At 37.1% G+C, this 129,363-nt stretch overlaps 5 protein-coding genes and 1 long non-coding RNA gene across 10 annotated transcripts; 4 read left to right on the top strand and 2 right to left on the bottom strand.

The window, feature by feature from the left end:
- Positions 1-1,115: 1,115 nt before the first annotated feature.
- On the bottom strand, positions 1,116-16,468 carry daxx (death-domain associated protein). 3 transcript variants are annotated; one of them, XM_038302840.1, is made up of 11 exons: positions 16,167-16,468; positions 14,325-14,590; positions 12,321-12,764; positions 12,085-12,216; positions 11,890-12,006; positions 11,543-11,774; positions 10,744-10,904; positions 10,457-10,616; positions 6,489-7,026; positions 6,209-6,347; positions 1,116-3,139 (listed from the first exon to the last, which is right to left on the bottom strand). In XM_038302840.1, the coding sequence occupies exons 2-11, from the start codon at positions 14,571-14,573 to the stop codon at positions 3,080-3,082; spliced, it is 2,232 nt and encodes a 743-aa protein (XP_038158768.1). In that variant the 5' UTR covers positions 14,574-14,590; positions 16,167-16,468; the 3' UTR covers positions 1,116-3,079. The 3 variants fall into 3 exon arrangements, with proteins under 3 accessions (XP_038158768.1, XP_038158767.1, XP_038158770.1); XM_038302839.1 differs by having other exon boundaries at positions 3,000-3,139; positions 14,325-14,593; XM_038302842.1 differs by having other exon boundaries at positions 3,000-3,139; positions 6,209-6,344.
- A 1,377-nt stretch (positions 16,469-17,845) lies between these two features.
- Positions 17,846-25,191, bottom strand: tapbp.1 (TAP binding protein (tapasin), tandem duplicate 1). The gene is made up of 8 exons (XM_038302865.1): positions 24,994-25,191; positions 22,640-22,831; positions 20,880-21,128; positions 20,435-20,794; positions 20,031-20,354; positions 18,584-18,685; positions 18,434-18,462; positions 17,846-18,337 (listed from the first exon to the last, which is right to left on the bottom strand). The coding sequence occupies exons 1-8, from the start codon at positions 25,052-25,054 to the stop codon at positions 18,326-18,328; spliced, it is 1,329 nt and encodes a 442-aa protein (XP_038158793.1). The 5' UTR covers positions 25,055-25,191; the 3' UTR covers positions 17,846-18,325.
- A 6,374-nt stretch (positions 25,192-31,565) lies between these two features.
- Positions 31,566-42,686, top strand: LOC119795113 (major histocompatibility complex class I-related gene protein-like). The gene is made up of 6 exons (XM_038302936.1): positions 31,566-31,577; positions 36,361-36,685; positions 40,076-40,354; positions 40,449-40,751; positions 41,369-41,470; positions 42,395-42,686. Exons 1-6 carry the CDS (start codon positions 31,566-31,568, stop codon positions 42,406-42,408), a joined length of 1,035 nt encoding a protein of 344 aa, XP_038158864.1. The 3' UTR covers positions 42,409-42,686.
- Positions 42,687-57,124: 14,438 nt separating this feature from the next.
- LOC119795037 (major histocompatibility complex class I-related gene protein-like) lies at positions 57,125-92,423 on the top strand. 3 transcript variants are annotated; one of them, XM_038302862.1, is made up of 10 exons: positions 57,125-57,261; positions 58,213-58,470; positions 58,859-59,137; positions 59,779-59,948; positions 80,056-80,179; positions 81,362-81,487; positions 85,515-85,604; positions 91,032-91,145; positions 91,668-91,799; positions 91,910-92,423. In XM_038302862.1, exons 1-10 carry the CDS (start codon positions 57,201-57,203, stop codon positions 91,915-91,917), a joined length of 1,362 nt encoding a protein of 453 aa, XP_038158790.1. In that variant the 5' UTR covers positions 57,125-57,200; the 3' UTR covers positions 91,918-92,423. The 3 variants fall into 3 exon arrangements, with proteins under 3 accessions (XP_038158790.1, XP_038158789.1, XP_038158791.1); XM_038302861.1 differs by lacking the exons at positions 57,125-57,261; positions 58,213-58,470; positions 58,859-59,137; positions 59,779-59,948 and adding exons at positions 66,718-66,832; positions 73,425-73,685; positions 79,434-79,712 and having other exon boundaries at positions 79,886-80,179; positions 91,910-92,272; XM_038302863.1 differs by lacking the exons at positions 57,125-57,261; positions 58,213-58,470; positions 58,859-59,137; positions 59,779-59,948; positions 91,032-91,145 and adding exons at positions 66,718-66,832; positions 73,425-73,685; positions 79,434-79,712 and having other exon boundaries at positions 79,886-80,179; positions 91,910-92,267.
- Positions 92,424-101,536: 9,113 nt separating this feature from the next.
- On the top strand, positions 101,537-123,493 carry LOC119795112. The gene is made up of 8 exons (XM_038302935.1): positions 101,537-101,733; positions 102,513-102,779; positions 105,488-105,766; positions 105,863-106,213; positions 117,224-117,484; positions 121,445-121,723; positions 121,950-122,246; positions 123,465-123,493. Exons 1-8 carry the CDS (start codon positions 101,673-101,675, stop codon positions 123,491-123,493), a joined length of 1,824 nt encoding a protein of 607 aa, XP_038158863.1. The 5' UTR covers positions 101,537-101,672.
- Positions 123,494-125,923: 2,430 nt separating this feature from the next.
- On the top strand, positions 125,924-126,620 carry LOC119795047. The gene is made up of 4 exons (XR_005282281.1): positions 125,924-126,027; positions 126,225-126,242; positions 126,352-126,398; positions 126,561-126,620. It is a non-coding gene; the product is annotated as an uncharacterized LOC119795047 (long non-coding RNA).
- The last annotated feature ends 2,743 nt before the right edge of the window (positions 126,621-129,363 follow it).

Raw genomic sequence — 129,363 nt, 5'->3', positions numbered from 1 at the left:
AGTTACTTTTTTTGGTTTGAAGTCCTTATTTGGCCTTTTACCAAAATATGTAAAAAGAAAAAACAGAAATACATTTTTGATATTAATACTTTATTACTATGCGATAAGTCAAAATTATTTTTTGTCTTCTGCCCTCTGTTATCAGGTATATCTGATTGTGTACAATAGGATTTTGAGCAAAGTTTTTACCATTAAATTATGCAAAAGGTGTCAGACGCAAAACATTTCAGAAACCGTATGTATCAAATATGATACATTTGGCAATTATAGGGTTATTTTTAGGTATTGGTACTACTTTACATGTTTTCCATTCACAAATTAATTCCATGAGCAATAATGGGAGCAATGATTGCAACTATTGGTTCAAACAAATTATCAAGGTAATCAACACCAGGTTGTTTGAATTCCACTTTAGAAACACTGAAACTTTTGAATTTAAAGCAACATGTTTTGTATTCTGCTTTCTAGAGAACATTCTGAGGAAGAACATCCAGCTGTCAGTAAATTACTTTAAACACATTGGCTATTCTACAAATAATGATCAAAGCACAGCAGGCGGCCCGCCTCTGAATGCAGAGCTACACCTAATTGTAACGTTGGTTTAAGACATTAAACACTTCTGGTGTTTTAAACCCATATTTATGTTTATATTTAACTGAATTAAATCGGTTCTGTGGAGCAGGTTGGGGTAAATGATGGTAGGAGATGTTGGAGCCAGTTATATGGCTCAGGGGGAGCTTTGACTTCTTTACACAGTCGGGCCGGTTTGGATAAGATCGTCCTTAGTTTCATTTTTCTACTCAAGTCATCTTGGTCTTGAATATATTTTTTTAATAACTTGAAACCTTTAAGAGTAATAAAATAAAAAAGGAAAAAACAACAGAAATGTATGAGGGTGTAAATAATTTCCCCATTCCAATCCTTCTAAGATATTTGCTCTATCACAATAATTTAAACTGTTTTCTTAACCATTTAATTTATTTTTAACAGATTTGAATTAATCAAAACCTGGTTCGCCTCTTAAAACCATTTCAAATATTTAAGATTAAATATTTAACAAAAAACACAGGCCTTTTTTTTTTTTTTTTTTACCAAACTCCCATCATTTATTTTTGTACCAAAATAAAATAAAAAAAGGATTTCACAGTGAAGGAAAACTCCAGTAGACAGAGGAGCAGAAATGTGTTCGACTCATTTCTCTATCCTGACGCTCTGAAAAGAGCTTCTACCCTGATGAGGACAAAAATTCACCCACGAGGTAAAAACAAAACTTTCACACATGATAAAAAGAAACGGCGGTGAGAGAAATCAGATAAAGTCCATCGCATCAGAGCTCAGCTAATGACGATTAGCCTCAGAACAGTGACGCTACCAGAACCAACAAATACGTTTTATTCATCGGTTCCTGAAGATGTTTTCACAAAAAATTCAGAATCTGGGAAAAATATCAAGATATTTCAGGGATAATAAGTATCAGTAAGGATCAGAAAGAGCTTTTTCAGCAGAAGGGAGAAAAATAAAACCTTAAAAAAAAGAGATGATAAACTAATGGAGTATTTTTACTGTTTTAATGATTGTAGAGATTTTCATCCATTAATTTTGTTTTCAGTTAATGTTCTACTCTAGTTTTTTCCTGCATTTGGATTTAACAAGAAATTTCTCTTCTAATATTTCATTAAAAGTTCATTTAGAGAAACCAGTTCCATCAAAACAAACTTCTGAGTTTAAAATATGATCCCTGCTGCTTCCTTTAACCTAAATGTTTCCAAACTGTTCCCCTTATCGGAGCATTTAATGGCCTGTTTTCCCCAACATGGCTCCTGAAGGTTTTTGCATAAATCCCAGAAAAAAAAGCACAAGGTAAAGTGTTTAGGTCTACTTTCTAAGGCGGATTAACACGCCTCCTAATGCTTACAGCAGAGGCAGGAGAAAACAAGGCCACATCTGGACGCCTTAAGCAGGTAAACTTGTCTAACTTCCAAAGAGCATGAAACTAAAGGATCATGTGGCGCTAAATTAAAATATAATCTGCATTTCCTCCCAGATTTTAAAGGAAGAAACAGAAGGTTGAGCATAAAGTAAAACTTTAAATGAATCATTTTCACTTTTAGTTTCAATGGGAATTGCAAACATTGGTCAGCAGGTGGCAGTGTTGGCTACTTTAAGTGTTGCTCAGTTACAAAGGAAGCATCTCTGACCAGATTAGACTTAAAAAACAAGCTAAAGACATTGCAGGGATTATTCCTATCAGCATATCAGTTTTGAAATGTAATAATTGGATGTTTCCTCTGATTGTGTTAGTCATTTACTTGTTTTAGTAAATGTTTTTAAGTGTGGAAACATCAAAACGAGAATCCTGATGCTTGGGTATATGAATGAAATAGATGAAGAATCTGGCATTTGTTTTTTTTGTCTTTTATGGGTTTGTTCAAAAGAGAGAAACTAATCTGAAAAAAAGATAAACTTACTTTATTTTGAATCTACAAATCTGTTTCTAAGGGCCGATAGAAAAGGAGAAAATGAGAAGTTCCCACATCTCTGCTGCGCGTCACAAACCAAACCAATCGCCTCGGTTTATCCCGGCCGTCAGCACAAGCAGAAAATCCATTTAAACAGAAAAATCCCTTTTATAAAAAAATACCCCCCTAAAAAAAACTGAGTTCATGTACAGTTCATCATCGTCGTCATGGAAACCATCAGGTCCTGTTCTTATTGACAGGAACTGGACTCAAATGGCATAAAAAACACAAGCACCGGCTGGAGAAACAGCATCTAGATCAGCTGTTCTCACTTGTTCATGAGGTCTGCACAGACAAGCTGTTAGAGAGCGCCTCCCTGCTGGGGGGAAATAGAAACTGCACCTTGATGAGTGGAGAAGCGTCAACAACATCCCAGATCAGTTATGTGTATTAGCTGTGAACAGAAACAGCTGCTCCTTGATTTCGACTGATAGTCTGTGATACTGACTTTTTGAGAGGAAAAAAAAAATTCTGTTTGTTCCAGTTCTTCTGGGTTTGGCAGAGATGGTCTGAAAACACAGCTTCAGAAGTGCAAGAAGAAAACTGATGCGTTCAGAGATTCAGTCCGAGTCTGACAGCACGATGATCTCGTCTGGGTCACACTGGGTCGCCACGTTAACCTGGAAACAAACAGATTCAGTCAGAAAATCCAGAATAAACATTATAAAATTATAAAATTTCACAGGAAATTTTATAAGATTTGGTCCAAATGGACCGAGTACGAGAAACCAATTAGATCCGACTTCACTTGATTGTTATTCTGAAATATGTCTCGCCCTCTTATGTCTTTGTGGTTTTTATTACTCGAGGTGGAGCAATCCCCATTACTGTTTAATTCTGTTCATTTTTTGTTATCTTTACAATTAAGTTAGTGATATTCTGTTAAAAATAGGCAACATGGACAAAATCACTCGGACTTTCTGCTTATATCTTCAGTTATAATCTTTAATGGATGAAGCTGTGATTACTGATGTGATGGAAATCTGTCTTTCTAAATAAAAAATAAAAAAATGTAATTAAAATTTCATAGGAGGATTTATTTCTCTTGTTTGTAAAACCTGGAATCATTTCCATTGGTACTGCCTGAAAGCTGATCTCTACAAACTGATCTTTTCTGGTTCTGATGAACGCAGATTTTTGGACATTTTCTCCTTTTTTTTTCTCTTACATCAGTTCAAACTCTGACATTAAAAACAGCCAACATTAAAGCATCTTTACTCTCTACTTGCTCTCTGAGAAACTGAGGATTTTTCTACTGTGACTTGTTTACAAAGAGACATCCACTGATCAGTTATTGTTTCTTATAATCAGTCTACCCACATCAGCAGAGCTCTTCTGTAAAATGACCTAATTATGTTCATGAGCCGATTGTTTAGCGATTCTCTAATTCATCGGCCTAAACAACTGAACCACCGAGGACTTAACTAATAAACTAAAAGAGAAATCCAAAAACCCAGAAGTCCTTGAATGACACATCTGAATCAAATTAGGATCTCTAAACTCCCAGTAAACATTATGAGCATCTTTCAGTTAAACATGTCTGACTTTTTATACTTTTTATTCTGCATCATAACAGCGATGAGAAAACCTCTGAATGTGAGCAGGTTTGAATTTGGGAAAATGGAAAAAGGAAAAGATTTAGAAATGTAAAAAAAAGGGAGCAGATAAATAAGAGGCCTAAAGAGGTGGGCTCACTAACGCATCACTTCTTAAAGGAATAGTACACCCAAAACATGATTAGCCTTCATTTTCTACTCACCCCCATGCTGAACAAAACTCTGGAGTACTTTTTTGATATCTCAAATGCATCTGGAGATCTGGGAGGCTTCTTGCTGTCTGCTGACATTCAAATAATGGAGGTCTATGGCGCCCGAGACAGAAAGGTCCACAAAAGTCCACAAAAACGTGTCAATATTCCTCCATACTGCTCGTCCAATGTAATCCAAGTGTCCTGAGTGGGTAGCATCCAGAATTTACTCGAAACGAAGTCATTTAGAATGTTTTTAGAGCCTAAACAGTAGTGTATAGGATTTCCTAATAGCGCCCCCATGCGCGCTCACGATTCTACGGAAGCCGGCAGACCAAACCGGAAGTCAGCGTCAGCGCATTCAGCTCGGCAAAGAACTCATGCTCTTCCTCAACACTGAAGTCCTCAGACATTTTTCTTTCGTTGTTTCTTTCTTTGCACAGGTAAACAGCACATTTCTTCTTCTACGCTTGCATTACTGGCAGAGCAGACGCTGACTTCCGGTTTGGTCTGCCGGCTTCCGTAGAATCGTGAGCGCGCATGGGGGCGCTATTAGGAAATCCTATACACTACTGTTTAGGCTCTAAAAACGTTCTAAATGACTTCGTTTCGAGTAAATTCTGGATGCTACCCACTCAGGACACTTGGATTACATTGGACGAGCAGTATGGAGGAATATTGACACGTTTTTGTGGACTTTTGTGGACCTTTCTGTCTCGGGCGCCATAGACCTCCATTATTTGAATGTCAGCAGACAGCAAGAAGCCTCCCAGATCTCCAGATGCATTTGAGATATCAAAAAAGTACTCCAGAGTTTTGTTCAGCATGGGGGTGAGTAGAAAATGAAGGCTAATCATGTTTTGGGTGTACTATTCCTTTAATGAGATTATAATCATTTAAAGTTGATCAGTTTACATATTTAGAAATAATGAATCCTAAATATAAATGATCTTCCAACATGTTTCTGTAAAGTCTGACCAGGGTAAATCAGTCTGCTGGCATTTAGTGCCTCCTTCAGTGACTCAGTAGCTGTTTATCAGCAGCAACAGAAGCAGTCAACAGTCTGGGTCGATAAACTGGCCTCTATGAGGTTCTAGCAACAGAAACTAAAGAGCAACAACAAACATGGCGGCTGTGAAACTGACAAAAATAACCAGAGGAGGGACGGCTGCTCTTTCTATTTTTATTCTGGTTCAAATTAACTGTTTATCCTTTTGTTTAATTTTGGTTTAATTTACACACAATCACACAAATGAATAATTCAGAGTGAAGAAGAACTTGTCTTAAAAAGCACGTTAGATTGTTCCGTCCATTTACTGGAAGGGAGAACGAGTAAAAACAGGAAGTAGATTCTGCGTCTGAACCACAACCAAACCCACAGGAAACGCTCCTCCTATTAGCATCTATCTGAGTCTGTTTAATTCAGGCAAAGGATCTGAGGAGTTTATCAAGTGATAATAATAAAAGGCTGTTTTGGTTCTCGCCTCATAAACGAACAGCTCTATAGTTGATTTTAGAACCTTCTGCCTGATTGGTTGGGCTGTTTCTGTACGGCTGCTTCCTGATCTGAATCTTCAGTTAATCGCTGCGTTCACATGGAAATAAATCACATTTAAACTTGTGAACCTAATTAAGTCATTTTTTCTTAAAATGAGTGCATTTTTTCTTGAATTAAGGATTGAAGTGAGGCACTCTGCCAATGGAACAAGACAATTTACACTTTAAACAAGAAAAAAACAATTGCATTGTCTTATTTCAAGTGCTTAATATCTAGATAGCGTATTTTAAGAGTAAAAATACTAATTCCATTGGCATTTACCTGCTCAAATTAAGGGTAAATGCACTTAATTTAAGACATTTTTACTTATTTTGAGATTGTTTTTGCAGTGTGCTGCTTTGTTTCCTAACCAAACAGCTCATTCTAGCAGCTCTATTTCTGCACCTTGTTCTTCTTGGGAGGCGGCGTGGACTCTAAGCTGATGATGGGGTTCTTGGTCGGCGTTTCGAAGACGGAGGATTCCATTTTTTCTGGAGAACTGCAGCAAATGACGCCCATGTCCAGAGAGATGTCTGCATCGCTGCTGAGGAGGATGAAGAGGAAACAGGAAATAATAAGGAATGAAAGAACAAAACATTCCAAGTTAAACTCATGTTAGAGTAAATCTGACATAATGTTTAGTTCTCGTCGGGTTGAGGAGCTTTAGATGAGCTCAAACGCCTACCTGTCAAAACTGATCTTCTGTTTTATATTTCTAGAGTTCGTTGACCTCGTTTCCTCCCTCTTCCTCTTCTGGCTCCTGGTGGTCCTCGGGCTGGGGGGCGGGGACGTCCCGTTGGTGGTCTGGGTGTCACTTTGACCCACTGTGACGGTTTTCTGCTCTGGGGAAGGATTCCCATTGGTGGAAGCTGATGGGTTGACCTCCGTAGCTTTTTCTTTGACCTTTACAAGAACAACGGACAGCTGACTGGAGGAGGTGACGGACTGCTGCGAAGCTGCTGGGCTCCCATTGGTCGACGGTTGCGGCTCGTTGGTCTGCATGGCCTCCGATTGGCTGGGGCTGTCTCTTGGGGAGGGGATGTCGGTCATGGGGGAGATCTGGGTCTCATCGGAGTCAGGATCACCTTCATCCTTCAGGTCTTCTTCATCAGCTGCAGCGACACTTTCTGACTGATCGTACGTCTGGTCCTCCTTGTTGTCGACATCATCGCAGCCTTCGTCCGCCTCGTTATCGTTGTCATCCTCGTTATCGTCATCATCATCTACAGAGAAGCATTTCGAAATGATAAACACCTTTTAGAGCTTCAAACTTTTTCTCTTTACTACCAGAAGCTCTGAGGCGCTTTATGTGACAGACCAACAGGAAGAAGGAAATCTGGCTAATGTGTAAAAAAAAAACCTGAACTCTGACAGCCCTAAAGTCAAAACAAACCAAACATCTGAAGCCAGATGTCACCTTATTACCAAATAAAATCCAGATGTTTTTCATTTAGTGCAGCTTTTCTGCTTCTGGCCTCAGAGGTTTGATAGAGACATCAGAGAAGCAGCAAAGAGCCAAAGATCCACGGCTCAGTTTGGATCTTCTTCCTTTCTATATATTCTAATGGTTGGAAGAAGCAGAAGCTATCGTTGAAATAAAGTTATTAGAGGCAGTTAGCAGTGGGCCGTACTGCTTCCCTTGTAAAGGGCTGAACGGAGGGCAGTTGAATGCATCACCTCAGCAGGAAGACATTTTGGTTACATTTCGTCATCAGAAGAAACAGAGACACTGGTTAGAATCGGAGGGAAATATCCTGGAAGAAAAGCAGAGTAGCTGCAGGCTGGAGCCTGATGATCTCCGTCTATCCAACCATCAACCCTGAACATACAGGCAGAGCTACATGGAACGGTTTAGATTGATTCAATTCAATTCAGTTTATTTATATAGCACCAATTCACAACACGTCATCTCAAGGCACTTTACTGTTCAACCAGAACCAGAAGTTTTCTATCCAAGGAAAACCAGTTAATTGCATCGACTCATTGACTAGAAGGCAATCCCTCACACTAAGCATGCTTGTAGCGACAGTGGAGAGGAAAAACTCCTTTTTAACAGGAAGAAACCTCCAGTAGAACCAGGCTCAGTGTGAGCGGCCATCTGTTGAGGCCGACTGGGGTTCAAGGATTAAAGGATAGTGATGTGCTAGAATGGCCTAGTCAAAGGCCACGAAAACCAGAATTTTTAATTTTTCTAGACGTCCTTCATCCAACATGAGGAAATCTGGAGCTTTTTATTTTTATTTTTCTCTCACTACACAGTTAGTCTCCTTGTGTTGTTCCCATAAAACCAGATGAAATGTTGGAGGAAATATTGTATAAATATTTCTCCCAAAGTGTAGTCAGAAAAACCTATTTCCTGTATGATTCCTTCATTATATTTTATTTACTTTAACATTTTTCACTCAGGCCTTAAAGCTGCAAGGGTATACAGTGTCTGGGTGAGAGGAGTCATTTTTTTTGTTTGTTTGTTTTTTGTTTTTTTTAGGGATTATTCAGAACACAATTGTTCCCCTCACAGGTGGGACTCTTTCCCATGAATGATTCAACATTTTACTCTTTTCTCTTATTGTCTAATGTTTGGATTAACTGCATGTGGAAACCTTCACAGCTTTTCTTCATGTTTTAAGTCAATGGAAGAAACTTTGTCTAGATGAGAACAGAGCAGAGCATCGAGCAGCTGCGTTATTATTGTCCTGTCTCTCATCTTAGTAAAGATAAAGATCCAACTGAGTGAATTACCATCGATCTCCTTTGTTTATCTGGATTACATAGATAAATACTTCTTACCAACGACAAAAGCTAAGTAAAATAAATATTCCTGCGAGGAAAAACAGGTTTGACCGTCCTTTCTAAAGTCCTGCTGGTTGTGAAACTATGTTGGTTGATATATTTGTCTTTAAACACAGATCTATAGATCTAGAACCAGCTTTTAGAAACCAGCTCAGACGCCTAAAGACATGGAAACTATCTACTTTACTACTTTATGCATCTTTGCATCAAGCTAAAAAGTTAATAAACTAAGCTTTCATGCAGCCAAAGCTGGATTTAGAGAAAATCATTCATTTTAGACTAATGCATTAAAACAATTAATGTAAAAGTCAATTGGTTGCTCACATCTGTTTTATTTTAAACCTCTTTATGTCTTATTTTCTCTGAATGAAGGAAACTGCTGGATCCAATCTTTGCATCATCGCTTTGATCTTTAGGATCAAAATGAAAAATTATTAAGATAATTTTTCCATTCGTCTCTCTGCGCTTTTTAAACCCTGATATTAAATATCTGAAATGCTAAGGCTAATGTTTTCCACGGCTTATTTAGTCAAGACATTATGGAGTCAGGATAAAAGTTAATCATCTTCATTATGGAAGAAACAAATGTTTGGAAATGAAATGGCAACAAACTGAGAAAATACCCTTTATGATTGTCCTTGATCTTAGAATGCTGTTTATCATCTGGATTAGGCTGGAGCCACTGAGGTCTCATCATTTAAACACAACATGTGTGATGTGGTGATTTGGCAGTTGTGACCCTACAGATCTATATAAAGCTTCTTTTAACTGTCATTCTGGGCCCTTCCTCAGGAAGTGAGCCAAGTAGGCCTATTATATGTAACCCAGGGTTCCTACAGCATAAGGAAAGTTAAATTCAAGACTTTTTAAGACTTTTTAATGCCACTTGAAATAAAAATTCAAAACCAAATTCACAAGAAACACAAGAAAAACCTGCTTGCGACAACTTAACCCAAAGGTTTATTCTAACATAAACCACTGCACTAATGTTTCAGATTTTGAAAAGCTTCCCATACAGGAAGAAAGCTAAAAACACACAAATGACAGATATATTTTAACAATTATTTAACTGAATTCACAAACTTTGTTTTAGCAGGGAACAAAACAAATCAGTTTTAAAGCCACAACATAACCAGTGCATTTTTTTAATAAAAAGAAAAACAAAATTGTCAATTTTAATGCTTTACTTAGATTACAAAAATAAATCGTAACAAAAATAATCCTATTTATTGGTGTTTTAAAAAATAAGACCAACGAAAAACTGATTTAAGACATTTTAATACCAATTAAGGCCTTAGTTTTATTTTGAAGAATTCAATGCCTTTTAAGACTTTTTAAGGACCCGTGGGAACCCTGATAACCTGAACCATTTTCTCTGATTTAATTTTGTTAAACCTCCTATCATTCCAAAAAAGTAAAAAAAAACATTCCACTGGACTTTGTGTCAAAGTTTGAAGACGTTTCACTTCCCATCCAGGAAGATTTTTCAATTCAAAATATCAGAAATAGTAAAATAAAACCTTGTTTCTGCTTAGAGAACATGCAAATTAAACAGTATGAAATGGTTTGCCCCTTTTCAATGGGTGTCTTTTTGGTTTCTTTGTTAGCCTGCAACACCCCATACCTGTCCATGTCTCTGAAAAGGAGTCTTAAAGGGAATTGTTGGCCTGGCTAAACAGGCGAGGTTTTCTGTTCCCCTGTTAAACTTGCCATCATGTTTTATGGTCATTAAATGTACATATCCCAGGACCGAATCAGGGAGACAAAGCTCCAAGGTGTGACCACAGCAGCTTTCTTTAATACATAAAGATATTAAGGAGTTTCAAGGGCCTTTATAAAAATAAAAGAGCCCCCCAGTCTGACCTGCGCCGTCATGCTGAGTGCTGGCCACGATCTCTTCCTCTATGTCTGGGTCCGATGACTCATCCTCTTCATCATCTTCCTCTTCTTCCTCATCCTCCTCCTCATTCCGAGACGCTCCACCGGCCTGCTTGGCCTTGGCTTCATCTTCTAATTTCTGATTCTGGGAATAAAGAAAGTAATCAAAGCTCTGCTGTGGTTTAAATTGAAGAAAAAAATATATAAACCTAAACTTTTAACAATAGTTTAAAGAAACAACATTGAACTACTGAGCCGGTCTGATCTTTCACCTCCTTGTCTTTCTCCATCCTCCGCTGCCTCTCCTGCTCCTCGGTGTCGTCCTGTTTGACGGCGTATTTGGTGATGACCTCATCCAGACGGGATAAAGCCACTTCTCTGTTGGAGCGCAGCTTCCTCATCAGAGAGGGGTCCGACAGAGCCGGGTCGGTCGCTACAGACGGCGAGGATGAGAGAAGAACAGGTAGAAAGGAGACACTGTTAAAACAGGAACATATAGAATCACTAACAGGCCTCTATATGCAGGAACACGGAATAAGAAAATAAACAGGAAAAGCTTTTATCAAGAGAACAGCAAATGTTTAGGAGTTAACTGAATCTTCTTTACTATAACTATAGATATATCTGTAACTATAGATATATCTATATATCTATATATCTATATATCTATATATATATATATATATAGATATATAGATATATACACACACCTTTTTCTCATTTTGACACATTTCTTTTTGACTATTTGAGGCGATGTAACTCCACTGTGAGATCAATAAGTCAATCAATCAATAATTCTTAATTTCTTTTTCTTAAATTATTTACTTATTTTTAAGTGTTATTTAACCAGGAAAAAATGAAATAAAAATTTCAGAAAAAGAAATGAAGAATTATTGATTGATGATTGACTTTATTGATCTCACAGTGGAGAAATGTACTCGTTACGTCGCCTCAAATAGTCGAAAAAAATCTAATTATAGAAAAGTGATTAAAAAGAAAAAGCAAGAAAATATCATTTTCTTTCTTAATTCCTTTGCAACATAAAGACCAACTGCTGCCCTGAAGTCTCACCGGGTTTATATGTGTCTGTGAGGCGCGAGCCGAAGTTGTAGACCAGATCTAGGTGGCGCCGCTCCTGCAGGCGGCTCCCGGTCTCTCTGAAGGCTTCGGCTGCGATCTGGTTCAGCTGCTTTCTGCTCAGACACAGGTTGTGGCGCTCGTTGACGCGGATCACCTGCTGCAGGATGTCGTGGTAATCTGGAGGATTCCTGTGAGCCTCGGGACTGTTGATGAAACGCTCAATCTGTGCAGCAGAGGAACAGGGACGTGGACAGAGATTAATATAGACTGTTCAAACTGTTTATGTTGGATTATAATCCAGATACTTTCCATGATTCCTAATGATAAAATCTTCTCACCTTCTTGTTGATTTCTGGGTAGCGGGTCCCTGAGTAAGTGATCCTCTGTTCGATCACTCTGCCTGTTAGCGTGTCGCAGCCTTTCAGTTCACAAAGCTTTTCATAGATCTTCATCATCTAGAGAGAAGAAGAAGTTACTGTATTTTTATTTCTTCTTTAAATTGGAGCAGCATCTGTGTCTATAACTCTACAGACCTTCCGCTTCAGTTTGTGCTCCTGGATGTACGTCGAGTCTTCAGTCTCCATGTCGTCTAAGCTGAGCTCCGCCTGCTGCAGTCGGTAGATCTCATCGTTGTAGAGCTTCAACAGGTTCTCTAGATAAGCAATCTGAAATCCAGAACACAGGAATCGTCAGTTGGGTTATTTCTGAATTTCCTTTGAATCTCTTTAGTTCAGTTTTCCTAAGAAGACACTTTATAAAACGAACTCACCTGTTTCTTTAAAGACCTCCTGGCCTTCTTGTCGGTCTCTTGATTTTCCTCTCCAGCTTCTCCCTTTTCTCCTGAAGAGGAAGGCTGGTCTTCCTCTTCTGGTTTCACTTCCTCATCCTCCTCACCTGCCTTACCTTTTACCTTGTCTTTGCTTTTCAGCGTTGTAGAGGTAGACTGATGAGAACCCTGTTCTGCTGCGGCGGGCTCCACCTTGGTGAGGGCCTGCCTCTTCTTGAGCGCGTGCTGCTGCAGCACAGTGCACAGTTCTTTAATGTAGACGAAGGTTTTGGATTTGCTGGCCTGAGCTCGAGTCAGACAGTGTCCCAGCGTGTTCCTGAACTCCACGGAGCACAGGTAGTCGGGGCAGGCCTTCCCATGTTTGGTTTGGAGGAACGTCAGAACCTCCGGGCAGTCCTTCGTGAGGGGCGTGCAGTGCTGCACAAACTGAAGCCAGAAAGAAGAAGCACGAAGAATTTACTTTGTTCTAAAGCTTGTTTATCAAAATTCAAGTATTTTAAAGAGAAATCCTCTGAATGAAACAGCTACATTTTCTGTTTTCCATTTACACATCAGAGCAAGGCTCTCTGTGTTATAAATAAGGCTTAATGATTAATTGCATTTGCTATATTATTGCGACATAAAACAAGATTTTCTAACCGCAAAGGCCGTGATTTGAAGGGTCACGTAATGGGGTTGAGGAGCACGGAGGGAAAATCAATCCTCGCCTGTGCAGAACTTGTTGAACAATGTCCTCAGGGTGGACAAAAACTGACAAAACTGAAAATCTGGTACCAAAGAGCAGCATTACGTCACCTGTATGGAATTATTTGGGGTTTAAAAACAGACGACGCTGCACAGCGTCAGAAGTTGTGCAGGAGATACCTTTCTTATTTTGCTACGTCACTAGGTGTCATGACAAACCTTTTTCAACACTTAAAAAAAAACCACAAATCCGTGTATCATAGTTGCATGACTAGAATAAGAACTACCAGTGCCTCAACATCAAGTGAGCAGAGTATTAGCTGACAGGGATCATAGACCGAACTGTTTGAAAGCGTTACTCTTTATGAAAATTATTTTAAACTGCACGATCAAATAACTCGGGCAATAATGGAGTTTATAGCTAAAGACTTGATACCTGTTAGTATAGCGACCATGCCTGGATTTACGGCTTTGGTAAACACGATGGATAGGAGATATTTAATGACTTTACGCACATATATACGCCAAGTCGCCATACCTGAGCTATACAAAAATGCAGAAAAAAAGTTGCAGCGGCGCTAAAAGGAGAGGAGTTTTTGCAAAAACTACTAATTTGTGGTCAAGCTGTACAGCGTAGCCAAACCAGAGCCCAATACAATATATTGACGAAGACTGAGTGAAGATATTATTTACTTTATTCTTCAAAAAGATTTTCTTTTTTAGGAATTAAAAAAGTTTATATGCCTGTTCATTTTGTATTTATTTAAAAGTTTGATTTACTTACAGAAACTTCAACTGGTTGAAAGAAGACTTTGTTCTCTATGCTTTCACAATCTGCATTGACAGTAATCTTATTTTTTATTCATTTGACAGTTTGATTTAAGTACAGAAATGTCAACTGGTTGAAGGAAGACTTTGTTCTCTATGCTTTCACAATCTGCATTGACAGTAATCTTATTTTTTATTATACCAAAGCACAAATATATGAATCCCGCCTTTATTCAATTGTTTATTTATGACAATTAACATCTGAATCTGGATCACCAGTTAAATTAAATCCAGCAGGTGAACTATGGGAACCAGGGTTTAGTTTACATCAGTAATCTAAAGGTCGTTCTTATTTTGACATCAACACCAGGAGTGTTTGAATGTTTAGAAACAACATGTATGTACATGACCAAGCAGAAAGGTTTATGACACAGAGATATTCTGCTCTAAGGGTCTGGCCTTCCAGAACCTTTATTTTGAAAATTGAAACGCCATAGAAAAGACAAAAACAGATTCATTTTATTGTTGTCTCACCTCGTCGAACAGCTTCTGGTTTTCGATCTGCAGAGCGTTTGTGTTCTTCTTGGCAGAGGAAAAAGGTGATTGGGTGATGTGGGTCGACACCCGGTGCTGATTCTTAGGTGACGAACGTCCTTTAGCCTGATGCTTAGAGGATGAGGGGGTAGCAGCAGAAGATGAAGGCTGAGGTCTCGCTTCTTCAACATTATCGTCATCATCAAGGACTATGATCTGATCGGCCAAAGAGGCGGGAGCCACCGCCATCTGAGTTCTGAACGGTTCTATTTATGGAAAAGGAAAGAAGGCACAAAATATAGTGTAGTTTAGAAATCATCAATAAGTGGCTTAAAAAACATTCAGAGATCTAGAGGTGGATAGAACAACATTTAAGCTGTTTATTTGATAAAAGAGGGCAGCAATGGGATACACAAAATTCGTTGTGCAATAAGATACTGGCACCCCATCAAGACTTCTGACTACAGGCTATAAATAACCAAAACCTGTAAGAACTAACATGGGTAATCGACTCTAGCAGGAGGAAAAAAAAAATGAGTCTGTATGTTTTTTGGTGTTTAAAGGTAGAAGATTATCGGCTGTTTTTCCCTGATAAAAAGTATGTATAAACATTCAACTAAAATAAAAGTTTGATTAAATTTGATCTGACTGTGAAGAGGGTCGAACATTTATAAAAGATCTACTGTAGAAGATTTTGTGACCAAGTCTAAAAGCTTTTTAACAGGAATCAAAATTTGGGGATTCTTGATGGCAACATTTGACAGATTTTAGTGTTTCCTGTGAGACACATAATCTACTCAGAATTTAAGCTTTTAAAACATAAATGACTGAAAATGTTTTGTCATTGTCTCCTTTCTATCTCCTCTTTCTTTCATCTTTTCTCTTTTTTCCTCTTTTTTCCTTTTTCTTCTTCTGTTTTTCTGCTCTGTTTACATTGCAGTGTCCATATAAACTGTATAAACTCCCTGCATAATTATAATAAAGAAATTTATATGCATGAAACAAGTGGAGCAATATGGCAATTGCCATACCGCTACACTTGTGAAAGTAAAATCTGTTGGGCTCTTTTAGGCATCAAGACAATTATTCTTATTGCCACAAAAAAAAAACAAAAAAAAAAACATAAATGTTAATATAATTTAAATTAAAGCCTTCAAAAAATGTCTTAATTTTTTATTATTTTTTTATCAATAAATATTGTTTAGAATTAAATTACCTTGGTCTTGTGAAAATTTTGCAGACATATCTAATAAATTGGAAAAAAAAAGAGCTATTCCTCATTTTCTATTTGGTTCAGATGACCAACTCTATCAAATAACCTGCAGCTTAATGAGAGCAAATAAAATGTGTAATAAATAAAACAGTTTAACATATAGAAACACAACAACTAAATATAAATACATTTGAACTTACAAGCAACTGATATGCATTAATTTATGAGGACCAACTTAAATATTTTCAGAGGTGGTGAACATAGAGTATTTGCACGAATAATGGTGCACCTGATGAGCCCATATAATTAGTCTAAACAGACATTTAAACTGCCAACTCCATCTAACACATGACTACAGGATAAAATAAAAGGTTGACTCCAAATTGGAGGCTTTACAACATTTTAAGTCAACCTGAAGAAAAGCGGATTCTGCTGCCTAACAATAATAAACATTTTCAGTAGAACTAAAGTAATACATCCAGGGGAAATTTAATTAAACAGACGGTTTCTAAACATTAAGAGACAGCGAGACAATAAAAAACTTAAGTGAGAAGTGAAATTGGTTGAAGATCCAAAGCAATATTTACCACTTTTTAAACCCAGTTTAGGATATATTAGAATGTACTCACCACTTATTTATGAGCTGTTTGAGCTGAAAACAAAAACAGAAAGCGATTCACAGTAGGGCATGGCAATTCCTATGGTTAGCTCATGTTAGCATTAGCAGCTAGCTAGCATTTTAACATTTACTAACAAAGATAAGGCTACAACATATAAAAATGTGTTAATGTTTGTGTATCGTATGATAAACTAATGAAAATGATCAAATATTGTATTAAAACCTCGTCAGAACTACTATTTCAACGCACAGGGCTTGAAAACTTAGCTATGTTGTCAAAGGAAGACCCGCTAAACTACGATAAGCATCAAAGAATCTGATTGGTGGAGCAACAGTTGATGGTGAGTGAAACGGCTCGCTATTGGACGATAGAATGAAAGCGCGTTTTCTTTGAGTTCTATTTGTGGGTCTCATTTCGACTTAAGAATAATTTACTGACACCTAGTGGACAAAGTTATAAGAAGGAAGCTGTTTGTGATATCGGTAAAATAAAGTTGAACTTTGAAAAAAACAACAACAAAAACCTGTTTTTTCAACAGAGGTGACTAAAACGCAACAACTTTAGCACATTTTTCCTAGGAAAAATATTTGTATATTAATAATCTGAGAAATTGATACAAATGAATTTAATTCAGTTTATTTATATAGCACCAATTCATAAAACATGTAATCTCAAGGCGCTTTATAGAGACAATTTAACTAGATCATACAGACAAATTAATTAAAAAATTTCTATATATGGAAAACTAGCTGATTGCATCAAATTATCGATTTGAAGGCAACCCTTCACAAATTACTCGGATTTAACATTTGGTTTAATGTCACATCAGGTTCAGCAGAAAAAAAACAAACAAGCTATAATTGTTCATTCATCTAACACTGCAATAGACCCATAGAGTCTAAGGTGAATGATTTTGATTTAGTCGTTCCTAATTTTTTGAGAATTTTAGACTAATTTTACAGTCATTTGTGGGGGAGTGGGGGCCTAGTGGTTTGGGCATTGCGCTTGGGTCCAGAGGTTCTGAGTTCAAGCCACACTCCCACAGACTGGGTCCTTGAGCAAGACCCTTAACCCCACATTGCCCCACAATGGCAGTCCACTGCTCCCCAAGGGGATGGGTTATATACAGATAATGAATTTCATTGCTTTGTAATGACAATAAAGTTGAATATCTTGGACATGTTTACTTTAACTTCCACTCCTGGGAGGATTGTCTCCTGTCATCAATGTTTTCCAGCTGGGAATAATCTCTCTATCTGTAGAATGATGGATGTTAAATAGTTTAGAAATGAACATGTACCATTTCCTGGACTGATGGGTAGCAACAGCACCTTAATTATAGTCATTACTGATGTCTTTTTATCTTGCAGCATTAAGTTCTCACTATGGTAAAACATTTAATCTCCATATAATGGTAAAAAAAAAACTTAAGTTGCAGCATAATTTCTTCCTGTTTATTTATTCTTTCATTGCAAAGTTTACTTTAAATTTGATAAACTTTTCATTTTCTTTTAAATAATTATTCACAAAATGACAAATTGGTAATTCTATCTTTACAGTTATGGTCTGCAAATAAGAATGTCCATTTGTCTTAAAAGTAAAAGATTAATAGAGGAACCTCGATCATATATGATTCATCTAATCTTTAAAGATTCAACTGACCAGGACAAGAAAAAAATAAACAGGTGATGTTTTAAGAAACATGTTTATTTTAGAGAAAATACAGAAATGAAAAACTTTCTTTTAGATTCACTCTCTAAAACATTTCTTCATGTTTCTATAAAAAGAACAAGAAGTTTCACTCAGTCTTTAAGAGCATCACAATTTCCAACAAAAAGCAAAAACAAAGACATTCAACAAGACAAACTTTTTCACCCGACAAAGCTTCCATTATTCTAAATTACTTTAATGATTGCTTCCCTTTCCCGGTGTTTGCAATAAACCCTCAAAAAAAAGAGACAATATTGACACAAATATATACATATCCAACATGAAAAGCTTTCCTAATAAAATTTTTTTTTCTGAAAACATAAAAACAGTGAATTCTGCAGAGATTTCTGACCAGGCAGTAAAACAGTGAAAGGATGATCTGGGTGAAGAGGTGGAGCTGCTCCTAAAATCCCACTGAAGGTAAGAAAAGTCATTAACATCCGTCGACTTCTTCATCTTTACTTTTCTTTCTGTAATCAGGGGAAAAAAACAGGATCACATTAAAACAACAGACATTAACAGACATGTGAAGAAATATGTATTTTATAAAATGTGAATTTTCGCACCTTATCTCCTTCATCAGCTTTATTTGAGCCTGAAAGCAGAAAAATAAACAAAAATCACAAGAGTCTAAAAGTTTAAATAAGGCTTAAATTGTAAAAAAATAAAATAAAAAATGTATGTGTCCGAATATCTGAACCCTGATGAACCTTTACCTGATCCAGTAAAGGTCCATGACACAAACTTGATGAATCCATAGAGAACCAGCGCCACGCCGACCATCGCCATGGAGTCCTCGATGGAGGGACTGCTGAACCCTGAGAGAAAGAAAAAAAAATCAATTTAAATTCAATTGATTTTTAAATAGCTGAAGTTCTGATATAGAACAAGAAATATTTATTTTTCTGTGTGTTAGTTGTTTTTTATAAAAGAGCTTCAAACAAACTTTAGAAAACAACACAACAGATCCCAGACTTTCATTATGAACCCAGAACTTAGAGATGTTGAGCTAAAAGAAAAACTTTTACTATCATTAACCGTTCTGTTTGTTACATCTATGGAAGTGAGACAAGATGAGGAGATTTCCTTAAAACATGTTTTAATTCATACATTTTTTTGCAGCAGTATTTCTGCATATCATCACTAGGGTCCCATCACAGCATTCCAATGAAGCAGAGGACTGGACTTTGACTAGGCCACTGCAGAACTGTAGTTCCTTTTATCTCTAGTGTTTTTTTTTTTTTTTTTTTTTATATTTTGTACCGTTGTCAAACCTGATGAACCAGTTTAGCCAAATTCTTCATCTGTTTGACTGATGGCCTTTGATACAAAAAAGGCGTTCATGATCAAAACCATGACAATAATATGTCCAGATCCCCCGGCTGCACAGCAGCCACCACCGTGCTTCATAGCTGGTCAGAGCTGTTGGCGCTGACATGCTGCGTTCCTCTCAATTATTGTTCATCCCTTCTGATGGTCTAGTAGTGAACGTCTTTCAGTTCCTTCAGATGCAGCTTTAAAAACAGAGCTTCTGCCGCCATCTTATTTATTTCCTTCCATCCTTCCAAACCCTCCATATTGGTTCAGTCTTTCTCCGATTCTCCTGTCATGAATTTTACTGTTTGTCTTTTGGAGCTTTGGAAGAATTAGCTGAGATATTAATTATTTATTGGAAGTTTTGTTCTGAGCTCTTTATCTTCATTGCTACAAAAAGATCTAGAAATAATTAAAACATTTCTTAAATTAATTATATTTACGCTTAATTTGAGCAGGTAAATAAGATGATTTGCGAATGGAATTAGAGCATTTACTCTTAAATTAGATACATCGATAATATGCACTTGAAATAATACAATTTAATCATTTTTTTCTTATTTTAAATATAAATTCTCTTGTTCCACTGGCAAAGTGTTTAACTTAACTCCTCAATTAAAGACAATATGAGATTATTTGAAGAAAAAATGACTTATTTAGATTAAAATTTTTGCAGTGTAAAAACATTTTAAAGAACAGAAATATCTGTTATTAACACATAAAAGGAGATTGAAAAGTTCAAATATCTTTTGACCATGACTCTAAAGTGAAAGTTCTAATCTCTGTTAATAAAGAGAAGGAAACCGTCTTAATCCGATCCAGTCATTCAGTAAGGATTTCCATAGTTACCGATAACGTTGAGGGTCACGCTGGCCCGCCGCGTTCCTCCTTCATGAACGGCCACACAGCTGAGCTCTCCTCCTCGGCCCAGGTCCAGTTTGGACGTGTCCAGCACCAGCCGGCTGCTCTGGCTGAAGGTGCCGTCCCAGGCCTGTCTGTGACCCGACATGCTGCCGGACCCCAGAGATATGGACCGACCGTCAGAACCTTTAAACTCCCAGCTCAGCTCCAGAGGGAGCGGGGAGAAGCCTGAACCTTCACACTGGACGTTTATGGTCTGACCCGGGACAGCGAGGGGCAGAGCAGACGGGTGGATGGAGAGAGATGGAGGTTCTGATGGAGAGGAGAGAAATCAGGTCATTAATGAAAGAGTTTTAGATTGTTTCCAATTAAGCTGAATGTTTTTTCAGTACCGATAATCTCCAGCTCCATGGCGATCTGGGCCAGCAGGTAGGGCAGGTAGACGGTGCAGATGTACGTCCCAGTGTGCCGGACCTTCGCCTCCTCCAGAAACAGGGAGGCGTTTCCTCTCTCATGCAGAGCCTCGAAGTCCAGAGTGGCTCCCACCTCATGAGTGTCGGCCAGACGGTCCGTCTTCCCGTCGTAAGCCAGAACCAGCCGGCCGTCGCCTCGGGTCTGGTACCGCCACTCCACCGCAAAACCCGACGAGGACAGCGGAGTGGACTGGTCCACCCAGAAGTTGCAGTCCAGAGTGACCGGTTCTCCCAGTCTGGACTTGGCAGACATGGTTTTACTGGTGATACTCAGGATCACTGAGGAGACAGGAACCCAGAATCAATCAGACAGAACAGAGTGTAGAACCTTTAGCTCCCTCCTTCTGATGAGGTGACCCGGTACCGTCGTGTTCTTTGGTTCCGGTTGGAGCCCGTGAGATGGTGGAAACGCCGATCGCCTCATCGAGGCCCTGGAAGGAAGCTGAGAACCAATCGGCCTGCAGATAAATGGGGCTGAGGGCTGATTCTGTCAGGGAGGCGACCCACTTCAGGCTGGACGGCTGCGGCAGGAAGGGGTTGATCTCACACTGGGGCTTCCTGATGGAGCCTCTGGGGGGGTTCATGGAGGGGTGGCAGAGGGCGGCCGACGGGTCTGAGGAAGGAGGAGACGGAGCGTTAACGGGTGGAAAAATGGTCCAAAGGAAACCAGGGGGAAGAGGGAAAAAAGTTTAAACTTCATAAGATGTAAAAAAAAAAAAAAAAAAAAACAGCTAAATATTTAGTTGGGATTTTATGCGACAGAAAATAAATATTAGAGCAGAAGTAAGAAGAGAAAGAAAATGGAACTTTAGAAAGTTTTGTAGTTTAATACATAATCAAATTTTCTGAGTCAATTATTTTTAAGGATCAGATTTTACTGTAAATAGATTTTATTTTTTATTTTTTATTTTTGGGTATTTTTCTCCCTATTTTCTGATCAAGACAAAAACTTTAATCCAATCATTTTTTCTAAACAGCTGAATTTTCATTTGAATTGATGAATAGCATTTAAAAAACAGTTTTCCTTTGGATCTGGATCTTTCCTGTGTCACTCTAACATATCTCTCTGGATCTCTGGTCGTTGTCCTGGAAACATGAACTTCCAGCTCAGCCTCCAACCTTCTGCAGCCTCTAATCAGCTTCCTCTGATGAAGGAGGAATGATGCTGCCACCACCATGCCTCATAGAGGGGATGATTATAATTATAAACTCCTAGTTTGGACCAAATAACCTTCTTACATTTGTGTCTGCTGTCTCTCCTACATGGCTTATTATAATCTACTAACAGGATGGCGTCTTTTTAACAAAGCTAGATTAGATTTTAGGTTAGATTTTAGGAGGAGCCGAATGACATAACAAAAGGGCCACAAGTTTATAAAACTCCTTTAATATAATAATTTATAACGTATTAAATATTTGTTGTAAAAACAAAATACATAAAATACATCAAACCCCAAATGTCAGTAACAAATTATGTAATCAAGGCCTGTAATGTATTGAAATAACAGAAACGTCACATCATTGTTATTTAATAGAAAGATATTGGAACAGATCTGGAAACTGAATTATTGTCCAGGTCTAATTTTAGGTGTAAATAATTCTTGTTTCCTGTTAAGGGAATCTTCCACCAGAGCAGTGGTGAGATAATAATTAATGCACTAATGGTCCTAGTAAAACCAGGAGCAGAAGGAGCCTCATAACTTTGGCTTCATCTCTGATTAATGTTGTCCTTCCTAAACCAGTCAGTATAAATGGATGCACATATATTATAAGGTCTGCATTGGTCCATCCTCCTCCTATGTTTAGATGATTCAACAGCTTAAAGCTCTATTAGATGCAGGAGGCAGCTGGTTTTATTTAGGGACCTCAGAGTAGAGGCGGTGACATGTGTGAAAACTACATTTCTGTTTGACCGACTGGTTTGTTTGTGTCTGTTTAATGACATCCAGGAATAATAACTCTACAGGGTAGCAGCATCTATCATCTTTGCAGGAATATTTTGATCTTTTCCTAAAGTTTTTGGCAAATAAATATTCTTATTTATGCAAACAGCCCAATCAGAGATAATAGAAACCAGACGCTAACTTCAGCTGCACATGTTGCTCTGATCCATGTTGGACTAACCTGTTATGACATAAACTCTGTTGGGGTTGATGTCAGATGGAGCTCGCTGGGTTTCTGCAGTCTGACTCTGGGAGTCTGTCCGGATGTAAAGCAGAGATTTCTCCTGGGTCGTGGCTCCTGTTAGACCTCCTCCTCTGCCTGGCTTCTCCTGGACGAACCAGCACTCCATCACAGGGCAGGAGGAGCTGCAGGCTGCAGACAACAGATTTAAGGAAATTACTTTACAAGATTCAGGGCAGAAAAATGATCCAAGTATAGATAGTGTACATACTAGTTCAAAGGGTTTCAATTATGTTTTTATATCTATTTAATTTGCCTGATAAATATTAACTATTGAAATATTTCAGGTAACAGAAAAAGTTTATTTCTAAGTATTTCTAAGTATCAGCCTGAAGTAAAATAAATATTATAAAACAAGGAACAACTGTCTATAATGAAAAATACACTTAAGTTTCACAATAGTCTGGGTGACTCTAATGTCATGGTCAACATTAGATCACATCATAGGAGACATGAGAAAGTTTCCCAGTTGAACTAGATAAATAATAACCAGATAAGGTTTGTCTTTGTGTTGGACTTCTGTCAATGAGAACTGAAAACTGAATCAATAAAATATTAGTTTAAAGCTGTGTGAAGAAAGGCAGTTGCTAAATAATCACATCTGATTATTTTATATAGTCTATTTTAAATCCAATACTATTTAACATGCATTTTCATGATTAGTAAACTAGTACGAATTTTACAGTAAAAATATTTGGTGAAATAAAATTGTTTTGGTTTGAAAAAAACAAAAAAACATTGTCTTAATCAGTAAACAGAAAAATTAGTCAATAATTATCATTCATATCATTGGTAGTGAAAGCTACTGTAATAAGAGCTGACCTTTAAAGACCTTTAAAGGAATAGTACACCCAAAACATGATTAGCCTTCATTTTCTACTCACCCCCATGCTGAACAACACTCTGGAGTACTTTTTTGATATCTCAAATGCATCTGGAGATCTGGGAGGCTTCTTGTTGTCTGCTGACATTCAAATAATGGAGGTCCATGGCGCCCGAGACAGAAAGGTCCATAAAAGTCCACAAAAACGTGTCAATATTCCTCCATACTGCTCGTCCAATGTAATCCAAGTGTCCTGAGTGGGTAGCATCCAGAATTTACTCGAAACGAAGTCATTTAGAATGTTTTTAGAGCATAAACAGTAGTGTATAGGATTTCCTAATAGCGCCCCCATGCGCGCTCACGATTCTACGGAAGCCGGCAGACCAAACCGGAAGAAAGTGCGCATTCAGCGTCTGGTCTGCCGATAATGCAAGCGTAGAAGAAGAAATGTGCTGTTTACCTGTGCAAAGAAAGAAACAACGAAAGAAAAATGTCTGAGGACTTCAGTGTTGAGGAAGAGCATGAGTTCTTTGCCGAGCTGAATGCGCTGGTTTGGTCTGCCGGCTTCCGTAGAATCGCGAGCGCGCATGGGGGCGCTATTAGGTAATCCTATACACTACTGTTTATGCTCTAAAAACATTCTAAATGACTTCGTTTCGAGTAAATTCTGGATGCTACCCACTCAGGACACTTGGATTACATTGGACGAGCAGTATGGAGGAATATTGACACGTTTTTGTGGACTTTTATGGACCTTTCTGTCTCGGGCGCCATGGACCTCCATTATTTGAATGTCAGCAGACAGCAAGAAGCCTCCCAGATCTCCAGATGCATTTGAGATATCAAAAAAGTACTCCAGAGTGTTGTTCAGCATGGAGGTGAGTAGAAAATGAAGGCTAATCATGTTTTGGGTGTACTATTCCTTTAATAAGAAAAGTAAATGTCCTGTTGAGACCAAAAGCGTTTAATCGTTTCCAAATCATGGTCAATAAGCTTTATTACAGTTAAAATGATTTTGTTGTACAATTATGAATTAATATCCTTTAGTTAACTGTTTGGGATACATTTGTTTTAATTTTAACTTAAAGGTTTTGGCGGAACAGGATGCAGACATTTTGAGTTATGATTGTCGCTGAACGCTGCATACCATACTTCATTTTAAAAACATAAAATTTTTAAAATCACTCCGCTTCTAAGTGAACAGCAGAGTTTAGAGCGATTTATTTTAAGTTTAACCAGGTTTTGAAGCTTTCGGCTAAATTCGGCCTCAATGTAACTTAGATATAAATTCGTTTTTCTATCTGTCATGTATAATTTGCTATTTTAGCTGTTTAGATATAATTAAAATCTGCTAAAGCTGAGCTTTGAAGGGTATCCCGCTGAAAACCAGCAGATATTTTCTGTTTCTGCTCACAGGTCTTATTGTGTCCAGCGGACAGTAAAGCAGCAGAAATGATGATATTTAGCTTACCTTGTATAAAGCCGATGAAGGCGATAATAGACAGTTTATAAATTGTAGAAAAGTCCGTCATGGTGCCACTTAGACCGTTTCTCTCTGGTCTGTTTCTTTACTAAAAGCTCGTGGAGTAAAGTTGCTTTAATGCTGGTTTTCCCCCTGAAAACCCAACAGCAGCATTTTACTTTCGCTTTCACTAACAACGTCATTTAGCATGAACACTACGGTCATAATATCAAACATAAGTACCTAAACCCTCTATTTAATCTGCTAACTGGCAACTAAACTAAGCTAAATAAAAGAAAATGAATTTGTTTAAAGTTGAGCTTTGCGGTAAATTTGTTTAGACAGGGAGAGTTCTTGATCTTCACCACTAGAGGGCGACAGATACCCACAAATAGATCTGGTAGAAACAGTTCCTGTTTGATAAATAATTTATCCTCTGGACTGCTCTGGTGTAGATTATCATGTTAAATGTGAGGTTAATCCGAATTATCTTTGTCAGAATGTAAGGAAACAGATCATTTGAATGTGTTAAACAGTTAATTCATAACCAGAGATATCAAAATACAAAAGGAGGAGCCAGTCATCTGAAACCTAACTCGACCTGAGAGTGCTGAGGTGAAATAAGGACAAGAGAAACAGAAACATCGAAATTTACACAATCATTTCTGAGAAACAGCAAAAATTTACTGTCTCAACTTTAGATATAACAAATCACATTTGTAAAATACGCCTGTCTGATTAAAATATATATTTTTTATTAGTATGGTTTATTATTTTATTATGGTACTTTTATTCAAACAGGCTTGCATCATAGAAAGCCACAATCAAGAGAGCAAAAAAATAAAAATAAAAATGATAAGTTAATTCTAGATCAAAGGTGTAAAGTACAGATTTAAATTCTGGAAATGTAGATATAAACATAACAAGAAAGAGTTTAGTTATAGTTGTGCTGATACTGCTTTTCATCACATTTTATGCAGGCAGATACATTTTCTTTAATGAGTCTTTAATATAACATGAGCAGATGTTGTTATATTTTTTCTGTTTTCTTTCTGCATGCATGACTTTTGAATGTGTCCAAACAAGGAAGACGTTAAGCTTCTCTGTCCCAGTAAAGGTTAAACTGATACTAACCAGGGCAGTAAATGTCTTCCTGGTTTTTGTGCCAACATTATTGTTATGACTCATCTATAAACCAACCCAACACAGTGGTCAGTTATACTCCGTCAGCCAAGATGGTGGCGCCCTAACATCACTAGTAACCACGCTCAGTTGATTTCCTGATTATGTTGTTGCAGCAGTCATGGAGCCACACAGCAGAGAAATAAACAGAAGAGAAACAGGGTTTTCAGTTTTAGTTAGCTGGAATTAAAGAAGCCTCAGATTAATTAATTAGTCTGATCATTGCAGCATTGGTTTTATTAAATGAACAACAAATAAATAAAGCAGCAAAGCTATTATATCTTAAGCAGTTTATCTTCATGGTATCTTTATATTCATTCTAACTGTAAGGACCAAAGTAACTTATAAGTTCCAGATTAAAATAAGCAGAGGCAGTTTGTCAGTGACAAATAAATACCACATGACTCATAGGTGTTTGTCTTTGCTCCATTTTAAAACAGGTTGCGACACAACACAAAAATGCATCATGGCTGTGAGAAATTAACAACATGTCACATCTTTGTATCAGGTACAATTTCTACATCTCAGTCTGTAGACGATTAATTACAGCTAATATCAGAATTTAGATATTTGGGTTAGCTGTTAGACACAACGCTCTCCTTTCAAAGTCTTAAAAAACTGATAACTCAGAGAATTATGTACAATATTTCTGATTTTAATCAAATAGGGGATCACGTATGAAGGAAGCTGCCATGATGCTTTTGCACTGTATCATCTTTTCCTTTGTAAACTATTGCATAACTAGCTGGTCTCTGACAGGTGTTATACAAAAAAAGCATTGGAAATTTGGCATAAAGAAACCGTTGTATTATTACGTCAAAATATAATCTATTAAGCTTTGAAAACTTAACAAAACATAAAAATGCCTTATCTATTAAAGCTTACATGGTTTCGTTCCAACACTGCAAAAGGACTACATTAACTATAGCTGATGACAGCATCCCGGACCACCAGGGCCATGAGTAGAGCTGAACGTGAGGTACCTGTGAGAAAAAGAGCATCTGGTCAAAATGTAATTTCATATAAGGGCTGTGTGCAATAGAATGGAATAATCTGCCAATTTCTGTGACGGAATCTCCTAGTCTTGAAACTTTTAAGGTCAGCTCAAACTTGTTAGTTCATTTTATAAGAACTCAGATCGTCACTTAGGGCAGTTAGTACTTAAGGGAAGGTGCAGTGTTTTAGGAAATTCAACAATTACTCTCCTGCTTCTTCTGACTCTATCCTTTGTGTATTCTGCTGTTGTGAGTGACCCTGATGTACTAATTTTCTCAGGACTGTTTGTAATGCATGTGCCCTGTGTTTCTTTAATTTTAAATTTAATGTTAACATTAACCTGTCCAGGGACTGTAGATTATATTAGATTATATTACCTTTATTGATCTCACAGAGGAGAAATTCACTGGTCACATATTGAGATAGTAATTAAAGAAGATGCAAACAAGGAGGAAAAAGGTGCATTAAGAATAAACAATATATATACAGTATATCAAGATAAATAGGATTAAGGTGCATGTGTACATGTATCACACACAATGAAAAACAAAATAAAAATAAGAAATAAAAAAATAAAAAATACAGCGGAGTAGCACAGAGATTTGAGGTGACATATGTAATATCCGCATGGCTTATATACAGGTGGATTTACTTTTACATTAAAGTGTAGTAGGTGAGGAGCAACGGTGAGGTAGTGGTATGACTATTCTATTCACATATATTGCACATTCAGCATATTGCACAGTCAATAAATAAAAACTATAATATAGCTGCACAGTGGTTTTTACAGGAGTTGTTGTGGTTATAGTGCATTATTAAAGAGTCTGGTGGCAATAAGAATGAATGGAAATTGATGGAAATTAGCGAATGGCTACAATCTAGCATATTTATATATGACATTGTTGAGCCATACCATTTGCTGGCTCCACAAGTGCATTAATAATAAACTGTGTGATAGGATCAACATAAGCTATCACAGAGTTTTTATTTTTTTGTGGAGGCTGAATAGTAGGTAATTTTAGTTTTAGTAAAACTTTATCAATTTTGGACCACTCAAGGTAAAGTGTAAAGTGTTTTTCCCTTTTTTATGCTAGTATCTTAAAAACCCGAAAGCTGACGGAAACAAAGAGACAAGGGACATCGACTTCTTTGCTCTGATTATTATGGGAACATTTCTCCAAGGAATTTTGATTGTGTTTATCCTGGGATCATATGGCAATGATTTAAGAACTGCTTAAAAAAACAGAGTTACTAATCAAAGACATTTACTTGAAATTGATGGATGTGAAATGGAATACACTGTCTCCTTGGCAACAAGACTGAACAATACATAGATGGTACAATACATTTTTAATACCTGATCAAACAGAATTTTTCTTTTAATTTTCAATCAAGCCACAAAGTTTAAAAACAGTACTGGATTGTGTTAATGAAAAGATGGTATATAAGAGACGTATTAAGGCTTTAAATAATGTGAACTTAAAAGAAAGAATACTTTTAAGGTTGATCTTGATGTGAAACCTGTGTGGCGGTTTCTTTATAAGCCACCATTGAAAAAAATACGGTGATTTACAATGAAGAATTCTACATGGTCTTGTTTCAGTTATTGTTTTTGTTTCTGTTTTTCCTGATATTTCAGAAAAATATATTTTTTGTTCGCTATGAGAAACCATTTTAATTGTTTTGTACAATACTATCAAATAATGGATTTACTCATAATACTTGACATTAAGAAATTATTTGGAGATAGTTTTACAGATAAATCTTTTATTTGGGGATTTTTAATATTAGGCAGGATAAAAAGAAAGGTGGTTTAATTCTTTCAGTGGTCAAGTTATGTTGGCTATTTATTTGAGCAGGGAATATAGGCGCGGTAACGAGCATGGAAAAATTATGTAAAACTCTTTCAGAACGTTGTTAGAGCAAGATTAATATTAGAATATAAATACAATCTATAAATGGATGAGTTGGATGTTTTCAAAAAGCTTTGGTATTTAGAAGGATTTCTGTTTATTCTAAATAATGACAAACTTTTATTTATAAATGTGTTGATATATGTCTTTCTTATCAGAAGTTTAATAGATAACCAAATATTTAAATAATCATAAGTGAAATATGAATAGCTTGACTGTTCTGGTAACTTTTCTGTAAATTATTCTGAAACATGTTATTTTACATGAATTCTTTGCAAAGGGAAATTTTCCAAATGCTTCATTTGAGCCATTGGAAGTAATGCCTCACCTAGAACTTCCTGTTGATGCCTTTTTTTTTTTTCTTGATCAGATTTTCCTTTTTCAATCACACCAGCTTTTTAAAAAGAAGACAGAAAAGGATTAGAGTTGAGTTAGATTTTTTTGTTTAAGCCCTAAACTCCAAGGATTTTAGATCCATTTAAATCATTTATTTTAATTAATACATTTATATTAAATAAAGTATTTTTAGTATCCACTTCTTTCAGTGAAATTGATGTCATTATTCAAAACACTGACTAAATTACTTCTCCTATTTAAATCCCATACTCTACCTGCAGAAGAAGCTTTCAGATTGCTTATGATGCTCTGTAACAAACATGTTGTTCACTTTTTTAGGTATGGATACCGTGCTGTCTAAGAGATGCTCAAAGATGATTTAACAGTTAAAAAACAAAACAAAAACAAAAAAACAGTAAATTAGGAAATTACATTTTTTAAGGGAACCAAGTGTTCCAAATACCAAGTGTTATATTATTTCCCAGGCAACCAGTTTTCAGGCTATTGAACAAAAATGTGTTTCAGGTAAAAAGTAGCACTGATAACCTGCTTAATTAGTTTATATCTATCTATCTATCTATATCTCTCTCTCTCTCTCTCTCTCTCTCTCTCTCTCTCTCTCTCTCTCTCTATATATATATATATATATATATATATATATATATATATATATATATATATATATATATATATATATATATAAAACTGTTTTCTCACCCCTCGTGGGGTGGTATGTGTCATCCTCAAGCTCGGGTCCTCTACCAGAGGCCTGGGAGTTTGAGGGTTCTGCGCAGTATCTTAGCTGTTCCTAGGACTGCGCTCTTCTGGACAGAGACCTCTGATGTTTTCACTGGATTCTGCTGTAGCCACTCTCCCAGTTTGGGGGTCACAGCCCCCAGTGCTCCAATTACCACTGGCACCACTGCTGCTCTTACTTTCCACATCTTTTCTAGCTCCTCCTTCAGTCCTTGGTATTTCTCAAGCTTCTCGTGTTCTTTCTTCTTGATGTTGCTGTCGCTTGGGATTGCCACATCTATCACTACTGCCTTCTTCTGCTGTTTGTCGATCAACACGATGTCTGGTTGGTTAGCCATCACCTGTTTGTCAGTCTGGATCTTGAAGTCCCATAGGATCTTAGCTCGCTCATTCTCAACTACCTTAGGAGGTGTCTTCCATTTTGACCTTGGGACTTCCAGCCCATACTCATGGCAGATGTTTCTGTACACTATGACAGCTACCTGGTTGTGGCGTTCCATGTATGCACTTCCTGCCTGCATTTTACACCATGCTGTTATGTGCTGTATTGTTTCAGAGGCATCTTTGCACAGTCTGCACCTGGGACCCTGCCTGGTGTGGTAGACCCTGGCCTCTATTGATCTTGTACTGAGTGCCTGTTCTTGTGCTGCCATGATTAGTGCCTCTGTGCTGTCCTTCAGTCCAGCCTTTTCCAGCCACTGGTAGGACCACTTCTTCTATTTGTCTGTGGTACATGCCGTGCAGCGGCTTGTCCCTCCATGATGGTTCTCCTTCCTCTTTCTTGTCTTCACTTTCGGTTTTCTCCTGCCTGAGGTATATATATATATATATATATATATATATATATATATATATATATATATATATATATATATATATATATATATATATATATATATATATATATATATATATATATATATATATATATATATATATATATATATATATATATACATATATATATATATATATATATATATATATATATATATATATATATATATGCAGAAGAAAACAACAATAATAGAACATTTTATATCAGCTAAAAATATTAGGTGATTTTTACATTTGATCAAAGCCTTTCACAAGATTTTAGAAACAGCTGATTTTCTGAAATAAAAATGATAATATTACCATTTAGTCCTACCTCTCTGTCTCTCCATGTGATATTTTAATTTCTGTTTCATTAGTAACCTTGCTGGTTCAAGTGACGTTGACATTAAAGCTGGATTCTCATTGGTTAAGTAAAGGTTGATGTTCCAGCCTTATGTCTCTAGCAGTGGAAAGGAGAACAACAGATCAGCTCGGAAATCAAGTTAATTTTTTGAAAGTCTAGATGAGGAATCATGAAGAAGCTGAAGTGTTTCGTGGTTCTGTTGGGAATATTTATACATAATGTGGCAGCAGGTAAGTTACTAAAACATTTTATAAGATCTATTAGCGAGAGTCTGAAATCTAACAGCTTATTAAACTAGTTTTATATCTAGACCCAGCTGGCTGCCATCACTACCTGTCTACTATTGCTGCTCCCTGTAAAATGCTCTTTCTAAAAAAGATAAAGACTTTCTTTGCCCTGCTTTATTTTTTTCAATTTGCATATTAAAGTAAGACTTTGTTTTAAATAGCTGATTTTAAATTGTATAAAAATATTGCAACGAACTGATAGTTTCCTTTTCTAATTAAGAGTCAAACCCTTTTCTTTTATCTCCTTCCAACACTGACGCTGGTTATCTTACTTATATTTGTTTTTGTGCTTCTATCCTCTATTATATTTTACTTTTCAGGACTTTAATCTCCTTGATATGTGCTTCATATTTCATGATAATGTGCTCAACTTCCTGAGGAACATCTTAAATCACGTGAATGAAATGTTAAGTATTTCATAGACAGCCTACTTGCTCTCAGAGGATAAGCGAAAGTAAAATGTAATTATAAAAAAATAACTTAAGTTACAGGAAGAAGAAAAAAAAAGAGTTTTAAGCAGTAACTCTTTGATAATCTGATTTGGTTTTTATCAGTTAAATAAAAATAGGAAGCTGTTTGCTTATTTTGATATTGTTAAGAATACTTTAAAAAGTGGCTAAAAATGAAAATAATTTCAAGAATATTTTCAAGTAAAAGTATTTCACAGTTACAAAGCAATTTTTTCAGCAGACTGAGAGTGTTTTGAAATAAAACCAGTCAGTCAACTTTAATTAATTTTATCTCAAAATGGTACATCAGGCTGATCTATACAGCCATATTGAATCAATTAGAAAATGTATTCTATTTAGAGCTTGGTTGTCAGATAAAAAGTACATTTTGAGAACAGCTGTATTTAAGAAGGTATCTAAATATTTAAAATATTTCTTTCTGCTGGTCAGATTTCATCAGGGGTGGAAAGTAACGAATTGCATTTACTCACGTTACTGTAATTGAGTACTTTTTATGAGTAATTTGTAATTTTCTGAGTAGTTTTTGAAATATGTAATTTTACTTTTACTCCAGTAAATTTTAACCTAGGTAAAACGTCCTCACGTACTGAGTAAAAAAAAAAAAAATACTGGTGAAAAAATTAAATGCGGCCCGAAATTTAAACCCCTGTGTCACGGAACCAAAACTTAATGCGCGACCCTGCCTTGCAATTACCCTTTGTATTGTCTCATAATCCAGTGCTGAGCTTTAGAAGATGGCAGTTGCTAATTACGACACAGAGAGTATGGATGAGGAAACACATTCTGGAGACGAAAGCCAGAAAAACCCTTGGCCATATCTGGACGGATTAATTGTTTTCAAATGCACAAAGGGGAACAATGTGATGATGCAGTGCAACATGTACCTGGCCAGCAAAACTGAGCTTTCGGCTTTTAAAACATCAACATCCAATTTACGAAAACATGTGGCGGTAAGTTAGCGCATATGTTTTTGTCTCCGACATCCCAAACTGTTTATTTATTATTTATGTATAAGCGAGGTCTTGGCTTGTTAGCAGTTGCTTAGAATAATCTAGTTCGGAATATCAAAAGTATGACTGAGTTGGGAATGCAAGCATTACAGGTATTTATTTTAATGAGGCGATAAATAAAATAGAATGTTATGATGGTTTCATCATAGGGCTAGGCGATAATTCAATAACGATATATATTGATCGATAGACGTGTGGTGCAATAGAAAAAAAGAGAGTCGATAAAAGTTCGATAAAAAAGAAACGCAGTTTTCCTTCCTTCTCATTGTAGCCTAGCATGTAGGTTTATGCTAGTCACTACTTCCTCCCAACCAATCACAATCGCGGACCCAGGCACGCCGTCACCAAGCGCCGCCCTCTCAAACCACAACACAGAGCACATGAAGATGTCGCAGCAAGGAGAGGCGGAGGAAATTGTTTCAAAGAAGGGTTTTTGTAGTTCGCCAATTTGGCAGTATTTCGGTCATGGCAAGTCGGACCAAAAAACAAACCACAGTCATCTATAAAATGTGTAGGGAACCAGTGAAAACGAAGTCTGATAACACAACCAACTTTTTTTTTTTTTTTATCATCTCAGCCGCTCACACCCGCAGGAGTACGAGCTGTGTTGGCCCCGGCGCGGCTCTCCTCCGAGGAATCTTCGGGAATTTCAGGAAAATATATATATTTTCAGTTCTGGGCAGTTTCCGATGTAGTTCTAACAATTGAGATAAAAATGCTGAGGGGCCAGCAACTTCAAAGTAATAACTCAGGTTAAAGCAGGAAACGGGGGGGCGGCGGCGGTGGGGGGCATTTATTTGTTATATTTATTTTGGTCACTTTTCTGGTCACTTTAGTTTATTCTTTGTCAGTATTTAATAACATAACCCAGGTCTCCTAAGTTATTTTTCTTTAAAACAATTCTGTTATGGTTAAAAAAGTTGGTTAAATAAAGATTTAATTTGAAGTCTGTGTTTGTGTTTTTTAATAAAATTAAATCATTTAGCAATATTATAAAAAGTCCAGGCAGAGCTGCACATAAAATATGGTTTCAAATCTTTTCAATAATTATCGATATCGATCAATATGCATTTTTTTTTTATCGATAAGCTTTTTTTCTATATCGCCCAGCCCTATTTCATCATGGACCTGAAGGTCCTCCTGCTCGCACTCATCCGGTTCCTTCCCCCATCTCTCTCTGGTGTTCTGTGAACTTCAGGTTCAGCATTAAACTGTTGAACTCCTTCCCAAACATTAAGAAGCTGTCTCTGAAACTCAACACAGGCCTTCCAGACTCAGCTGCCTGTGAGAGGCTTTTTAGTTCAGCCGGGTTGCTCTTCACAGCAAAGAGAGCAAAACTTACAGCAAAAAACTTTGAAATTCTGTCATGATTGGCTAATGGACTTAACCCACATGCAGAACACCAAACTTGAGACAGAGGAAAATTTAACAATGTTTATTAAGGAGGAAACATACAGAGTAATATGGACTGGTTCTGGTACAGGTCCAGGACTGGTTTCACAGATATCTGAAGGGATGAGAGTTTGATTAGCCAGGCAGTTAGATCGTTTGACGAGTGAGTAATTCCTGAATGTACCTTGAAGAGGTTCTGACAGATCCTTGAGATGGGAAAACCGGTTGGGTCCAGAGATTGTGGAAGTAGCAGAGAGCTCAGCAGCAGCAGCGTCTAGCTTCTGGTTAGTGAGACTCTGACGTGGGTTGTTCCTAGCTCTTCCCTGAGAGCTGAAGGAGGAATCCAGACTAAGACCTTCAGGTTTGGCTTCCTTGGGCAGGCAGGCAGGTTTCCAGGTAAAGCTCATCCAGAGCTTCAGACTTTGGTCAGGTTTTCAAACTTGGTCAACACTCCGGCATCGAAGGAAGGTCTGACTGCTGCTTATGTAGGAAGGTCTCCTGATGGGTTGATGAGCTTCAGGTGTGCGGGAGGCTCCAGCCCAGGAGACACACAGCGCTCTCTGCTGGAGACAGATGGTAGATCTCCAGATCCCAACAGTAACCCCAGTCCTTAACAGAAAACATATAACAGAAGAGGATCCTCGGCGCCCTCTGGTGGGCAAGCCTCAGGATCCCAACAAAATCAGCTACTGCTGAAATTGAACAAGAGCTTTACCGGTCTAAAGTTGTAGATTTGGGGCAGTTGTGTGAGTTCCTGTGGACACTGAATTTTTAAGTTAGATCCTGTGAGGACTTTCTTTTAAATTGTTGGATCCTGTCAGAATTTTGTTTTATTGTGAACAGTGGGATCCTGTGGCATTTTAGTTTGATTTCTTGTATCTTTTGGGCAATCAATTTGAATACTTTAAAATGTAGTTAAAATTTCTTTATTGTTGGACAGTAGGATTTAAAATTGTTTGCACTTTATGGTACAGGTTGTGACTGTCCTTGTGCTATGGGGAAGTATGTTCTTTAGCCCAGCTGATCTTTTGCAAGTGCGGATGTCCACTGAAATACGCCTTGAAATCGATTAAAACACCTTGTGCTCAATTCGATTCATGACTCATCCTTTTTTTGCATTAAATAACTCAAAGTAACTAAGTAACTTTTACTCAAATTACATTTTAAATGAAGTAATTTTGTACTTTCACTTGAGTAAAATTTGAGATGGGTAATTTTACTTTTACTCTGAGTAAAATTCAGGCAAAGTAAAGATACTTTTACTCAATTACAATTTTTTAGTACTCTTTACACCTCTGGATTTCATATTCCTGTTTTAAATGTTGGGCTCCTCAGTGATGCAGTGGGTAGCACCGCTAACTTGCAGCAAGAAGGTTCTGGGTGCAAATCCCGGCCCGGGGTCTTTATGCATGGACATTCTTTCCAGGTACTCTGGCTTCCTCCTATAGTCGAAAAACATGGCTGTTAGGTTAATTGGTTTCTCTAAATTGTCCTTAGCTGGGATAGTAGTATGGGGCTGGGAGTGTGTGTTTGAACAGTTTTTGTCTCTGTGTTGCCCTGCGATTTACTGGCAACCTGTCCAGGGTGTACCACGCCTTTCTCCCATAGACAACTGGAGATAGGCAACAGCACCCCTTGTGGCCCCACTTGGGATAAGCATGACAGAAAATAGATGGCTGTTTTAAATGTCATGTTTTTATTATGAGTGGAAAGTCTTCAGCAGTAGAATGATTCATATAAATCAAAACTTTTAAGTATCAGTCTGTTACTGATGAATCCATAGAATGTATCTCATTTAGTGACTTTAATTGGTGAATTTAATTAACTTTTCTGTAATTTGCATTTTTATATAAGGGAAAGTATAGGTACCCTTGTAAAACAACAACCAAATATGCTAATTTTTACCCTTCAGTGAAGCATTCCCTGAGATATTTCCGTACTGCTACCTACGGAGTCCCAGGCTTTCCAGAGTTTGTTGGGGATGCAACAGTAAATGAAGTTCAGGTGGGATATTATGACAGCAACATCAAGACCGCCAAGCCCAAACAAGACTGGATGATGGAACTGTTTGAAAAGGATCCCAACCACCTGGAGTGGTATTCTAAGAAGTGTCTTCGAAGTCAACATTTATTGAGAGCAGACGTGAATGGCTTGAAGCAACGTTTAAACCTCACTGAAGGTAAGGAGCTTTTTAATAAACATGTTTTCTTCGCTTATATTGGCTTTAGGTTTCAGTATAAAGTGCTTGCCCCGAAATCCCACATACTCCATCAGTGCCCCGCTGCGCTCCAGACCGCCTGCTCAAAGCAAAGCCTACAGCCCCGACTGTGGCTCCCGTCCGCTCCGCTCTGAGTTCCTTGGAGATGGTAGAGAGCATGCGCGAGATGATTAAATTCAAAGCAGCAAAACGTACGGAAATGATCCAGGGTTTCTGCTGATCATTTAAAATAATTACAATCCATTATTTTTGGGGGGATGTTTTCATTAATTCCATAATTTTTTTGGATTTCGGTGTAACAATCAACATGTATCGAACCGAACCGAAAACCGTGACCAGAAACCGTGAATCGAACTGAACCGTGGATTTCGTGAACCGTTCCACCCCTAATAAATATATATATATATATTTATTCAGTTCTGGGCAGTTTCCCACGTAGTTCTAACAATTGAGAGAAAAATGCTGAGGAGCCAGCAACTATAAAGTAATAACTCAGGTTAAAGCAGGAAACTAAGCTGAACCATAACGAGGTGCCAGCAGCACCTCTAGAAGAATAGGGTTGAGAAAAAATACCCAATAGAAATGCTAGGTTAAAGGGTGAGTTGATTTTTGTTTGGGTTTTTGTTCTTGTTAAGGGGAGTTTACATGGTAGCCTAGTCCTACAATCTTTTAATTACCACAAGCTGGTGGTGTACTATTCCCACACAAATAGGGTATTCTATTTATTTATTTGTTATATTTATTTTGGTCACTTTTCTGGTCACTTAAGTTTATTCTTTGTCAGTATTTAATAACATAACTCACGTCTCCTAAGTTATTTTTCTTTAAAACAATTGTTATGGTTAAAAAAGTTGGTTAAATAAATATTTAATTGGAAGTCTGTGTTTGTGTTCTTTACTAAAATTAAATCATTTAGCAATATCATAAAAAGTCCAGGCAGAGCTGCACATAAAATATGGTTTCAAATCTTTTCAATAATTATCAATATCGATCAATATGCAATTTTTTTATCGATAAGCTTTTTTTCTATATCGCCCAGCCCTAATGTCAACCATCAGATAACTTACCTGGAACTTATGGCCCATAAATGAGCATACGCTGGCATACCTTCTTGCTGTATGTCAACGTGTGCCAGCATGTTTCAGTATGCATCAGAGTACTTCAGCATGCTCATAACTTCAACTTATCCCAGTTTTTGCCAGATTTTTCGTACATCAGCCTGGCTAAATCGTCAAGGTGTGGCTGGGGCTTTATGAACTGAAAATACACACATAAGAATGAATTACAGATTAGCATCATTTTGTGAACAGCGTATGTAGGATTTTAAAAGCATAGTGAAACGAATAGCATGTTTCAGGTAAAACTGAAAGATTAACATTTATTAATCATTTTATGGTGTAATGTGACTCTGAAAGGGAGCCAGCGTCTCCTGTTACAAGGTACACTATAACTGTCATCATTAATCATGTGAAACAGGTTCACAAAAGTTTAGTTTTTAGTTTTATGAATTTATTATAAATTCAGCACACAAACACACATGCAGCCAAAAAAAAAAAAAATCAATGAAGTCTTTAGAACAATTAGAGACAACTCTCAATAATAGTCTAAACATTATATGTATATGAAAACAACAAAATCAAAAACATAAATCTATTGGTGGCTGTTGGATACTAAAGAAAAGAGGCTTTTGTCTTCTTTCCAGATACTTTTACATCCTTTCTTTAACTGAAGTGCTTGGATGCTTTATTAGCTTATTTTTCATGGCTTGAATGCAGCACCACCTAGAGGCGTTTTGTAAAACAACAGTATGAAACAATGGCTCTGTTCGAAAACCTGGGCTGCATCCTCCAAGGACGCGGTCTACCTAGACTGGATCCTTCGAAGTCCTTGAAAATAAGGAGACCGGAAGAGTTTTGGCTGTAAATTCGAACAGATCTATCCTTCGGCGGGTTTTACCGTATGCTCTGTTGCTTAGCAACCATGGAAGTTGACACACAAAGCAGGAAAAGAATGAAAATCGAAGTTTTCAAAACTGTTTGTTTATTTCTTTCTTTTTTTATTATAAAGTGAACAAAGACTACACTCACAAGAATCCAGAGTGGAATAAAGGCACTAACCACCGGGAGCAGGAACAAATAAAATCAAATGTAATGATAGAAACCTTAGTCAGTTAAATAAAATGCTGCTGTCATTCTGCACTTTTCTGATGTTGTTGCTAATTTCAAATATCATTACTGTAAAAATGTCCATAGCTGCATAGTGGTTATTTATTCTCCAGTTTTATATTGTTAAACACTTTATAGAATTGTATTGTTTATATTTTAACTCTTCCCTCTTATTTTATTCTTATACATTTTTCTAAGGTCCTCATTTGTGTGACCATTTTCAATAAACTTTCTGCTGCTATAAATTTGCCCATTGTGGGACAATAAAGGGATTTTCTATTCTATAAAAGGGGTAGAAATATATAAGTAAATCTAAACAATGTATGTATAAAAAATATATATCTGCAAAATCTCTAATATTCAACAACAAAAAATACTTAGTTAAGCATAATGTGCAAAACAGCAATAAAAAATTTAACTATCAGATTTATAGTCCCCACCCTGCAGACCTATTAGAATCTGTCCTTAAATTACGGCCAAAAACATTTACATAGTAACAGATAAAAACCTATAGATAAATCAAACATTACCGCCACATATCTGACCATTAAAACAACTATTTTCATTAATTTCAGACGGAACTATTCACATACTTGTATTATATTAAACTGAACTTCAAATTTTCACCACTGTTCGGCGCATAGTAACCTTTCCTCTGATCACGGAGCAAATCCCGGCTTGCTTGGTCTCGCAATGAATCCTGGGTAAACCAAGGATTCCGAGGATACATCGGACCCGTCCTTCAAACCTGAAAAAGAAGGAGGCATTTTAAGGTCGCATAACGAGGACTCTTGGAATCTGACCAGATCTCTGCGCCGCACTATGACATAATAGTCCTTCGAATCTGGCCTTCTAAGGACGCGTCCTAGGTTTTCGAAAAGAGCAAATATAATCCTTGCAAAAAAGGCGGCATTTAATCTCATAATAAACCTTTTTCCTTATTCATAAGTTTGATATTGTCTCTCTTACCTCAAACTGAAAAAACAAAACAAAACAGTAAATGTTTATCTTCTTTTATTTATTTTCTTGTTAAATTCAATTTGGTGGTACATATATGAGATGTTAAACTCTGTTCCTGTCTTGGAAACATTTATTTTTTAATGATTTCGATTAACTGTTTTCCTTTTTTTTATGTGTAAGGTTAGTGTGCCCTCTTATGTTGCTTAAGTTTTTTTTTTTCTTTAAGGTCCCTACATTTTGCAGAGAATGAATGGCTGTGAGTGGGATGAGGAGACTGGAGAAATTACAGGATATGAGCTGTATGGTTATAATGGGGAAGACTTCTTAGCCCTGGACCTGAAGACCCTGACATGGATTGCTCCCAAACCACAAGCTGTACTCACAAAACTCACATGGGACACCATGAAAGCTAGATTAGAACAGTATAAACATTTTTACAACTATATATGTCCCGACTGGTTAAAGAAATATCTTCATTATGGGAGGAGCTTTCTGCAGAAGAAAGGTATATTTATGATATAATTTAAATGCAGCAACAACAGAATCTGCAAATGTATTACAAAGATCATCTTTTTTATTATAATTTTTTTCTTAAATAGAAAGACCCTCTGTGTCTCTGCTCCAGAGGACTCCCACCTCTATGTTGACCTGCCATGCTACAGGTTTCTACCCCGAAACTGCTGACATTTTCTGGAGAAGAGATGGAAAAGAGATTCATGAGGGTGTGGAGAAAGGAGAGATCCTTGCAAACAATGATGGAACCTTCCAGATGAGTGTTGAGTTCAATGTTTCATCTGTCCAGCCTGAAGACTGGAATAGATATGACTGTGTGTTTAAGTTCTCTGGTTTTAACGACAACATCATTGTCAAATTGGATAAATCCACAATCCGTACAAATTGGGGTAAGGGTTGTTTTAATCCTTTATATGCTGATAAATCTTCGAAGATAAATAAATAAGCATCAGTAATAAAATCCAAGTCTTTGCTCCAAGGAGGCCGCTCAATCATTAGATCATTACACGACACCCTCTGTTTCTACACCTTTGATAAACAGTGAGCACTTCAGACTCCAACACCAAAAAGCTGCAGTTTTGAAGCGGCTTTGACTAACTTTTTTTTTTTTGACTACTCATAATTTTCCCCTTGTTAAATTCCATAAAATTAATATGTTTGTCCATTTCTTGAAACCTTTGAAAAATGCATGTGGAATTATTATGATCTTTGTGTTCACATAAGCTGCTAGTGGTCATAGCACCTTATCATATGTACTCCTAGCTGTAGTTACTCCCGGTAAAAGCAATCTTATTAAGTATGGAGTGGTTTATAGGATGTCTGTCTTTTTTGTTATTCTGGTTCTTTTACAGTCTATTTTATTAACTCTTAAACTCATCATTGAACATTTTTCTCATTTTTAGTTTTGAAATATTAAAAGCTTACCCTAAGTTCTGGAGCCCTTTTATTTATGCATTCTGGGATTTCTGTAGATTTTAAAGTGACTCTTGTTTGTGGATCTCCTTAGCTTCTCCTTCAGAGTTTCCAGTCGCTCATGTTGCCGGAGGTGTTGGAGGATTAATTCTTATTGGAATTGCTGGAATCTTTTTTTGGGTTAGGAGAAATAATGGTGAGCAGAACACCCTTTTTTTCTACATTAAATACCAATTTGAAATTAAAGTTTTTTTTATTTTAGAGTTGGGTTATATTCAGAAATGTTTACTATTTGATTTTATTAAAGCCTTTAGCTCAGTGGTCTCCAACCCTGGTCCTCAAGATCTACTGTCCTACAGATTTTAGATGCATCCCTGCTTCAACACAGCTGAATCAAATGATTGATTACCTTTTCAAGCCATTCATTTGATTCAGCTGTGTTGAAGCAGGGATGCATCTAAAATCTGTAGGACAGTAGATCTTGAGGACCAGGGTTGGAGACCATAGCTTGATGTTGTTTATCCTTAAACTTAAAATTTCATCTCGTGAATATTTCCAGTATGTTATTCTCGGGATGGTGACTGAGATTTTAATAAATTAAACTTTTTATAATTTGTCTTAACAGATGAGGATTAAGCTTGAAGCATTACAGTTGGAAAGTTCTGGTCTAATGAAGGATTTTGGTTTAAGGAGCTACTGGCTCCTGCTGCACTATGTGGTTTTATTGTTTGTGGAAAAGTACCTTAGAAAGCTCAGAAAGCTGTTTAGAATCAGCAGGTTAAGTAAAGTTGGAGCTGATTGAGTGGAAAACAGTTGCCAATTGCCTCTCTAAGTCTTTTCTAAGTTATTTACTTGTAAACAAGTTATTTGATATTTCTTGAAAAGAAAAAAATCTATCTTTATTTTTGTTCACCAGATGAATGTTACATGTGGGACAGAACAAAGGTGGAGCATGAGGTGCAGGCTATAATAAGATAAAAGTAACATTTCATAATAATGACATGACAGGGTAACAACAACCATTCGCTTGTTGAAAATACTAGGATCTGTAAAATGTATTTAAACTGAATATTAATATCTCTGCAAAACAAAACCTGCCTTTTTTTAATTTTTTTTTTAGCAATAATCCTGTGAACAGGATGAGACAACAGCATGAGAAGCCAACAACGACAAGGAACCAGCCAAGAGTGACAGCAGAGGGAGAGCATTTATGGCTGACTGAAACAAAGGCTGGGCTAACGAGCTGATAAGGAGCAGGTGTGAGAAGAGACAACGAGGAAGCCGAGGGGAAAGGACCACACACAAGAGGGCAACAGAGAACAACAAAGAAAAACCTGAGCACTAAAATAAATCTAGAAAATACTACAAAATAGAAAACATGGAGCAAACTAATCTACTTGATCTAATAAACTTGACCTAATAAACTTGATCTTCATCAATGCCAAGTCAAATAAAATTGAAAGGGCCTGTTAGTGTTGCACTTTACTGATCTTTTTTACACTAATGCCCTTTTGCACCGTTATTTAAACTGTTTTCTTTTTTCTCCTACATTGTTAAATTCTGATCACTGCCGCACTTTGTATTGGTAATGTTTATCTTACCTAAACTGCAATCTAATTACACTGTTGTAAGCTGTATGCAACAAAATTTTGTTTTGTATACACACTGTGCATACAAAATGACAATAAAATGTGTCTAAATCTAAATGATGATTTTTGTGGCCCTCAACCGCATTTCAAGTGTGGAATATATTGGTATGTCAACTTAATCTGAAAGTAAATCACAACACGCATAAATTGGAAAGCAACTGGACTTTTTCTCAGTTCTTTTGAAGACCTTTGGAAACCTTATCCAGCAGTCTTTGTCTATTCTGTTTGCTCGCACAAGAGTACATACAGGCATGCCTAAAGAAAATGTTAGTGTGACTTTTACTGATAAAAGTGTGAAGCCCTTGTGAGTCATCACTGGTTATATTGTTTCATCTCAGTGAAGATGAAACGTGGAATATCAGCCTGCACTCTTAAAGAGTCAAGGAAATTTGTCTTGTAAGGTATGAATTCACACATGCCATGTGCACCTCTGACCAGAGGGTGGCACTGTGGGATGGTGGTACGTTGCCATACGAGGCATATAAGACTTTTACATTTTTGCGGCTCCAGACAGATTATATTTCTGTTTTTTTGGTCCAATATGGCTCTTTGAGCAGTTTGGGTTGCCGACCCCTGGTCAAGAAAAAGGGGGATTCTGATATCCAGAGGAGTTACTGAATTGGTAACAGGAGGTGCACTCACCAGGCAGAGGTTTGCAGAGGGACAGGCTTGGGTCATACACAGAACAATCCAGACAGGGGATGAGGCAAACAGACTAGTTCAACAAGCAGGGTAGGAGGTTATTGTCCAGAGACCTTAAGCGAATAAGAGTATTTAACAGGGGCAAGGTAGTGATGTTGGGCTCAAGGCAGACTGCTTGATACGGCTTTGATCTTTTTGAAGCAGAAGTGTCGCTGAGAAGTGTTTCTACCAGTATTTGCATATGCCCGTTTGTGCGAAATAAGCCTGTGAAACAATGTTCCCAGAGTCAATGTCCTTGACAGATTATATACACACATGTATTATATACACACATTACACACACACACACACACACACACATATATATATATATATATATATATATATATATATATATATATATATACATAATGTGTGTTTGAATGTGTATATATATAATTATTTTAAAGCATTGAAAAAACTACATAGAAAACAACCATGAAAAGGCCTCTGCTTATCTCTCAGTCCCTTTCTTTTCAGACCCTGTTCCCCTGATTATTGTAATAATCAAGCAATTATTGTTTCATTTTAGGGCCAGAGACAAAATGATCCAAAAAAAAAAGCCAAAAAAAAACAAAAAAAACAATAGCACACAATGGGGGTTTTTGGAAGCCACTTCAGGATCTGTGGGAGCCAACAGGTCTGAACATAATGCAATAAACATTGCTCTTCACTACATCCTGCAGCACATGGATTCCGCAGAAACTTATGCTGAGAATCCTTCAGTCCCACCTTCAATACCATTATCTACAGTAGGAGCCATTCATAATCGCCCTTCCCAGTCAAATGCCAGCTGAATGGCAGCCTACTCCCCTGCAGCTCCCAGCAAAATTCCCTCCAAGTTCCAGCCTCTGGCCTTCTCCTAGGCATGCATATTGTTTTTACTCTGACTCCACCCTTTCAATGTATTATAAGATCTGATCAGTAGATAACGCTTCCCTTTAGATTGTAATGTCCATAAATCATGACTGAAAGAATATTTTAGTATTTTACAAAATGCACACTCTGGTTTTAGAAAAAAATCATAGTACTGTTACTGCAACTTTAAAGGTTTTTAATGATTCGATCCAGGCTCTTGATAACAAAAAATATTGTGTTGCTTTGTATATCGATCTATCAAAGGCATTTGACACAGTAAATCACACACTTTTAATTGAAATTCTACACAAAATTGGGCTCTCCCATCAAGCTACCATGTGGATAGCTGATTACTTGTTAAACAGAACCCAGAGAGTCCAAGTAGCTGGTTTCACCTCTTCTACTATTGCTATTTTAAATGGCGTACCTCAAGGCTCAATTCTTGGTCCACTTTTATTCTCCATTTATATAAATAACTTGTGCGTCAACTTGTGTTTATGCAGATGACTTAATAATGTACTGCAACTCTTTATCATTATCACAGTACACACTCTCCATCTCTCTGTGTGTGCTGTATCTTACAGTATTTACAGTCTGCTTTTAATGTAGTTCAAACACGTTTTACAAACTTTGAAGTTGGCTTTGAAAGTGGATAAGACTAAGGCAATGGTTTTCTCACAGTCTGCTAAACTACCAGAAATCCCTTTATTTCTTACCACTGCAGTAGGTGCACAAATTGAGTTTGTGAGTAATTATAAATATCTTGGTTTTATTCTAGATAATGAACTTTCTTTTAAAAATCACATAGCAAATCTATTACGAACATTAAAAATGAAGATTGTGTTTTATTATCGAAATGGATCGTGTTTCTGACTCAAAGATAGAGGTAAATTGGTAGCAGCAACATTCCTGCCACGTCTGAAATCATTGAATATTGTTTATCATCATGCTTTAAGGTTTATAACTGGTAGTAGACGTTTGATACATTGTTATGATTTGTATGCAAAAGCTGATTGGCCTCCTTTAAGTGTTCGGAGAAACAATCATTTGATAATCCTAATATATAAATGTCTCCTTGGACTAACACCAACATACTTAAAGAAATAGTACACCCAAAACATGATTAGCCTTCATTTTCTACTCACCCCCATGCTGAACAACACTCTGGAGTACTTTTTTGATATCTCAAATGCATCTGGAGATCTGGGAGGCTTCTTGCTGTCTGCTGACATTCAAATAATGGAGGTCTATGGCGCCCGAGGCAGAAAGGTCCATAAAAGTCCACAAAAAACTTGTCAATATTCCTCCATACTGCTCGTCCAATGTATTCCAAGTGTCCTGAGTGGGTAGCGTCCATAATTTAATCGAAATGAAGTCATTTAGAATGTTTTTAGAGCATAAACAGTAGTGTATAGGGTTTCCTAAAAGCGCGCGCCCGCACGTTCACGACACTACGGAAACCGCGGCAGACCAAACCAGATGAAAGTGCGCATTCCCAAGCGACCCTGGTCTCACATCGCCATCAACTTCATCACAGGTCTTCCCACCTCCAAACGTATGACAACCATTCTCACTATTATAGATCATTTTTCCAAGGCCTGCCATCTTGTCTCTTTGAGGAAACTCCCTACAGCACTGCAGAAAGCTAAGCTCCTCGTTAAGCATGTTTTTCGACTACATGGAATACCTCTGGACATTCTGTCTGACCGCGGCCCACAGTTCATCTCCCAGGTGTGGAGAAGTTTTTGCTCGGCTCTTGGGGCCAACGTCTCTCTCACTTCCGGTTACCACCCCCAATCCAATGGACAAGTAGAGCGCATGAATCAGGAGTTGGAAGCCAGCCTCACGTCTCACTGATTCAGATCCCACGAACTGGAGTCAACTTCTCCCTTGGATCGAATATGTGCATAATTCCAGTGTCTCTGCCGCCACAGGTCTCTCCCCATTTGAGGTTTCTATCGACTACCAACCACCCCTCTTCCCGTCTGAAGAGGCAGAAATCACCGTATCCTCCATCCAGCATCACATCCGCTGCAGCTGGACCTTCTGGAAACGGGCCAGGACGGCCCTGGGAAGAACCTCCCAGCAGAATCAGAGGTGGGCAAATATTTAGTAATTAGTAAAATTAGTACCATAATAAGATCAGGAAAGACTTGGTGCTGTTTTGCTGTGATGCCAGAAGGGTTTTCAGTTTGAAAAGTTAGAGGTTTAAAGCAAGATTATAAAGGAAATGTTATTAAAAAAAAACAACATAAAATCTTCAACATGTGTTGTTGAACTAGTTCTCCATCTTGGCTCAATATTTTTATTGTTTTATAAATGTTATTGTTTTATAAATATGCATTTTTCTCATTTTAAACATTAAGAATTTGTAGTTTTTGATAAAGTAATTCTTTCCTATTTGGGTTTATTAATAAAAATATGTGTCTATATTCTATAAATTCATTCATTAATAATTCAATCCATTGAAATCTTTGTGCTAGTTTTGTTGCTCCTTGTATTTGCTCTTTATTGCCTCCTTTTTGAAGTTTGACCTCTTTTAGTTCAGGCCTATGAATTAGCAACTAGCTACAAAGCCTACGAACAGAGTATCAGTCACTTTAATATGCTTCTGTTCTGTTCCTACAAAATAAACTTAAAAATAAGTATACATACTGAATATTTACATATAATTGTTTTCGCTTTCAAAATAAATTTAATTGAGAACTATGATTTATCAAAGTAAAGAAATTGATGTGTTTAAAATATCTTATTACAATTTTAATCAACGGTGATTATTCATAATCCTTTCATAAAACAAATCAAACTAAAGATGGAGAAAAAGCTGAATACAGAGAGCTGGTGAATCACTTTGTGGCATGGTGTAAAAAAATCATCTGATCCTGAATGTCAACAAAAGGAGATCATTGTAGATTTCAGAAGAAAGAGGAAAAAGATTAAATCTATTAACATAATGGGGGAAGAAGTGGAGGTGGAGAAGGAGTATAAATCCTTGGTGTTCACCTGGATAACAAGCTGGACTGGAGACAAACTGTGAAGCCGTCTACAGGAAGGGACAGAGCAAATTCTACTTCAGGTTTGGTCCTTCTACATTTGAGGCATGATGCAATACATATTCTATAAGTCTGTTTTAGGGTATCAGTCTCAGAGCAAATTACTTAAAAAAGCTCAACAGGCTAATAAAGAAGGCAAGCTCTTGTCTAGGAACTCTTCTAGAACCTCTGCAGATTATTTCACAAAAAAGCATCCTTCATAAAGTGGCCAACTTTGTGGAACACAGTGATCATCCTCTTCTGAAGAAAAACATTAAAGGCTTCTCCACATTCAGTGCCAGAAAGACCGCTCCTCCTTCTAAGGATCCAGTCTACCTAGACTGGATCCTTAGAAGTCCTTGAAAATAAGGAGACCGGTAGAGTTTTGGCTGTGAATTCAAACAGGTCTACCCTTCGGTGGGTTTTACCGCCTTAGGCTATTTTGCTGCCTCCCTCATCTCTGCATTTGGGTCCTCAACCAACCTCCATCCCCACACTGACAGAAGAAACCAACCATTATGGACCCAGCAGAGGCAAGCCTGGAGGACTCTAAATCAAGCTTTATTCTTAATCTAAGGAATGCTCTGGACATTATCGCCACTCTCAGCCTACATTGGAAGGGGTTGAGTGCAGTTGGTCAACTAAGTAACCTTCTTCTCCCTAACTCCACACTCTCTTCAAATTGTCAGGACTATTTGAAGGATTGAAGTGGAACCGTAAAAATGTCTTTGCATTTGCCTTTGTCACAATAACAATAGCATGGAAAAAATAAGAAACAGAACCAATGGGGGAGGCTGAGATGAGCAAAGTAAGAGGAATACAAAAAATCCTCATGATACAGAGGACGACAAGTTTGGCAACAGACAAAATAGAATATGAAAATGAAATTCAAATCATTTTTAAAATTTTACTTTTTTCTTTTTAACAATGAAAAAGAGAAATGCTTTGAATTTCAATTTTCTTTTTGGTATTTTAAAACAAAAATCAAATCCGATCTCCAACATCTACTGTATAAACAAAGGTGTTGATGGCAGCAGCACAGCTGATATTTCTCTCCAGGATGGAGTCACAGCCAAACAGGAACAGATGAGGCAAAACTACTATGAGAAAAAGCAGAGAGAGCAGAACGTTACAGATTGAACTACTAGATTCAGCAGCGTGAGAGAATAGAGATAGAATGAAGCAGAATGGTGAAATAGGGGTCCCTATGTCCTCTAGAAGTCTAAGCCTATAGCAGCATAGCTATAGAGATAGCTCAGGATAACCTGAGCCACTCTAACTATAAGCTTTATGAAAAACGAAAGTTTTAAGCCTAGCCTTAAAAGTAGACAGGGTGTCTGCCTCACGGTCTAAAACTGGTAGTTGGTTCCACAGGAGAGGAGCCTGATAACTAAAAGATCTGCCTCCCATTCTACTTTTAGAAATTCTAGGAACCACTAGTAAACCTGCAGATTGAGAGCGAAGTGCTCTGTTAGGAACATAAGGAACAATCAGATCTCTGATATCAGACGGAGCTTGGCCATTTAAGGCTTTATATGTGAGAAGGAGGATTTTAAATTCTATTCTGGATTTAAGAGGAAGCCAATGAAGAGAAGCCAGGATAGGAGAGATATGATCTCTCTTTTTAATTTTTATCAGAACTCTGGCTGCAGCATTTTGGATCAGCTGAAGGCTTTTAACTACAGTTTGTGGACTTCCTGATAGTAAAGAATTACAATAGTCCAGCTTTGAAGTAACGAACGCATGGACTAGTTTCTCAGCATCACTCCTGGACAGGAGATTTCAAATTTTTTGCAATATTCCGAAGATGAAAGAAGGAAAATTTAGAAACTTCTTTGATACAGGATCTAAATGAATTGAATTAGATAATGATTTGAATTAGATAAGCTCTACATCCTAATCCGAAAAAAATTTGTGTTATTGATGGCGTACTGTTTATTAGTTCTTTTTAACTATGTCAGATTTAAGGTAATTGTCAGAAAGGGGGTTTAATCTCATGAGAAACGTGAGCATGCAGTGACACTATACTGTCACCAGGTGGCGTTCATTTGTTTAGAGTTGTTGTAGTGTGAATAGAAATAGCTGTGTTTAATACCTGTTACACTGACCTGCTAATTGGCTGCAGCCCAGGGCGGGGCTATTAGTGTGCACACCTGAAGTGCTTTGCCTCACATTGGTGAAGGCATAAATCACACTTAGGAAAGCAGCTGCTAATTTCTTGAAAGCTGTGTGAGAAACTCGTGCTGAAAAGTAGCTGCAGAGAATTAAGGGCCCATTAGTGTTAGTGTTTAGTGTTTAGCAGCCATTTTTAAATTTAGTTTCAGTTTTAGTCCAGTTTCGGCATCGCTTGTTAGTTTTTACCACATTTAGTCGACATCATCCCATTTTTATTTAGTCTAGTTTTAGTCGACTATAAGTCAGAGCATTTTAGTCTTTATTTTTGTCCAAGAAAATATAATTTTATTCGTTTAGTTTTAGTCAACAAAAACCGTCAACATTTTAGTCTAGTTTTAGTCAGAACATAATTTTAACCTTTTACTTTTTTGTCAGCAGATAATATTTAACATTTCCTAAAATTATTTCACATTTCAACATTTTCTCATCTTTTTGATTTAAAAAAAACACAACTTTAAGGAACACATGCAGACATGGAAGATGTTCTGACAATATTTGCATATTTATTTTGAACATTCTTAAGGTTCAAAGACACAAACACAAATCCTTGCATTAAAACAAATAAAATGCACCTGACAAAGAAAACAAATAAATAAAATAAAGTGTCTTATGAACTTTACACAAGTGCTGGCTGTTTAAAGCTAGTTCACATAGAATAATAAAATAAAAAGATTTGAGGTCAATTCTGTTGAGAAAAAAAAACTCCAAAGTGTTTTTCTGCCAGCTAGTTCACATGGTTTATAAAAGGTAGAGTATTTAAGGTGAAACAAGGCATAGCTTGCTAGTCCTGACAGTCAGCTTTGTATTAGGTGTGGGCAATTAAAGAATCTTGTATAACCGGCCTGTCATTGTTTCTGGGTGGTTGTTGGTGGGTGATGTATCTTCAATCTGGAACAGAAATGAATACAATGTCAGGATAGATGCACAGCATAACAGGAATAATAAGTAGCATATAGGTCTGTTTTTTTTCCTTAACAAAAACTAAGTCTCTGTAAAAACTACATTTGAGAATCCATTTCAAACTCATACAAACAACCTAACTATCATTTTATGCAGGAATAAATTGCAGACATTTTTATGTGTGCATGCATTTTGGTTGCCTTAATATTGATGCCAATTCAAATCAAATGTCCTTGTAATAGTAATATGCAGATAAACCATAAAATAATATGTAATTTTCGTCTCGTCTTTGTTGGTGAACTAAAATGTCCATAGATTTTAGTCCAGTCTTTATTTACCGAACTGCATTTTCATCTCGTCTTTATTAGTCCACGAAAATAATTTCTGATTTACTCCCACTTATTGTTTATTAGTGGGGATTTTCGCCTCGCCTCGTCTAGTTTTCATTCGGTGAAAAATGTGCATTGACGAAAATATTTTCGTTAAGGTTTCGTTAATGAAATTAACACTAGGGCCCATGTCAAAAAACTGAAGAGGCAGCCGGTAAGAAATATGAATTTTATAGGATCTTACTGCTACTGCTCTTTAATTATGTGTAATTTGAGTGGAGTCATTCTCATTTGATTTATGCTCCTTAATTTGAAAATGTCTGCAGTGCTGTAAATATTTTGGGAAATGTGTATCCATGTTGTGATTTATCAGGTTGTCTTGTATGCTATTTAAGGTTAAATGTCTGGGCAAGGTGCAATATTGTGGTACATTTTGTAAAACTGTCATGTGTATATGAAAATTAGATTGATTCAAGTATTTTGATTTCATTTATAGTTTGTGTGCCTTCAATAGTATATGTTCACTAACAAGCGTAACTGTCTTTCTGTCTGAAGGTTTTTACCTGACTGCTGTTAAGACTGACCACAAAATGGGAAAATAAAAAGAATGGAAAAAGTCTCAACTGCTTTGTCTGAGTAAATCCAGCCAAACCCTTAATGTCATGGGTCCAGCCCTTTCAAGCGTGGGGTGCAGCTACTGAAACGCTTGACAATGCCTGGTTCATTACTGTGAGCCAGTATAGCCACTAAAATCTTAATGAGTGTCCTCTTAAAGGAATAGTACACCCAAAACATGATTAGCCTTCATTTTCTACTCACCCCCATGCTGAACAACACTCTGGAGTACTTTTTTGATATCTCAAATGCATCTGGAGATCTGGGAGGCTTCTTGCTGTCTGCTGACATTCAAATAATGGAGGTCTATGGCGCCCGAGGCAGAAAGGTCCATAAAAGTCCACAAAAACGTGTCAATATTCCTCCATACTGCTCGTCCAATGTATTCCAAGTGTCTTGAGTGGGTAGCATCCAGAATTTACTCGAAACGAAGTCATTTAGAATGTTTTAGAGCATAAACAGTAGTGTATAGGATTTCCTGAAAGCGCGCACATGCGCGTTCACGACGCTACGGAAGCCGGCAGAGACTGAAAGAGATTAATGACAAGATATCGGAATTAGAAATACGGTATAAAAAAAATATGAATAGTTTTACACTGCAAGAAATTCTTACTCTTAAATATGAATACAATACCATTTTGACAAAGCAAGTAAGTTACCAAATTTCTCAGTTACGAGTGCGTTATTTTGAGCTTGGAGAAAAGCCACATACTCTCCTATCTCGACAACTAAGAGGCCAACAGAACAGTAGAGCAATACACAAAATTAGGTCCAATACAGGTGAAATTATTACTACTCCAAAATCTATAAACAAATGTTTCACAGAGTTTTACAAGGAATTATACAGAACAAAAGCACAGGGGAACATAGATTCCTGGCTAGAGGGAGTCCCCATCCCAATGCTTGAGAGTCCTACTCGAAAGGTCTTAAACCAACCACTGACCATGAAAGAGATCTCTGATTCTGTTAAATCATTCGCCTCTGGGAAAGCCCCAGGTCCTGATGGGTTTGGAGCTGAATTTTATAACAAGTTTGTTGGACAAATATCTCCACTCTTGCATAGGATGCTGCTTCACTCAATGGCTACAAAAACGCTTCCGCCCAGTTTATATGATGCAAACATTGCCCTTATGCTTAAACCAGATAGAGACGACACAAACCCTGCATCATATCGCCCTATATCTATGTTGAATCTAGACTGTAAGATTTTTACAAAAATTCTGGCCAACAGACTAAATTCTTGTATTGAATCAATTATACACAAAGATCAAACAGGGTTTATCCCTAACAGACATTCTTTTTTTAATACAAGAAGAGTGCTAAACATCACACATCACAAATTTCCAGCAAGGTCAAAACAAACTATACTATATTTAGATGCTGAAAAGGCGTTTGATCAAGTTGAATGGGGGTTTATGTTCAAGGTTCTTGAAAGATTTGGGTTGGGGGAACCCTTTATTTCCTGGGTACACTTAGTTTATATGTACCCGACTGCCTCAGTTGTCACCAATCAAGATAGATCTACTCAATTTTTATTGGAAAGAGGCACACGGCAGGGGTGCCCACTCTCGCCATTGTTATTTGCCCTTGCCATCGAACCCCTAGCCATCAGTATCCGAGAAAACCCAGATATTAAACCCATAACAATTGGAGGAGTTGATCATAAAATATCGTTATACGCTGATGATATTGCCATTTTCTTATCGGATCCTGAGCTCTCAATCCCTACACTATTGGATGTAATAAATGGTTTTGGTGCCGTCTCTGGCTACACTATAAACTGGCAAAAGAGTGATCTCATGATTCTCTCAGCAGATTTAGATCCCGCGTTTCTATCCTCAATTCAGTTCAACATTTCAGATAAAGTTAAATATCTAGGTATCAGAATAACAAAAAATCCAAATTCTCTTTTTAAGTATAATTTTACTGCTAGACTAAACTCCTTAAAAGAGAATATAGAAAAATGGAGAATACTGCCTCTGTCACTTATTGGTCGGATTAATACAATTAAAATGGTTTCCCTCCCAAGATTTACTTATTTATTTCAGAACATTCCAATATATCTCCCAAAAAAATTCTTCAAGCTGATTGATTCGGTTATCCTGCCATTTATCTGGGGCTACAAATCACATAGAATATCAAAAACACATCTTCAACAGCCAAAGAAGTGTGGTGGTTTGGGCCTACCATGTTTCCTACATTATTACTGGGCTGCCAATGCCAGAGTGTTGATATTCTGGCAGATGACTCCAGATTTAGCTACTTCAGAAAATGTCCCATCTTGGCTAACAATAGAACATAGCTCATTTTCAAAATTATCTCTTCAGGCACTTCTTTTTGCATCACCAAGACCCCGGACCTCTACACGAGGAGAACATTTTATCATACAGCAATGTGAGAAAATTTGGTTACAGATTCGAAAATATTGCCAACTTCTTAATCTGTCCATTCATGCTCCAATATGGCATAATGCATTTCCTCCGTCGTTTACAGATGCTGTTTTTAGAGAATGGTCCCGTAAGCGTATAGTGTCAATCAAAGACGTATATATAAATAAAAAATTCTGTTCTTTTGAACAATTAGAAGCAAAATACAGTCTACTTAAGAGTCATTTTTTTAGATTTTTACAATTAAGAAATTATGTTAGGGATAATTTGCCAAATTTTGACTCTCTCCCTTTGGATAATGATTTGTTCAAAATCATGCTCGGCCCACCAGAGTCCCAGGGTTTAATTTCCTCATTGGTCCGCTATTTTTTAAGTATGTCTGAATGTTCAACGTTAAATATAAAGCAAAAGTGGGAGGAGGATCTCAATATTAAAATCAAAGACGATGTATGGAGCAGAGCACTGGGTGACATACATTATTGCTCAGTGAACTCAAGATTGCAAGTAATACAATATAAAGTAGTTCATAGGTTACATTACTCAAAAACAAGGTTAAACAAAATTTTCCCACAAACATCACCTCTCTGTGACAGATGTAAAATATGGGACAGCACATTAGCACATCAATTTTGGCTTTGTCCAAATATTCAAAGTTTCTGGACCTCAATATTTGAATGGTACTCTCGCGCCCTTAAAGTTAACATAAAACCCGATCCAGAAACAGCCCTCTTTGGTGTCTCGGACACTCTTAACAAATTGGGTCGTGATGTAACAACAGTGGTCTCCTATGGCATGATGATAGCCAAAAGATGCATATTAAAGCAGTGGAAGGCTGACAGACCACCTAATTTTGAATCTTGGATCAAGGAATTTACAGAAATCTTGCACATAGAAAAAATTAGGTTTGATTTAATAAACTGTCCTCAAAAATACTACAAAATTTGGAAACCCATTCTAGAACAATTGAAGCCATAAAGAACCCCTATCCTCCCCTCTTTTCTTTGTTCTACTTTATCTCATTTGTTATGAATAAAGGTGTGGACACTCCTAATTGATTGGTTGAAACTCCATAAAGTGTGTTTTTTTACTTTCAGTATGTCCAAAGTGTAAATGAACAAATAATTTTTATATAATATTATTTATTGTGTGTCTAATGCTTTTTTGTTGTCGTTTTTTGTTTTTGTTTTTTTTGTGACAAATGCTAAAGGATTCACTAAAGGACATTAATCATTGTCATGTTTTCGTTATATACCTGTAAAAAATTCTATAAAAATAAATATAAAAAAAATAAAAATAAAAAAAAATAACTTTACAATCCATCTACCCAAAATATTTTGCAAAGTCTCTTTACCAGAGTCTAATGCTTCAAATCTGTAAACTGTTCTAAAAACAATTTAAACTTTTAACATTTAGACTTACTGTTTAAGAAGTAATATTTCTGATCAACTGGAATTTATTTAAAGTTTTAATTGCATTTCAAAAATTGGGGATTTCCAGACTAGTTTAAATAATATGCTATTTGAGAAATATTATTTTCAATGTAAATACAATAGAACTGTTGGTGTTTTAATATATTTAAATAAAATAGTATCACATGTATGGAAGACCAATCCTGCCACAATTAAAAATAAATACATAAATAAATAAATGCTCAATAAATAAATAAGCATACAATTAACTGCCCCCAGAAATACAATAAATAAATGTAGGTAGAAATTAAATTACACAGTGAGACATAAATGTATATATCTCTTTTAATTAGCTTCTTTATTTATTAGCTTTTGTTATAATTACCTTATTTATTTATTGTCCTTTATAATCTTCAACTTTATTTATTTACTATTTTTGTTAAGTATTTATGTGCATGTGATAATATTTTTGTCTGTATTCGTTTTTTGTGTTTTTTCCCCCTATTTATTTCCTCCATGCTGTTTATTTCTCATGTCGTTTTTACATTTCTGTATACATTTCTGCCTCATTATGCAAATGAGGAAGGGGGTGTGTCTTAAGGGCTCAACTTCTGCCCATTGGTTGGTTAGCATTTACTGCATCAGTCGAATCTACAGGAGGAGAGTCTGAAGAGCGCGAGTATAGACTTGTGTCCTCGCCAAGTATGCTCTTGAGAAGAACCCAGGAAAGGGGGGTCTCGGGGAAAACAGGAGCACACAGCATAAATCTGGGTCAATTATATCAGAAGCGTACTGATGACATATCAGAAGCGTACTGATGACATCACCACATGCTCTTCTGAAGCTGCTTTTCTCCTCCTGTTATTAATAGTTCCTAGATAATAATAAATTCTGACATTTTTCATTTAGTGGGGGAATAATAATGAACACAATCAGATAAAAACAAATCAAATGAACAGGAGACAGGAGAAATAAATAGCATGGAAGAAATAAATAGGGTAATACAGACAAAAATATTATCACATGCACATAAAGAAATACTTAAAAAAATAAATAATAAATAAATAAAGTTTAAGATTATAATGGACAATAAATAAATAAGGTCATTATTACAAAGGTGGAAAAAAAATGAAATAAGCTAAAAGAGATATATACATTTTTGTCTCACTGTATAATTTAATTTCTACCAACATTTATTTATTGTATTTTTGAGGGGCAATTATTGTATGCTTATTAATTTTTGGAGCATTTATTTATTTCTGTATTTATTTTTAATTATGGCAGGATTGGTCCTCCACAGTGGCGCAAAAACTGGGTATGCAGCACATGAAATGCATAGGGGCGCTGCACTCGAGGGGGCGTCAAAAAAACCATCTATATATACAATGTATATACACACAGAATGAAAGGTAATTCCACTGGATCTGGTCTTTAGCCTCCTTTTATTTGTGCACCCTCAGTTGGAATAAAAGTCGGCCATTCTGAGGATTAGCTCTACAAGTTTGCAAACTGTCAATACAAAATCAAAATGATGTATTAAAGCAGAAAGGCAGATCGTTCAATTTGTCCCATGTAACCCGTGAAACATTCTCATTTTCAGCCAGCTGATTTATCTGGAAATCAGTGAAGAATTCCCCGGAGTCCAAGCGTCTAAAGTCATTGAATAGGGTTAACATTAACTGACATTTATTGTCTCTGACAGCCGCTTGGTCTGATCCAAGATGGCCGCTCTGCCGGCACGCCTCTCACCCGATGATGCGGGGTCTATGTTGTGACCCAGGTGTGTGTCGCTGACGCCTCCTTCTTCCTCGTGTTTTCCTGAGTCGCTATAAACGGAAGAGGAATGAAATGTTTTCGAGTTATTATGAAATGTATACGTTAAGTCGCTAAAATGAACTTCTTAAGAACTTCTGTTGTCATGGTTTTAATGCGGATACAAGGTGCATTATCAGGTGAGTTAATAATGTAAAAATAGGTTTACTCTCTCCTTTGTTTGGGATTTCTGATGTGCTCATTAAGGACTTTGTAATTCAGAGGGTAGCCTATCGCTCATAGCCCACATAAAGCATAGACTTTGAAAAGCTAAATATTTTCTATCCGATTATATTTATTTAGAATTCGTCTCTTTATCTAACCGGAAATAGCCACCATATATCGATACGGTTCACCTTCTAGATTAAAAGTAAGATGGGATTCGATGTATGGAGTCGCATTTTTATGATCAAATTTATTTCTCACCCGTTTCGGTTTTTCCGTCATCCTACAGACCCTCAAACGTTTATTAGAAACTGTGCTTCTCCGTGTAGTTAAACCCAGTAAAAACACAACTATTTATTTGAAAATACATTTTGCGTTTTAATAATTTTTTATATTACAAATATCTTAATAAATAGCCTACCTCCTAAATTACACATTTTATCAAAACTATAGGACAATAGAACGCAAGAATAGTATGCAACTATAACATGATGAAAAGTTAATAGATTAAGTAAAAGTTGCTTAAAATTTAACTATCCATCCATACTTTTTCTCACATGCTTAATCCCAAGTGGGGGGTACTGGTGCCTATCTCAAACTGTCAATGGGCCTTCTAAACTTAAAAAAAAAAAAAAAAAAAAAAAAGTATATATTTTTATTCTGAAAGGCAAACTGAATAGATGTGTATTCTAAAATTTGATGTATTTGGATTTATACAAATGTACTCCAGATATTATCTGGTTGGCTCATCAGCTAGTGTTAAATATGCATAGTTTTTGTGCTTTTGAAAACAATAAAAAGTAAGTCTGATTTAAAATGTTTATCTGACCTTGCTTTCATATTTTACCATGTTTCATACTGACATTCTATTGATCAATCAAGGAGAAATAGTGGTAAATCATCGAGCTCTTTGCTTTTCCTCACAGTAACCCACTCTCTGAAGTATTTCTACACGGCATCTTCTGGAATCCCAAACTTCCCTTCATACGTGTCTGTTGGGTTGGTGGATGATGTTCAGATCAGTTACTGTGACAGCAACACCAACAAAAACGTTCCTAAACAGGAATGGATGACAAACATGGGCCAGGAACACTGGGAGAGGGAAACCCAGATATGTCTTGAAAAGCAGCAAACCTTCAAAGGCAATCTTGAAATTGCAGGAATACGATTCAACAATAATAGAGGTTTTTTCAATATACAATTCTGTCACATATTTTTTCAAACTCTGCTGTTTGTAAAGTTTATAGTCATCAGTGATTATTATACACATCTATTATTGAATGCTCTTCTACCATCTTTAATTTTCAGTCTTCTCTCTGTCCTTTGCATGCTGATAATGGACTCTGTCATGTTCATGTCTTATAACCTATTGATTATTTGTAATAGAAAGTTAACAGTTTCATCAAGGTTTTCTCATTTTTAACAACAGCAGGGATTTTATTGAGTGAGTCTGCTTATGCATTTTAGTGTTTGAAGCTTTAATAGATTTTTTTTTAGATCACTGTTACACTCTTATTGTGTATTTGAGAGGTTTCATTTTTTTATGTTAATTAAACTGTGTCTTTATCTCAGGAGTTCACGTCTATCAGGAGATGTACGGTTGTGAATGGGATGATGAGACTGAAGAGGTTAGAGGTTATGATCAGATTGGTTATGATGGAGAAGATTTCATAATTATGCACCTTGAGAGTGAATCATGGCTCGCTGCAAAAAGACAAGCTGTTATCAGCAAAAACAAGTGGAATCAAGATAGAGCTGCTTTAGCATATCAAAAGACTTACTTTTATCAGGAGTGTCCTGAGTGGCTGAAGAAGTATTTGAACTATGGGAGGAGCTTCCTGTTAAGAACAGGTACTGCTAAACTTTTTGTAATTTAATTTGCACAACTAAGCCGATGTTGACCCTCTATTGATTTATAACAAACTGCATCAAAGTTTCCATGTAGATCTTGGGCTGTGAAGCCTGTTTTTAACTGCATTATAATGTCAGTCCCCATGCTTTTTAATTTCTATTAGACAACTTTCTCAGAGATTAGATAATTAAGCTTTGACTCTCTCTATATATGTATATTGTGTGTATAATGCAATGACCAAAATAACTATTAAACATGTGAGTGAGAGTCATTGATAAGGGCTAAATATACTTTTTGTAATAAACAAAACTAAAAAACAAGCTTTGGGATAGTGGTTAGGGCATAGAGCTTGGAATCCTAAGGTTCTGAGTTCGACCCCCGCTCCTACAGAATGTCACTCTGACTGCCTGAGTAAAGACCCTTAACCCCCACACTGCTCCCGGGTGCCACACAATGGCAGCCCACTGCTCCCCAAGGTGATGGATTAAATGCAGAGTTAATTTCAGTGCTCTGTACTTGTGACAGTTTAATGACAATAAAAGCTGAAAAAATAATAATAAAAAATAGAGTAGTTGCAAGCAAATTGTATCTCCAGGTATAATCAACTTAAGATTTTTTTTAAATCTATTTTTATCCTCAGATCTTCCCTCAGTTTTCTTCCTCCAGAAGTCTTCCTCTTCTACAATCAGCTGCTTTGCTACAGGTTTCTACCCCAACAGAGCAGAAATGTTCTGGAGGAAAGATGGAGCAGAGATCCATGATGGTGTGGAGAAAGGAGAGATCCTCCCTAACAATGATGGAACCTTCCAGATGACTGTGGACATAGATCTGTCATCTGTTCCACCTGAAGACTGGACCAACTATGAATGTGTGTTTCAGCTCTCAGGACACAGGGATGATATTGTCACCAAACAGGAGAAAAGCAAAATCAGGACCAATGAAGGTAAAAATATAAACAGATGGGTAACAAAGTTAGGAAATAAATGTTAGTGTATTAACAGAATACTAACAGAATAGCAATATGCATGGGCTATGAATGGTCTTATTCATTGTAACTTTTTAATTTTAAAACACAAATCTTAGTTTAAAACTCAGGTTTGAAATATGTGTTTTGTTTTCTCCACAGTATATTTAGCCCTCTCAATGATTCCCACCCTGATATGTTTGATAGTTCTTTTGGTCATTACATGGACTATTCTTGCTTTATTCATATGGAGGTACAAATGGACAACAGGTGAGAATTGTCAAAATTGTGTTTTTTTTTTTTGTAGTTTCAGAGTTAAAATAGTACTATATGTTATGGTATATTTTATAATATATGTCATAATATCTATCTATAGTCTCTAATAGGTGTCAGTTAAATGTGTGAAACTTTTAAAACAAAAAGAAATGCTGCAAACTGCTCGGCAGTTTTTTCACCACCAACACTAACTATAAGTGCTTTGTTCTTCTTTCAGCCAAGTTTCCTCCATTACGTAAGTTAATCATGTCTAAAACACCCCAATTTTTTAATTTAAATTTCATGAAATTTCCTAATATAACTAACAACTTAAAGCATAGTTTGACCAACACTTTGCTTTTTTTACTCACAGCTGTAGATAACCGTGAGGTTGAGGAGCTAATGCTTATTCCATCCTACGACATGAAGCTTCACATACATTGACTTATTTAATGTGTCAAAAAAATTGCTTTCAAGCTGCATGAAGAAGATCTATAATGTAATTTCTTCTGTAGTATGTGTCCATGTACAGCCTTGGTATGGCCAATAGATTTTGGTTTTATAATAGGAAACCAAAGTCAGAAAATTTAGTTTCCTTATGTCCTAATATAATAAAAAATAAACCAAAATAAGCCGCTTTTCAAAGTTAAGTTTAGAAATTCCAAATCAGAAATCAAAAAGGCTGGCCTGTTATCAGTTATTAAATTCTAAAACAAATATTAAAAACACATTTTGATTTTTGTTCTTTCCTAAATTCAGCCTCCCCCTTCTATCTCCCTTTTGTTAGTGACCCCAAAGCAGCCATGACACTGGTATAGGGAGACTTTGGACCATTTTAGTCAGAGGTATTGTATTTGTTTTTATTTTTACCAAGTTGGTGGACTGATGGACTGCCTCTAGGCTCTCACATTACTTCTTGTCAAGAGCAGTAATGTTTACAAATGAGCTTCATTGCTCAGCTGTTGTGTGGGCATCATTTATGACTTTGAGTTTTTAGAGTGGGTTTATTGCCTAAATGTTATAACAATAATACAAATTTTTTGTTAGTCCCCAGAGATGCGATTGAATGTGTATGTTTCATTATGGTACTACATTCATAGTGTTGAAGACGCACCAAATGACGCCTATGACTTCCTTTGGTCCAGAGCACAGTTTAGTTTATTGTGGTTTCAGGTTCATGTTATGCGTAATAAACCCTTTTTTTAAACTGCATGTACTAATGTATTCATTGTTGAAGTTTCAAGTCTTAACCCCAAGATGATTTTTAAATCTTTTTTTGATTTGTAGATCTGTATAGATGAACCTTCAAAGACAATTTGGAAAAGTAGATGTGGATATGACAGAAGGGATAGTACTAGTGTCTTTGATTGCACATATTAATTTAAATTGGGCTACTCTCATTTCATAATGGAATAGGTATATCGGTAACATTTCTACTTTCATTTAGCTGATCAACAAAATCACACGTTAGCATTCACCCTTCCATCATAAGAAAATATCTTTATCTAGACATTAGAAATTATATTTCTAATGGAAATTTCTATATTGGAAATATAGCATAGATGAAAGTTTGATTAAAATTGGTTTATTTAATAATTTCACACAATGTTCCCAGTAGCTGTAGGGGAGAGAAAAGCCTTGCTGGCTTTATTATACCAGAATACGGAGTGGGGCTTATAAATTCAACCTTATCCTACTTCCTTGGCAGTTCTCCATGGTAGATTTTTGCTAATAGTTTAGTAGTTGCTATATCACTATTGATATAAAACTATTCTTTGACAAAACTTGATTACAAAAATTGGGTAAAATAGAAAATAACGTTCTTGCAAAAAATCAACAACTATATAGTGAGCCACCTGCCAACCAAGGTCTTCTCAAACAGTCAAAGCATTGAACAGCCGTGCCTTGATTTCTGCTGGTGTTGCATTTTCTATTAGAAAAGAAAGAGAAAGTTGATGTTGGGGGATTTGTCAACTTTTCAGTACACAAACTGCTTTAAGCTTTATTGTATCTAATTCAATAAGATCCTAAAAAAAGATTTTTGCACTTACTAAGTGCATCAATATTACTTTAGAGGACATTCATCATCTGCTTGGGACCCACAGTTTAAATGGTGGTTCCTCCAAAACGCAGTCCTCTGAAGATAAGTCGGATTTTAATTAGATAAGCTCTACATCCTAATCAGAAAAAAATGAGTGTTTTTGATGGTGTACTGTGTTTATTAGTTCTTTTTAACTATGTCAGATTTAAGGTAATTGTCAGAAAAGGGAATTAAATCTCATGAGAAATGTGAGCATGCAGTAACACAATACTGTCACCAGGTGGCGTTCATTTGTTTAGAGTTGTTGCAGTGTGAATAGAAATAGTTGTATTTAACAACTGTTTCATTACTGTGAGCCAGTATAGCCACTAAAATCTTAATGAGCGTCCTCTTAAATCACACTCACGCACGTAATTTACATATATAAATTTAGGCTGTGGTTGTCATCATGTACAGTATAAGCATAGAGCAACTATGTTCCGCTGATCATTGAAAATCATACCTTAGCTTTTCCTGTAGACCACAGATATTTGCGCTGTGGACAACAGGGTGTTGTAAACATAATTTGGTGCATCAACAACAGTAGAGAACACAGGCAGAGGCATACAATCTCATCCCTGAACGCTCGCAATTAAATAACTATAAAATCCATCTACATAAAAATGGAGCAAAGTCCCACTAGGTATATCAGTGTGTATGTTTCATTATGTCTAATGCTTTAAATCTGCAAACTGTTCTAAAAACAATTTAAACTTTTAACATTTAGACTCTGTAACACTAACTGTTTAAGAAGTAATATTTCTGCTACACTGGAATTCATTTAAAGTTTAAATTGCATTTCAGAAATTGGGGATTTCCAGGCTAGTTTAAATAATATGCTATTTGAGAAATATTATTTTCAATGTAAATACAATACAGTCGAGAACTGTAGGTGTTTTAATACATTTAAATAAAATAGCATCACATGAACATTGCCATGTTGTTTATACTGCACTGCATTCTAGGTAAATGATGTATGCCAGGTCCTGTAGTGCTAGCTCAGTCCAGCCAAATGGTAACAATAGCTCCATTTATTGTGTTGGTTCCAGTCCAACTGCATCATCAAATCAGCAAAAGTGTGTGTGTGTGGGGGGGATTTTATTTTTGAAGTAATTGTGAGATTTATCATTTCCACAAAAAGGGGTTTTTATTAGGAATATAACATATTTAGGCCAAAATGTTCAACTAGTCTTGGATCCCTGTAAAACAAGCCAGGAAGGAGGAGAAACATTTCTCTCATGTTTAGAGAAACTAGGTTTCCTGATTTGTGCCTCAATTTTTACTTCTATCCAGGTGTCCGAACCTGGTTCATTTCTCATTTTTAGTCGCAACGATGCTTTGTAGCCATTCTAAGTTTGTATTTGTTCAAAAATTAAAAAAAAAAACAAAACAAAAGGAAATGAAGAAAACCAAGGTTATATTTCTGAATTCTAAAAAAAACAAGATATCCTTAAAAATGTTTTAAAAGAGAACTTAATCGGGATTTTCACATCAACTGTATTCCTTTTAAAATACAATTAAACAATTGTAACATTATGAATTATAGGGCTTTTGTATCATGAAACTAGAGATTGTATAATAAGGGGGAAATTAACTATTTTTTAATTAGATTTTGAAATGTGCAGGTATTACCCTGATTTACATGATATGTTCATGAAGAAGATCATTTCTGTGAGAAATACAGTTATAAACTAACAAGTAATTTAATAATTCTGGTCAGAAATCCATTAGAATATTCTCTATAATCAACAATAAATCTATCTTTTGACAATGTTATTCTAAATTACTACAATATGCCCTGTCAGAAGGATGGAAAGGACACTGTCTGATCATCACTTACATTTCAGGCAGGGTGTTACCTAACCAAAAGATTTATTTAAAAATAAATCAAGCCACTAGAGGGGGTAGTTATCACATCCCCTGTTCTGATTGTTTATTTAAGTATTCCTGTTTTAGACAAAAGAAAAAAAAAAGATATATTAAGGGCCTTGAATTATTAAGTTCTAAACTGTATTTCTAAATTATTTGAACAGCAATAAGTATTTACTTTTTTTGCTCAATGAAAAATATATATCAACATATTTACCTTCTGCTTTTACTTTCATTAACAACCCCAAATTGTCTGTTCTACCCAGATATAGGTGATGTCATTGCGCAGAGTGATAAAAAGCTGTCTGTGTCAACATGGTGATTTTTATTGTTTTGCTATTCCTGAGATTAGGAAAAGCCACAACTGGAAGGTTAACTATGTTTATGTTCAGCAACAGAACAGCAAACACGATATTTAGATATTTCCCCCTTATCTTTTTATATATTTTTGATGTCATTGGAGCAGCCAATTTGTTTTAGCTGTTGTAAATAGAAGTTTTGCTGTGGTCTTAAAGCATATTGTTTTGCAATATTTAATCAGAAAAACAGGATGTTCAAATAAACTTTTCCAAAAAATGTTCACTCTCGCTTGATGTGGAGTTTGGCTTTTGGGTAAAAGGGATAATTTGCAAAACAGGAGATGGAAACTCACTTTCAGAATCAGCTGTGATGCAGTGAACAGCGGATTCTGCTGTTTGCATCTACCTGGATGTTCCTCTTATGCAAATGAACATGGTTGGAAGCAACATTACCTTTACTAAATGACATCTTAATGTAAGAACAATTTGCCAGATACGAACATATTCATTAAAACTTTCCTCCATAATGATCTGACCTACCGAAACGAAAAAAATAAATAAAATAAATATATATATATATTTTTTTTTTTGTTTAAATTTTATTTTCTTTTATTTTACCGCTGGTATAATAAACTGGCCAAAGGAAGAGGTAGAGGCTACTGACATCAAGGCGAGAAAGCTCCTCACAATGCATGGAGGATTTCACCCCAAATCCAGCACCCTGAGACTGTATACCAAGCGTAGCGAAGGAAGCTGAGGGCTAGTGAGTGTCAAGACCATTGTCCAGGATGAAACAACTAAGATCCAGGAGTACATCAGGAAGATGGCCCCCAAAGACAAATGGCTTGGCGAATACCTCAGGCAGGAGAAAACCGAAAGTAAGGACAAGAAAGATGAAGGAGAACCATCATGGAGGGACAAGCTGCTCCACGGCGTGTACCACAGACAAATAGAAGAAGTGGCTGATATCAAAAAATCCTACCAGTGGCTGGAAAAGGCTGGACTGAAGGACAGCACAGAGGCACTAATAATGGCAGCACAAGAACAGGCACTCAGTACAAGATCAATAGAGGCCGGGGTCTACCACACCAGGCAGGACCCCCGATGCAGACTGTGCAAAGATGCCCCTGAAACAATACAGCACATAACAGCAGGGTGTAAAATGCAGGCAGGAAGTGCATACATGGAATGCCACAACCAGGTAGCTGTCATAGTGTACAGGAACATCTGCCATGAGTATGGGCTGGAAGTCCCAAGGTCAAAATGGAAGACACCTCCTAAGGTAGTTGAGAATGACCGAGCTAAGATCCTATGGGACTTCAAGATCCAGACTGACCAACAGGTGATGGCTAACCAACCAGACATCGTACTGAGCGACAAACAGCAGAAGAAGGCAGTAGTGATAGATGTGGCAATCCCAAGCGACAGCAACATCAAGAAGAAAGAACATGAGAAGCTTGAGAAATACCAAGGACTGAAGGAGGAGCTAGAAAAGATGTGGAAAGTAAGAGCAGCAGTGGTGCCAGTGGTGCCACTCTCCCAAACTGGGAGAGTGGCTACAGCAGATTCCAGGTAAAACATCAGAGGTCTCTGACCAGAAGAGCACAGTCCTAGGAACAGCTAAGATACTGCGCAGAACCCTCAAACTCCCAGGCCTCTGGTAGAGGACCCGAGCTTGAGGATGACACATACCACCCCACGAGGGGTGAGAAAACAGTTTTTATATATTTATATATATATATATATATATATATATATATATATATATATATATATATATATATATATATATATATATATATATATATATATATATATATATATACCCACAGAAAAACAATTGTAGAACATTTCATATCAGCTAAGGGATTTTTACATTTGATCTAATCCTTTCATAAGGTTTCAGGAAGACAAACAGCTGTTTTTCTCAAAATAAAAAAAACTATCCATTTACATTTTAGTCCAACCACCATTTCCCACTTTGTAATAATTTACTTTTAGTTTACGTTGACATTAAAGCTGAATTCCCATTGGTTAATATAAAATTTATGACTCATGTCGGTTGTGCTTGTTTGATGTTTCAGCCAGCAGTCTCTAGTGGGAAAGAGATAAAGATCAGGTCAGAAAGGAACAAAGTTTAATCCGTTTGGAAAGGTATGAGAAATCATGAAGAAGCTGCTGTGTTTCGTGGTTCTGTTGGGAATATTTCTACATAACGTGGCAGCAGGTAAGTAACTAAAACACTGTATAAGATCTAATAGTGTGATTCTGAAATGCAATGATTTATTAAACTACTTTTATGTGTCTGCGTATGCTATGGTAATTAGATATTCTCAATTTGAAATACAGATAAATAAAATGTTGTTATCGGATATTTTTTCAAAACACAAACTAATAAACTCGAATAAATCCTTTTTATTGCATGTACAGAAGAAAGTTTTAGATTTATGTAAATTTACTTTATAAATACTAGGCCTACTTGGCCTTCAACCCAAAGATTTAATAAAACTATCCTAAAATCAAAATTTTCCTTGTCAAGCATGTACCTAATTTTGCGACCGTCTTTTGTTATAAACTTTTTGTTTCCAATTGGTGTTAAGTTGCGTGAACATTTTAAGTGAAAGACCAAAATATTAAAGTAGCTTTAAATTATTTCAGAAAGATTAGAAAGATATAGAAAGGTTATAGAGGCTTTTCAGGGTCAATAACTCGTCATTACCTCCACAAAGCTGTCCCCTCTCTGCACCCACTACATGCAGAAATGGAGCTACTCTTGTATTTTCTTCAAAACCAGCGTCTAACCACTCTGGGAGGCTTTCACTGGCCTCAATGCAGAGGTCAGCAGTCCTCAGTGGGGCAGGGACCGTCTTTACCGTCTTTATGAAAAAAAAGGAAAGAACATTTTCGATAAACTTCACAGATCTCTCTTTGAGAATTATCTGTCACTGGCTCCATCAGTATATAAACTGTCCCACAGCATTTATTGCTTTTTTTCCCTTTTCTTTAGACATAGTTCTTATTATGTTTTTAATATAGCCTATTAACATTCTCTCTCATTTAGTTTGAGATGCTCCACAGACTGGTTAAGTGAGACTGCTTTATAGCTGTGCTGTTTTTTTTTTTTTTTTTAATCAAATTGTAATAAGTTTTTATAATCTGTCAAAATGAAATTTGGAAAATTGTTTCAATTTGTCTGAAGCTCAGAAACAGAAGTGAAAAAGAAATCTGTATAGATCTCCCAACTCTGCTTGAACCTCTCTTGTCGTATGCAACTAGTGTGTTCAGGTCTTAAACAGGCGGGTCTTCATACCTTTATTTAAAGGTTTTTAATGTTTCCTCTGTTTTGCGGGTTGCTATGAGTTTCTTTTTGATTAAGGGTGCATAAAAACTATAAGCTACTTCTCCATGTTTGTTTCTGGTTCTGGGGATACAAAGTAGACTGGAACAATTATTGTGAGTTTGATGACTACAGTACACTAGGGCTGAAAGAATTAAGTGAGATTAATCGTTTATTTAAATAATCGTCAACTAATTTAGTAATCAATTCATTGTTAAATGATCTATAGAGACTCTAAAACATGCCTATAGCTGACAAAGAAACCCACTTAGAGCAGTAATTATATCAAAATTGTAAAAAAAATTTATTTTGCATGTAAGATAAACAAAAAAATGTTTTGTCTGTCAATCTGCTCTATCCAGCACTCCTCAGATGGAAACGTTTTAGGTTCACCACGTGTAATTTAGTAAAAAGTCTTCTTTAAGGAATCTTTTGCTAAATAAAAAATGGATTTGCTAAATAATCCTTAGCTGCAACCCCACAATACTTATTACTGGTTTTATATTTTTTATAGTAAAAAAAAGCAGATTTCACCAAAGCCAGAGTTACAGGAGGATAAAGATGAGGTGATTTATGTGTTCTGTGAGTTTGATGGCACTACAACATGTTAGAGTGCAGTATTGCTAATTCATTACTTATTTTAACAATACAAAATCATAAAAATTTCGCTGAAGTCAGTATTTTCCAGTGTTATTTAGGATAAGGAGTTCTATGTTGCTCTAAATTTGATGGCATAACATTATGTTGGAGTGCAGTTATTACTCATTTATTACTCCTTTTCTTTTTGATTATTGAGCCCATGTAACGAGTAAATTTCTCTACTGTGAGATCAATTAAGTTAATCAATTAATCAATCAATTATAATATAAAACGATCACTAAAAAAATATTTAAACACGTTTTCCCAAACAAAGTTTTAGTATGGTAGAAATTGGATGATTTATGTTAACTGTGAGACAAATGGTACTACAACATTTTAAAATGTAGTTATTGCTCATTTATTAGCTATTGCTGTGAGTTTGATGGCACTGCAATATACCATAGTTAAAATGTTTGCTTGTTTTATACTTATTTTAATAAGACATTTGCAAAAAAAATAATTTAAGCAAGTCAGAGTGTAGCTAACTTGTTGCTATAGCTTGTTTTATACTTACATTTAGAGTTAAAAACAATGTTAAAGTGTAGGTATTGCTTATTTAAGTTGTTAAACCTTTCATATAATCAAACCCTTTATACAAAGCTGTTTGAATTATAAAGCAGACTTGATGTGTATTGGACCTTGTTTTTCTATCTAAGCAAAAGAGACTCTCTAGGAGATTTTAACCGGGATAGACTCACAAGGGGAAAGATGAAAGTAGAAAGACTTTAATTGACATGCACTGAATAAACTATTTCTTGAAATTACTTAATGCAGTTATGTCAACAATTTACAGCTTTTTTTCCCTACATATTTGCTACTATTAAGACAGAAATAATTAACTTTGGTGTGAACAACATAACCTAATTAGGTAATTCCAAGCTTATCTGATCAGTTTTAATTTAATTGATAAGTCTGCCATCTCCCAATTCAACTGACAAAAGAAACATTTAACTGTGATGCTTTATGTGGGCCTAAAAATATTTAATTTACGTAGTAAAACCAATTAAACAACACTTAGCAGTTCTAACATAACTTACTTATGTTAGTGTGACACTCACTGAATTTGGTTTTACCCACCATACTTCAGGTGGTACAACTGTAGGAAGTTAAGTTGACAAACTAAATTAGGCTATGTTACCGGTTTCCACACTGTGTAGTTAAATAAATTCAGATCAGACCACTATAGTTCTGTCGAACACATATTTATTCTTTTTAATAAGACACAGGTAAACAATCATTTGCTTAAGTATTAAACATTCTCTGTCACCATTACTGGTCTCAACGATGTTTAACAATGTTCACTTAAGAGCAAATAAATGGAAAATGTTATTCTATTTTCTTCACATTAACAAAACTGTAACTGCTGACTTTCTACATTGTTTTTAAATCCTATTAAACCAACAACAAATTGAATCTGTGGAAGAAAGGAACAAGAGGTAAAGATATACCAGGTTTAGGAGAAATAAATAATAATTACATATGATAAATACATTTACTCTTAATCTGTTGCATATGTATGTAAAACAAATAAGCTACCAGTATAACTTTCACATTGTTACTTTCACATAAAACGCCATTATGGCAAAAAAGTCACCCCTATTGGTGCTGTCCTTGACATATCAGCAGCCATTTTCATTGAAGGCAACAGGCTGGACTCCTGTTGCTTCACCATTTTGTCAAGTTGGAGGAGCTTCTATCTGCTGCTTCTTGGTTTCAATTTGCATGGCCAACGTGTGTTTTAGTAAATGAGTCACTAAAGGGCTGATTTTATTGAATGAGTCAATAAAAGTTTATCACGGAAAGCTGAACATTGGCATCATAAAACAACATTTTTTTTTACCTATTGTTTGTTGTGATTCAGCTCAACACAACATCTCATATTCTTCAGCTCCAGCAACCTTTGCTAGAACTGTTGCATCGCTTTAATCAGATTATTTGTGCCTTTCTCCTCACTAGAAGCTCATCTGTCGCATGGATTTGCATCTCCTTTGCTTTTGAATGTGTCTTCATATAGGAATAACATCTAAATTGCTCACTCCAAATGGCGTATCGCATTTGATGTTGCACACTATTACAGCCATTAATTTGGGGTGAAGGTTCAATATTCAGCTTGAGTAAATTTAGCAACACCGGAGAGACTGCAGTGATTTTTCCACTAGAAAAATAAAACATGTTTTCTATACATAACATAAAAATGTGCACTTAACTAAACCCAGAGAAAGCATTAATTAAATAAAATTGTAAATATCTTAATTAAATAATTTTATCACCATTGTGTGGCACACGAGGAGCAGTGTGGGGGTTAAGAATCTTGCTCAGGGATGCAGAGTGGCAGTCATTATGGTTATTATAACCACTGGGCCATGACTCCCCCCATAATAAATAGAGCATTGATTTAAAAGGGCTAACATTGCTAAGCTGACATGCAGAAACGTTTTTGAGCTCCTGAAGAAAGGGACTGAGAAAATAGAGCACAGGTAGCGGAGCAGAGTTTATCAGAGTTGAGCATGTGGCTGCCAAGTTTTGAGTGAGGGGGTAGGAGCTTAAACGCTTCACATGGGTCTCTTCGCGCAGTTAGATTAGTTGCACAAAACTGACGCCACTCAATCTGTGGCAGCTGTGTGTTTAGAACGCAAGTAAGTTTTCCAGTTATTCTACCAATGTGAGGGGAATAGCAAAAAGATGTTGGTGGTACATCAGTATTTTGATACTTTTGTAATTGATTTATTGGAATGCCTTAAGTTTAAAAAATAAGGAGTTTTTCAATAGGGGCAGAACACATCATAGCCATAAATGCTATGGCTTAATTTTTTGACATAATAGCCTCACTTGTTGTTTTGGTTTGTGGCCATGGTTTTCTATATCTATGTATTCGATATCTGCCAAGAATTTTCATTTCAGCGCACCCCTATTTTTAAAGCAACTTTTCAATTAACATTAATCTTTTTCTTAACTGTACAGTAGGTAACATATCATTCAATGGCTCATTTAATTGGTCTATGACAAAATAACATGTACAGCCACGTTGTAAACTTTGCTAAATGGCTGGATATAAATCTAATTCTTCTAGACCTCACTGATGGATGAAGGGACACCAATTTAAGGGGTATGCAATACCCCTTAAAAGGGGTATTGCATACCCCTTAAATACCAATAACAGTAACTTGCCCTATATAGGATTAAAGGTGTGAAATTCAAATGAACAGTTTTAATATACACGCCAAACGATACTTTTTAAAAAATTTAATCATACACACAGCTAGTGTTAAACAGGTTAAAAACACGTAAGGTCATCCTCTGGGGATGTGGCACCAAAAATTCAGTTGGGTTTAATAGAGAACTCAATGAATTTTCAGTAAAAATGTTCCCATCGTTAATTTGAACGAAAAAGCCACAATTTCTTTACACTTGAGAATGTTACAAGAAGAGGGGGGTCTTTATCTCTTTGTTAGTTGCCATGATGGTGGCGACTACTCAAGACAGGACAACACCTAATAGCCTCTGGTCTGAGACATACTTAGGAATTAAAGTCATGCCTTCAGAGCGTTTCGGAGTGTTCCTGTGATCATCCAGGATTGCATCATCACGCTAAAGCAGTGTACTTATTGTACTTGTACGTTTTAAATAGAATAACCCAGTAAAGTACAGTAGTTATTTGCCTGTTTTCCCATGTCTTACAGGCCTGCTATTTATATATAATCACCAACACCTTATCTTGTTTTCTTTTGATCTATCATGGTTAAGTGAGGTCAAATATTTAGATTTTCAATTATTTCTTTTCATTCTATGCTCACAATTATTATGTTTTTTGATCAACTGTATGACAATTCCAAAAAAAAAACTTCCTGCCTAAATGATCCAGCCTCCTCCAGACCGACGTGGCCCCTTTTAAATTTGAACAGCTCTGAACTGAATAGAGTTACAGCAAACAGCTGTTTAAGTGCAGCGATGAACATCGCCTTGATTCATCTAGTTGATGACCGTCTGACTAGAGTCATTCTACACGAATCACATTTCATAAACGGAAAGCTGAATGATAATTACATCTGAATTTTAAAAACAATGTTTAGTCTGTGGATCCTTAAATGAAATAAAAACAAGAATTGTTAATTGTTAAATATTGCCAAGGAATGGAACCTTCCATCCGACATAAAACTACAAGCTGACAGATTTAGAATTTTATAAATAAAACAATAATAATAGTTTTTGTTTTATCAGGAAACCTGAGATAAACAATAATATTAAACCCTATGAGAAAGAAATGGCAGATTAATCAAAATAAACAACAACTATACCTGCTCTGCTCTCAGTTTACCATCTGTTATAGAATATGAACTAGTAAAAATATCTAATTGTCAAAAATTAAAAAGTGGAGCAGTTAAAACCATAAAACCCATTGAAGGATTTATTTAGTTAAATGACCCGTAGTTAAATGAAACGTTTATTAAGATTCATGTACTTTATTTTATATAAAAATATTTTAAATAAAAATAAAAAGGATTGTCTCTTAATTTAAATTTCATTGAGTGTGAGATTAATTAGAAAGAGTATTATTAAAAAATTTTCTAAATAATTTTAAACTCAGTAGAAATCTTCCTTTGATGTTTTCGAAAGTCTGTAAAATATAAAAATGAAAAAATACTAAATAAAGCTGACTGTTAAACAATACAATTTTTATTTATAGTGAATAAAGTCCTCAGAAATAATGCAAAAGATGAAATATTTTTGAATTGTCTTTTTATGTAAAAGCTAGTTTTATTAATGATTGTCTTTAATTTATTTAACTTGTGTAGAGAAAAGTTTTACTTTATACATTTTTAATACCTATTGTTATTTTCTCCAGTGACCCACTCCCTGAAGTATTTCTGCACGGCATCGTCTCAAGTCCCAAACTTCCCAGAGTTTGTGGCAGTTGGTTTGGTTGACGATGTCGAGATTAACTACTATGACAGCAACATCCGCAAAGTTGTTCCTAAACAGGACTGGATGGAGAAGAACAATGATGAGGAGTACTGGGAGAGAGAGACCCAGGGCGTTCAGGGTCAGCAGCAGTACTTCAAAGCCAACATTGAAACTCTAAAGCACCGCTTCAACCAAACTGGAGGTCTGCGTTCATTTCATCATTGATTGTTTCTGTTTTTGCTTATAGGAAGTAAAACACATACACCCATACTATTTAAAGATTTAAGCAAACAGCTGTTTTATTATTTAATTAATACAATGAAAAAATTATCCATAACCAAAATTAACACCCGGGAATCAAGTGTTTAGATAACACTTCTATCATGTGTATCACTGAGATGGTCCCAGTATATTTAATATTCTGCTTTTTTAAATTTTATTTATTATCAAGGAAGAAGTTCTAAATTATTTAGATTTAAAGGTTGATATTAGGTATAATATACTATCAGCTGGTTTATCAGTGGTGGGGGAAAAAATCCAGACTTTCTAAAAGTGGAACCTTCACGAACAGAAAATTTGATTTATGAATAAAATTGATTAATCAGATACTGTACTTAGATAAATTACTCAGGTTTTATCACATCAACTTTATAGATTTTAGCAGACATTAAGCCTAATTTCTGTAATTTACATTATGTTTATTCTCTGTCACACAGTTTTTATCATTAACTTCCCTAACATCAGCCTCTGCTTTAGTTCTACAGAAAACAGGCTGAACCCACATCTGGCTCCTTTTTATGGGCTTAAAAAACACATCTGCCTTCCTGACAAAGAAAGAGATTAGACCTGATAGATAAATTTAATGACTATATTTAACACTGACAAAGTATATACAATACTTTTGGTTGAATTGTTTACATGTTTTATAAAAGTTTCTAATGCAGTGGGGGCTTAGGAGCACAGAGATACACCTTAGGATGTGCACATCTTTACTCTGTTAGTGACAACATAATGGTTTTCTCAGAATTCTAACACTTGTCCTGTTTTGAATGTTTGTTCAGTAATTGTATTCAGAAAACAGATGATCTGAATTCATGTGAAACCAAATCAGACTATGAACATAAAAAATGAAGTCAGTTTCAGAGAGCTGAGCTTCACTCATATTCAAATTTTCTGCCAACTTTGATCCAAACAGTGATAATTTACAAAAGTAAAAAATAAAAATACATTTACGTTCTTTGTTAAGTAATTTTGCAAAATGGAGCCTAGGCGGAAGTTCAACTGAATAAACTCACTGCTTTCCTTCATCCACTTGCGGCACAGCCAATCAGCTTTGAACCACACCTCCATGAAAGCCAATCGGCATCCAAGGTTAATCTTAAAAGGCCTCTGAATCGCAACTTGTCTGCTCCTAGTGGATGAGCTGTCTGACTTCATTCAGATGAAGTCAGACAGCGCTGGAGGTGGTCTGGCAGAACACCACCATATTGAGCCTGGTTTTGCCAGAGGTTCTTCCCAATGGGTAGTTTTTCAGGTTCTCTCAACCGGAGTTATCCAACTGGACTTCCATCTTCCAGGTCCCTGAGTGAAGCTCTAGTATCAGCTCACGCAGTCCACTGGATCTCCCCATAAAGCTCAGCATACCGGCTCGCTAACCAGCAGTCTACAGACTGACCAACTTCATCTATCTCCACTCCACCACCAGTTTCAGGCCTGGCGGGGGGGGGGGGGGGGGGGGGGGGGGGGGGGGGGGGGGAGATGTATTCTTTCCTCCTGTTTATGCATATCAATCAAAATTAAGTGTTTTGTTTCCTGCCGAGGTCTGAGCGCCAAAGACAAAGTAATTGTATCAATAAATGTCTTCTGTCTTTTCTCTCCTTTTGAGTTTTTCAAATTGAAATAACTCTGATCTGTTTGCATCAGTTTAGGTGCAGCAGTTTGTATTCATCATTTTACTTCAATGGGACTCTATTTAACCTTATTAATTTTAATAAGAGTTCTACTCCCCCAAAAGAAGCTTTCACTTTAGCAGATCATTATCAGATAGTGCAGTTATAAAAAAATAAATCTGTTTCACTTTCTCTGTCCTCTGTGTCACGGAGCAGTGCTGAAGAGTGCAAAAGCTTAGTTTAATTCCCTTCACAGGTTGAGGATTTTGTTGATGGGATTGCTAGTTCTCTGTGTACTGCCTTATACAACGCAGCTCCTTTGAAAATGAAAGCTGGCTCCTTGATTTAATGCAGAGCTACCCACTTTGAAGCGCAGAGAAAATATCGTTTCACAGGCCTACGGAAATCCTACCTAGTCTGGAAAAATAGTTTACTGCTGAATAAGAGGACCCTTTGTAAAGCAAGAGCAACAAATTTCTCCTCATTAATAGGAGAGAATAAGAATAATCCTAGAAATCTTTTTAATACAGTTGCCAAACTCACCCAGAGCCATAGCTTAGTTGAACCGTCCATTCCACCTACTCTTAGAAGTAATGATTTTATGGGAATCTTATAAATAAGATCGACTTTATTAAAAATAAGATCATAAGCATTCATCTATCTACGACTGCTTTATCTCTGGATGGTGAGGCAGCATCTGAGGTAGCCATAGAAACTGAACGGGGTTTAAACTCAGTAACTCAGTTGCTTTTTGGGAGAAGTAACTTGTAACAATAACTAATTACTTTTTCAAAGTAACGAGCCCAACACTGTGAGTTACTGAGTTACTCCACAATAAAAGTAACTAGTTACTAGTAAAAGTAACTATTGCATTACTTTTGCGTTTCTCGCCCCCGTAACCCTCACCACCCAGCCCCCACCTTCTTGCCGTGTGTTTTAAAAGCCAGCTGAATAGAGCGGACGACAAAGACAAGAACCTGCAGAGAGTTTTGCATTTATTGCAACTCAACGTAAATGACATCAGGGGGGAACGCAATGTGAAGTTTTTTAACAGGACATTCAGATCTGGTGAGTATATGAAATTAATAACTGGGGATGTCTAATTCTGAAATCCTGTGTGTTTGGGTTGTTATAGATACTGCAACATCTATCTATCTATCCATCTATCTATCTAGATGTATACTCTGTGTGTGACATAAAATATCAGAATCAGAATTGGGTTTATTGCCATTGTTAGTGAAGGAGTTCACAAACTAGGAATTTTTTATGGTACAATCGTAAAACATGAAAAATATAATATGAAAAAGGTAAATAAAATTATAAAAATCTCTAAAAACACTGGGGTATACATACACTTAGGATAAAAATATGGATGCAAAAAAATATAAAAAGCAAAATGTACAAGGTAGTGCAAATAGAGCAGTGTGCAATACAGCAGTGTAAATCCATCCATCCATCCATCCATCCATCCATCCATCCATCCATCCATCCATCCATCCATCCATCCATCCATCCATCCATCCATCCATCCATCCATCCATCCAGATTTCTCCCTTTCTCCATATAGGCTATCATTTCATTGTTCACGCTCTCCATAGTTCTCCTATGGTGCAAGCACAGGGCGACTGTTGCGCGCCTTAGCGAGCATGCGCGTTTCCTGTCGCTTGCGCGGTGAATCGTGCCGCCTGCACTGTGTGGAGATGCAGGGGAAACCGTATGTGATGGGGAAACGCAGCTCGACGTAACACCGGTATTTCCATCTGGAAAACGCTGTTTTGCTGCTGAGTCCTCCTCACTCTCCATCTCTCTGTGTGTGCTGTATGCTAACACCCACCATCGGGAACACCCACCTACCCAACTGACAGACGGAATCTCACTATACATCAGCCATTCTCATCCCCCCCTCTCTCATGACGCGCGCACGAGTCCTATCATGAAAAAAGGTTCATTGTGCGACCTGAGTAACGCGCAGTAACGGGGTGTCTGCAATGGTAACTGCGTTATAGCTACAGTCAAAGTAATTAGTTAGATTACTCGTTACTAAAACAAGGTAACGCCGTTAGTAACCAACTGCCAGTTTTAGTCCGTGAGGCAGACACCGTGTCTACTTTTAAGGCTAGGCTTAAAGCTTTCCTTTTTGATAAAGCTTAAAGTTAGAGTGGCTCAGGTTATCCTGAGCTATCTCTATAGTTATGCTGCTATAGGTTTTGACTTCTGGAGGACATAGGGACCCCTTTTTCATAATTCTGCTTCATTCTCTCTCCATTTTCCCACTCTGCAGAATCTGTTAGTTCAATCTCTAACGTTATGCTGTCTCTGCATTTTCTTATAGTAGTTTCGCCTTGTCTGTTCCTGTTTGGCTGTGACTCCATCCTGTAGAGAAATATCAGCTGTGCTGCCGACATCAACACCTTTGTTTATAGATGTTGGAGATCTGCCTGTTTTCCAGTGTAGTCCTGTTTTTCTGACTGTGATTGGCTGGCTGGATGTGCTCTCATCATCCTCTGGCATGTCAGCTGGCTCGGAGCTTGTCTACCTAGCTCTGTCTTTCCTGGACGGGGCCGCCTTTTACAGCTGCTTTTTGTGTCTCTGACCTCCTGCCGAGGCCAACCCCAGTCGGGCTCAGCAGATGGCCGCTCACACTGAGCCTGGTTCACATGGAGGTTTCTTACTGTTAAAAGGGAGTTTTTCCTCTCCACTGTCACTACAAGCATGGTTTTCCTTAGAAAAATTTGAATCAATTTGACTGTATGATCTGGTGAACTGTAAAGTGCCTTGAGATGACATGTGTTATGAATTGGCGCTATAGAAATGAACTGAGTTGAAATTTAATTGAAATAATTTATAGAAAACTTTATAAATCAGTATGAAAAACACAAAACTCCTAAACATTGTGAGTAGAAATTATTCAGTGTAATTTCTATGTTTAGATCAGAATAAATCAGCAGCCTGAGTTACTAAATGATTCAAACTGTGGTTGGACCATCTGAGTGTTTTTGCTCATAGATCGACATTAAAACCACGAAGTTAACTTTGTTAAAGATTCTCCATGAATGTTTGATCTCTGTCAGTCGTCATGACAACAGAGCAGATCATCAGCTCTGATCCATGAAGGTCGACTTCATTAAACAAGGAAATATTACTGAGAGAAAAACTGATTGATTTTATCACAGGCTGTTCAACATGAGGAAGATCATGAGATGAGGATTGATTTTTATGATAATAATATCAGCTGATAGAAATCTGACCTGTTCTCATGTCTCCATTCAGCATCCTGAGTGTTTTAGTCTCTGAGCTGCTGAGAGGCTCCATCATGCTGGATAATTAAGACAGAACAACAAAAATAATTCATAATACTTGGAACATTCAAGTTTTTAAAGTAGTCTTAATATGTTCGTTAATACTGCATAGCAAAATTATACAGATTTTATTTTCATGACACATCAGTCGACCTAGTTACATCTAGTCTGAAAATGTGAGAAGATATTTTTTGGAACCATAAGACCGATGGAAGCTTGAAGCTCAGGCTGTAAAAGAGCAACAAGAAAAGCTGTAATCATGTTTCCTCTAATCAGAGAAACTTTAGATGGAGCTGCTTTATAGAGAAGGAGCTCCTGGGTCAGTGGTTCTGGTTCTAGTGAGGAGATCTGTGGACAGGTCTGTTTGTTTCCATGTTTAGAGAGGAAACACAGAGATGGAGGAGAGAAGATCAGCTGAAACATTAGAGACTGAGAGGAAGCAGGCAGATCAGAGACACTGATGGAGGATGGAGAACAGAGTTGGAGAAGCTGGAGAGAAACATTAAATTGTTCAATCCATAATCTTCTACAATTCCTTCATATCAACAGTTTGGGTTATATGAAGTTACAGTACTTTGATGAAAGAAAATAAACTATGTAGGCAGTAAATCTGTACACGATGAAAGTTTCTATAAAGGATGATACACAATTTTTCTCAACAGTTAGTCTTAGTTTATCTCTTAGATTTTTGAAGGTGCTTTAATAAAAATGAACATAGATAACACTTAAAATTAAAGTGAGATTGTATTTACTGTCTTCTAGGTGTTCACATTTTCCAGTACATGTACGGCTGTGAGTGGGATGATGAGAGTGGAGATGTTACTGGCTATCAACAGTATGGCTATGATGGGGAAGACTTCTTAATCTGGAACACAGAGAAAAACACCTGGATTGCTCCAAAACAACAGGCTGTACTTACTATACAGAAATGGAACAATAACAGAGCTCATCTGGATTACTATAAGGACTACTTCAACCAAGAGTGTCCTGAGTGGCTGAAGAAGTATGTGAACTATGGTAGGAGCTCTCTGGTGAGAACAGGTAGAGAAACTTTTCCTGATTTTTCTTTAGATTAACAGATTATTTGAATTTTTTAGTTTACTAGAAATGTCCAAATGGAATTTTTTTTTACTACATTTTAAATGCGACTTGGCTTTAACTAACATTAATCCACAAACAGTTTATATTTAACCTCTAATTGTCTCCATGTCCAGATCTTCCCTCAGTGTCCTTCCTCCAGAAGTCTTCCTCCTCTCCAATCAGCTGCTTTGCTACAGGTTTCTACCCCAACAGAGCAGAAATGTTCTGGAGGAAAGATGGAGCAGAGATCCATGATGGTGTGGAGAAAGGAGAGATCCTCCCTAACCATGATGGAACTTTCCAGATGAGCGTTGACCTGAACCTTTCATCATCTGAGGACTGGACCAAATATGAATGTGTGTTTCAGCTCTCTGGTGTTGACAAATACATAATTTATAGACTGGAGAAACCAAGAACTAACTATGAAGGTAAGTTACTAAGGTAAATATTGGTAAAAATCAGCTGATGTCAAAGTTCTTTCTGCTTACTTGTCTTTTTAGATTCGCTTTTATGGCTTGTGGTAAATGACCTTTACCTTTTTCAACTCAGGGGAGTCCAAGCATTTCAACTACATTCTACTCCAATTGTTTGTGTTTCATTTTAACCATCAGGAAAAACTAGTCCCACTTAAAACCTTGGAATTGCATTGTTTTTGAGGTTATTGCATATGTGAGACTTTATTAACTTTTTAAATGGATTTTTCATTTTAAGCTTTATATAACTTAAAAATAAAAACTATACACATTAAAAACTCAGAGCTATGGTAACTGAGATGAAACATATGGAAGGCTGGAAAACAGAGCAACTAAAAGATGAACAAGGCCCTAAATGTATTATGGTGTTTAGACAAATTTATGTATTAATTTATTTAAGATGTGAATAAAAAAGTTATTCTAAATCACTGTCCTGGTTTGTCTTCTCAACAGCAAATACCAACATGATCCTTGTTGCTGTTGGTGGAGCTGTGGTTCTCCTTGGTCTCATTGCTGAGATAGTAGTCGGTTTTAACCTTCTTTACATCAAGAAGAAAGGTGGGAGATTAATATTTGATTTCCCTTTTCCCTTATTTTAGTTGTTTAGGATTGAAACTGGGTTAAAGTTAATAAAAACTATCACTCTGTGTTATCATATTAATGGTCTAGTAGCTCGCAGCTTCATTGGGTTAAAAAAGACCAAAACTGGTAAACAATAGGATTGGACATGATAACAAAATAAATAAAAAGAAAATTAACTTCTTAGAGTTTATGTAAGATAGTCAAAGGTTTTGAGCAGGATATTTGTTTAAAGTGTGTGAACTAGAACAGAAATTTTCAGTCAGAATAATTCATAGGAGCTCGGATTGGTTTTAACATTGGTAAACAATTTTGATTTAACTTTATCTGAAGATGAGCAACTACAGTCAAACTGCTAAACTTTTTCTTAAACATTCTAATTTCACGTACTGAAGTAACACTAGGTTTACGTATATACTGTTATTGGGTCTATACTAGTTGTAACTAATTACCAGATCATTTATTTTTATAATTTGAAAACATTAAGGTGCCAAGTACTTTATTTATTTTTTCACTGAAGATAAGATTTTAACTTACATTTTAATCTTCTACATACAGACTTTATCAAGGCTTTAAGAGCATCTCTATCTAGTGACAAATCAGATGAAAGCAACAAATCAGATGAAAGCAACAAATCAGATGAAAGCCAAGGCAGCGTCTCATCAGAAAAAACACTGCTACCTGGTAAAGTCTTATTTTTACATCTTGTTTCTCTACCTTCTGTCCACGACTCAAACGTTGATTGAACATAGAAACAATATGCCTATATATATATATATATATATATATATATATATATATATATATATATATATATATATATATATATATATATATATATATCGGGTCCTCTACCAGAGGCCTGGGAGTTTGAGGGTTCTGCGCAGTATCTTAGCTGTTCCTAGGACTGCGCTCTTCTGGACAGAGACCTCTGATGTTTTACCTGGAATCTGCTGTAGCCACTCTCCCAGTTTGGGGGTCACAGCCCCCAGTGCTCCAAATACCACTGGCACCACTGCTGCTCTTACTTTCCACATCTTTTCTAGCTCCTCCTTCAGTCCTTGGTATTTCTCAAGCTTCTCGTGTTCTTTCTTCTTGATGTTGCTGTCGCTTGGGATTGCCACATCTATCACTACTGCCTTCTTCTGCTGTTTGTCGATCAACATGATGTCTGGTTGGTTAGCCATCACCTGTTTGTCAGTCTGGATCTTGAAGTCCCATAGGATCTTAGCTCGGTCATTCTCAACTACCTTAGGAGGTGTCTTCCATTTTGACCTTGGGACTTCCAGCCCATACTCATGGCAGATGTTCCTGTACACTATGACAGCTACCTGGTTGTGGCGTTCCATGTATGCACTTCCTGCCTGCATTTTACACCCCGCTGTTATGTGCTGTATTGTTTCAGAGGCATCTTTGCACAGTCTGCATCGGGGGTCCTGCCTGGTGTGGTAGACCCTGGCCTCTATTGATCTTGTACTGAGTGCCTGTTCTTGTGCTGCCATGATTAGTGCCTCTGTGCTGTCCTTCAGTCCAGCCTTTTCCAGCCACTGGTAGGATTTTTTTGATATCAGCCACTTCTTCTATTTGTCTGTGGTATACGCCGTGCAGCGGCTTGTCCCTCCATGATGGTTCTCTTTCCTCTTTCTTGTCCTCACTTTTGGTTTTCTCCTGCCTGAGGTACTCACCAAGCCATTTGTCTTTGGGGGCCATCTTTCTGATGTACTCATGGATCTTAGTTGTTTCATCCTGGACAGTGGTCTTGACACTCACTAGCCCTCGGCCTCCCTCGCTACGCTTGGTATACAGTCTCAGAGTGCTGGATTTGGGGTGGAACCCTCCATGCATTGTGAGGAGCTTTCTCGTCTTGATGTCAGTAGCCTCTATCTCCTCCTTTGGCCAGTTTATTATACCAGCGGGGTATCTGATGACTGGCAGGGCATATGTGTTGATGGCTTGGATCTTTTTTTTCCCATTCAGCTGACTTTTCAGGACCTGCCTTACTCTTTGTAGGTATTTAGCTGTGGCAGTCTTTCTTGCCATCTCCTCGTGGTTTCTGTTAGCCTGTGACATCCCAAGGTATTTCTAGCTGTCCTGAACATCTGTAATGTGGCCTTCTGGTAGTTCAACCCCCTCGGTTCTGATCATCCTCCCTCTCTTTGAGACCATGCGACCGCACTTGTCCAGTCCGAATGACATCCCAATGTCGTTGCTGTAGATCCTGGTAGTGTGGATCAGTGAGTCGATGTCTCGCTCACTTCTGGCATACAGCTTGATGTCATCTATGTAGAGGAGGTGACTGATGATTGTTCCGCTTCGGAATTGGTATCCGTAGCCAGTCTTTGTGATGATCTGGCTGAGGGGGTTCAGGCCTATGCAGAACAGCAGCGGGGATAGTGCATCACCCTGGTATATTCCGCACTTGATGGTGACTTGTGCTATTGGCTTTGCATTGGCTTCCAGACTTGTTTTCCACAGCTTCATTGAGCATAGAGCAGAAAACTTGTATATATATATATATATATACACACATATATATATACACATATATATATACACATATATATATACACATATATACACTCACTGGCCACTTTATTAGGTACCCCATGCTAGTAACGGGTTGGACCCCCTTTTGCCTTCAGAACTGCCTCAATTCTTGGTGGCATAGATTCAACAAGGTGCTGGAAGCATTCCTCAGGGAGTTTGGTCCATATTGACATGATGGCATCACACAGTTGCCGCAGTTTCTTCGGCTGCACATCCCGTTCCACTACATCCCAAAGATGCTCTATTGGATTGAGATCTGGTGACTGTGGAGGCCATTTGAGTACAGTGAACTCATTGTCATGTTCAAGAAACCAGTCTGAGATGATTCCAGCTTTATGACATGGCGCATTATCCTGCTGAAAGTAGCCATCAGAAGTTGGGTACATTGTGGTCATAAAGGGATGGACATGGTCAGCAACAATACTCAGGTAGGCTGTGGCGTTGCAACGATGCTCAATTGGTACCAAGGGGTCCAAAGAGTGCCAAGAAAATATTCCCCACACCATGACACCACCACCACCAGCCTGAACCGTTGATACAAGGCAGGATGGATCCATGCTTTCATGTTGTAGACGCCAAATTCTGACCCTACCATCCGAATGTCGCAGCAGAAATCGAGACTCATCAGACCAGGCAACGTTTTTCCAATCTTCTATTGTCCAATTTGATGAGATTGTGCAAATTGTAGCCTCAGTTTCCTGTTTTTAGCTGAAAGGAGTGGCACCCGGTGTGGTCTTCTGCTGCTGTAGCCCATCTGCCTCAAAGTTTGACGTACTGTGCATTCAGAGATGCTCTTCTGCCCACCTTGGTTGTAACGGGTGGTTATTTGAGTCACTGTTGCCCTTCTATCAGCTCGAACCAGTCTGGCCATTCTCCTCTGACCTCTGGCATCAACAAGGCATTTCCGCCCACAGAACTGCCGCTCACTGGATGTTTTTTCTTTTTCGGACCATTCTCTGTAAACCCTAGAGATGGTTGTGCGTGAAAATCCCAGTAGATCAGCAGTTTCTGAAATACTCAGACCAGCCCTTCTGGCACCAACAATCATGCCACGTTCAAAGTCACTCAAATCACCTTTCTTCCCCATACTGATGCTCGGTTTGAACTGCAGGAGATTGTCTTGACCATGTCTACGTGCTTAAATGCACTGAGTTGCCGCCATGTGATTGGCTGCTTAGAAATTAAGTGTTAACGAGCAGTTGGACAGGTGTACCTAGTAAAGTGGCCGGTGAGTGTATATATATATATATATATATATATACACACACACACACCCACACACACACACACACACATACGTGTTAGGTAGTTCACCTGCTTGTCTTTGCATAAAGCTTGAGGAAAGCCTTAATCAAGATGATTTATAACTTAACATTGAATTTTTACATTCTTATTACACTGGATAATAAAAATCAGAACCTCAGTGGAAAACTTTCCCAGGACAACCTCTGAAATTGTCTGAAATTAGTCCTCTAGTCCATGGTCTAGACTCTAGATGGATCTAAATCAGCGTTCATTTGTCTTTCTGAAAAACCACTGAGCACCAATTTAAGATCAGGATTAGATATTTATTTCACTGATATCAGTGGGAACCTGGATTAAATGTAATACCAGTATGAAACCTTTAGCTTTTGGTAAATGAAAAAGGATAATGTTAAAATATATTTTTTCACTGAAGATAAGATTTTAACATACATTTTAATCTTCTACATACAGACCTTATCAAGGCTTTAAGAGCATCTCTATCAAGTGACAAATCAGATGAAAGCAACAAATCAGAGGAAAGCCAAGGCAGTGTCTCATCAGAAACACCATTGCTATCTGGTAAAGTCCTGTTTTTGCATCTTCTTTCTCTACCATGTGTGCATGACTCAAACATTGATTGAACATAGAAACATCATGGAAACATAAACTTCATAATATGCCTACACGATTGCTAGATCCAACTAAAACTGTGTTCATTTGTCCCTCTGAACAACCACTGAGCACCGATTTAAGATCAGGTTTAGATATTTATTTCACCTATATCAGTAGGAAGGTAGATTATATGTATTCCTACTATGAACCTTTAAGCTTTTGCTAAATGATACAAAAAAAATGAAATGATGTATTTTTTCACTGAGGATGAAAATTAACGTAGAGTATTAAATTTTTTTACATACAGACCCTTCCAAGGCCTCAACATCATCTCTGTCTAGTGGCAAATCAGATGATAGCCAAGGCAGCGCCTCATCAGAAACACCACTGCTACCTGGTAAAGTCTTGTTCTTGCAGCTTGTTTCTCTACCTTGTGTCTTTGACTCAAACATTAATTGAACGTAGAAACAGCATAGAAACATTCACTTCATAATATAACTACAGGACACAATTATTTTCTTAGACTTTGGGATTTTAGGTTTATTTTAAATATGAACAAACATATTTACATTTTTAACATTTACTTCCTCCATATTTGACAAAGAGTAGAAGTATTAACAACTATATTATAAACTCAGTAAACTATCACTGAATTGTGTCATTATTTAGTTTTACATCATTTTAGAGGAAGACTATTGTGAAGCAGTAACACCATGATGAACATCCTGAGTTAAAGTTAGATGCTGTTGATGAGCTAAAGGAGTTCAAGTGTTAATATAGTTCAGGAAATAAACCTGCACAGATCTGTTCTCTCTACACTCTGATAGTCTGATGGGTTTATGTTTCTGGGCTCAGAAGAAGCCCTAATGTAAGCTACTGCTGAGCTCCTTACTTCACTAATATGACCACCAACAACTAAAGTATGGATACAAAGATGCGACGCAGATTCATTACTGAAAAAAAGAACATTAACAGACTCGACTGAAGATAAAGAAAAGTGATGGGCGGGCACAAAGAGTAGCTAAATTTAAGGATTAGCCGACAAGTACGTGTTTTTTTACAAAACAGGCAGTTTCTTCTTCTACTATCGCAGCATTCGAAAAAATAAAATAAAAGAGCTAGTCCTGTGCTTGCTAAAATGCTTTCATCTGATCGAACGCTTTGTATATGCCTACACGTCATTTACATTTACTACATGTAAAAAGAGATTTTGAATTTCAGACCAACCAAGATTAAGATTGGGAAAATTTTGCACATCTTAACTTAGCTACTATTATTTTAGGGACTTTCTTTTTATTTTAATTCATATTGCATTCATTTCTATGGTCTAAGCCTGACCTTTACTCTTACAATTACCAACCCCTACCTCAACCTAAACTAAACTAAACTTCTCATGGGGATTAGTAATTGGTCCTCAATAGTACCTATAATTTCAATAAATGTAGCATTTGTTTGGGAAATTGTCCTTACAGTATAACAAATACATCGCACAACACACACCTATGCACACTCAGAAAGATAAAATTAACAGTCCATGTTAAACTTTCTGATACTTATTTGTTTTAAGTTACTTTTGAAACAAATTTCAACTGTTGCTCTTTTGTTTTAAAAAAGGGGCACAAAAAGGATAGTTTCCTTTAACATTTTTGTTCCAAAATTTCCATAGTCTTTTTGCTTAATCTGGGACCGGGTCATAAAGGCAGCAGTTTCAGCAGAGACTCCTCACCCTATCTCTAAGGGATTGCCCAGACACCATGCAGAGAAAGCTAATTTCAGCCACATTTCTCCAGGATCTTGCACTTTTGCTCATGATTCAATTAAATAAATTTCAATTCAGTTTATGTAGCTCCGGTTTAAATCGCATGTCATCTCAAAGCACTTTATAAAGACAATTCAATCAGATAATACAGTCAGATTGGTTCAAAGTTTTCTATCTAAGGAAAACCAGTTGATTGCATGGACTCATTGACTCTTCAGCAATCCCTCATGGGGCTGGGGGTTCCTCCAAAAGTCTAAGCCTTAAGCAGCATAACTATAGAGATAGCTCAGGATAATATGAGCTAAGCTTTAATAAAAATCAGAACCACAGTGGAAAACTTTCCCAAGACAATCTCTGACATTTTCTGAAAATAGTCCTCTAGTCCATGGTCTAGACTCTAGATGGAGCTAAATCAGTGCTCATTTGTCTTTCTGAACAACCACTGAGCACCAATTTAAGATCAGGATTAGATATTTATTTCACTGATATCAGTGGGAACCTGGATTAAATCTAATACTAGCATGAAACTGTTAGCTTTTAGTAAATCAAAAAGGATAATGTTAAAATATATTTTTTCACTGAAGATAAGATTTTAACATACATTTTAATTTTCTACATACAGACCTTATCAAGGCTTTAAGAGCATCTCTATCAAGTGACAAATCAGATGAAAGCAACAAATCAGAGGAAAGCCAAGGCAGTGTCTCATCAGAAACACCATTGCTACCTAGTAAAATTCTGTTTTTGCATCTTCTTTCTCTACCATGTGTTCATGACTCAAACATTTATTGAACATAGAAACATCATGGAAACATAAACTTCATAATATGCCTACAGGATTACTAGATCCAACTAAAACTGCGTTCATTTGTCCCTCTGAACAACCACTGAGCACCGATTTAAGATCAGGTTTAGATATTTATTTCACTGATATCAGTAGGAAGGTAGATTATATGTATTCCTACTATAAACCTTTAAAGGAATAGTACACCCAAAACATGATTAGCCTTCATTTTCTACTCACCCCCATGCTGAACAACACTCTGGAGTACTTTTTTGATATCTCAAATGCATCTGGAGATCTGGGAGGCTTCTTGCTGTCTGCTGACATTCAAATAATGGAGGTCTATGGCGCCCGAGGCAGAAAGGTCCATAAAAGTCCACAAAAAACGTGTCAATATTCCTCCATACTGCTCGTCCAATGTATTCCAAGTGTCCTGAGTGGGTAGCGTCCATAATTTACTCGAAACGAAGTCATTTAGAATGTTTTTAGAGCATAAACAGTAGTGTATAGGATTTCCTGAAAGCGGGCGCCCGCACGTTCACAACGCTACGGAAACCGCGGCAGACCAACCAGATGAAAGTGCGCATTCAGCTCGGCAAAGAACTCATGCTCTTCCTCAACACTGAAGTCCTCAGACATTTTTCTTTTGTTGTTTCTTTCTTTGCACAGGTAAACAGCACATTTTTTCTTCTATGCTTGCATTATCGGCAGAGCAGACGCTGAATGCGCACTTTCATCTGGTTGGTCTGCCGGCTTCCATAGCGTTGTGAACGTGCGGGTGCGCGCTTTCAGGAAATCCTATACACTACTGTTTATGCTCTAAAAACATTCTAAATGACTTCGTTTCGAGTAAATTCTGGATGCTACCCACTCAGGACACTTGGAATACATTGGACGAGCAGTATGGAGGAATATTGACACGTTTTTTGTGGACTTTTATGGACCTTTCTGTCTCGGTCACCATAGACCTCCATTATTTGAATGTCAGAAGCCTCCCAGATCTCCAGATGCATTTGAGATATCAAAAAAGTACTCCAGAGTGTTGTTCAGCATGGGGGTGAGTAGAAAATGAAGGCTAATCATGTTTTGGGTGTACTATTCCTTTAAGCTTTTGCTAAATGATACAAAAAAAACATGAAATGATGTATTTTTTCACTGAGGATGAAAATTAACGTAGAGTTTTTAATTTTTTTACATACAGACCCTTCCAAGGCCTCAACATCATCTCTGTCTAGTGGCAAGTCAGATGAAAGCCAAGGCAGCGCCTCATCAGAAACACCACTGCTACCTGGTAAAGTCTTGTTCTTGCAGCTTGTTTCTCTACCTTGTGTCTTTGACTCAAACATTAATTGAACGTAGAAACAGCATAGAAACATTCACTTCATAATATAACTACAGGACACAATTATTTTCTTAGACTTTGGGATTTTAGGTTTATTTTAAATATGAACAAACATATTTACATTTTTAACATTTACTTCCTCCATATTTAACAAAGAGTAGACGTATTAACAACTATATTATAAACTCAGTAAACTGCTACTGAATTGTGTCATTATTTAGTTTTACATCATTTTAGAGGAAGACCGTGACTATTGTGAAGCAGACAAAGCAGTAACACCATGATGAACATCCTGAGTTAAAGTGAGATGCTGTTGATGAGCTAAAGGAGTTCAAGTGTTAATATAGTTGAGGAAATAAACCTGCACAGATCTGTTCTCTCTACACTCTGATAGCCTGATGGGTTTATGTTTCTGGGCTCAGAAGAAGCCTTAATGTAAGCTACTGCTGAGCTCTTAACTTCACTAATATGACCACCAACAACTAAAGTATGGATACAAAGATGCGAAGCAGATTCATTACTGAAAAAAAGAACATTAACAGATTCGACTTAAGATAAAGAAAAGTGATGGGCGGGCACAAAGAGTAGCTAAATTTAAGGATGAGCCGACAAGTACGTGTTTGTTTACAAAACAGACAGTTTCTTCTACTATCGCAGCATTCGAAAAAATAAAATAAAAGAGCTAGTTCTGTGCTTGCTAAAATGCTTTCATCTGATCGAACGCTTTGTATATGCCTACACGTCATTTACATTTACTACATGTAAAAAGAGATTTTGAATTTCAGACCAACCAAGATTAAGATTGGGAAAATTTTGCACATCTTAACTTAGCTACTATTATTTTAGGGACTTTCTTTTTATTTTAATTCATATTGCATTCATTTCTATGGTCTAAGCCTGACCTTTACTCTTACAATTACCAACCCCTACCTCAACCTAAACTAAACTAAACTTCTCATGGGGATTAGTAATTGGTCCTCAATAGTACCTATAATTTCAATAAATGTAGCATTTGTTTGGGAAATTGTCCTTACAGTATAACAAATACATCGCGCAACACACACCTATGCACACTCAGAAAGATAAAATTAACAGTCCATGTTAAACTTTCTGATACTTATTTGTTTTAAGTTACTTTTGAAACAAATTTCAACTGTTGCTCTTTTGTTTTAAAAAAGGGGCACAAAAAGGATAGTTTCCTTTAACATTTTTGTTCCAAAATTTCCATAGTCTTTTTGCTTAATCTGGGACCGGGTCATAAAGGCAGCAGTTTCAGCAGAGACTCCTCACCCTATCTCTAAGGGATTGCCCAGACACCATGCAGAGAAAGCTAATTTCAGCCACATTTCTCCAGGATCTTGCACTTTTGCTCATGATTCAATTAAATAAATTTCAATTCAGTTTATGTAGCTCCGGTTTAAATCGCATGTCATCTCAAAGCACTTTATAAAGACAATTCAATCAGATAATACAGTCAGATTGGTTCAAAGTTTTCTATCTAAGGAAAACCAGTTGATTGCATGGACTCATTGACTCTTCAGCAATCCCTCATGGGGCTGGGGGTTCCTCCAAAAGTCTAAGCCTTAAGCAGCATAACTATAGAGATAGCTCAGGATAATATGAGCTAAGCTTTAATAAAAATCAGAACCACAGTGGAAAACTTTCCCAAGACAACCTCTGACATTTTCTGAAAATAGTCCTCTAGTCCATGGTCTAGACTCTAGATGGAGCTAAATCAGTGCTCATTTGTCTTTCTGAATAACCACTGAGCACCAATTTAAGATCAGGATTAGATATTTATTTCACTGATATCAGTGGGAACCTGGATTAAATGTAATACTAGCATGAAACTGTTAGCCTTTGGTAAACAAAACAAAACTGACAAAATGTATTTTTTTCCAAAGAAGATGAAAGTTTAAAAAACATTTTTATTTTCTAGATACAGACCGTACCAAGGCCTCAAGACCATCTGTATCTAGTGAGAAATCAGTTGAAAGCAACAAATCAGACGATAGCCAAGGCAGCGCCTCATCAGAAACACCATTGCTACCTGGTAAAGTCCTGTTCTTGCAGCTTGTTTCTCTACCATCTGTCCACAACTCATTGTGATTAAACATAGAAACATCATAGAAATATACATATAGCACATACAAGTTAGGTAGTTCACCTGCCTTGTCTTTGCGAAAAGCTTGAGGAAAGCATAATCAAGATGACTTATAACTCAACATAGAATTTTTACATTCTTATTACACTGCATAATAAAAATGATAATAAAAATCAGAACCACAGTGGAAAACTTTCCCAGGAAAACCTCTGAAATTGTCTGAAATTAGTCCTCTAGCCCTTGGTCTAGACTCTAGATGGAGCTAAATCAGTGTTCATTTGTCTTTCTGAACAACCACTGAGCACCAATTTAAGATCAGGATTAGATATTTATTTCACTGATATCAGTGGGAACCTGGATTAAATGTAATACTAGTATGAAACTTTCAGCTTTTGGTAAATCAAAAAGGAAAATATTAAAGAGTAATTTTTCGCTGAATATTAAACTTTAACATACATTTTTATTTTCTAGATATAGACCGTACCAAGGCCTCAAGACCATCTGTATCTAGTAACGAATCAGATGAAAGCAACAAATCAGATGAAAGCAACAAATCAAAGGAAAGCCAAGGCAGCGTCTCATCAGAAACACCGTTGCTACCTGGTAAAGTCTTGTTTTTGCAGCTTGTATCTCTACCTTGTGTTCATGACTCAACCATTAATTGAACATAGAAAAATTGTATAAATAATATTTCTGTCTAATTGTCTCAACAGAAAAATGACAGCAAATGGGGACTGAGGAAATGGAACTGCTGCATGCTACAGCTGCTGAAAATAAAATTTAAATTACATTTCAATTTTCCAAAATTTTTGAAAGATTTTGATGATTTTCTTGCTATTGCAACAGATCTTTGTTTTGAAATTGAGGTTTAAAAAAAAAAAAAATCGAAAGTTTGCATCATGTGCTATTGGTAAGTGGTTCTCCTTTTGATTAACATTCATAAAGCTGGTAAATCTGTTATCACTTTCAATATTTCATGACTGGTAGTTTCTTGCTGATACTGAATGTGACTATTTAATTTTTGGTCAGGTGCTAATTCTCATATTTTGGTGTTTTTTTTATTGTTAATTTTCTATAACAATTTAAAGTAAAAAATATGTTTGCTTAAAGTAGAGGTTGACTTTATAATTCTTATATTGAATTAAATGTTTTTTTTATTGAAATATTGTTTCTTAGAATCTCTCAACTTGTTTTATGTTGTAATTTCATCCTTATTTTGTTATGGGTTTTATTGTATACTATTGAATACTTGGAGTTGCATTTGTAATCAATAAAATACCGAACTTCTTTTTGTAATACTATACCATGTAAGCTATGAGTCTTTAAAAAAAAAACTGTCAGATAAAAAACCAAATTGAGATAATTTGTAAATAATAATTTTTTAACACTGTTAAGAAATAGAAGTTAATGCTCGAATGAAAACAAAATGTCTCTTGCTGACATTCAGACTCTAAATAGCAGAATATACCAATTTTTGCAGAACATTAAGTGTATATAGAAATTAGACAGAATTAAGGAATTACAAACCGGATTCCAAAAAAATTGGGACACTATACAAATTGTGAATTAAAACTGAATGCAATGATGTAGAGGTGTCAAAAACAAATATTTTATTCAGAATAGAACACAAATCGCAGATCAAAATGTTAAATTGAGAGAATGTATCATTTTAAGATAAAAATATGTTATTTCCAAATTTCATGGCGTCAACAAATTCCAAAAAAGTTGGGACAAGGCCATTTTTACCACTCTGTGGCATCCCCCCTTCTTCTAACAACACTCAACAGATGTCTGGAGACAAAGGAGACCAGTTTCTCAAGTTTAGAAATAGGAATGCTCTCCCATTCATGTCTAATACAGGCCTCTAACTGTTCAGTCGTCTTGGGCCTTCTTTGTTGCACCTTCCTCTTTATGATGCCCCAAATGTTCTCTATAGGTGAAAGATCTGGACTGCAGGCTGGATATTTCAGTACCCGGATCCTTCTCCTACGTAGCCATGATGTTGTGATTGCTGCAGAATGTGGACTGGCATTATTTTGTTGAAAAATGCAGGGTCTTCCCTGAAACAGATGACGTCTAGATGGAAGCATATGTTGTTCTAGAACCTGAACATAGGTCTCTGCATTTATGATCCCTTTCCAGACATGCAAGCTGCCCATGCCACAAGCACTCATGCAACCCCATACCATCAGTGATGCAGGTTTCTGAACGGAGCGTTGATAACAGCTTGGGTTATCCTTGTCCTCTCTGGTCCGGATGACACGGCGTCCCAGTGTTCCATAAAGAACTTCAAATCGTGACTCATCTGACCACAGAACAGTCTTCCATTTTGCCTCACTCCATTTTAAATGATCCCTGGCCCAGTGCAAATGGCTGAGCTTGTGGAGCTTGCTTAGAAATGGCTTCCTCTTTGTACTGTAGAGTTTCAGCTGGCAACGGCGGAAGGCACGGCGGATTGTGTTTACTGACAATGCTTTCTGGAAGTATTCCTGAGCCCATTCTGTTATTTCCTTAACAGTAGCATTCCTGTTTGAGGTGCAGCGGTGTTTAAGGGCCCGGAGATCACGAGCATCCAGTAAAGCTTTACGGCCTTGACCCTTACGCACAGCGATTGGTCCAGATTCTCTGAATCTTTTGATGATGTTATGCACAGTTGATGATGATAACTTAAAAGTCTTTGCTATTTTACGCTGGGCAACACCATTCTGGTATTGCTGCACTATCTTTCTGCGCAACAATGGTGGAATACGTGATCCTCTTACCATCTTGGCTCCAGAGAGACACTGACACTCTGAGAGGATCTTTTTATACCCAATCCTGTTGTCAATTGACCTAATTAGTGTTAGTTGGTTTTCCAGCTGTTCGTTATATGCTCAATATCCTTTTCCCAGCCACTTATTGCTACTTGTCCCAACTTTTTTGGGATCTGTAGACACTGTGAAATTTTGAATCAACATATTTTTCCTTTAAAATGTTACATTTACTCAGATTAAACTTTTGAGCTGTCATCTATGTTCTATTACGAATAAAATATAGACATTTGCCATCTTCACACCATTGCATTCAGTTTTTATTCACAATTTGTTTAGTGTCCCAACTTTTTTGGAATCCGGTTTGTATTTATATCACTGCTAAATAATTAGACTGAGGAAAATGTTTGTTATTGGCTTTAAATTACATATTGTCCCTGAGAAGACCTGTGGGCCAGTCTGTTCTTCATAAACACTAGTAAATATTATCTGGTAAGTAATTTGAAACTTTTAGAGACGGTCACTGCTACGTCTCAGAGACATTTTACTACGAATAAGTTTATAGATCAGAAATATTTCTATTCTTGATCCGTACATTCATTGTCCATGCCTGGGCTGCACTCCTGTAGTGGTGGGTGGATTTATCCAACCTGCCAAAGGTATTGTTACCAAGTAGGTATCAGATCAACTCTTAAGGGATAACAGCTCCTTTTAAATTAACAGTTAGTGGGGAAAAATCCAAAAAGTAAGCTTCCATGTCTATAACCCAGCTTGTCCGGGTGTTCTTTAGCCTGTTTTCAGGTATGGGCATAAGGATGGATAAATAGATGGATAGATAGCTGTGACTAGGAACAATAAATCAATATTGACAAAATGTATGTTTCAAACAATACACTATATTAGACCGCCAATGTACAGTGTTTATGTTGATATTTTCAACATAAAAGTTACCAGGATTATTAAAAGCAGCTAAATCGAACTTTTGTTATAAAATAAATCAAAGGGAGCATAAAGCAGAAGAGCAGAGGGCTAAATTAACATAAGAGCTGAAAACAACTGCTTCGTCCAGGGGTATGCAGGGGTGCAACTAACCGCTTACTGCAGACCCATCACCACCCCCTGGGTATCAGCCCCCACTGACCATTTTTAAAAAATCGAATAAATCTTATTTATTAATGAACATGACTTACAGAGTTCTTACAGACTTTCTGGAAACACTCTTTGTTCCTTTTTCTGATCAGCACCTATTGGCACCACATTTGCAATCATCCAGGAGAGGCTCAGAGTAGAACTGCTTCTCCTCCATATCCACAGGAGTCAGCTGAGGTGGTTTGGACATCTTTTTCTGTTGCCCCGGAGGAGTTTTGTTAGGTTTAACCAAATAATGATTATAAAGTTAATGTGTGTGCATATGAAACATTAAAGAAATAAGATGCTACATTCTGTCCTGTGATTCAATCAGGAGGTTCATTCTAGACTTGCCTTCAGCCAGAAGGCATTTACAGGGTCATAAACTTTTATGACCTGCCTCTCAGCCAGTTGGTCATTCTAGGGTCATAAAACCCTGCTCTGTGAATAAAAGACTCTGCTGTTCTGTTGGGGGTCAGAAGGGTGCTGGGATGTGAGCAGCAGCCTTTCTCATTCCTGCAGGAAAAGCTCTGTTTTTAAAAACCCTTTGTGCTTCCGATTAATTTTTGTCCTATATGAAATATGAACTCACAATATTTTGAATCTAACAAGTTTCATGCACGTCCCACTGGGAGGAGGCCAAGGGGGTGATCCAGGACATGCAGAGGGGACAATATCTCTCTGCTGGCCTAGGAGCTCCTCAGGCTTCTCCCAGCAGAGCTGGATGAAGCAAGAGATGAGTATAAGTATAAATGAAGATGCACATTTATAAAGGTGTTAGTGTTTTATGTCCCACCATCTGCCTGTTATAAAAGTCCACAAGGTCAACCTGACTCCTAGAAATATTCTTTACCACTGACCAGACTGGATTTTTCACTTAACGCCAGTTTGCTTGTTTACCTTGAGAACAGGTTAGATTACATTTTTACCAAATTGAGCTTTGGAAGGATCAGTCTGAGCTCATTTACCGTCTCTTCCTGCAGTTTCCTCTCTAATGTCACCTGATTTCTCCTTCAACCTGCAAACCCTCAACAATGGATTATTCTGCTGATTACCGGTATATTTATTTTTCTTATACAAATTATATACCTGCTCCTAGTTAAGTGTAGCATAATTTACTTTTGTATGAGAATTACAAATTGCAGCCCCCCCTCCAACTCTTACAAAGTTTAATGTGGACTCAAATTTCAATTTCTTTATTTCAATGTTTCTCTCTAAATATAGAGATATAAATATAATAGATAGAGATATAATAGATATAATATAGAATATAGAGATATAAATCAGTCAGATTACCATTAACACTAAAACACAAATACAAAGACACAAAGTACACAAACTTGAGCTTTACAACATACAACACACATCTCATGAACAAAAAGATTTTTTTTTCCATTTCAAGTGGGCCAAATCACATTAAAAGTAAATATATAATATAAAAAATATAACCGCGGATGTCTGGGGGACAGTGATTCACCCACATGTTATGAATGCTGGCGTACCATAAATGATACATTATGAACAGTTTAGTTTGTGCCTTCAAGTCGCTGCCCCAAGGACAACGTTACTTGGATATAACTTAACGGAATATCTTCAGAACAGCTCCGAATGACACAAAACTCATATGGGTGAGTAGAACAAGATGTAATAACGTAAAATCAAGGGCCCAATTGTTAGGAATCCAGTTTGTGTGGTCTATTTCAAAGACCATCACCACCCGAGCCAACCAACGGCCCTGGATGACTGAGGAGGTCCGCCACGCGCTAAAAGCACGGAACTCAGCCTTCAAGTCTGGTGACAAGGAGGCACTGAGGACAGCTAGAGCCACCCTGAACCGTGCCATCAGGTTAGCAAAGCGGAACCATAACCAGAAAATCCAGCATCTGTTCCACGACGCCAACAACACCAGGAGCATGTGGCAAGGCATACGGGCGATCACAGACTACAACACGCCCCCTGCCCCGGTGGATGAAGTTGATGCTGACTTCCTAAACGGACTAAATAACTTCTTTGGGAGGTTTGAGGCACTAAATCGCACTCCAGCAGTGAAGGCTGTCCCACATCAGGAAGAGGAGGTTCTCTGCCTTGACACAGCCGACGTGTGGAAGACTCTGAGGAGGGTCAACCCGCGGAAGGCCCCAGGTCCCGACAACATACCTGGGCGGGTGCTCAAGGAGTGTGCAGGTCAGCTAGCTGGTGTCCTCACGGACATTTTTAACACCTCGCTGGAGCAAGCCACAGTGCCAGCATGCTTCAAGTCTGCCTCCATCATCCCAGTGCCAAAGAAACCTCAAGTCACCTGCTACAACGACTACCGGCCCGTCGCACTGACTCCCATCATGATGAAGTGCTTTGAAAGGCTGGTAAAGGAACACATCGTCTCCAGTCTCCCCCCAACACTCGACCCGTTCCAGTTTGCCTACCGGCGAAACCGCTCCACTGAGGACGCCATCTCCTCTGCTCTTCACCTGAGCCTGGCCCACCTGGAGGAGAAGAACACCCACGTGCGGATGCTGTTCCTGGACTTCAGTTCAGCGTTTAACACCATCATCCCACAGCACCTGGTGGGAAAGCTGGAACATCTGGGCTTCAACACACCCCTTCGAAACTGGCTGCTGGACTTCCTCACCAACAGACCTCAGTCAGTCCGGGTCGGTCAGAACACCTCTGATGTCATCACCCTCAGCACGGGCTCCCCTCAGGGCTGCGTCCTGAGCCCCCTGCTGTTCACCCTGATGACATATGACTGCGTCCCCAGGTTCACCACCAATCACATCGTGAAGTTTGCGGACGACACCACGGTGGTGGGCCTCATCAGGGACGACAACGACCGGGACTACAGAGAGGAGGTGGAGCAGCTGGTGGACTGGTGCAGTGAAAACAGTCTGATCCTGAACGTGGAGAAGACGAAGGAGATCATCGTCGACTTCAGGAAAAACCGCCCCCACCATGCTCCACTGCTCATCAACAGCTCAGCTGTGGAGGTGGTCAGCAGCACAAAGTTCCTGGGGGTGCACATCACGGACAACCTCACCTGGACTGTAAACACTTCATCTCTAGTGAAGAGGGCACAGAAGCGCTTGTACTTTCTGCGGAGGATGAGGAGAGCCCGCCTGCCCCCGCCCATCCTCACAACCTTCTACAGAAGCACCATAGAGAGCGTTCTGACCAGCTGTCTCTCTCTGTGGTGTGGAGGCTGCAGAGCTTCTGACTGGAAGAATGTGAGGAGGGTGGTGAGGACAGCGGAAGGAATCATTGGGGCTCCTCTTCCCTCCATTAAGGACATTTCATCACAGCGCTGTGTGTCCCGAGCCCGTAATATCATCAAAGACCCCTCACACCCCCACCATGGACTGTTCTCCCTGCTGCCCTCTGGAAAGAGGTTCCGCAGCATCCGCTGCAGATCCACCAGGTTGTGCAACAGCTTCTTCCCCACTGCCATCAGACTGTTGAACCTTTGATCCACAATCCGAACTCTGCACCTATTGCACATTATCGGGCATCAAATGCTGCTGAACTTTTAACTTTTAGCCCTTTAAATTGTTCATCTCATTGTATTTTTCAATAACGCATTTTTTGCACAAATGCCATTTTGCACTGAACCACTGCAACTTGCACACTGTCTCTTATCCTCTGCACTGTTCACACTTTGACCACTGCTGCACTTTTTGTATTTTTCTATAACTCGTGCCATTGTGAAATATCAATGCAACGTTCATAAGCTGTATGTAACGCAATTTCGTTCTGTATGCACCCTGTGCATACAAAATGACAAATAAAGAAGTCTAAGTCTAAGTCTAAGTCTAAGTCTATTTGTGTCTCTCCGTTTTTCCACCACCAGGAGGTGCCCTGTCTTCGCTGTCCCTCCCTGCACACCTGCGGCTTGTTGGATCATTATCTGGAGGAGTATTTGAGCAGGGGGCTGTCACTACCTCGACGCCAGACTGTTTGCTAGTTTTGGATACTCTAGCCAAGCTGAGTTAAGCTGAGTCTAATCTAGCTTTGTTTCTCTGAGTCTAACTTCTTTTTGTCTTTGCTCCTCGGCAGGAAGCATTCCTGTTTTACTGGATACCTGGACCTTCTCTCCCCTGGAAGGATAAACAGAGTTACACTGAGCAGGGCAAAACCTCCACATGTTCCGTTCAAGTTCCCATTGGAAATCCGAGTGACAGTCCACTCCATTGCTCCTCCGGATCTAACGCTAGTCTACCTGTCCGCCCTCGAATGTGTGCACCTAACTCTGGATTCTCCACACAGTCTGGATTCAAGGACTAACAAGGCACCCCGCAAATGTGAGTTCCAAGCTACGCTAAATATCAGCGCTTCCAAGATTCCCACAGAACCTGAACTGACCATTGAACTTACTTCTCACTTCCAGTTCCGGGTCACCAGCTCACTGAGTTCCACATCCTACTCCTTTACTCCTTCAATAAACCTGTTAAACCTTGTCCTTGTTTTCTGAGTGGTCATCTCTGCATGTGGGTCCGATTCGTAACTGATCATGACACCAATGTAAAAAAAAAAAATAATAAAAAAAACTCCCCTTTAACCTGTCCAGGGACAACAGATGGAAATTAGCCAATGGCTACAATCTAGCATATTTATACACTCACCGGCCACTTTATTAGGTACACCTGTCCAACTGCTCGTTAACACTTGATTTCTAAGCAGCCAATCACATGGCGGCAACTCAGTGCATTTAGGCATGTAGACATGGTCAAGACAATCTCCTGCAGTTCAAAGCGAGCATCAGTATGGGGAAGAAAGGTGATTTGAGTGACTTTGAACGTGGCATGATTGTTGGTGCCAGAAGGGCTGGTCTGAGTATTTCAGAAACTGCTGATCTACTGGGATTTTCACGCACAACCATCTCTAGGGTTTACAGAGAATGGTCCGAAAAAGAAAAAACATCCAGTGAGCGGCAGTTCTGTGGGCGGAAATGCCTTGTTGATGCCAGAGGTCAGAGGAGAATGGCCAGACTGGTTCGAGCTGATAGAAGGGCAACAGTGACTCAAATAACCACCCGTTACAACCAAGGTGGGCAGAAGAGCATCTCTGAACGCACAGTACGTCGAACTCTGAGGCAGATGGGCTACAGCAGCAGAAGACCACACCGGGTGCCACTCCTTTCAGCTAAGAACAGGAAACTGAGGCTACAATTTGCACAAGCTCATCGAAATCGGACAATAGAAGATTGGAAAAACGTTGCCTGGTCTGATGAGTCGATTTCTGCTGCGACATTCGGATGGTAGGGTCAGAATTTGGCGTCTACAACATGAAAGCATGGATCCATCCTGCCTTGTATCAACGGTTCAGGCTGGTGGTGGTGGTGTCATGGTGTGGGGAATATTTTCTTGGCACTCTTTGGGCCCCTTGGTACCAATTGAGCATCGTTGCAACGCCACAGCCTACCTGAGTATTGTTGCTGACCATGTCCATCCCTTTATGACCACAATGTACCCAACTTCTGATGGCTACTTTCAGCAGGATAATGCGCCATGTCATAAAGCTGGAATCATCTCAGACTGGTTTCTTGAACATGACAAAGAGTTCACTGTACTCAAATGGCCTCCACAGTCACCAGATCTCAATCCAATAGAGCATCTTTGGGATGTGGTGGAACGGGAGATTCGCATCATGGATGTGCAGCCGACAAATCTACGGCAACTGTGTGATGCCATCATGTCAATATGGACCAAACTCCCTGAGGAATGCTTCCAGCACCTTGTTGAATCTATGCCACCAAGAATTGAGGCAGTTCTGAAGGCAAAAGGGGGTCCAACCCGTTACTAGCATGGGGTACCTAATAAAGTGGCCAGTGAGTGTATATGACATTGTTGAGCCATACCATTTGCTGGCTCCACAAGTAGATTAATAATAAACTGTGTGATAGGATCAACATAAGCTATCACAGAGTTTTTATTTTTTTGTGGAGGCAGGTTATGGAATGTAAGGCTGAATAGTATGTAATTTTAGTTTCAGTAAAACGTTATCAATTTTGGACCACTCAAGGCAAAGTGAAAAGTGTTTTTCCCTTTTTTATGCTAGTGTCAGACATAGCTTTTTCCAATAACAATCCAGATTCTTTCTCAAGGTTTATTCACAACATGTTGCTGTTAACCAAAGTGTGTGTAATTTGTTATGACTCTGACTGCTTTTCATTGTTGTAAGTAGGGTGGGGACGAACGCTGCCCAGAACAGAGCAGAATGCTGTGCCATTAAGGCTGTAGGATGAACTGTTCTCTCTTTGCAAAGATATGAATAAATGTGCCGACTGAGTGAAATCCATCGATCTCTGTTTATTTAACTAGGATGAATAGTCGAATACTTTTTTCCCAAGACAATTAACAGCTGCTTTTCTGAAATAAAAATGATATTACCATTTAGTCCTACCTCTCTGTCTTACTTTCTGTTTCATTAGTAAACTTGCTGGTCCAGTTTTTCCCCGTTTCAAGTGACGTTGACATTAAAGCTGAATTCTCAATGGTTAAAGTAAAGGTTGATATTCCAGCCTGATGTCTCCAGTGGTGGAAAGGAGAACATCAGATCCGCGCTGAAATCAAGTTCATCGTGTTTTTGAAAGTTTAGATGAGGAATCATGAAGAAGCTGCTGAGTTTCATGGTTCTGTTGGGAATAACTCTACATAACGTGGCGGCAGGTAAGTTACTAAAACATTGTATAAGATCTATTAGTAAGAGTCTGAAATCTAACAGTTTATTAAACTAGTTGTATGTGTCTGCGTATCTAGACCCAGCTGGCTGCCATCGCTACCTGTTTATTATTGCTGCTAACTGTAAAATACTCTGTCTAAAAAAGATAAAGACTATTTATATACCGTAGTATTATAAAGATATTTCTTTCTATTGGTCAGATTTCATATTCCTGTTTTAAATGTTGGGCTCCTCAGTGATGCAGTGGGTAGCACTGCTGAATTGCAGCAAGAAGGTTCTGGGTGCAAATCCCGGCCCGGGTCTTTATGCATGGAGCGTGCATGTTGTCCCTGGGCATGCATTGGTTCTTTCCAGGTACTCTGGCTTCCTCCTATAGTCGAAAAACATGGCTGTTAGGTTAATTGGTTTCTCTAAATTGTCCTTAGCTGGGAGTGTGGGGCTGGGAGTGTGTGTGTGAACAGTTGTTTGTCCTGTTTGTCTCCGTGTTGTCCTGCAATGGACTGGGGACCTGTCCAGGGTGTACCACACCTCTCTCCCATAGACAGCTGGAGATAGGCACCAGCACCCCTTGTGACCCCACTTGGGATAAGCGTGACAGAAAATAGATGGCTGTTTTAAATGTCATGCTTTTATTATGAGTGTAAGATCTTCAGCAGTAGAATGTTTCATACAAATCAAAGCTTTAAAGTAGGTAAAAGTCAAAAAAAGTAGGTAAAAAGGTAACAATTTAAAACAACAACTAAATATTCTAATTTCTACCCTTCAGTGAAACATTCCCTGAGATATTTCCGTACTGCTACCTACGGAGTCCCAGGCTTTCCAGAGTTTGTTGCGGTTGCAACAATAAATGAAGTTCAGATGGGATATTATGACAGCAACATCAAGACCGTCAAGCCCAAACAAGACTGGATGATGAAACTGTTTGAAAATAATCCCAACCACCTGAAGTGGTATTCTCAGAGGTGTCTTCAAAGTCAACATGTATTTAAAGCAGACATGAATAGCTTGAAGCAACGTTTAAACCTCACTGAAGGTAAGGAACTTTTTTAATAAACATGTTTTCTTCGCCTATATTGGCTTTAGGTTTCAGTATACAGTGCTTGCCATATTTCCTGTAAATGATAAAGAACAGTGCAATAGTACAACTGATTGAATTTCCATGTATTTTGTCTTCCAACTCTACAGCAGGACCTGTAAAGCCCCTGTCACACCTTGACGTCCCAAAATCTTCTAAAACGCTGGCATACACTGAACTTTCAATGTAGTTGGGTTTATACATAGAGTATTCATTATGCTTATGTCTAATACTTCTGTCTAAAGACAGCATAACTTATTCCTAATGCATGGCAGCATAATTCCCATGAAATGATGCACAAGCCAGTGACGTGATTTGGATTTTATTAGTTAACTAAAAATAGGAAGCAGTTTGCTTATTTTGATATTGTTAAGAATACTTTAAAAAGTGGCTAAAAATGAAAATAATGTCAAGAATATTTTCAAGTAAAATTATTCCACAGTTACAAAGCAATTTTTTCAGCAGACTGAGAGTGTTTTGAAATAAAACCAGTCAGTCAACTTGAATTAATTTTATCCCAAAATGGTAAATCAGGCTGATCTATACAGCCATATCAAATCAGTCAGAGAATGTATTCCATTTAGAGCTTGGTTGTCAGATAAAAAGTACATTTTGAGAACAGCTGTATTTAAAAAGGTATCTAAATATTTAAAATATTTCTTTGATGCACAAGCCAGTGACGTGAGTGGGGCAGCAAATCACCCGGAGGCGCCCAGCCTGCTTAAAAATATGTTTTTGATCGCGATATTAACCTAGCTGCTGTTTACTGCCCGTCAAAATAAAAAAAATAAATAAATAAATACAAAGAAAAAGAAAGACAGAAGGCTTGCAGTCGCAGCAGATTCAGCATTGTGTCTGCTAGGAAGTTTGTTGGTCGTGGCCGAGGGCATGAACGCAGGGAGGATCCATCACACTCACCTTCTGGCTTCCCCTATGATGGGGATAAAGTCTGGAGGAGAACGAACGGTTTCCTCCATTGAACCCACTTTTATACCAAAACGCTGCCAATACCTCATCATACAGTAGCTGTAAGTTAGAAACACGTCAGACACGTTGATATACGTTGGAGATAAGTTCTTGATAAGTTACGCATAAGTTATGCACAAGTTACTCATAGGTTTTAGATAAGCTAGACACCATGACTTATGAGTAACTGACACTTAATGGATGTCAACCATCAGATAAATTACCTGGAACTTATGGCCCATAAATGAGCATACGCTGGCATACCTTCTTGGTGTATGTCAACATGTGCCAGCATGAGTCACTATGGTTCAGAATACTTCAGCATGCTCATAACTTACCCCTTGCTCACACTGGCTCCGGTGCGGTTACCGAGCCGACGGAGACCTCAACTCCCGCACACCACCCTTTTGACTACTGTGCAGTGCGGCTCTGCGGCTCCGGCAACAGGTCCGGAGATTTAACAGAAGTTCACTTGAGTTCACTTAACTTCACGCGATAACACGGCCTAAATAAGGATATTTGCGAGAGCTTGTTGCGGAGGGCTCCGGCACGCCGCAAGGATAGCTTTCTTGCGGAATTTTCTGCAGCGCCGGAGTGACTCGGTAACCGCAGCCGGACAGCTCAGCAGCCGGTGAGAGAGGTTTACGTCTTTTTAATGACTTGGAATCACTGCGGCGCCGCACCCACCGCACCGCAACGGTAAGACCGGAGTCGGTGTGAGCCTGGGGTTATACTAAGTTATCCAACTTATCCCAGTTTTAGCCAGATTTTTCGTACATCAGCCTGGCTAAATCGTCAAGGTGTGGCTGCGGCTTTATGAACTGAATATATACTGAACTAACTGAAATACACACATAAGAATGAATTACAGATTAGTGACATCATTTTGTGAACAAGGTTTGTAGGATTTTAAAAGCATAGTGAAACAAATAGCATGTTCAAGGTAAAACTAAAAGAATAACATTTATTAATCATTTTATGGTGTAATGTGACTCTCAAAGGGAGCCAGCGTCTCCTGTTACAAGGTAAACTATAACTGTCATCATAATCATGTGAAACAGGTCCACAAAAGTTTAGTTTTAGACTATGAATTTATTAAAAATTCAGCACACAAACACGCATGCAGACAAAAAAAATCAATGAAGTCTTTAGAACAATTAGAGACAACTCTCAATAATAAACATTAGATGTTTATGAAAACAACAAAATCAAAAACATAAATCTATTGGTGGCTGTTGGATACTAAAGAAAAGAGGCCTTTGTCTTCTTTCCAGATACTTTTACATCCTTTCTTTAACTGAAGTGCTCTGATGCTCTATTAGCTTATTTTTCATGTCTTGAATGCAGCACCACCTAGAGGCGTTTTGTAAAACAACACAGTATGAAACAATATAATCCTTGCAAAAAAGGCGACATTTAACCTCATCATAAACTTTTTCCTTATTCATGAATTTGTTAGTGTCTCTCTTACCTCAAACTGTAAAAAAAAACAAAACAAAACAGTACATGTCTGCCTTTAGTTTATCTTCTTTTATTTATTTTCTTGTTAAATTCAATTTGGTGGTACATGTATGAGATGTTAAAGTCTGTTCCTGTCTTAGAAACATTTATTTTTTAATGATTTTGATTAACTCTTTTCCTTTTTTTATATGTTAGTGTACATTCTTTTGTTAATTATGTCTTTTTTTCTTGTCTTTAAGGTCCCTACATTTTGCAGATAATGGATGGCTGTGAGTGGGATGAGGAGACTGGAGAAATTACAGGATATGATCAGTATGGTTATAATGGGGAAGACATCTTAGCCCTGGACCTGAAGACCCTGACATGGATTGCTACCAAACCACAAGCTGTACTCACAAAACTCACATGGGACACCATGAAAGCTAGATTAGAAGAGTATAAACATTTTTACTTCTATATATGTTCCGACTGGTTAAAGAGATATGTTCATCATGGGAGGAGCTTTCTGCAGAAGAAAGGTATATTTATGACACAATTTAAATGCAGCAACAACAGGATCTGTCCAAATTAATTACAAAGATCATCTTTTTTATTATAATTTTTTTCTTAAATAGAAAGACCCTCTGTGTCTCTGCTCCAGAGGACTCCCACCTCTGTGGTGACCTGCCATGCTACAGGTTTCTACCCCGAAACTGCTGACATTTTCTGGAGAAGAGATGGAGAAGAGATTCATGAGGCTGTGGAGAAAGGAGAGATCCTTGCAAACAATGATGGAACCTTCCAGATGAGTGTTGAGTTAAACGTTTCATCTGTCCAGCCTGAAGACTGGAAGAGATACGACTGTGTGTTTGAGTTCTCTGATTTTAAAGACAACATCATCGTCAAATTGGATAAATCCACAATCCGTACAAATTGGGGTAAGGGTTGTTTTAATCCCTTATATGCTGATAAATGTTCGCAAATAAATAAATAAGCATCAGTAATAAAACCCAAGTCATTTGCTCCAACGAGGCCGCTCAATCATTAGATCACTACACGACACCCTCTGTTTCTACACCCTTGATAAGCAGAGGCTTTGACAAACTTTTTTTTTTTGACTACTCATAATTTGCCCCTTGTAAATTCCCTAAAATTAATATGTTTGTCCATTTCTTTTTCCATCTGGAATTAAGATGATCTTTGTGTTCACTTTAGCTGCTAGCGGTCATAGCACCTTATCATATGTACTCCTAGCTGTAGTTACTCCCGGTAAAAGCAATCTTATTAAGTATGGAGTGGTTTATAGGATGTCTGTCTTTTTTGTTATTCTGGTTCTTTTACAGTCTATTTTATTAACTCTTAAACTCATCATTGAGCTTTTTTCTCATTAAACTTTAGTTTTGAAATATTCATAACTTATTCTAAGTTCTATTATACATAAGGAGCCTCTTTATTTATACATTGTGGGATTTCTGTAGATTTTAAAGTAACTCTTGTTTATGGATCTCCTCAGCTTCTCCTTCAGTGTTTCCAGTCGCTTATGTTGCCGGAGGTGTTGGACTCATTCTTATTGGAATTGCTGGAATCCTTTTTTGGGTTAGGAGAAATAATGGTGAGCAGAACCCCTTTTTTTTTTACATTAAATACCAATTTGAAATTAAAGTTTTTTTTTTTATTTTAGAGTCGGGTTATATTCAGAAATGTTTACTATTTGAGTTTATTAAAGCCTTTAGCTTGACATTGTTTATTCTTAAACTAAAAATTGCATCTCATGAATATTTCCAGAATGTTATTCTCGAGATGGTGACTGAGATTTTAATAGATTAAACTTAACATTTTTATAATTTGTCTTAACAGATGAGAATTAACATGGAAATGAAGGAAACTGAATTGAAGAATAGTTTATACAATGATATTATCCTAAAACATTTGAAGTATTGGCACATTAAATAAAACTAACTACAGCTGTTTTGTCATCAAGGCCAGATTCTCAAGACAACACCCACAAAAGAAAGATTGTTTGGAAGATTGAAGCATTACAGTTGGAAAGTTCTGGTCTAATGAAGGATTTTGGTTTAAGGAGCTACTGGCTCCAGCTGCACTATGTGGTTTTATTGTTATATAGGAAGGAGCCTGATAAGTGGAAAGTACCTCAGAAAGCTGTTTAAAATCAGCAGGTTAACTAAACTTGGAGCTGATTGAGTGGAAAACAGTTGCCAATTGCCTCTCTAAGCCTTTTCTAAGTTATTTACTCGTAAACAAGTTATTTGATATTTCTTTAAAAGAAAAAAATCAATCTTTATTTTTGTTCACCAGATGAATGTTACATGTGGGACAGAAAAAAGTTGGAGCATGAGGTGCAGGCTATAATAAGATAAAAATAACATTTTATAATAATGACATGACGGGGTAACAACAATCATTCGCTTGTTGAAAATACTAGGACCTGTAAAATGTATTTAAACTAAATATTAATATCTCTGTTCTCCAAAACAAAACTTGCCTTTTTTTTTTAGCAACAATCCTGTGAACAGGCCAACAACGACAAGGAACCAGCCAAGAGTGACAGCAGAGGGAGTATGGGCTCTATGCACAGCTCCACTACTTCCTGAATTTAAGGCAGCTCCTTTGTTTCCTGTCTTTCATTACTGGACGAACTGATTAAACCAGGTGTGTCTGGCCAGTTACTTAGGTCATACACACCTGGATTAATCAGTGCATCCAATCATGAAAGACAGGAAACCAAGGAGCTGCATTAAATTCAGGAAGTAGTGGAGCTGTGCATAGAGCCTATTGCTGACTGAAACAAAGGCAGGGCTAACGAGCTGATAAGGAGCAGGTGTGAGAGGAGACAACGAGGAAGCCAAGGGGAAAGGAACACCCACAAGAAGGAAACAAAGAAAAACCTGAGCACTAAAATAAATCTAGAAAATACTACAAAATAGAAAACATGGAGCAAACTAATCTACTTGACCTAATAAACTTGATCTTCATCAATGCCAAGTCAAATAAAATTGAACGGGCCAGTTAGTGTTGCACTTTACTGATATTTTTCATACTAATGCCCTTTTGCCCCATTATTTAAACTGTTTTCTTTTTCTCCTACATTGTTAAATTCTGATCACTGCCGCACTTTGTCTTGGTAATGTTTATCTTACCCAAACTGCAATCTAATTACACTGTTGTAAGCTGTGTGCAACAAAATTTTGTTTTGTATACACCCTGTGCATAAAAAATGACAATAAAATTTGTCTAAATCAACCGCTTTTCAAGTGTGGTATATATTGGTATGTCAACTTAATCCGAAAGTAAATCACAACAGGCATAAATTGGAAAGCAACTGGACTTCTCTCAGTTCTTTTGAAGACCTTTGGAAACCTTATCCAGCAGTCTTTGTCTATTCTGTTTGCTCGCACAAGAGCACATATAGGCATGCCTAAAGAAAATGTTAGTGTGACTTTTACTGATGAAAGTGTGAAGCCCTTGTGAGTCATCACTGGTTAGATTGTTTCATCTCAGTGAAGATGAAACGTGGAATATCGGCCTGCACTCTAAAAGAGTCAGGGAAATTTGTCTTGTAAGGTATGACTTCACACATGCCATGTGCACCTTTGACCAGAGGGTGGCACTGTGGGATGGTGGTACAGGTCAGTGATCGTGGTCGAGTGTGAGTGGCTCAGTCCTCCTCTCATAATGCCAGATGGCCTGCAAGTCACCTGCCAGATCTTTACACTGCAAAAACAATCTAGAAAAATTAAGTAAAAATTTCTTAGATTAAGTGTATTCACCCTTAATTTGAGTAAGTAAATGAGGTAGTTTGTCAATGGAATGAGTCATTTTACTCTTAAAATAAGATAATTAGATAATATGCACTTGAAATAAGACAATGCAATTGTGTTTTCTTATTTTAAGTGTAAATTGTCTTGTTCCGTTGGCAAAAAGTTTCTTTTACCTCCTTAATTCAAGAACAAATGCACTTATTTTAAGAAAAAAATACTTATATAGATTTAGATTTTTTGCAGTGTAGTGTCTCATTGTGTTCTCTGGACTTTCAGGTCAAGGCTTGTTCTTAACTGTTACACTGGAGCCTTCTGTATTTACAGCACAAGAAAACAAACAAAAAAAAAACAAATCCACATAAGAATATTCTGTCAAAAGGAAAAGTAAGGCACCACATAAGGAAATAGTTAATCAGTCAGATTTTCTTATTTTCCATCTTTTCATCCAGTCTTTCATATTCCTCTGCTTATCCATCAGGGTCACCTAGCTGGTGCCTATCTCCAGCAATCTATTGGTTAAGAGTGCTGTGCAACCCGAACAGTTTGCCAGTTTTTTGCAGGACTGTTTTCTTTTTTTCTTCTAGTTTTATTTTACAGTAAATGGGACCAAAAGCATTTTGTAATTTTCCCCTAAAACAAGACTCAAGAGTCCCATCCATCCATCTTCTTAGGATTAAAATCATGCTGGGGCCCCTGGCTAAGTTTTGGCAGGGGGCCCTCCTCTAAGTCTGCCTCGTATTCCAGTCTGTCCAGAGTAGAACTCTCTAGAGCTGCTACAATGTTTATATTAGGCAAGGCAAGTTTATTTGTATAGCACAATTCAGTACATGGACAATTCAAAATTCTTTACATGAATTAGATATATTATAAAAGAAAAATAAAAGCAGAATGAAATCAAATAAAGATTAAAATAATGTTTGTAAAACAAATATAACATAACCTTAATGTAATGATATCTCAGTTAGCAAAGCAACCCTTTGTCCCCCACTAATTCTTTGTTAGACCTACAGTATATTAATCTCAGTGCCCCCCCCCCCCCCCCCCCCCCCCCCCCCCCCCCCCCCCCAAAACATCTTTTAAAAAACTTCACGTCCAGTTGCCTGGTCTACTTTTGCCAGCTTGACCATGAACTGGATGACTGAGAATCTTCACAGATCATTTGGATGGCGAAAACCTTACACTGACCACAATGAAATCAAACAAATTAAAGTGTACATTATGATTTTATGAATTATATGATTACCTCATTATTTTGATTATTTTAGATATACCAACTTGCTGGATTGCTGTGTTCCCATGGTAATAGAATAAAACATTTCTGAAGTAGAAGCTTTTGAGAAGCAGAGAAAGAAAGAGAAACATTAGCTGTTTTGGTTACACCATAATATAACTGCTCCAAATGTAATTGTGTTAATTATAGATGGTAATACTTCAAGTCTTTAGCTGATTTTTATTGTGTGTATATTTAAATAATTGTTGTATTTCTACTGTAGTGTTCTTTTTTTGCAACAATATCTCAAAAATATAAAACTTACAAATATAAAGTAACTGATGAATGTAAGTCATTTAATGACAAGCTGATTTACTCCTATAGCTGCCATGAACAAAAAAAACTGTGCATGCATTAAATATCAATGTTTTGCCATCTTAATATGTTTTTTAGTAAATTTGCAAACATGTAAATTTGCAAATCAGACATTAAAGCACTGCATGGATACCATGCTGTCTAAAGATGGTCAAAGCTGATTTAACAGTTAAACAAACAAAACAAAAAACAGTAACTTAGGAAATTTAATTTTTTAAGGGAACCAGGTGTTCCAAATACCAAGTGTTATATTACTTCCCAGGCAACCAGTTTTCAGGCTATTGAACAAAAATGTGTTTCAGGTAAAAAGTAGCACTGATAACCTGCTTAATTACTTTATATATATATATATATATATATATATATATATATATATATATATATATATATATATATATATATATATATATATATATATATATATATATATATATATATATATGCAGAAAAAAACAACAATAGCAGAACATTTCATATCATCTAAAAATATTAGTGATTTTTACATTTGATCAAAGCCTTTCACAAGATTTTAGAAACAGCTGCTTTTCTGAAATAAAATGATATTACCATTTATACCTCTCTATCTCTCTATATCCTCCTGACTACCAATAGTTCAAATTTGTCCTCTGCAGAGGACATTTGTAAACTTGAATATCTCCCACCCACTGCATACTACTGAATTAATTCCTTTTGGTATCTACAGAGGACATTTAGGGCTTTTCAATGATACCAAATGTGAGGGGGTGGGGCTTTTGTACCTTCTTTTACCTCATTCAGAAAATGGCAGCCATCAGTACAAGCAGGTTTTATAGGAAGAGAAAAAGTAAGTGCCTAATACTTTTTATTGTGCAAATTTTGGTTTAAAATTTTGTTGGCATATTCTAAATAAGTCTCTTAGCAACACATTGAAACATTTTATAAAGTATTTTCACTGTATTTTATAGCAGAATTTAAAAGTTGAAAAATTGTCCTCTACAGTGGACATTTGTATTTACTTCCTCAGTTTTGTTCTGTTTTTTTCTGTTGATTTTTTAAATGACAAGAATAGGAGTCGTTCTTAGATGCAGAGAGAATTTTACTGTGGATTATTGATGGACACTCAAATATAGAGTTGTCTGATAAAGAAAGTGAAGATGCATTGTTTCAGGCAGAAGAAGAGGAAGTTAATTCAGAGAGCTCCGAAACAGGGAAATTGTGCATTGATGAAAAAATGGTTCCATTTACTGGTCGATGCCCAGAGCGCCAGTACATACCCTGCAAACCACATCCAACTGGATTGAAGGTGACGCAGAAGATGGTTTAAGAAAGACAAGATTTGTCCAGGTGTCAAGGCCACTGGCAATTGCTGAGTACAACACCAACATGGGTGGCGTGGATTTGGTTGACCGAATGTTGAGCTTCTACAGAATGGCTTCTCGCACGTGGAAATGGACAGTGCGTCAACTTGTTTTACCTGGCAATCACCAACTCATGGCTTCAGTATAAGAGTGACTGCCAGTTTTTCGGGAAGAAACCACTGAAGTTGCTCAACTTCAAACTGCTCCTTGGTGAGGAGTTGATTACTCAGGCCCAAGCAGGTATTGGAAGTGACAGTGAAGATGACTTCACTCCTCCACGTCAAAAGTGGATACCACAGCCAAATGCAGCTCTGAGACACTACGGCGCCATCCATCTTCCAGAGATGGTGAATGAAACACATGCGTCTAGGTGTCGAAAATCTGGCTGCACAAGCAAAACATATGTAATGTGCACAAAGTGCAATGTGTTCCTTTGCGTTTCCAAGAAGGGGAATTGCTTTTTGACGTATCATAGCAAATAAGCACATAAAAGAAAAACAACTGTGATGATGGACAGTGTTGTCAATGAAAAATTCATTCTTATGTTGATGTTTGGTTATTTTCTTTGGGACTAACCCCGAAATCCCACATACTCCGTCTGCGCTCCGCTCCGCTCCACCCCGCTGCGCTCCAGACCGCCTGCACAAAGCAAAGCCTACAGCCGCCGCTGTTGCTCCGTCCCCTCCACTCTGAGTTCCTTGGAGATCGTAGAGGGCATGCGCCAGATGAACCAGGGTTTCCGCGGATCATTAAAAATAATTACAATTCATAATTCTTTTTTTAATCAAGGCCTTAATTGGCACTAAAATTAATTAAATATGTTTATCGTTGCATTTATGATTCTTTAATAAAAATGCTTCTAAAAACAATTTCGTCAGATATATTATATCGCTATTAATTTGCGTGGAACTGATCATAAAGCCGTATGTTCGGAAAGGGAGCTTGAGGCGGAGAAAAAGCTAGAGAATATATATACGTATATATGTGTGTGTGTGTGTGTGTGTGTGTGTGTGTGTGTGTGTGTGTGTTTACATACATACAGGAGTCATGGAACTCTGCTTGCAGCTCCTTCATATTTCATGTACACTAATAACTTGTGTACATGGTTCTTGTTGATGGCATTAAAATCATTTCAAATAGCATTAAAATTTGCATTAAATTAGAGTCACTCATTCCTGTATAAACCCTGTGAACGCTTAATTTAATATGACATATCAAAAAAATCCCACCATCATCCAGCATATGTTCAGTTTCTGCCCAAATATATATATATATTTTTGTAGATTTTTGTAACAGAGATAAGGATCATTCAAAACTGCTTTTTTTAATGAACTTGTTCTCTACAACTCAGCATCTCTTTTCATTCCTGTAATAAGAAGTTTCTTTTGAATGGATTTGATTAAAGTTTAAGTCCCTCGGTATAAAATAAATATTTTAATGGAGATGAGAAATCTGCTTCCTCGTTGGTGAATAACCAATAGTTTGGATCCAATCATTTAAATAAACGTGTTAGTTTTTTTAATTTTTTTATTTTTATTTTAGATATTTATAAGAATTGTGCTATAATTTCTAGTCACCAATCTGTTGCTACTATATTTTAATTTGATGAACCGGAATTTGTCGAGGTTCTTTTTCCTGTTTGGTGTGATTGCAATTGCGGATCTTGACTTGGCTGGACCGGAGCGGAGCAAAAAATAGCTCGGCTCCGTAATTTGTCGGTGACGGACGGAGAAGACGTACATGGACGGAGACGTGCGGAGGAGTAGCGGTGGATGTGGAACAGCTCTGATTGATTTCCATGAAAGACAAGCACTCCGCACGACGTACGTCAGCGGGGCGCAGCGGAGCGGAGCGCTGACGGAGTATGTGGAATCTGGGGGTGACTGGTTGCCATCAAGGTTCAGTTTCGAATGTATGGCGTTCTGATGTCCACTGTAGAGGACGCATAATATTTCAAAAATAAAAACTTATTTTCACAAATTTTTTTTTCCTTATTCTAATTACCTTACAAAGATTGTGGAATAAAAAAAAATGGTGATTGGACAATATTTTTTTTCCTGGTAATCAGGAGGATATGATACATTTTACTTTCTGTTTCATTTGTAACCTTGTTGGTTCAGTTTTACCCAGTTTCAACTGACGTTGACATTACAGCTGGATTCTCATTGGTTAATGTAAAGGTTGATATTCCAGCCTTATCCCTCTAGCGGTGAAAAGGAGAACATCAGATCAGCGCTGATATCAAGTTCACCGTGTTTTTGAAAGCCTAGATGGGGAATAATGAAGAAGCTTAAGTGTTTCGTGGTTCTGTTGGGAATATTTCTACATAACGTGGCTGCAGGTAAGTTACTAAAACATTGTATAAGATCTATTAGCGAGAGTCTGAAATCTAACGATTTATTAAACCAGTTTTATGTGTCTGCGTGTGCTATGGCGATTCTATGGTAGTTCTCACCAGGAAATACAGATAAAGAAAGAGTTATTATTGGATATTTGTTTCAAAACACAAAATATTAAACTCAAATAAAGCCTTTTTGTTTTTTTACAGGTTTACATTTGTGTAAATTAACTTAATAAATACTAGGCCTACTTGTCCTTCAACCCAAACATTCAATAAAACTATCATATAATCTTCTTTGTTCAAGCAGATCCCTCATTTTGAGACCGCCATTTGTTAATAAATTCTGTAAACGTTTTTTAAGCGAATGAGAACATTTTTAAAATAGCATTATGATTCGGCTTTTCCGGGTCATTAAGTTGTAATCGGAACATTGCTTCCTCAAAAATGTTTCCTCTCTGCAACCACTACATGAAGAAATGCAGCTACTGTTGCATTTTCCTCCAAACCAGCACCCAACCATGCAGGGAGGCTTTCACTGGCCTCAATGCAGATCTCACCTGTCCTCAATGGGACAGGGACCCTCTGCTAATTACAACACCACAGAAAAATGATAGAGAAATATTCAATAACGTCACCAAGAGGAGTACTATCATCAAAAAACAGTTTTTTTTGTATGTGGTCTAAATTCTTTCATACATTTCCTGGATTGGAAATAGTACTTCCCAAAATAGACAAATATTCAGTCCCTGTTGTTTGAATCAAAACAAAGGCCCAACTCCAATAATAGTCTTTTCTATAAATCAAATAGCTTTGAATAAAAGTATTTAATTTTAAAGTCGTAGGGAAATCATATTTAAATGTCAAATCATTCTGGTTTAAACATGTATATAAATGTACTGTTTATCAGACCATATTGTCCCAAAAGTCAGAAAATTTCTTAAAAAAAAAAAAAAAAAAAAAACTCTTAAAATCTATTTTTTTTTTTTTTTGTTATTTTATACAGGCCAGTTAGTTATACGTCAGCTTTAACATCTAAATTCAGCCAATCATATATCAACGGTCATCTGTCAATCAAATTTTTTCGGTCATAGCATCTTGATTCTTATGTCGCAGCTAGGGTTGTCAAAAGTATCGATACAAAAAAAAGTATCGATACTGAAACGTTGTATCCGGATACAATACTCATTTTTAAAAGTATCGATACAGTGCTACCACCAGTGGCACCTAAACAGTCATTCATCTAAAGTGCAGAATAGAGGAAAATGCACTTTCTGAACACTGTGTGATTGAATAATTCTGTGCACTTTTCAGTTTCAGACTTTTTTTGTAACAGTTTTTGGGCTGCTGAGAATTATTTTTGATTTTTTTTAACTGGTTTGGCTAGTTTTAGGAACACTTAATTTTATGAGTTTTTTTTATCAAGCTTGCTTAATATTGTGCACAGAACACAAGCTCAAAATATTGTTCTTATTGTTTATTGTATTTATTTATTGTATTTTGTTTATTAATGAAAATATTTCTGTAGAATTTTGGAGTCTGTTTTTATCTTTGTGGTATCGAAAATGGTATCGAGTATTGAATATTTTCCTTAGTATCGGTATCGAGTTGAAAAGTTTAGTATCGTGACAACCCTAGTCGCAGCAAATATACGCATCGGCTGAAATAAGAAATAAAAATCATTTATTTTAACATGAGTTCCGTCCCAGTGTTCACGGGGATGGACGTCTGTTTCTTCGGCAGGCGTAGAGCTAACAGAACTGGCAGCGTTGCGAGGCAAGGGCTCAAACATGTACGGCTGGAAGCCTTCTACACCAAATCAAGCTTCTGCCGCCCTGGCGTCCTCAGACACAACATCTTCATCCCCACTTTCCTCCTAATTTCAAATCCAGCAGTAGGAAATAAGATGTTTCTTGGCCAAAATTATATCTTGTTTTTCTTGTTTTTTCATCTTTGCAATCACTCATATACCCTCTGTATGCCCAGAGTGATGTCCATGAGGGAAAGTTCAGTTTTTATAAAATTCTCTATGAAGTTTTACAAGTTATCACCTTCTTCTCCCTCTGTGACCCCATGGATATGAATTTTATTCCTGCGTGAACTGGCTTCCAGATATGGAAGTGTTTGTAGGTCTTCTTGGACATCCATGTTGAATTCCTCTACCTCAGATATTCGCTGCTCATCCTCCTCAAATCTGTTCATTAAGTCTTTCAGGTCTGCAAAAATGTCGTTAAGCTGTTTCCCCATCTCTTTTCTAAACTCAGTCATGGATTTTTTTTTTTTTTGAGGTTCGTCTGAACTTCTTTCAGCTCTGTAAGAAAGTTAGCTCTCATAGCTTTATCCGCTGCTAGCTTGCTATCCTCAGAAACCCTCTTCTATAAAACAACAGTTTCTTTTGCGTTTTCTCTGTGAATTTCTCTTGTCTCCCTCTTGTTTGTCCCTGACATGGCTTGTAAATACTAAAAACAGTGTTTTATAAGTCATTTGTTAGGGTGTCAAATTTGGGAGCTCAGAATTTATGCTGTAACTCGCTTCTCCGCCATCTGGAAGTCCACCATTTTTTTTTAAAGAATTTTAAATGCTGACTATATACCTTTTTTTTGTTTGTTTGTTTGAAAGGTTCGTCAAATGTAAACTATAATTAAACAGAACAATTAATAAAACACAGTATGTATGTCATTAATATTCTAAATAAAGTTTTGTCTAATCAACATGTATAGGATTTAAATCAAAACAGAAATATTAAATAAAGTTGACTGTTAAACAATAACATTTTTATTTGTAGTGAACAAAGTCCCCAGATATTAATAAAAGATGAAAACTTTCTGAATTGTCTTCTTTTATTGTCTAACTTTTTTATTAATAATGGTGTTTAGTTTATTTAACTTGTGTGAAGAAAATAATTATTTATTCTATCATTTATAGGTTTTTAATTCATATTTTTTTTTTTTTTCCAGTGATCCACTCCCTGAAGTATCTCTACACGGCATCGTCTCAAGTCCCAAACTTGCCAGAGTTTGTGGCTGTTGGTTTGGTTGATGATGCCCCGATAATTTACTATGACAGCATCACCCAGAAATGTGTTCCTAAACAGCACTGGATGAATGATGCCGTAGATCCAGAGTTCTGGGAGAGACAGACTGGGGAGTTTCTGGGTCACCAGCTGGAGATCAAAGTCGAAATTGAAAATGCAAAGCAGCGTTTTGGCCAAACTGGAGGTTTGTGTTTATTTAACCATCTATTGATTGTTTTCGTTGTTGCTTATTGGAAATAGGACCCATATCTCCCCCACCCCACCACCTTAAGATTTAAGCCAACAACTGTTAATATTTAATTAATGAATTAATTTAATTAGTAAATTATTCATAAACAAGATCAAAACATAGAAATTCAGAGTTTAGATAATGCTTCTATCATTGTCTCAGCAGTTATCAGTGATTCAAAACAATGTTTGTATCACTAAGATTCTCCCAGAATATTTTAGGTTTCATTTTATATTGTAGAGATTTGAGTTTTTGCCATGTGGAAATTTATCGGCAAACACATTCATGATAAAACAGGACATGTTTTCAGTCATATAGTTTTAGCAGCCAAACAAAATGTTTTGCTGTGTTGGAGATTGTAGCAGAATGAAACTGTAACCCTTAGAAAAAGAAAAAAAAAACAGCAGATTCCAGGTTGTTATTAACAACAGTGAGCTGGAAACCATCAGCAGTAATGAAAGATGGAAGAATCCAGAACTACAGAAAGGGCTGGTTTCAATCGAAAATATTCTATACTGTATGAATACCGATACCTTCACTTCGATATCGGTTCCTGAACGTTACTTTTTTGATACCAGTTTTAAAATATAAATTCTAACAAAAAGAAAATTACATTACAATTCCATGCACTTTTATTACATAGAAAAATAATTTTCAGTGCAAAGGAATAGTTGCAAACAAATGACAAGTCAGTTGCTAATGCTCAGGGTTACTGTTTTACTTAGCAGTTTTTCTGAAGGAAACATTCACATGTCTGCTTTTTCAGGGGACAAACAGGCCCGCTCTTGGCTGACGGTGTCTCCAGTAGGGCTGCAGCTGACGATTATTTTGCTAATCAATTAATCTGTGGATTATTTTCTAAATTAATCAATAGATAATCAGATAGCAAAAAGTTCCTTGGAGATAATTTTTCTACATAATTAAACCAGGTGAAACTAAAACTTTTCCACTTGTGAGTTCTGGATAAAGCATGTTGACAGAAGAAAGAAAATGTCAACATAGTTTTTATTTTTGGTTTTGCTATAATTACTGCTCTGACAGCTAAATGTCATCTCCTGTTTTACAGTGTATTCTCCAGTTAATTGATTGATTGCTAAATTCGACTTAAACAGAAATTTAAACAGTAATATTGTATACATGGACTGTATATATATATATATATATATATATATATATATATATATATATATATATATATATATATATATATATATATATATATATATATATATATATATATATATATATATATATATATATTAGGGATGGACCGGTTTATGAAAACCGTCCGAACCGTTCGGTTCGACTGTCTCGGTTCGGTTCTCGCGTGTTGCGTTCGGTTCATGCGCGGCTCCTTTTTCTCATAGGTGAAGCGTCTACACTCCAGAGCAGAAGGTGGCGGTACTGCGACCAAAGCCAACCACCAGTAGTAAACAAGAAGAAGAAGAAGCGAAGCAGCGTAGCCGGGTGTAGCAGGGAAAAAAATCAGTTGTTGTGGAGAATTGTGTGGGTATGGCGAGTGGGAAAGAACAGGAGTTGGAAGACGCGCCAGCAGCACTTTATAGGTCTGCTGTATGGGACCACTTTGCATTTAGAGTGACCTACGATGACGGCGGAAAGAAAGCTGTGGATAAAATTGCAACAGTGTGCAAGCATTGTGCAACATGTTTTGTTTATGCTAACAGCAACATGACCAACATGTCAGGCTAACCCAGAGAGACCAAACATCCGTATTTCACGTCCTGTCCCGGGCGTCCCGGGTTTTCTTTTAGAAAGTGAGGAAATGTCCTGATTTTTAAATTACCTTAATTGGACCATTAAATTTACAGGCACTAGGGCACTGCGCACGGCGCTGCGTGTGACGTAATCCCTGAGCCTCGTCAGTGCGGGCAGCCCTGTTCTTAATCAGACTATAGATAGCTTGGCTGTCAGTACGCCAACAACATGCAAAAGCGCAAATGTATGTTTACCGACGATTTACAGAAGAGTTTCCCCGCTTTCAGACCAGGTCGAGACTAGGGGTGGGTATTGCCAAAGAAGTCACGATTCGATTCGAATCACAATTCACAGGCCACGATGCGATTCTATCACGATGTATCACAATACTTGAATTATTGCAATGCATTGCAATATTTTCTCCTCCATGTTTTGTTTTTGAATGACTCGTCGCAGTATCCCGCAGCCGGTAATGCTTGTGACACAAGGCAAAGTGCGTCAACACATCCGCAGTGACATCTACTGGACTGGAAGTTGTGTTACACTTGTTTTTGGCTGATGTTCGCCAACCATTCATGCAATTTTATCTATGCATTTTTTTAAATTAATAATCGATACTTGGCGTCAAGAATCGATGCAGTAGATCACGAAAATTAGAATCACGATGCATCATCATGACGATTATTTTGCACACCCCTAGTCGAGAGGCCTTGTGCACAGTGTGCAAAGCAGGCACATATGTCTCGGTGTCCAATGGAGGTGCAAGGAATCAGAAAAGCCACCTGGACTCCGAAAGTAAAGCTAGTCTATTGATATGTTTGTTCGTTTTTGGTACATTTTGAATAATTTTTGCTACACAAGAGGTATTTTTTGTTAATTAGCTCATTTGTTAATTTATTTTTTCCAATAACCTACAGAACAGACATTATTTCGTTCATTGCTGAGGCTGAGTATCATGTGTTATTCGGAGTTGAGAGTTATTGTTAACTTTTATTGTTAAGTGAGGGATGTTTAGATGAGACATTATTTCTTTCATTGTGCTTTTCATTCATTACAGGAATTGTTTAGCATTTTTAATAAATACATTTTGAATGAAATTATCGTTTGTTATTGCGAGATGATTAAATTCAAAGCAGCAAAACATGCGGAAATGATCCAGGGTTTCCGCGGATCATTAAAAATAATTACAATCCATACATTTTTTTGGAATTTTTTTTTCCATTAATTTTTGTGGGATTTCGGTGTAACAATCAACATATACCAAACCGAAAACCGTGACCACGAAACCGTGAATCGAACCGAACCGTGGATTTTGTGAACCGCTCCACCCTTAATAAATAAATAAATATATATATATATATACGGTGCTAAAAGTCAGCGAACAAGAGTAAGCTTTCAACCGTGTTTTAAAATTTGCAAGGGAAGGAGCCTCCCTAATGTGTTGTTCCATAAACAAGGAGCAGCAAAATTGAGTCCTTTGCATCCAATCAATATGAAATAAAAGCATGAATAGCTGTTTCAAAAAGCTGATGTGAAATTTTTTTTCTAGTTTTGCCAATTGTCTTAACTGGTAAAAGCAAGATCTGAATGCTCCAATTTGCTTTCCCATTTTAAAATCAGTTTTCGCTTTGAAACCCAATTTCTTGTCGGTTGATTTAAAGTATAGTGCCTGGGGTCCTAGGTCTATAGTAGTTTAGTCACAAGAGAGATTAGGCCCAAACATTATAACCTCAGTTTTCTGTGCCTTAAAATGAAAATAAATTCAGGGCCGGCCAGACTTTAATGTCGTCTAAACAGTTCAATATAGACTTCCCAGAAAGACCATCTACAGTATTTGAGGGGCAAATAGAGGAGATCCTGGGTCAGTTGATCTGTTTTTATTGAGGACTTTGATGGGCGATGGTGAAGAGAGACTAAAGCTGCAATGAACAAAAAACTAAATGGATGATGAGGTTAACTTGTTCAAAGCATATTTTTCCACAATGCCTGCGAACGCCCAGTGTGGGTCAGATTTAGTCTCAGTCCTTTCAATAAAAACTGAAGGCAGTAAATCTGCACATGATGAAATTTTATATCAATTTTCTCAACAGTTAATCTTGGTTTTCTGTAAGATATTTAAAGGTGTTTTACTCAAAAAGGAAAATAGATAACAGAGACGATGGAGAAAACTACAGTGAGATTGTATTTGCTGTCTTCTAGGTGTTCACATTATGCAGTTAATGTACGGCTGTGAGTGGGATGATGAGACTGGACAGGTTGCTGGCTTTAAACAGTATGGCTATGATGGGGAAGACTGGCTAATATTGGACATGAAGACAAACACCTGGGTTGCTTCAAAACAACAGGCTGTAATTACTACAAACCAATGGAACAATAACAGAGCTAAGCTGGACAAAGATAAGAACTACCTCAACCAAGTGTGTCCTGAGTGGCTGAAGAAGTATGTTAACTATCGAAGAAGTTCTCTAATGAGAACAGGTAGAGAAACTTTTCCTGATTTTTCTTTATTTTAACTGATTATTTGAATGTTTAATTTTACTAGAAATGTCCAATGGGAATTTTGTTTTACTTCACTACATTAAAATTAAATGTGACCCAGTTTTATTTGTGGCTTTTATTCAGCTTTAAACATTTCAACCAATCTGCTTTAACTAGACAATCCCTTAACATTTTATATCTAAACTCTAATTGTCTCCATCTGCAGATCGTCCCTCAGTGTCCCTCCTCCAGAACTCTTCCTCCTCTCCAATCAGCTGCTTTGCTACAGGTTTCTATCCCAACAGAGCAGAAATGTTCTGGAGGAAAGATGGAGCAGAGATCCATGATGGTGTGGAGAAAGGAGAGATCCTCCCTAACAATGATGGAACCTTCCAGATGAGAGTTGACGTGAACTTTCAATCATCTGAGGACTGGACCAAATATAAATGTGTGTTTCAGCTCTCTGGTGATAACAATGACAAGGTCACTCCTCTGGACAAAACAAAGATCGGGGTTAATGAAGGTAAGACTTTAGTATTTATATTAATTAATGGATTTAAAAACAGTAGTTAAAATAGGCTTCATTTATATACATTTGTTGTAGATATTCAAGTTTGTCACTTTACATTGCTTTGCGCATTTTTAATTTATTGGGAAAACAGAAGTGTCGACAGTGATTTCTAAGCATTCTGCTTTACATCTTTCTTTGGGGTTAAACTACAGTTGAAAGGTTTGAAAAAGTCATGAGCAGTCTAATTTGGAAGCCTTAAAAAGTCATAAAAATTTATTTTCCACCCTAGGTTTACTCTTAATCTTACTTTTGTTCACTCTGTTGAACTCTTTTTTTCATCTACTTTATCTTCAGTGTGTTATTCCATGTATTGCACTTATTATTTCACACTTTATTCAACTAAGAAGCCTGTGATGTAGAGCACCAGGAGGAAAGCAGATCATGTCCTGATATAAAGGAGATTGACATTTACAAATAAAATCTCTCCTATAATAAGATTAGTGGCTGAAAAAGATTTACTGTTATTTTATGGTTAAAACATATGAACCTTTAGTTGGATCTCTACCATCTCCTCAGCAGCTACAGGCCAACATCTCCTCCATGATAGGAGCTCAACCTAAATCAGATTTAAGGAACGTGCTGAACAAAACATCGATCAGAAACATTTATTTAGCTAAGAAGTCTCCTAAATCAGGCTACCTATTGAGGAGGGAGAGGAGATGGTCTAATTTCCCCCGAAATAAAATCTTGAAGAGGTAGATAATTTGCCCCTCCCTCCCCTTCCACTCTGAACCCCCATTTTAACATCCAATCGCAATGTAGCTTACGAATGAGCCCAGAAGTAACCTGGCTGACTATAATAAGTAACAGTGGAGGATCAGAGCTGAAGGGGTTAAACTATGATGAAGCTGTGATGTTTTGTTAGATTCATCATAGTGATTCATGTTTCCACATACTTTATTCATGATAAAAACTAAATAGAAAAGTAGAAACTATTTTTGTTAGTGGGAATATTATTCATTCTCCTCATAGTATTAATTAGTCTGTGGAAATGTTTCTCGTTCATAAAAGCCTTTAGCTTTGGATCAGCCTCCCTCCCCCTCATTTTAACCAGTGAAGCAAAAAAACTATAATTCTACAATTTTGAATATACACAACCATGCCTCTCCCTTTGAACCACCCTACATAACCACGCCTTCAAAAACAAATGAACGGGCATGCTGTCTGCAGCACGTCTAGAGAAGCAGGAGCAGCGCTGATGATACAGAGTGCTATGATCACTGCTCTGAAACTGTTTATTAACGCCTAAATGAACTTAAAATGCCGAAAGCCGCCGGCAAAACATGTTCGCTTTTCTTCCTGGTGTCTGCAGTTTGAATTGCGTACATAAAAACCACCTTCCAGCCACCGCGGTGAACCGCGAGGTGGCGACCGGGCCGTAGGCTGCTGTTAAATGGGATTCCTACTGACAGAGCACCGCTAGTGTATGGGGGTCTGAGCGGCTCCGACAGAAATAATATTTGAAGGCAGGATGGTAATCTGGATGAACTGAGTGCAATGACGATGTTTTCAGGTGGACTTTCTGACTTCAAAATAGATTCAAACTACTTTTATCCACTGATCACAGCAAATCTAACTGCTATTGTTACAGGCAAAGAAAAAATAGTGTAGCTCCGCCCAACACGCATTAGACCCACTTTTCCCACCGCGCAGTTAGAGTAACAAAGATGCTTCAGCCCTGCATCAGAACTAAACTTGTACAATTATAAAAAAGCACGCATGTTGTTGCTGGTCGTGCTGCTTTAGGTGTGAAAAGGGTGACCAGACATCCTCTTTTTCCGTGGGGAATTTCAAAATCGTCGGGGAATTTGGTCGACTACAGTGCAGCAGAACCGAGCTGTGAGCTCCTGGGCTGTGGACAGAGCGACCGAACCTGACCCGGTAACGGTAGCCTGGACCCCGTGTTTATTTTCACCGGATCGGGTTCGGTCCCTCTGTCCCCGGCCACCGGGGTTCCCGGTCCAGTCCAGTCAGCGGCCCCCACCCCCAAAAAAGTGCCCTCCTATTTAGAAACCCAAATCTGGTCACCATATGTGTGAACGTAGCATAACCGTGGTTAGCTTCCAGCCATGGCATCATGTACAAGCATTCGGGGGTTGATTTGTTCATGTGTCAGGGTACGCGCACAGGGGGAGGGACAAGCAGATTACCAGGATTGACGTGTCAGGAACCAATCGTGTACAACAGACCGTCTTTTGTGATTGGTTGGCATTATTCATTGATTTCTCACTGTAGCTGCACCATTTATTTTAGTTTCACTTCCAGACATTCTATTTCTTAAGCTGCTGTGGGGAGATCTTTAAGTCACATGGTAAAAATGCATCAGGAAATATCTCCTGCTGCACCTTTAAGCCAAAACAGAAGTTCTTGTCTGAACAGACCAACAACCATTTTACTCTATCTGTAAAAGGAGGTAAAACAAGGTGATGTTTTTTTTAATTATTATTATTATTTTAAAACCCTCACAAGACAATGCTTTAATGTTACCAAAAGGAGTAGGCTAATGGGTTTTAAACAATTATTTGTGGTTTTTACAGCAACTTTAACACAGGGAAGGACATTTAATGGTATTTTACACGTCCAAGTTTTTTCTTCAATAAAGTTCTTATTTTTCTTTTATAAATTTAATAGTGTCCACAATGGTTCATTTTGATAATAAAGAGAATAAATGTGTTGCCAAAGGTTTCATATGCAGAATGATTCCTACAATGGAAGTCGACACTTTGACCAGATTCTCTTGATTTGAATAATATATTTTTCATAGTTTAGGTACGTTTGGTTAAATTGTGCAGAAATATCAATCCGCCTGGCGCACTGCCCACTGAAGCCTGTGTAAAACAAATGAACTTTAAATAAGTAGGATCTAATTTGTTGCAGATATAGTCAATATATTGATTTATAAAACATAATTTTTTTTTAGGTTTTGCAATGTTTTTGAAGCTGTTCAGAGTGCATAGAGAGCTGCTTTTTTGTTCTGTGTTTATAAAATGTATTTATTATTTTGAGCGAGGTTAAAAAAATGTCTTTTTAATGTCAAAAGAATCAGAAATAGGAACAGTTGAATCCGTGATTCCAATGAAAGCAGTATTTTTAATGTCTTACCTTTACACAGGTACCAAAGGTTTGCATCTAAATCTGATATTTATGAAGCTATGATTAATTTCCGTAAAAATTCAAAAAATATTGAGAATTGAGAAAGCTTCCTGGAAAGGTGGCGAAACGTCTTCAAATCTTGAAAACCAAGTCCAGTGGATATTTTTTGAATTTTTACGGAATGACTGTGACCTGGATGACTGAGAACCTTCATCAGCATATGATTAATTTATTTCAGTTGGGAATTTTTCCAAGCAGAAATGCTTCCAAAACACTTAGAGCTCAGCAAGTTGACCACATTTAGTTTGTGTTTGGTCCATAAGTGCAAAATGATATTGGGATAAACTCATATCACTGAGTAAAAATTCAGATGTCAAACAACAGTAATATTCTAATTTTGAATCAAAATCCATCAATGTATTAACTGCAGGTTTTACTCAAGTTTTTAAACCCCCAATATTTCTTTTTCAAATTTTTTGTTTTCCAAAATTCTGTGACAGCTTACATAGTTTAATCAGTTTAAATGATTTTCTTTCAGGAAACTCCACTGGGATTATTATTGGCATTATTGTTGTACTTATGGTTCTGGTTTTCAACATTGTTGGAGTCATCGTCATCTGGTTGAGGAAAAGAGATAATGGTGAGAAACCACGATATTCTATGTATCATAAAACCTGCTTACATAATATTTATTTTCAATAAAGCTGTTTTTATCGGTTGTTGTTTCTGAGCAAACATGACATTTTAAGATTTAATGCTGTAATTCATTTACATGCAAGTATTTCATTGTTTCCTTTAAAAAAAAACTATAAATAAATTTTATGCTTTTTCTTCCAGGATTTAAGCCAGCAAATAGTGAGTATTACAAATATTTCCATCCTTCTTTGTCTATTAATACTAAGTTGCTGATGTGGCTATTTTAAAGCCAAATAGAACAAATTAACCTTTTATTTCAATTTTGTAGCTTCTGACACGTCGTCCGCCTCTTCAGATGAATCAATTCCCAAGAAAGTAAGTTAATTATGATAAAATATTGTTAAAGTGTAATCCATTTAGGGTCAATCTTAGATTAAATTTTACACTGGATTTCAGAAGTTTATTTGAAACTATAAACCTAACTTGGAAGATTTACCTCATTAAAAAAAACAGTCTATTTATCACATTTCTCAACAGATGAACAGCGACAAGCAGAAGATTATGAAGAAAAAGTAGCTGAATTGAAAATCAAAAAAAGATACGTCTGTAAATCACATCAAAATATGTAAATAAGAGAGAATTAATCTCTTAATGTTTTTGTCATGATCTGGCCTGATTGCTTTACCTTCATTGGTTATTCCATGCACCTGTTTCCTTTGGTTTATATTCTGTTCAGCTTGAGCATTCGGGGCCAGATCATTATTTGTTTTCTGTTAGCCTGTCTGTTCAGTTGATGTCAAGGTTCATGTCCTGGCGGCCAGTGGAAAGAGGGTTTTTGTTTTTGTCTCGTCTCCTGATCGTCCACTGTTCCTCCCCTGCTAAGTCCTCTGGGTTTTTTGCTCTATATGTGGGGAGGTTCAGTGTTTATCCCAGTAAATCTGGCTCCAAAGTGGAGACTAGTTTAAAGGTCCTGCATTAAGTTCTGGTTCCACGTCCTGTCTCTGCTACCCTATTCCACTGAGCCTGCCCGTCTGCACCTGATCCTGTCTGCTCTTGTGCGTGTCCGCCTGGTCGCGCTTCTGGACTCTGTTTGGATTCTGAAAGTGCTTGAGAGTTCTAGGATGCCTGAAAGCTTGGATCCTGCCTGATCTGTCTGTTCCTGACCTGTGATGGCCTGTTTTGTTAAACCATAGTGTCAGAGATTGGACGGTGCCCCGCCCCCCTCCTGCAGCATCCGCGAGACGCAGATCCTAACAGCTTCATTTTAGTTTTTTGTTTTTCATTTAATAAACTTTTTGAACTTTTCTACTGACTGTCTCACCTTAAATACTGGGTCCATCTGTCCCGTTTTATGACAGTTTTAACCATTTTGTATCAGGAAAACTAAGTTGGTGTTTTCCTCGGTTTTTTTTAAATCGGCTCTTTTTTCTATTTAACGTCTTGTTGGTAAAGTTTGTATGTTTAATTTCATAAATACCATTTTACACATTAAACTCCTTAAGATTTTTTTTCCATTAACTTTGTCAGTAAAGGTTTCTAAGTCAATAAAGGAATTTTAAGGTATTTTATTGTGACTTTGTTGTTTCTAGAGCTCGAAATTTTTTAAAACTTCTGATTTATAGCAACACATGGAAGATTTCATGAAACTCCGCCAACAGCCCTCTGCTCCAGAACATTTAGCTGGAAGTTTTTTCCTTCTCAAAGCAGTTAACAGCTGTTTCTAACAGCTTGTCAAATTAATCACATTGCTGATATAGTGTTTTAGGCAGCAATGCCAGATTTGAGAGGATGCAATGAGGCTGTTGGATCCTCTTGCTCTTTAATTGCCAGATTCACAAACTGAATTTTATCAAAGTTAAGTTGGTGCACACTCAAAATTAGTCTAGAACCCCTTTTCTCTTATTTCTTAATAAGAAATTGTTTTGTTTTTTTTTTATCTCTATTTATGCATTTTCCATATTACTTCATCCCTAAAGCACAGAGCATTTGTGCTGGAGAATAGACGCCCAAACAGCATTTTTTCTTCGTCTGTAGGAACCAGTAATGTCCAGAGCCTCAAAGGCTGCATTCAAGAAAATTATTGATTAAGTTTTGTCAATTTTATATTTTTAAATAAAATTCAGAACCAAATAATTGGCTTGTACACAACAAACTTATCCAAATCTAACAATCTTAACCATTTCTGGTCAGTTTTGTTTTAATTATTCAGTCTGGTTTTATCTATTTAAAATGACCTAAAAAATGCTTAACTGTGTTGATCAATGCAGTCATAGAAATTTTTTATTTTATTAACTTGTTTATCGGAAAACTATTAAAACCAATTACATGCCAATGTGTACTATGCTAATATGTGATGAGTGAATTTCTCCGCTGTGAGGTCAATAAAGCTCATCTGATCTAATCTAAAACATGGATGTATTTTGCTAACCTTAATGAGATTATAGCTGCTTATTTTCTATATTAACATTTTCAAATCCAGTAAAACAGTAAACTGGCATCTAATGGACTCTGGTGGAGAAGAAAAACACAGACAGACTACCAGACCAGGTTTATGAGAAACAAAAAATACTTTAACTGAATACATTTTAAGCTTGTCTCCATATATGTACAGAGAAACCTGAAATTAAAGTCTGAATATAATGTTCTCACAGTGAATTAGTATAAACAGAGCTAGCATATAAAACAGTACTATGCCATAGGAGAGATGTAAAAAAGTGAGTTTTAGAAGCCATACGTTTTGAGGTAGCAACCAGACACAAAGTTATATTAAATGGGTTTATTGAACATTAGATCTTTCAGAAAAATCCTTTTTTAATCAACGACTTTCTCGTGATAATCTTGATGTTATGTTTTAACCAGGCACCTTTTCTCAGGGCAGACACCTTGAAACTATAATTTCCTTTGTGAGACGACAGTAAAGGTGGGGGGAGTGGCCCCCTTGTTTAAAGATATTCTGAAGTTTAATAAGTTTTTCTGTGCAAATTTGACACTTGAATATTTGAGTCTAGGTAAAGATTCTGGTTTGAGCCATTTTCTGGAATATTTAGATGTATCCTAAGTCTTTAAATTACCTTTTATAATGATTTGGATGGCCTTTTAAATGTGATGTGTTAAATATAATTGACTTGTTATTGTTGGAGATTTCAACATTCACATTGACAGTCCTGAAGACAGAAGTGCAGAAAAACAATGTGATACTCGTAGAAACTTCTTTAACTCAACATGTTAAACACAAAATATTCCAACAGGGATAAAGTTTAGACTTACATAACTAAGACTCTTCCAAGGTGTCTGTAATATGCAGATCTATCTGACCACTTTCTGTTATTCTTGAAAGCAT

Source organism: Cyprinodon tularosa, unplaced genomic scaffold (assembly GCF_016077235.1).
Source record: "Cyprinodon tularosa strain WSP-4 unplaced genomic scaffold, ASM1607723v1 ctg5, whole genome shotgun sequence".
NCBI lineage: Eukaryota > Metazoa > Chordata > Actinopteri > Cyprinodontiformes > Cyprinodontidae > Cyprinodon > Cyprinodon tularosa.
Note: the sequence above shows the minus strand (reverse complement) of the source record. Positions and strands in the feature narration are given on the sequence as shown.

Coding starts and splice junctions, on each gene's coding strand:
- daxx (XM_038302840.1), bottom strand. CDS start 14,573: ATGGCGGTGGCTCCCGCCTCTTTGGCCGATCAGATCATAGTCCTTGAT. Junction 12,217..12,320: donor GGAGGTCTTTAAAGAAACAG/GTGAGTTCGTTT, acceptor TCTGGATTTCAG/ATTGCTTATCTAGAGAACCT. Junction 3,140..6,208: donor CGCCTCCCAAGAAGAACAAG/GTGCAGAAATAG, acceptor GTTTGTTTCCAG/GTTAACGTGGCGACCCAGTG.
- tapbp.1 (XM_038302865.1), bottom strand. CDS start 25,054: ATGACGGACTTTTCTACAATTTATAAACTGTCTATTATCGCCTTCATC. Junction 22,832..24,993: donor CTTCATCGGCTTTATACAAG/GTAAGCTAAATA, acceptor TGTTGTCTGCAG/CCTGCAGCTCCTCCTGCCCT. Junction 21,129..22,639: donor CAGAGTTTATGTCATAACAG/GTTAGTCCAACA, acceptor CTCCTTCCTCAG/ACCCGTCGGCCGCCCTCTGC.
- LOC119795113 (XM_038302936.1), top strand. Junction 40,355..40,448: donor GAGCTTTCTGCAGAAGAAAG/GTATATTTATGA, acceptor TTTCTTAAATAG/AAAGACCCTCTGTGTCTCTG. Junction 40,752..41,368: donor CACAATCCGTACAAATTGGG/GTAAGGGTTGTT, acceptor GGATCTCCTTAG/CTTCTCCTTCAGAGTTTCCA.
- LOC119795037 (XM_038302861.1), top strand. CDS start 66,772: ATGAAGAAGCTGCTGTGTTTCGTGGTTCTGTTGGGAATATTTCTACAT. Junction 73,686..79,433: donor CCGCTTCAACCAAACTGGAG/GTCTGCGTTCAT, acceptor ACTGTCTTCTAG/GTGTTCACATTTTCCAGTAC. Junction 91,146..91,667: donor AGAAACACCATTGCTACCTG/GTAAAGTCCTGT, acceptor TTTATTTTCTAG/ATATAGACCGTACCAAGGCC.
- LOC119795112 (XM_038302935.1), top strand. CDS start 101,673: ATGAAGAAGCTGCTGAGTTTCATGGTTCTGTTGGGAATAACTCTACAT. Junction 102,780..105,487: donor ACGTTTAAACCTCACTGAAG/GTAAGGAACTTT, acceptor CTTGTCTTTAAG/GTCCCTACATTTTGCAGATA. Junction 122,247..123,464: donor AAAGATCGGGGTTAATGAAG/GTAAGACTTTAG, acceptor TGCTGTCTGCAG/CACGTCTAGAGAAGCAGGAG.